We start from the raw sequence: 144,179 nt of genomic DNA on the forward strand, positions 1-144,179 counted from the left end.
AAAGCCGTGATCTTCCTCACGGGGTTCTCGGCCAACTCCTGTAGTCTTCCTATTCTCAGTTAGCTTCAATTCTCTCACGGCTTGGATGATATCGAGAAGGCTGTTGGAGTATTCCGATCATCGGGTTGAAGTAGGGAGCCTCAATGTCTCAATGAGCAGGAGCAAAGTTCATTGTCGGTCCAGGAGGATATACTACTGCGACCTTCTCCCTCCATCGTTGGGCATCTTGCTTGAAACCTTCCGGTCTTTACATGCGGAGTTACGGAGGTCTCTCCTTGTGGGTGCCGCATCACAATTGAATTTATCTTGCTTTAGGAAGGTATCGGCTAAATCCTTCCGGGAGTGCGACTTGCTCTGTCAGTGTATACACCATCTCGGCTGCTCTCGGAGGGCTCGTGAAAGAAGTGAATGAGAAGTCTATCGTCTTACATTAAAGCGGACATTTTGACAATGTAGGTTGCCAAGTGGATGCGGGGATCTGAGTTTCCGGTGTACTTGTCGAAATCCGGAACCTTGAATTGGGTGGTACCACCACATCTGGCACCAATCTCAGTGATGACACATCGACTGAACCATACATGTTCAGCCCTTCTATAGCTCTCGTCTTTCTTCTAGATGATAGTTTCTCATTTTCTCTCGCCCTATGTTCTCCTTCCCGTATGATCGCTCCTCAGCTGGGAGGTGGGGTGGAGTAAGCTGGAGGATCGGGATTGAAGGGTGAGGCTCGGCATTTGAGATAAGCGGGTAATAGGAAAAAGGTAGGTCATTATTTATGGTCACGGATTAACGATGTGAGTCGGTCAGGGATTGATGGTGGAAAGTGAAGGAGGTTGAGCGTAGTGAGAATCAGCCGTTGTAGGAGGTGGGGAGGTAATGGTAGGTTAGAGTGCAAGTGGGCCTATTTTGGGACATCTCCTCATCATCTTCATAAGTTACGAGCACAGTCTTTTAGTTCGGACACTTGCCTGTGGGTTACGTACTTGTTCTGGTCTTCCATTAGTTTTCTTGTTGAGATCTTGTTAAGTACACTCATTTGAGGTTGAGCCGTGTGCTTGAGTGGACTTGCGTTGTTAGAAGCAATATTGATTTCTGTGTGGAGCAAAAGAAAATTTTAAATAAACTTGAATTTTGCAAAGAAACTAAAAGTCTGAGTGCGGGCGAAGGATCTGATGGCATTTGAGAGCGAGGTTGAAATCGTAAAAGGATAATCGCCTCGGCTCTATCATGGCATCGTTCGATAGTCATTTGTGAATAGCGGGATTGAATGCGCATTTATGATACTGTTCATATGGCGCATTTCAATTTTCACATAACCCTAGCGAGGAAGTTCCTACGAGTCATACTATTCATTCACAAATTTTGCTAAACAATGATCCAAAAATCACTTCATTAACTGAGTAATTTGTACATCGTATCTTTTACATTGGCCTAGGCTCTGGAAGGTTCTTTATAATAAGATGACATTTTCTGAGATACTCATATAGCCTTTCTTCTTGCTTGGCGGGGTCGAATGCTTTCAGAGCGTACTCGGATTCAGGTAATAGTTCTTGTTTTCCCTGTGCTATTGTTCTCTCAGTGGTCAACATTCTCTTTCAGTCCTTGATAGAGAGCAGCTTGTTTTTCTTTCTCTTTCCTTTCTTTAGCACACTCTTTCAAGATATCGTTGATGAGTAGTGCTTGTTCTTTCAATTCGAGCTTCTTCTTTTTGTTTTCTTGCTTATACTCTTCGATGAGTATCTCTTGGTATTTCATCTTTTCCTGAAGCTTACTATTCCGCACTTTTATTTCTTTGGTCTCATCTTGAAGAGAGTCCTTTTCCTTTTCCCACTGTACCTCTTGCTCCTCAGACCCCATCCTTTGGCCCTTACCTCTTCCTTAAGTCTTCTTACTCTCCTTTTAAGTTTCTTTGTTGGTCCTTGTTTGTTTTATTTGTTCTGTAGTTGTGAGTTCTCGATTAGTCTCTTGTAGTGAGTCATCCGGATGGTCATTCGTTTCTTCTAATAGGACATCTCGGAGGCGGGTTACCGTCTTGAATTTCCACGATTGAATGTTCTCGGTCCTGTCGGCTCTCCATTTAAGATAATCGGAGGTGCTTGGGCCCTTAGGCGATCTCTCCATCAGTGACATTTTCCCAAGATTTGCGAGCCTTTTTCAACCCTTCTTCTCCTTTGAGCTCATGGTAGAAGCGACCTTGGTGGTATTCTTCAATGTTGATCCAGGTGTGTTGAGCGAGCGCCTCATTACCAATGCAGTGTAACTTGTGTATCCGGTTACTCGATCGAGGACACCGTGAATACCCCACATGCCGATCAAAGCGGGATGGCTTGGCGTCCTGACTTCCTCCAACGATAATCATGGCTATTGAAACTCAAAATCCGTTCCCACCATTGTTTTTCATTCTTGGGCTGATCACTAACCGGATCATCTTCTCAATGGGAGGTGGTCAAGGTACCAAGTCGATCCTTTTGTCTCCACGGGACACATATGGTGATAATCGAGGTATAACGATTGAGAACAACACTTAAGGGATCCTGCGCCTGTAAATCTGCGATGGTAAGGGTTAATAAAGTCTCGCAAGGATTGCGGTATTGGATTAATCTGCTTGCCTTTCCAGTCGAACACTTCCACGCGTTGCAAGTTATGATTCCCAATGGTCAGAGGCAGAATCGGGCCGTAGATTCCCAAGCGAGAGCTCACGAGCCCGATCCTTTGTTTCTCTTGGAGGCATTGATCTAAACATTTACGGAGGTATGTCAATACCAACCATGTGTTTTCCTTGGCGGTTTCTTTGGACTTTATTTCTTACGGGGAGAACCCAACATATGAGCCAACCGTTTCGGGTTTGCCTATGCTCGAGGTGTAAGTAGATCAGGCTCTGCAATGAGTATGGGATCTGACAATGCGATATTCTTCCATAGTGGGGACCGTATCAATGTCATTGAAAGAGAATACCCCATATTTAGGATTCCAAAGCCGACAATATGGCTTTTAATCTGGGATTTGGACCTTGACTTGCATTAAGGTTGCAATCCTCCGTACTTCTCTTCAAAGCGTGCCTTGGCCTGATCGAGGCGACCTCCATCCGTTAGACGGACCCTCTGAACATTCATTCGACCTCTATTTTATTCGGATCTAGCGAAGGTAGCGGGCGTGAGTGCCTCGGAAGCATCATTTGCGAAGTGGGACAATGGTGATTTGGACCAAAGTTTAGCATTACAGACCTTTCCTGTAGTGACTCGAGGATGCCATGATAAAAATGATGCCTATCCTTTTCTGGACTCTTGGTTTGGTAATGCTGTGAGGAAATTTGTTAGTAAGACAAATTAGGGTAATTTTGAATCATCTTGTTGTGAGTGACACGTACACATTTATCAAAGTAGGAAAATGTGTAGGTGTTATAGTAAATTCAAGATTACCCTCAAAAAATGAACAAAAGGAAATTAAAGCGAGAATAGGGTAAGAGAAAGTATGCCCCTTTTGTCCTATAGTAGGAGACTCCTAACAGGGTGAGCTCTACCTCACAGGGATAGTTCTATCTTATGTGGTAGTTTACTACGGCCTACAACTATTGTGATAGTGTAGCTGAGGAACTAATTTTCTAACAGCCACAGGTTCCCAAAGTGCCCCTACTGTAAACAGTAGAGCCCCATTCTACCCCTGTGATGTTATCGGAAAATTCCACGAGTATCACGATGGATAGGCGAGTTTCAATTTGGCGAAGCCTTCACGGATACTAACGAGGTAGAACCCACGGGTGCAGCTACATGACCCCCTCCTACTTTCCTAAAAGGGTAAGAAAGCCGGGTTAGGACCATAGTGTGTGAGGACATTGTGTAAGTGTTCGGTGTGTGAAGGGACACCTTTACCTCTTCCCAATTCGAGGATTTTATTTTCCCATTTTCGTTTTCTTCCTTTTGAAATGAAGAACCTTTGTGAGAGATAGAACATGCAAAACAAAATAGTTAGCGACAATAATAATTAACATATAAGACATCGTGAGTGAGCCCATCTAACTATAATTTGATCGGACAAAAATTAAATCTAATTTTGGACCACTAGGCCAGGTTAAGTCGGTTCATCCCAGTAGTCGCCAAGGTATCGCAATGGGATTTTGCGGTCGCTGGGCGATCACTCACGAAGTGGGAAAAAGTGAGAGTCGCCACCTTAGTTTTGAGAAACCAAAGAAAACCATTTGAGAAGTTAAATTAAAAATGAAACCACTTCAAAGCAGAGATTCTAAGTTAGAGTCCAGTAAGCGGGTGGGGAAGGTGTTAGGCACCCCACCTCGTCCCTTAATAAGGGTAAGTAGATTTAGTCTGCGTCCTTTATAAATTAGTTAGGAAGGCTTAGGCGGCAATGTTAATCCTTTTGGTAGAAGGAATATTTGATTTTCACTAAATTTGGATCACGGATACATAAGTAAATGAGACAACCTCGGTGAATGGGTGTGAGAATCGGATAAGAACTCTCCTCCAATCTCTTTTAAGTTGTTTATTAAAATTTTGAGGAGACAGGATAAGAACCCTCCTCAGATCTCTTTTAAGTTATTTATTTGAAGTTTTGAGGATGAGGCCAGGATAGGAACTCTCCTCAGATCTCTTTAGGCGTTTATTAAAATTTGGGGTTGAGGCAGGATAAGAACTCTCCTCAGATCTCTATCTAATAGTTATTTATATTTTGAGTTGTGGCGGATAAGAACTCTCCTCAGGTCCCTATTTAATAGTTATTAAAATTTTGGATTGAGAGGATAAGAACTCTCCTCAGATCTCTTTTAGGCGTTTATTAAAATTTGGAGTTGAGGCAGGATAAGAACTCTCCTCAGATCTCTTTTAAATTAGAAAAGGAGCACGAAAGGGATTTCTCAGATGTCCGAATTTTGGTGTCCTAAGAACCTAAAAATAAGGGTCTGAAGTTTAAAGATGTTGAGGATAAGATTTCTCAATACCTTTTTGGCTAGATGGGAAAACTAGACTTGATTTACCGACCTCCCATGTATTCATTTTACAGTATCTATTGGCCTTGAGCCTATTAGTTTAGTTTACTTTGGTCTTATTCCACTCTATGACATCTTTGTCGAGTGGTACATTTACGTCAATCTAATAGTTTGACTATCTTCGGGCGTGTTATTGAGTCCTTTCTTTTAAAGGAGACCTCTAAGTTGCAGCTACCTCGTTTACCCAACCATTTACATACTACTAGGAGTTAGAAAACTTGTTTTGAAATAATGGAGATCAATAAAATGAATTGATCACTAAAAGATGATTGGAAGTGACTTTCTTTGGGATTGCTTGTGCGAGAAATGGTCTTGAAGAAAATCGCGGATGTAAGAAGAACAAGGAAAATCACGGAAATAAGCGTAGACACTTAATAAAGCAGTAGCATGAACTCTTACAACAACATTTTCTTGGGTTCTCTCGTACAAAATAATCTTGAAGAAAGTTGCGGATGTATGAAGAACAAAGGAAGTCTGAGAAAATAAGCGTAAGCGGTATGAACTCTTACAGTGAGGAAGGGTCTACTAAAATAGTTCTGGGGTGGCAAGCGGGGATGAGAAAGTAGTGATTGCTTTGAGGTGGTGTTCTTCGTGGCTGGAGGTACTTAGCTAAAGAAATGAGTGATATGAAGTTGATCTTGGGCGGTGAAAGCAGAGATGATAAAAGGCAGTGAGAGTATGACGGAAAATGAACAAGCTGGAAATATAGAGTTCAGTATTCAAAATCTCTTCAGAAAACACTTGAAAACTAGTTTCCAAAGTCTTTTTAATCAACACTTCTAAATAGCGAGTAACAAACTAAATGAACTTTGAGTTCCTCTTGCTATAATATGACCTCTCGTCTATTTTTCCGTCCCCCTTGAGCAGTTTTATGCGGTATTTATAGGAATCGGGTGCTCTTTGTGAAGGGTCAGGATTTATTTGAGGGAGATGGAGGGTCGAGATCTCGAAGGACATGATCGGAGGTTCAGGAATTAAAGAGAATCGAAATGAATGGTTGAGATCACTCTTCATAATATTTGTCCTTTTCTTCTTTCCATCTGACGGTCCCAAATTTCCTTGTCGGAACGATCAGGGCTAAGAGTGAAAGGCATTGGTATTGTCGTCTTCTCTCTTGATCTAAGGGTTCGGGTTTGTCCTTACAAGTGGGATCAACGGTGGAGATTGGGATGTCTGGGTGTCATGACATACCACGGCACTGTCGGCGTGCGAGGCGATTCTTAGGCGTGCGGTGGGGATCTCGTCTGCCACGCTTTAACTACCTCGGCTCTGATTCTGACGACGGTTATTGGAATTTGTCTTATTCTTTTTGCCTACCGATCGCTCCTCTTTCTGATCTCTTTCACATGTTCTTTCTGACCTTTCATGCTGGTCTCCCACCTTAGATCTATTATTAGATCTCTCCTTTTCTGCAGGTCGGTCTGGTCAAAGCATTAATTGTCCCTCGATTCGAGCGTCAAGCCGTTTTACGCTAGCAATAAATGCTCATTTTCCCCTATATATACCCACAGCGGAGACATTTTCTTCATCGACTTTCCTCTCTTCCTTTCTTACTTACCTGTTCATTTGCTCGGTGGAAGTTACGGCTATAAGCGTGGCTTTGATCTTTTAGATGAACTTCTTTACTTACAGTGAAAATTCACGATCCGGTGATCGAATGACCTTTCTTGATGATGGTGAGAGAATTTGGATTTGACCGTCTGTATTGCGGACTTTGGTTGTACCGATCTCGAGTTGCTCAAGCGAGTTCATTCGGCTTCTCATCGCATTGGGTGTTCAGCGTCTTTCCTCCACATTGGGTGTTAAACGGTGAGTCGGTTCAGTGGTAACATCGGTGGCGATGTCTCTCATCTTCATGGGAGTCATAGTCACCCCCTCTGCACATCTATCCGATGCCAGCAGTAGGTCTCTGGTCAAACACATCTTTTGATTGACCACAAGACTAGGCTTTGACATAGGCCTTTTAGATAGGATGTTCCACGGTTTCTAGAATCGCCCAAATGATGTAATCCTTCAATGTAATCGGATCTCTAGAGATCGCCCAAGCGATGTAATTAGACCTTTATCATAATCCGATCCTAGAGATCGCCCAAATGATGTATTTTATTTTCAATGCAATCCGATCTCTAGAGATCACGAAATGATGTGATCAATGTTAGTGTAATCCGATCCTAGAGATCGCCCAAATGATGTATTAGATCTTTTGAAAATAAAGACTTTATTTTATCGGTTATCTTATTATTTTTGCATTGATTATTTTCCGATCTCTAATGTGGTTATCGATCTGGTTCTTTACGAATGACATAGCGATCTTATTATGCGATCTCAATTAGCAGATCTACGAACATTCGGATATTTGAGAGAAGTGTCGAGCATTGTCGAGTCCCACCAATCGATCTGCTGCCTAGAACCTCGCAAGCATTAAATGCTCGGACTAGTATAAATAGGGCGGGAGGGTTAGCGGTTGTTCTCTCATTCTATTTTCAATCCCTGCTCACAACTTGAAGTTCTCTCGCTTTCTCAAGTTCTTGGCCGTCGGACTCGGTAAGCTTTGATCCTTTTTAGTTTAAATTCTTTGTTTCTTTTGAAAATGGCGGTGCAGAAGCGGTCGGAGCGAGCCCCCTTTCCATTCGATTTTCATGGTCTTAGATGAAGAAGAGGTAGTCGGGCCAAGCACGCAACCTAAACCCCTAGGGTCTCTGCTCAGTCGGGGCGGGTTATACCATCAAGGCTTGCGCCTACTTCAGGAGAGAGACCCTTCCTATAGGCGAGCTTAGTCGGTTCTTGAGAATCCGATCTGCAATCGTTTGTTCAGAATACAATATTTGTCTGATTAAATGCGAGCTAATCAAGTGCCACGGCGATCTTAGTGTCGATCACTCCTTTGAAGAGAATGACATGGTTATGGTGTAAGAGGAGCGAGTTAAAGGCGATGCGAGATTCCCTCTAGGCGATTTCTATAAGGAGGTCCTAAAACTTCACGGCGTGCATTGCTCAAATTCACCTAACTCGTGGCGGATCTTGGTAGCCTTGAGGTCTATGCGATCTAAGGGAATCGGACCTACGGCTAAAGTGTTCGCCAGGCTGCCTGACTAACTTCGCGAAAGGATGGCGAACCTTTGGTTCTTTCGGTGAAGCCTCATTGCGAGCTCTTTTCCGATCTGCCCTCATCCCTTAAATTGGAAGAGCCAGGTTCTTCATTACGAGGAGTAAAGATCATTTGCTTTGAGGACTTTCCTCGTGGTGGTGGTACCGGGGCCCACCTTCGAAGCACATTACCACGAGTCAAGAGGAAAGCTTAATAGTGATGGAGTGAAAAGTCGAGCCGCCACTCTAAAATATTCTGTCCAAATCACGGTGGCGAAGCGCACCATTGGACCATGCAGCGATCACCGTGAGATTGCGAACTTAGCTCGACCTCGGCATTGGTATTTTCTATATCTCGGTTCGGGACCTTAGCGATCTCACTAACCTCTTTTACGTGCGGTATGGCGGGTGGTGAAGGTTCTAGGAAGCGAAAGAAAGAAAGAGATCTCGGAAGATAAAAGAGATGAAGCGTTGAGCGACTTCAAACACCGTCACGAACACGGGAGATACAAAGAGACCCGCCTCAACCTTGGTCCGCGACCACTGAAGGTATCGGATCTCCTCCTAGATCGGAAGAGCAGCCCCGCCTCTCTCGATTATTCCAAGCACGAGAAGGAGCCTTCTCAATCTTAGGAGGACCTCTTCTCGTGGCGCTCGAATCTTGATCATTGCTTGAAGAATAACGGTATTAGGGAGAACTCGATTTTGCCAAAGTCACGGGATCTACCATCTTCTTTCAAGAGGATCGGGACAGGCTATCCGGAATGGTCTCGATGATATCTTGACTCGAACCATGAGCTTGAATGTGGAGTGTCAGTGAACCGGACCATGGTTGAGAAAAGATTCAACGTCTGCAGGTAAGGAGGTCGGGAAGAAAAATCGGGAATTGGCTTCCCTCAGTCCCAACTCTCATCCGCTCGGGATTATATATCTCAAGTCGAGGGGCGGGCGAAGTACCATGAAGACCGGTGGCGAGAAGTCTCGTGACTGGTGAAGAGAGCGGGCTCTCGGAGAAGTCCGGGCACTTGGGCCAGAAGCGCTCGGTCGCTCAACTTATAGAGGAGCTTAACGAAGGATAAGGAGCTTCAGAGAAAGGCAAAGAGCTTAAGGAAAAGATGAAGAGATGGTGTCGGGAATGGCGGAGCCTATGTGAATGCTCATAAGGATCTCTTGGCGAACTCCAGCGCTACCACAGAGGACTTCTCTGGATGGATGACACGGCTCCAGAGGCGGCGGCGAAGATAGTGAGGAGGAAGCCGAAGGTGAGAGAGAGGAGAGTGATCAAATGTAGATCGGTGGGGTGATCCCCGGTAGAATAACTGTCTGATTATGACATGAAATGAAATGCCTCTTTGTTCAATGAATGATTGTGATCGGAAAATTTTAAACCATTGTTTATGAGTATTTGATTGTATGAGCACGACAAAACAAAAACTAAATGCGGTTATTATTCTAAGTATAAGAGATCGGAAAGTACTTTAAGCACGAGATCGGTAGGAAGAAATCTTTGAGCGGAACTTGATTGAAAATTTAACTCGAACACTTAAGATCGGAATCCTCATTAAATCGAACTAAAACTTTAGCTCTTAAACCTTGGAAAGGAGTCGGCAATAAAGCGGTAGGAAAAGATCTAGTGCGGTTCATTTTATTTATCAACGAGATCGGGAATATACTTGGTAGTCAGGAAGTTCGACAACGGGTTTGAGAGGTCGGTAAATGATTTGAGAGATCGTGAGGCTTTAATGAATATGAGGACTTAGCATTGATTCAATCCTTTGAGAGGAGAGATCGGAAATGTGACCGCCTATCAAAGAGGATCGGAAGCGTGATTAGTTTGTTCAAAGAAGAATTTTTATTGATTCTAGGTCGGCCAAAATATGGTGTCGGCAATTGCCCCTCTTTACATAATTTCTATTAAAGGAAAATTTTCCGTATATGAATTATTTAAAGATTCCGACTCATATTTTGGGCGATTAGGTGTTTGAAGTTAAGGAACTAAAGCATACCTAAGTTAATGACGTAGAAATAGGCAACAGAACTTAGACCCAAATTAACTTGGATCAAAGAATCGGGAATAAAAATTAAAATCAACTTAGATCAAGGATCAGAGGTTGATGTGACGTAAATTGCGGGAAATTAAAATCAACTTAGATCAAGGAACCGAGGTTGATAACGAAATGTAAATTGCATGAAATTTAAAATCAACTTAGATCAAGGAACGAGGTTGATAGCGAAATGTAAATTGCATGAAATTAAAATCAACTTAGATCAAGGAACGGAGGTTGATAGCGAAATGTAAATTGCATGAAATTAAAATCAACTTAGATCAAGGAACGAGAGGTTGATGGTGGAAATGTAAATTGCAAGAAATTAAAATCAACTTAGATCAAGGAACCGGAGGTTGATAGCGAAATGTAAATTACATGAAATTAAAATCAACTTAGATCAAGGAACGAGAGGTTGATAGCGAAATGTAAATTGCATGAAATTAAAATCAACTTAGATCAAGGAACCAGAGGTTGATAGCGAAATGTAAATTGCATGAAATTAAAATCAACTTAGATCAAGGAACGAGAGGTTGATGGTGGAAATGTAAATTGCAAGAAATTAAAATCAACTTAGATCAAGGAACCGAGGTTGATAGCGAAATGTAAATTGCATGAAATTAAAATCAACTTAGATCAAGGAACCAGAGGTTGATGGTGGAAATGTAAATTGCATGAAATTAAAATCAACTTAGATCAAGGAACAAGAGGTTGATAGCAGAAATGTAAATTGCATGAAATTTAAAATCAACTTAGATCAAGGAACCAGAGGTTGATGGTGGAAATGTGAATTTCAAGAAATTTAAAATCAACTTAGATCAAGGAACGGAGGTTGATAACGAAATGTAAATTGCATGAAATTTAAAACCGGATAATGTAGATTGCATGAAATTAAAATCAACTTAGATCAAGGAACGGAGGTTGATAACGAAATGTAAATTGCATGAAATTTAAAAATTACAGAAATCAAAATCAACTTACAAGGCAAGTCTAACCACGACACATGAAGTTCTTTCCACTGAAGTGTACTTAACAAGATACGAAGTGACGATTAACGTAAAAGAAGTTGCAAGACTTGACCTATAACCCCATTTCTTCAAATGCCCCTCTTTTGTTCCCGACTTTCTTCTTATTCTATGGAAAGCGCCCTTGCGGGTTTTCACTTTCTTTCCGCCCATTTAACCAGAAGCGCCCTTTCGGGTTTTCACCTCTAGTTTTTTTTTTTTTTTTTTTAACGGACGATTCCCTGCAAATCTCATAATAAAGTACGTGAGGTTATCAATTTTTGAATTCAAATCTTATGGCAAAAATTTAACTAATTAATAGCACATTAAACAAGGATAGTATTAAAAGGTGAGTAAATAGGAAAACAAAAGCAGAAGGAATAAAGTATGACTTTATTATGGCTGAAAGGGAAGGTACAAGGATAGATTTCACATAATCCTTATAGTTGGTTTTGAAGTCTTTTAACTGCCATTATTTTAGGTTCTCTGAAGCCTCCTGTCGTAACGGTCTCCATCCTTGGTTTCATAGATGAGAGGCTGTTATTATAGCAAGAGGAACTCTGAAAGTTCATTTAGTTTGTTACTCTGCTATTTAGAAGTGTTGATTAAAAAGACTTTGGAAACTAGTTTTCTGAAGTGTTTTCTTGAAGAGATTTTGAATACTGGAACTCTATATTTCCAGTTTGTTCATTATCTGGTCATACTCTCACTTTCTGTCTTTTATCATCTCTGTTTTCACTGCCCAAGATCAACTTCATATCGCTCATTTCTTTAGCTAAGTACCTTCCAGTTCACGAAGAACACCACCCTCAGGCTAATCAGTCTACTTTCTCATCCCTGTTTGCCACCCCGTAACTATTTTAGTAGACCCGGCTCCTCACAGGTAAGAGTTAATACTGCTGTTTACGTTTATTTTCTGCACTTCCTTTGTTCTTCATACATCTGCAACTTTCTTCAAGATTATTTTATGCAGAGAACCAAGAAAAATGTTGTTGTAAGAGTTCATGCTACTGTTTTATTAAGTGTCTACGTTTATTTCCCGCATTTTCCTTGTTCTTCTTACATCTGCGATTTTCTTCAAGACCATTTCTGCACAAGCAATCCCAAAGAAAGTCACTTCCAATCATCTTTTTAGTGATCAGTTCATTTTATTGATCTCCGTCATTTCTGAAAACAAGTTTTCTAACTCCTAGTAGTATGTAAATGGTTGGGTAAACGTAGGTAGCTGCAACTTAGAGGTCTCCTTTAAAAGAAAGGACCTGAATAACACGTCTGGAAGATAGTCAAACTATTAGATTAGCGTGTGACCACTCGACAAAGATGTCATAGAGTGGAATAAGACCAAAGTAAGCAAGCGGAATAGGTTGGGCGTCAATAGATACTGGTAAAATGAATACATGGGAGGTCGGTAAATCAAGTCTAGTTTTCCCCATCTAGCCAAAAGGTATTGAGAAATCTTATCCTCAACATCTTTAAACTTCAGGACCCTTATTTTTAGGTTCTTAGGACACCAAAATTCGGGACATCGGAGAAATCCCTTCGGGCTCCTTTCTAATTTAAAAGAGATCGGAGGAGAGTTCTTATCAGGTCTCAACTCCAAATTTTACAATAAGCGTCTAAAAGAGATCGGAGGAGAGTTCTTATCAGGTCTCAATCCAAAAATTTTAATAACTATTAAATAGGGACCGGAGGAGAGTTCTTATCAGGTCACAACTCAAAATATAAATAACTATTAGATAGAGATCGGAGGAGAGTTCTTATCAGGTCTCAACCCCAAATTTTAATAAGCGTCTAAAAGAGATCGGAGGAGAGTTCCTATCAGGTCTCATCCTCAAAACTTCAAATAAATAACTTAAAAGAGATCGGAGGAGGTTCTTATCGGTCTCCCCTCAAATTTTAATAAACAACTTAAAAGAGATTGGAGGAGAGTTCTTATCCGATTCTCACACCCATTCACTGAGGTTGTCTCATTTACTTATGTATCTGGGTGATCCAAATTTAGTGAAAAATCAAATATTCCTTCTACCAAAAGGATTAACATTGCCGTCTAAGCCTTCCTAACTAATTTATAAAGGGCCTTGAAATTAAATCTACTTACCCTTATTAAGGGATGAGGTGGGGTGCCTAACACCTTCCCCACGTTCTGGACCCGAACTTAGAAGCTCTGTTTTGAAGTGGTTTCATTTTTAATTTAACTTCTCAAATGGTTTTCTTTGGTTTCCCTCAAAACTAAGGTGGCGACTCCTCACTTTTTCCCACTTCGGTGAGTGATCGTCCAGGCGACCGCAAAATCCCATTGCGACAGTGGTGCACAACATACTAAAATAAAATTTTATGCATAAATCAAATCACATTTATTCAAATATGGTATTGAAATTGAAAAACAAATACAAAACACAATTTATAATTTTAGTCAAAACAGTCTCATTTCGGAAGTCCCAAAACAGATTTCATAAAAACACACAGTTATATAATGCCATCAGTACAATGTTCATCTCAATAGCCGAAGGCTTATGAGGAATCTCAAGGCTAGCTAGCTCAAACTATGGGTACCCATTCAATTTCTTCCTATATTGGCACACACCTAAAAACTTGATCGAGTGAATTCATAATTCAAAACTAATTCCTCCCACGAGGCATGCTAGTGAGGCATTCAGATATATGATCATGACACTGTGGTTTCAAAATTATCTTAATATTTTACTAAACATTTATTGACAATTCAAACACATATAATTAAATTTCCAACAATTTAAGTCAAAAGCATAATATTCATTTCATTCATAAATTTGCAATAAAAATAAATCACAATTTATTCATCAAAACAAATTGTCAAGTGAATTTACAGAAAAATTTTATGTTGTGCACAAACTTTGTACGAGTCGCCTCTAGGCCTTGACTCGATGTCTCAGGTTCTTTTCTAGTATTCTTTTCTAGTATTCTTTTCAATTGAAACACACAATTTTACAGTGTTTCAATATCATAACGTATAATAAATTCAATCATAAATTCACAATTACTTATGTCTAGCTCTAATATGCTTAATTTAACGTTATTTGAATTTTGCATTTTAGGGTTACTATTCACGATACAATTCAAGTCAATTTGTTGACTTTCTTATGCTTATTAGGTATGGGAATTTCAATTTCACTCACATGCCACATTTTGGTTGCTTAATTTGTTGATATTGGTTGCCCCTTCAATTTTTAGGTCTCCTGGGCACAATTTCAAAATTTCAGTTTTGATGTCCTATTTTTCACTGTTCCATTGGTCACGTTGCTGTGAGAATTTGGCTAAGTATTCTCCATAGAAGTTTTTCCTTATTGTCTTAGCTTTAATCCCTTTTTTGAATCACTCTATTCGGAGTTTTGTAGCCCAAGATATGGCCATTTAAACATGGCTGGCTGGATTAGTTCAACCTAGATTTCTGGGCACCTAATTTGGTTCTGGCAGTTTTGGACTACTAATTTTAGGTGGCAAAATGACTGGGTTATGGGCAGAATTTGGGTTGGTGTTCTTCATAAAAGTTGTAGTGCTATGTCATAGCTTTCCAATGCCACAAAAATCAGGTCATTTGGACCTGTCTAGCCTAAGTTATGGCCTTTGTTCATTTGGTTATTTTGGTATAGTGGCAGTGCATTACACTCGGTTTTGACCTAATTGTTTACTATGTTAATGTCATTTTCTGAGCATAGTTCCTAAGTGAAAAGTGTGTCATTATGTGTCTATTCTCATTCCCAATTGGCCTCATACCAATTGGGCAAGTAAATTTTCTGTTTTAATCCCTGAAAGAATCCTAGGTCAAGTTGCCAAAATAAGAATCCTAACCAACCCGAATTGCACTTTGGTTCTATCAATTCAAACACACCACAAATGGTCCCAATTGACCATTTCTCACCTCAATTAGGGTCAATTGCACCAATTAACCATTTCCCTCAATTTTCAAGAGGCTTAAGAACCCTAATTACACAATTATGCAATCTAATACAATTAAAGTTTATAATTAACCTCTATGCACTCAATTCAACTTAACTAATACTTCAATTCCATCAAAATCATGAAATTTCAATACCCCTTAATGCTGGCCGAATTTCCCATCTAGTCCCCCATAATTGTTTTCTTTTAATTTTAAGTTAATTTCTAGGTTAAATAAACTAAAAGCACAAGTATTAAACTAGAATTTCAAATTAAACTACTAATCTCAACTTTGATTTTCCAATCACCAATTTACTTCACTTTTCCTTCTTGCTTTCTTCTTCAATCTCCTTCTTAAGTTGAGATAACAAGCTTTTATGAAGTAATTAGGGGAAAAATTACGGTTAAGTGAGGGATTTCAAGCTTGAAACAAGCTTTAATGGAGGTTTGCACATGGAGGAGTTATGGGAGATGGGGTGGCCGAAGTGAGTAGGGAAGAAAGAGTGAAATTTCTTTTAATTTTTTTGTATTTTATGTCTTATTAAATGTTTTTGTACTTGGTCAAAAATGTAGAGAAATTAAAATTTCATTTATGATGTCACATATATGAGGTAAGGTGATGTAATAAAGTAGTTTTCCTCACTTTTTCTTTTTCTTTATTTTTCCTTGTTTCTTTAATTTAATTCCTGATTCCAAAATTTTCTTTTCTCTAATTTTATTAGACAGTTAGGTCAGGCGTAAGCTTTAGGGGTGAATTGACCAATTTGCCCCTTGCCGGTCTGATCCGGTTTGTTAGTTATTCAATATTTTTTCCGGATTCCTGACCTAATTATTTGACCTGCTCAACAATTCTTTTCTGTGATTTTCTCTTTTCCACTGTGTTCACAATAGTCCTTAGGACCGCGGCGTCACATTTTCCAGTTCAAAATTTGGGTTAAGAATGACCTTGCAGTCACTTCTCGGGAAGGTCACCCATCGCTGTGACTCCCGGCTCATTTAACCTTTTATGTTTTGTTTTTCTTATTTATACTTAACTAGCTGACAATCACTAATTATTTGTATTGAGGGCTTATCTAGGTGTCTTAGATGTGGTTCTAATCTCCTTAATTGTTCGGACCGACATCGGTCACCGGAACAGTGAAATATACCAGGCTAAGCATATAGGGGTGTTATAATTCTCCCCCCCTTAAAATAAATTTTGTCTCGAAATTTTACTTGGTATTAGTCTCTGAACAGCTGTGGGTGCTGTCTCCTCATGTCCTCTTCATGCTCCTAATTAGCTTCCTGGCCTGAATGATGGTTCCACAGCACTTTAACCAAGGGTATTTGCTTATTCCGTAGCTGCTTCACCTCATAAGCTAGAATCTCTATGAGTTCTTCTTCATATGTGAGGTCTGGATTAACCTCAATCTCTTCTATTGGTAGTACATGAGATGGGTCAGATCTATACCTCCTCAACATAGACACATGGAAGACGTTATGTATCTTCTCCAACTCTAGAAGTAGTGCCAAACGGTATGGCAAAGGATCCACTCTTTCCAGAACCTCATATGGTTCGATAAAACGAGGACTCAGTTTCCCCTTTCTGCCAAATCTCATAATTTTCTTCCAAGGGAAAACCTTGAGGAATGCTTTCTCACCCACTGTATATTCAATATCCCTTCTCTTTATATCAATATAGGACTTCTGACGGTCTGATGCAGCTTTGAGTCGATCTCTGATCAATCTGATTTTCTCCTCAGTCTATTGAATAATTTTGGGCCCAATCATCTTTCTTTTACCCACTTCATCCCAACACAGGGGAGTTCTGCACTTCCTACCATACAAAGTTTCATATGGAGGCATCCCAATGCTTGATTGGTAGCTGTTGTTATAAGCAAACTCAATCAAAGGCAAGTGTGTGTCCCAACTGCCCTCAAACTCAATCACACAAGCCCGTAGCATGTCCTCTAATATCTGTATTACCCTCTCAGACTGGCCATTTATCTATTGGTGGAATGCCGTACTGAAGTTCAATCTAGTTCCTACGGCTCTCTAAAGACTACCCCAGAATCTAGAAGTGAACCTAAGGTCTCTGTCTGATACAATTGATACTAGTACTCCATGCAGCCTCACAATCTCATCTATGTACAACTTGGCCAATCTTTCAAGTCTATAGTCTATCCAGACAAGCAGAAGTGAGCAGACTTAGTCAGTCTATCAACTATAATCCATACTGCATCATGACACTTCTGTGTCCTCGGAAGTCCTTTCACAAAATCCATAGTTATTCGTTTCCATTTTCATTTAGGCACTGGTAATGGATGTAACAAACCAGCTGATACTTGATGTTCTGCTTTCACTTACTGATAAGTTAGGCATTTAGAGACAAAATCAGCTACATCCCTTTTCATACCCATCCACCAGTAATGTTCTTTCAGTCCTCTGTACATTTTAGTACCACCAGGGTGCATAGCAAAAGGAGATTCATGTGCTTCCTTCATAATGATCTGTCTCAAGTCAACATCATTAGGAATGCACATTCTACCCTGGTATAGTAGTAGACCATCTTCTTGCACTGAGAATTTAGGTTTCTTGCCCTGCCGGACTTCTTCCAGTAGTTTCTGATATCTTTCATCATTCTGAGCAGCCATTCTAATATGATCAATCAACACTGGCTATATATGCCATGCAACTACTGTCTGCCCCTCATCATTAATCTCTAAGTTGGCATGCAAATCTCTCAACTCATGTACCATAGACAAAGGAGAAACTCTCAGACTTGCCATAGTCTTGCGACTTAAGGCGTCAGCCACCACATTAGCTTTTCCTAGCTGATAGTCTATCAGAAAATCATAGTCTTTTATCAACTCTAATCATCTCCTCTGTCTCAAATTCAACTCTTTCTGAGTGCCCAAATACTTCAAACTCTTGTGATCTGTGTAGATGTAACATTTCTCCCCATATAAGTAGTGTTTTTAGATCTTAAGAGCAAATACAATAGCTGTAAGCTCTAAGTCATGTGTCGGATTGTAACACCCCTATTTCTATAGCCTGTTATATTTCACTATTTCGATGACCGATGTTGGTCCAAAAAATTAAGGGGATTAGAACCACACTTAAAACAACTAGATAAGCCTTGAACACAAATAATTAGTAATTGTCAATTAGTTAAGTATAAATAAGAAAAACAGAACATAAGAAGTTAAACGAGCTGAGAGTCACAGCAATGGGTGACCTTCTCGGGAAGGACTGCGAAGTCGATTTAAATTATCAAATAAAATCAGACTCCTGACTCCTGGCGAGGGGCAATTTGGTCAATTGACCCCTAGAGCTGACTCCTGACCTAACTATCAAATAAAATCAGAGAAAAGAAAATTTCGGAATCGGGAATTAAATTAAAGAACTAATGGAAAAATAAATAGATAAAAAAAAGAAAATAAAAAAGTGAAAGGTGAATGACATCATGCATAACCTCGTGCATGATGCAATGACTATTATAATTAATAAATATGTTCAAATTAAATTGTGGTCTTCCATAAAGGATAAAAATCATAAAAAAAGAAAAATAAAATAAAAGAGAGTCATCTTCATCCCTAGCCGTGAACCCACCTCTCTCACCTCTCCCTCTCCACAAACTCCATTAAAGCTCATTTTTTGAGCTTGAATATTATAAAATCTCACCATAGAAAAGTAAGCCACCATAGTTAAAACTTGTTTGGGTAACTAGAAAACAAAATGCAAGAGAAAGAAAGAAAAGAAAACTTGAAGGAAAGGAAGAAGAAAATTCTGCAATTCAAGGTTAGTGAGTTCACCTTAAATTTTTAGTTTAATTAAAATATTTATAGCATGAAGAACTTGAAAATATGCCTAAAATGAAATGAAAATAATTATTGGATGACTAGAAATAAATTTGGCCAACTAGGGTTTCCTATGAATATGCTTGTGTTTTGATTGAATTCAATATGTATGGAAGCTTAATTGAGTTGACGAATGATGTTGGTAAGCTTAGATTTAGTGAAATGTAACAACTAGTGTAGTTAGGGTTTTGGCACCTAGGGTTTGGAAGAAAAAAATGTGAAGATTTGTTAAATGATGTGTTTGACTTTGTTGGAGATGAAAAATGGTCATTTGTGACCAATTGATGTATGTTGGAAGTGTTAGAATTAGGTTTAGATTCGGATTGGATGTGGGTAGTATGCAGGCAGCATGATCAAGGTCCCTTTCAGGGGCCAAAACTGAAAATTTACAAGCCCAATTGGTGTGAGGCCATTGGGAATGAAATTAGACACAAAATAACACATTTTTCATTTAGGAATCATGCCCAAAAAGTGACTAAAACCTAGTGAACAAATTGACTAAATCCGGATTAGGTAATTTGACCTGTACAAAAATGACCAAATAAATAGTATTTGTTCATTTGGCCATAACTTGGGCTAGGTAGGTCTAAATGACCTAAAATTTTACCAGTAGAAAGCTGAGATATAGACATAAAACTTTCATGAAGAACACAAACTCAAATTATGCCTTTAACTAAGTCATTTAGCCACCCAAAATTGGTGACCAAAATGTGGTATGTGAGTATAGTTGGAGTTTCCATACCTTTTAAGTATAAGAAAGTCAATATTTTGACGTGAATAGTAACCTCAACATGAAAATTTGCAAGAATGTAAGTTTAAACATATTGGAATTAGTTATTAGAATTGTTATGAAGTAAAGAATCTTTGAGACACTATAAATTTTGTGTTTAAATTTGAAAAGACTCGGAAGGTCTGAGAGACTGAGTCAAGGCCTAGAGGCGACTCACGTCAGGTTTGTGCACAATAAACCTTATTTGAGCATTTTGTCATTCAAAAATTGATTTAGTATGATTTATGAAAATTTGATGTTAATCATGAATTGTGTTGCCACCTTGTGAATGAAATTAAGACTTTAGAAACTTATTGGATTTCTCATGAATTATTTGAATAAAATGTTTGAAAGTGATTTTTGATTCACACTTAGCGTGACAGTGCCTTATTATTCCTACTCCATTTATGGGGTGAGATCGATTATTTTCCTCCCTCTCTGGTTTACTAGTTGAGGTTGTAGATCGGATGAGTACTCATTAGCTAGTTAGCCACCTCCCTCATTGATTTCGATTAGTGGGGTTGTAGATCGCTTTGTCGTGGTGTACAACACGGCATTGATCGGAAATTTTGTGTCATGGCTAAAGTTGTGTATGAATTGGCAACACTATGTTTATTAAATTATTTGACCAAAATTGTGCTATAATGAGTTTTGATAATTTGTGAAATGTAATTGTGAAATATTTAAATTGTGATTTATCAATGAATGTTTTATGTATTGCATTTTAAATCTTTATTGTGCATGTGACACCCCTTACCCGACTACAGTGTAGCCGAGCAAGCAATGCCACTCAGTGTGCCGGAGCACTTTATTTTATCTTAATTAATTTTTATCATAATTTTGAATATAACTTGTGAAATATAATTCATTTTAAGCCATTTATAGAAATTTTTATTTATTTGAGGTGCCGAAAATTTTAAAGAAAATTCGGCAGAATACCGGCTAAAAATGGAGAAAACCGTTCTTCGGAACCTGTGAAAAACACTTTCTATATTCATATTCAATCATCTCAATTCCATTTATCAAAATCTCAACATTTTTCAACCATTCATTTCTCAATCATTCATCACATGTGATAATCATATATAAATTACAGATACACATTCACTTTTCCATTTACAAACACAATTCTCATTATTTACATGAACATCAAATTACATTTCATAAGTTCATTTACACATGAGAAAATAAAATCAATTACAAAATACCAAAATGACACCTAGTGTCCTACCAATGCACTGCAGACGGTGAGGTGACACAGACACTATGCAGAACTGTGAACGACCTTACTCAATCTGTGGTCTACTGAGCCCTCTGTCCAAATCTTTAGTACCTACGCATTGCAAAAGCGACGCGCTAAGCATAAAGCTTAGTGGTGCCAATAATACAAGAAAATATAATATGCAAATAAAAATCATAATTTCTTAGCCATTGTGTTCATAAGAACTGAATAATTACCAACTTAATGTTTAGTTGAGGGCTAATTACGTTTTATGATATTTACTTCTTCATGCATTTTGTTAATTATTTTCTTCATGATCTTGAGTTTCTTTGTATTCTATCATAATCATTCCTGATATTTAATTTTCGTATTTTCTTTAACAATCAGTTCAATTACAGTTATACTTTTTCATTCATTTGGTTGCCCAAGTAACCTATACTGGACGACTGGACTGGATAATGGGTCGTTGGCACTGGACACCGTGGTGCCTCGGGCCGTCATACCATGGGACGCAGAATGTCAATCACGTATGCAGTCAGTATGGCTAAAAAGCCATGATATCACATGATCGGGCATAAAAGCCATGAATACTGGCATAAAAGCCATGAATATGGGCATAAAGCCATGAATACAGGCATAAAGCCTTTCGCAGTACTGCTAAAACAATACCCTATTGGCATGCCAAACTATCCAAACTAATCTTGTTAGGTATACTAGGGCATTTGATAATTTTAAATTCTTCAATCTTTGAATTTTAACTTTTGGTGTCACTATTCATTTCATTGGTCAACAAGAAAGTTGACTTTTGCATAGAGAATATGTACACTGACTTTAGCACTTCAAACATACCACATTTTTCATTTAAAACTTGTTGGCATTAAGCATTAATACCATTTCTAAGCTTTAACCAAGGGAAACAAAATTTTCAGTTTTTGAAACTTAACTTTACTATTCCATTAAGCACTGTTACAGTGGGAATTTGAGGAAATGGTAAACATGAAAGTTGTTCCTTATTTTGTCTAGTTGAATTTCTTTTTTTGAATCACTCCATTTGGAGTTTTGTAGCTCAAGTTATGGCCAAAATAAGTTTACTGTTCATGTGCCTTTATTCATCTTTGAGATTTTGGGTATTGTAGATTTTTGGTCCAACTTTGGTCAGTAATTTGATCAAGTTAAGTTCATAATTTGGTCTAACTTTCTTCTTATGAAATGTTCTACCATACGTTAGGTTTCCATCGGTTCAAGAATCGCCTAAATCCGAGTTTTCTAGAGAGAGTTATAGTCCTCCAAACATTACTGCTCAAATGAAAATCTCCAGAGTTGCAAGTTTGATAACTCAACTTTGCCCAATAATTTGAATGGGTTAATGGAATAATTTGGGGTGATGTTCTTCATGAAAGTTGTTTTTCTATATCATATCTTGTTACTGTAAAAATTTCAGGTCAATTTGACCATTCTACAGTGAGTTATGGTCAAATGAACAGTTACTGTTCATTTGGTCATTCTGCAGGGGCTGTTTGCAGGGTATCCGGATTGGGGCCAACTTTTGGTCCTCTTGCTTTGGTCTTTTGGGCATGGTTTCTTCAGCAAAAATGTGCCATTATAAGCCTAGTTTCATGTCCAATTGGCCAAACACCAATTGAACCTACACAGCCAAAGTTATGGCAGTCCAATTGGACTAAAATCTCAGCCACCATCTTTCTTTGTCTTTAGTGACCTACCATTCCACTTTGCCATGCCATTTTTCAGTCCAATTTATGGTCAACATACCTCAAATGGTCACTAATTCCATTAGAATGTTCTTTAACCAATTCATAAGCCAAGTCAAATTTTCATTCCTAAACCCTAGCTAAATTTCAAAGTTTTCACAATTTCCCTAATTTACTCTTTCATTCTCTATATATATATATATGTATACACTTTAAACATAATCTCCAATTCACTCTAAGTCCATTAATACAATCAAACTCATTCCTTCCTAGGGCTGCCGAAAATTCATGTACACATACACATGGGTTTGGTTCATTTATTTCACAATTTCTTACCTATTACACATCTCTAACATGGAATTAATGAGTTTTAAATACATATGTGCACTAACCTTTAAGTGGCAGAATTTCTCCAAGCTTAACTTCACTTTCCTTGTACTCTCTTGGCTGCCAAACACTTCCTCTAGGTCCAAGGATTCATTTTAGTGTTGGGGTCTTGAGGAAATATGGTGAGGAAGCATGAGAAATGAAGCTTTTGTTTGAAAATCAATGGAGGGAGAAGAGGGAGAGATTCACGTCTTGAGGAAGAAGAAGAAGAAGAGCAGCTGGTTTTTAATTCCTTTAGCCTTCATTTTGTCTCTTTTGTTTGTTAATTTGATAGTTGTTTAAAGGTAATTGGTTAGAGCTCTTAATGACATCATCAAGATGTCATAAATGAGCCTTTCTTTGATTTTTCTTTTCTTTTCATCACTACTCAATTTCAATTTAATTTTTAGTAATATTTATTCATATTTGAAATCATAATAATTATTTACTCAAGTGGACAAGTCGGTCAAAAATGACCTCTGAAGGCGAAATGACCAAAATGCCCTCCGTTTGGCTTAACGGGTCGAAATTATCTGTACCGATTGAAAAATTTTTCTAAGTATTTTCTTGGCATTCTAATGCCATAGGAACCTCAATGACCCTTCTCTGGAGTCCCAAAAATTATTTTATGAATTTTTCCACTGGTCAGGGCTCCTCGTTGCGAGAACCGCAACTTCCCTCACAGTTACCCATCGCTTGGGCATAGGCTCGTTTAACTTGGTTGTATTTTATTTCTAAAATTTTTCCTAAATTTTTCTTATTAATATTTGAGTTAATTATGATTCACGACTTTAGTTTAAATATTTTTCGGACGTTCTATTTGTCGGACCGACACCGATCAGGAGCAGTAGAATGTGCGGAGTTGCTACAGGGAGGGTGTTCTGATTACTGCTGAATATTTTTATACTCAGCGATAGCTTATTTTCCTGTCGCAGATAGGAGCAAGGAAAAGCAGCAGAGTGAGCTGCTAAACTAGAAAAGCCTTCGCTGATTTTGTATGGGTATTATTTTATACCCAATGTAATTTAGTTTGATGTAAATAAATATTGTTCATATGTATTAATGTAAAGTTGAGCAGTTGTATTTATAAATTGTAATAATATTATTTTTGGATTTTATATTTGTAAATTAAACTTGTGAATGTAAATTAGCTTTATTGAATGCAATGTTGATGGAATTATTTTGAAATGGTTTGATCTGAGAATTTTGAGTTGAATTGAGATTATTTGGAGGTTGGGAGATGTGGAAATTTATTGGAAGTGTTTTCTTTCAGGTATTTGAAGAACTGTTTTCTCAAAATACAGACGGCATTTTGCCGAAATTTTTCTAAAATTTGCGGAATAATAAAAACGGACAGAAATTTATATTAGCTTTAAAGCTTTGAATAAATGATTTTAATTTCTACCAAAATGCTCGCCACTTCCAAAATGTAAGAAAATGGTTTTAAAATCCCTTGTAGGATACTTAATGAGTTATCGGTAGGTGGAGTTCGGTAGTTCATTAGGTATTCTACGGGATCATGTTATGCCTTACAGAGGGGTAAGGTGTGACATGTTTTAGTGGTATCAGAGCATGGTTTTTCAATAAATTTTGACTATGTGTATGAATATTTATTTGATAAGTACAACTGCTCAAGTGTCTTTAATTGATACATATGACATATGTGCATCATGAATATGCACTAACGGAGGTCAACCTCCTTGTGTTTGATCTCAGGAAGTAGAAATTTTTGAGAAACAGAATGGAAGAGGGAGATCATTCTGTGGAACAATGCTGAGGCGAGGTTCAAGGGGAAGGCCTAGCACTCCAGAACGTGAGTGGGTCAGCCATTTTGGCTCCTACTCCAGCGCCATAGTTTTTTGCTCAGTTTGCACAGCAATGGCTGCGTTTTTCAAACAAATGGTGGGAAATGTGCCACCTCAAGCTCATATGCAAGCACCCATAGCACAACCACAGCCCTCGGCTCGACAATATGAAAAATTAATGAAATTTGGGGCCACCGAGTTTAAGGGTACTGTGGATCCACTGGAGGCAGAACAGTGGTTAGAAAGAATGGAAAGAGTATTCAAAAAACTACAGTGTGCCGAGAATTAAAATTTGAATACTCAGTATCTCTTCTGCAAGGGGATGCATATGAATGGTGGAAGACCATCCCCCACAGCCTGGTTGAGCCACCTATGCTGACATGGACAGACTTCCTGAGGGAATTCAGGCAGAAATGGGTTCTTGATGCGTATGTAGATATGAAATTACACGAATTCTTGAGTCTGAAGCAAGGGGACAGAACAATAGCGGAGTATGAGCGGGACTTTTCAAGGCAAAGTCACTATGCGGGAAGCTTAGTCTCTACTCCCAGAGACAGATGTAAGAGGTTTGAGGCTAGGTTGATGTGACACCCCTTACCCGACTACAGTGTATCCGAGTAAGCTATGTCACACGGTGTACCGGCACACTCTATTTTACCTTAATTAATTTTTTTTCTTTTTTTTTGTCAAAGTTTTGAATATAGTTTGTGAAATATAGTTCATTTATTGAAATTATAATTTATTTGAGGTTCCGAAAATTTTATAGAAAATCCGGCAGGGTACCGGCTAAAAATGGAGAAAACAGTTCTTTGGAACCTGTTAAAAACACTTCCAAATAATTTCCAAACAATCCCAACTTCAATTCATCAACAAAGTCTCAATATCAAAATCTCAACAGCATTTCTCAATTTCAGTTCTCAATCATCCATCACATGTGATAATCAAGTATAAATCACAAATAGATATTTACTTTTCCATTCACAAATACAATTTTCATAATTTACATGAACATTAATATACATTACACAAGTTTAATTACATATGAGAAAATCAAAATTTATTACAGAATGCCAAAATGACACCTAGTGTCCTACCAATGCACTGCAGAAGTTGAGGTGACACGGACACTGTGCAGAACTGCAGGATGGATTCATCCAGTCTGCGGTCTACTGGGCTCACGATTTGTATCTCCAGTACCTACGCATGGCAAAAGCAACGCGCTAAGCAATAATGCTTAGTGGTGCAATAATATAATAAAAGAAAATAGCAGAAAATAAATATGTATAGAATGTGTATGATTTGTTTGTTTGGTATTGGTATAACCATCATTTCATTAACTTTGTTCACTTTCATTCATTTGGTTGCCCAAGTAACCTACACTAGATGACTGGACTGGATAAACGGGTAACCGCCTTTGGGTACCTAGTACCTCGGGCCGTCACACCATCGGTCACATATGCATCTCCCGGTGTGCAACAGAACAGCTAACAAGCTGTAAATACATCAGGCACAAGGCCAAATCTCAATGCAAGGTCAGAATGGCTAAAAGCCATAAAATCACGAAATGGCATATTGCCATGTGCAGTACTGCTAACTGAACCCTATTGGCATGCCAAACTATCCAAACCAATCTTGTTAGGTATACTAGGGCATTTGAAACTTTTAAATTCTTCAATTTATGAATTTCAATTTTTGGTGTCACTATTCACCTCATTGGTCAACAAAAATGTTGACTTTTGGATAGAAAATATGTACATTGACTTTGGCACTCCCAATATACCACATTTGGCATTCAAAACTTGTTGGCATTAAGCATTTATACCATTTCAAAGTTTAAACCAAGGGAAGCAGAATTTTCAGTTTTTGGAACTCAACTTTACTGTTCCATTGGACACTGTTTCAGTGGGAATTTGAAGAAATGGCAAACATGAAAGTTGTTCCTTATTTTGTCTAGTTGAATTTCCTTTTTTGAATCACTCCATTTGGAGTTTTGAAGCTCCAGATATGGTCCAAAAACCACAGCTGGCCGGATTTTCATTCTACAGAAATGACCAAATCTACAGTACCATGAATAGTAACTGTGATTGCATTTTGGAATAGTTTCTGGCCATAATTTGGGGTAGGTTTCTTCATGAAAGTTGTTTTTCTATGTCTTAACTTGTTGCTGTAAAAATTTCAGGTCAATTGACTATTTCTACAGTGAGTTATGGCCAAATGAACAGTTACTATTCATTTGGTCATTTCTGCAGGTGCTGTTGCAGGGGATCCGGATTGGGACCAACTTTTGGTCCTCTTGCTTTGGTCTTTTGGGCATGGTTTCTTTAGCAAAAATGTGCCATTATAAGCCTAGTTTCATGTCCAATTGGCCAAACACCAATTGGACCAACACAGCCAAAGTTATGGCTGTGTAATTGGACTGAAATCTCAGTCCATTACTGCTGTCCCTAGGCAGCATAGTCATTCACTTTGCCATGCTATTTTTCAGTCCATATTATGGTCAAATCTTCTCAAATGGTCACTAATTGACCATTAGAATGTTATTTAACAATTGCATAAGCCAAGTTCACATTTTACTCCCAAAACCCTAGTTCAAAGTCATGATTTATACAACTTACCTTAGTTAGCTACTAATTTACTATTCTTATGTTTATAAACTTCAAACATGGTTTCTAGTTCACTCCAAGCTCATCAAAAACACTCATTCCTATTCCTTCAATAGGGCAACTGAAATTCATGTACACATACACATGAGTTTTGTTCATTTAAATTTCATTTTCTTACTATATTCAAGTTCCTATTCATGAAATTAAAGAGTTTTAGGTATATAGTGCACTAACCTTTAAGTGGCAGAATTTTCCCAAGTTAAATCTTCACTTTCCTTCACTTTCTAGGCTGCCAAAAGGTTATGCAAGGTGCTAGGATAAATTTTAGTGAATGAAGTATGAGGATTTAGGGTGAGACTTAGTGGAATGGAAAGCTTATGGAAGTGTTAATGGAGGATTAGGTCTAGGGCAAGGTTTCGGCTGCCTTTGGGGAGGATGATGCTGCTGGATTTTTAATTGTTTTGGTCTTTGTTTTGTCTCTTTTAAGTATTTAAGAAAGCTTATTAGCTTGTGATTGGTTGGTAATCTATAAATGACATCACTATGATGTCACAAATTGCTTTGTTTGATTTTTTTCTTTTCTTTTCTCCACTACTCATTTTCAATTTAATTTCTAGTAATGTTTATTCATATTTTATGCCATATTAATTATTTACTTAACTGGACAAGTCGGCCAAAAATCACCTATGAAGGCGAAATGACCAAAATGCCCTCCGTTTGCCTCAACGGGCCAAAATTGTCTGTACCGATTGAAAAATTTTTCTAGGTATTTTCTTGACATTCTAATGCCATGGGAACCTCAATAACCCTTCTCTGGAGTCCCAAAAATTATTTTATAATTTTTTCCCCCGGTCTAGGGCTCCTCGTTGCGAGAACCGCAACTTCCCTCTGGTTACCCATCGTTAGGGCACTGGCTCGTTTAACTTGGTTGTATTTTATTTCTAAAATTTTTACCAAATTTTTCTTATTAATATTTGAGTTAATTATGGTCCCTCACTTTAGTTTAAATATTTTTTCCGGACATTCTAGGTCATGGGACCGACCAGTCACCGGAGCAGGATGTGCGGAGTTGCTACAGGAGGGTGTTATAACTCTTCCTCTAATTTAAATTTCGTCCTCGAAATTTACCCGATGCAAACAGTTGAGAGCTGTTGCCTCATCGTCTCTTTACTTTCCCAAGTTGCCTCCTCGGTGTTGTGGTGCCTCCATAGCACTTTCACGATGGAATCGCTTATTCCTCAACTCTTTCACTTCAGAGCGAGATTCGTAGAGGTTCTTCTTCATACGTCAAATCCGGTTGTATTTCAATTTCTTCCCTGGAGATGACATGTGAAGGATTTGAGCGGTATCTTCTTAGCATAGACACGTGGAACACATTGTGGATCTTGTCCAGCTCTGGTGGTAAAGCTAGCCTATAGGCCACTGGACCCACACATTCAATGACTTCATATGGGCCAATGAACCTAGGGCTTAACTTACCTTTTCTTCCAAACCTCAATACCTTCTTCCACGGTGACACCTTGAGGAACACTTTGTCATGGCTGTGTATTCTATTTCTTTTCTCTTCAAGTTGGCATAGGATTTACATGCATTTGAGGCAACCTTCAAGTTTGCTTAGATTAGTTTCACTTTCTCCTCGATCTGTTTCACAGTGCAGCCCCACCGATTTGTCTTCGCCCAATTCAGTCCGGACTGCTGGAGTTCTACATTTCCTCCCATACGATTGCTTCATATGGGGCCATTTGGATACTAGCTTGGTAGCTATTGTTGTATGCAAATGCCGATGGGAGGTATCTATCCCAACTTCCCTCAAACTCAATGACACAACTCCTTAGCATATCCTCAAGGACCTGATATATATTTCATGTTATTATTGTCATTCAGTTCAATATGTGTTTTTATCTAATTGGTTTCAATTGTTTACCTAGATTACTCTTTCTGATTGCCCATCCGTCTGAGGATGGAAAGCTGTGCTGAAGTGGAGTTGTGTACCCAAGGACTCATGCAACTTCTTCCAAAATCTCGATGTAAACCTTGGGTCTCGATCAGATATGATGGAAAGTGGGATTCCATGCAGTCTAACTATCTCACTGATATACAACTCTGCTAACTTCTCCAGTGAGTAGTCAGTCCTAACTGGCAGAAAGTGTGCTGACTTAGTCAATCTATCAACTATCACCCATACTGCATCATGTTTCTTCCAGGTGAGAGGTAGACCACTTACAAAATCCATGGTGACCCGATCCCATTTCCATTCAGGTATGCGTATAGGCTGTAGGAAACCCGATGGAACTTGATGTTCTGCCTTGACTTGCTGACATGTCAAGCATTTAGTCACGTAGTCAGCTATGTCCTTCTTCATACCAGGCCACCAATACTGAAGCTTCAAATCATGATACATCTTTGTACTTCCTGGGTGCATAGCATATACACTAGTGTGTGCCTCTTTTTGGAATACTGGCCTTCAATTCTCCATCATCTGGTACACACAGTCTTCCTTTATAATACAGACACCCATCTGCCTTCGCCTCATAGTCCGTTGCTTTTCCTTCTGGGATTTTGCTCATAATGGCCAGTAACTTTTCATCTACTTTTTGCCCATCTAAAATCTGCTGTAGCAGGTTTGGCCTCACTTGCAACTCAGCCAAAATAGCTCCATCTCGAATCAAAGATAGACGGGCATTCAATGATCTCAAAGCTGTGATGGACTTTCTGCTCAAAGCATCAGCAACTACATTTGCCTTCCCAGGATGGTAGTCAATCACACAATCATAATCCTTCAGGAACTCAATCCATCGCCTCTGTCTAAGGTTGAGCTCCCTCTGAGTTGGCAAATATTTCAGACTTTTGTGATCTGTGTAAATGTAGCACTTTTCACCGTACAAGTAATGCCTCCATATCTTCAGTGCGAATATAATTGCTGCAAGCTCTAGATCATGGGTAGGGTAGTTTTGTTCATGTGGCCTTAGCTGCATGGAAGCATAAGCGACCACCTTCCCCTCTTGCATCAATACACACCCCAACCCATTATGAGAGGCATCACTGTAGACCACAAAGTCCTTTCACGACATGTGCTGCTGGTGCCTCTGTCAACATAGCCTTCAACTTCTCAAAATTGGTCTGACACTTGTCATTCCAGTCAAATCTAACATTCTTGTGTAACAGCTTGGTCATTGGAGCAGCTATTAAGGAAAATCCCTTCACAAATCTTCTGTAATACCCAGCTAGCCCCAAGAAGCTTCTGACCTCAGTTGTATTCCTGGGAGGCTTCCATTCCATCACTGCTTCTATTTTCTTGGGATCCACCCTAATCCCATCAGCTGACACTATGTGTCCAAGGAATGCAATCTCATTCAGCCAAAAGTCACACTTGGATAACTTAGCATACAGCTCCTTTTCTTTCAGGGTTTGTAGAACAATCCTCAAATGCTCATCATGTTCTTCACTAGTCTTGGAATACACCAGAATATCATCAATAAAGACCACTACGAACCGATCTAGGTATGGATGGAAGATACGGTTCATAAGGTCCATGAATGCCATTGGTGCATTTGTTAGGCCAAAGGGCATCACCAGAAACTCATAATGCCCATATCGGGTCCTGAATGCAGTCTTGGGCACATCTACATCCTTCACCCTTAACTGATGATACCCTGATCTGAGATCAATCTTAGAAAATACTCCTGCTCCCTTCAACTGATCAAACAGATCATCAATTCTAGGCAACAGATATTTGTTCTTCACAGTCACTTTATTCAACTACCGGTAATCGATGCATAGCCTCAAAGTCCCATCCTTTTTCTTTACAAACAGCACTGGAGCTCCCCATGGTGACACACTGGGGCGTATAAACCCCTTATCAAGCAACTCTTGCAACTAAGTTTTCAACTCCTTCAATTCTGTGGGTGCCATCCTATAAGGAGCAATAGATATTGGTGCTGTACCCGGCAGTGTCTCAATAGCAAATTCGACTTCCCTTTCTGGTGGCAAACCAGGCAATTCTTCAGGAAATACCTCTGGGAAGTCTCTTACTGTGTGGTATATTACTCAGGTTTGGCTTAGCCTGCCTAGTATCCACCACATGTGCTAGGTAGGCTTCACAGCCTTTTCTCATCATTCTTCTTGCAACTATGGCTGAGATGACATTGGACAGGAAATCTGTCCTTTCCCCCACAACCGTGATCTCATTACCCTCTGAAGTTTTTAGAGAAATTCTCTTCAATTTGCAATCAACTATTGCCTGATGACGTGACAACCAGTCCATTCCTAAAATCACGTCAAACTCGTGGAAAGGCAACTTAATCAGGTCTGCCAAAAATTCATACCCCTGAATCCTTAACGGGCAACCCTTGTATACTTTGTTCACCACTACACTGTGGCCTAATGGATTAGTGACCAGAATGTCTTGGTCACTCTCCCCTACTAGTATCCCCCTTTCTACGGGTAGGTTGATGCAGATGTATGAATGAGTGGATCCTGGATCCACCAATGCATGCACAGGAGTATTGTAGAGGGAGAACGTACCCCTGATGAGGTCCGGGGCATCTTGCTCCTCCTGAGCTCTCAGGGCATAATTTCGGCGGTGGTGCATTATCGGCCTCTCTGCTGGCTCGGATGCGAGCCTCTGCGATGGTCCTCTGACCTCGGACTTGCAGATTTTCTACCCCTCTGTACAGAGCAGTGCATGCGCTTGTGTTGGAGCACTATAGTAGTTCTGCGTGGCGGTTCCTCGGTGATGTTCGCCGACCCACATCTCAAGCGAGCACGATTACTCTCCAACACTCCCCTTGTGCCATTTCAGCCGGTGTGGACATGCGAGAAGATGTTGGGGTTGGTCCCTGAACCCCATCCTCGAGAGGCCTTGCGATGGTGTGGGCCCGACCTCTCATAGGAAGAAGCGTGGCTGGGCCCCGAGTGACCACGACCATGTGGCTAACCTAAACTGCGTGCGGTGGACCTCTGAACTTCTTCCAGTGCGAGGAGATGAGCTAGGCGGCCGGGCCCCTCTTCTGCAGTCTATCCCTTTTGGTCTGCTCACTGATTCTCACTTTTTTAACCCTTATTGCAGCTTCCACTAACTTGCTAAATTCTGTGATTCCCAAGGCAGTGAGCTGAATCTTTATGTTGTCATTTAGTCCCTCTTCAAATCTCTTACATCTTTCAGCTTCATTAGGAACTATCTCCCTTCCATAGCGGCTTAATCAGATGAATTCCTTCTCATACTCGGCCACTGACAGCTGTCTCTGCCTCAGGTTAATAAACTCTCTTCTTCTCTCTTCCAGGTATACAGTACCCACATATTTCTTCTTGAATTCTAAGAGAAAGAAGTCCCAAGTTATAGCTTCTGGCTGCACTTCACTGGACACAGTATCCCACCAGTCGTAGGTATCATCTTACAACAGGGATATGGCAGCCTCTATGTTTTGCTCTGGGGTGCAGTGGAGTTGTTTTAGAACTCTGCCCATTATGTTCAACCAATTCTCGGCTGCAACAGAGTCATCTTCTCTCTTACCGAAAAAGTCCACTGCTCCAAACTTTCTTAGCCTTTCTAGATGTGATTTCTGCTGTGGAGGTGGAGGTGGTGGTGGTGCTGGCATTACTCCGGCCATTTGTCTAAAGAAATCGGCCATTTGCTGGAACATGGCCTGTGGAGGCTGAGCAGGCTCTGCTTGAGTGTGAGCGAGTTCTCCCATGCCCCCAGTCTCAGCTGCTGCAGGTGGAGCATGACTCTCCACTTCCTCCTCAACTGCCCTCTGAGATGTAGGGTCCATATCCTATTCAAAATAAGAAAGACAAACAGATCTGCATTAGTGTCACCTCGACTCTTACAAATGCAATGCATGGTATGGACTCAATCTAGGCCCAGAAACGCCTAAACTGTGCTTTGATACCACTAAATGTGACACCCCTTACCCGGCTACAGTGTATCCGAGTAAGCTATGTCACACGGTGTACCGGCACACTCTATTTTACCTTAATTAATTTTTTTCTTTTTTTTTGTCAAAGTTTTGAATATAGTTTGTGAAATATAGTTCATTTATTGAAATTATAATTTATTTGAGGTTCCGAAAATTTTATAGAAAATCCGGCAGGGTACCGGCTAAAAATGGAGAAAACAGTTCTTCGGAACCTATTAAAAACACTTCCAAATAATTTCCAAACAATCCCAGCTTCAATTCATCAACAAAGTCTCAATATCAAAATCTCAACAGCATTTCTCAATTTCAGTTCTCAATCATCCATCACATGTGATAATCAAGTATAAATCACAAATAGATATTTACTTTTCCATTCACAAATACAATTTTCATAATTTACATGAACATTAATATACATTACACAAGTTTAATTACATATGAGAAAATCAAAATTTATTATAGAATGCCAAAATGACACCTAGTGTCCTACCAATGCACTGCAGAAGTTGAGGTGACACGGACACTGTGCAGAACTGCAGGATGGATTCACCCAGTCTGCGGTCTACTGGGCTCACGATCTGTATCTCCAGTACCTACGCGTGGCAAAAGCAACGCGCTAAGCAATAATTCTTAGTGGTGCAATAATATAATAAAAGAAAATAGCAGAAAATAAATATGTATAGAATGTGTATGATTTGTTTGTTTGGTATTGGTATAACCATCATTTCATTAACTTTGTTCAATTTCATTCATTTGGTTGCCCAAGTAACCTACACTAGATGACTGGACTGGATAAACGGGTAAACTGGCACTGGGTACCTAGTACCTCGGGCCGTCACACCATCGGTCACATATGCATCTCCCGGTGTGCAACAGAACAGCTAACAAGCTGTAAATACATCAGGCACAAGGCCAAATCTCAATGCAAGGTCAGAATGGCTAAAAGCCATAAAATCACGGAATGGCATATTGCCATGTGCAGTACTGCTAACTGAACCCTATTGGCATGCCAAACTATCCAAACCAATCTTGTTAGGTATACTAGGGCATTTGAAACTTTTAAATTCTTCAATTTATGAATTTCAATTTTTGGTGTCACTATTCACCTCATTGGTCAACAAAAATGTTGACTTTTAGATAGAAAATATGTACATTGACTTTGGCACTCCCAACATACCACATTTGGCATTCAAAACTTGTTGGCATTAAGCATTTATACCATTTCAAAGTTTAAACCAAGGGAAGCAGAATTTTCAGTTTTTGGAACTCAATTTTACTGTTCTATTGGACACTGTTTCAGTGGGAATTTGAAGAAATGGCAAACATGAAAGTTGTTCCTTATTTTTTCTAGTTGAATTTCCTTTTTTGAATCACTCCATTTGGAGTTTTGAAGCTCCAGATATGGTCCAAAAACCACAGCTGGCCGGATTTCTATTCTGCAGAAATTACCAAATCTACAGTACCATGAATAGTGACTGTGATTGCATTTTGGAATAGGTTCTAGCCATAATTTGGGGTAGGTTTCTTCATGAAAGTTGTTTGTCTATGTCTTAACTTGTTGCTGTAAAAATTTCAAGTCAATTGACCATTTCTACAGTGAGTTATGGCCAAATGAACAATTACTATTCATTTGGTCATTTCTGCAGGTGCTGTTGCAGGGGATCCGGATTGGGACCAACTTTTGGTCCTCTTGCTTTAGTCTTTTGGGCATGGTTTCTTCAGCAAAAATGTGCCATTATAAGCCTAGTTTCATTTCCAATTGGCCAAACACCAATTGGACCAACACATCCAAAGTTATGGCTATGTAATTGGACTGAAATCTCAGTCCATTGTTGCTGTCCCTAGGCAGCATAGTCATTCACTTTGCCATGCTATTTTTCAGTCCATATTATGGTCAAATCTCCTCAAATGGTCACTAATTGACCATTAGAATGTTCTTTAACAATTGCATAAGCCAAGTTCACATTTTACTCCCAAAACCCTAGTTCAAAGTCATGATTTATACAACTTACCTTAGTTAGCTACTAATTCACTATTCTTATGTTTATAAACTTCAAACATGGTTTCTAGTTCACTCCAAGCTCATCAAAAACACTCATTCCTATTCCTTCAATAGGGCAACCAAAATTCATGTACACATACACATGAGTTTTGTTCATTTAAAATTCATTTTCTTACTATATTCAAGTTCCTATTCATGAAATTAAAGAGTTTTAGGTATATAGTGCACTAACCTTTAAGTGGAAGAATTTTCCCAAGTTAAATCTTCACTTTCCTTCACTTTCTAGGCTGCCAAAAGGTTATGCAAGGTGCTAGGATAAATTTTAGTGAATGAAGTATGAGGATTTAGGGTGAGACTTAGTGGAATGGAAAGCTTATGGAAGTGTTAATGGAGGATTAGGTCTAGGGCAAGGTTTCGGCTGCCTTTGGGGAGGATGATGGCTGCTGGATTTTTAATTGTTTTGGTCTTTGTTTTGTCTCTTTTAAGTATTTAAGAAAGCTTATTAGCTTGTGATTGGTTGGTAATCTATAAATGACATCACTATGATGTCACAAATTGCTTTATTTGATTTTTTTTCTTTTCTTTTCTCCACTACTCATTTCCAATTTAATTTCTAGTAATGTTTATTTATATTTTATGTCATATTAATTATTTAGTTAACTGGACAAGTCGGCCAAAAATCACCTCTGAAGGCGAAATGACCAAAATGCCCTCCGTTTGGCTCAACGGGCCAAAATTGTCTGTACCGATTGAAAAATTTTTCTAGGTATTTTCTTGGTATTCTAATGCCATGGGAACCTCAATAACCCTTCTCTAGAGTCCCAAAAATTATTTTATAATTTTTCCCCCGGGTCTAGGGCTCCTCGTTGCGAGAACCGTAACTTCCCTCTGGTTACCCATCGCTAGGGCACCTGCTCGTTTAACTTGGTTGTATTTTATTTCTAAAATTTTTACCAAATTTTTCTTATTAATATTTGAGTTAATTATGGTCCCTCACTTTAGTTTAAATATTTTTTCCGGACATTCTAGCTGTCCGGACCGACACTGGTCACCGGAACAGCAGGATGTACGGAGTTGCTACCGGGAGGGTGTTACAGTTGAGGCCTAGCTTAAAAATGCAAGTTGTGGGATTCAGACACCAGAATTTTTCTAAGCTGATTTCACAGGCCTTGGAATTGGAAAGGATAGAATCAGAAGGGGCAGTGAAGAAGGGTACACCAGAGAAAGAGAAGACTGAAAAGACTACTGACAAGCACCTGAAAGTGGTTCATGGAAGAGAAAACAGTCTGGAGGATCTAGCTCTCGCAAATCTAGCAGAGGCAGATTCTCTGGCCAAAGACCACCCCGGTCTGGTCAGTAGACCCAGCAAGCACCCCTAGGAGCTCTATCAGTACAGCAGTGTGAAACTTGTGGTAGAACACACGGAAGGGTTTGTTTCAAGGCCACCTGTGCATGTTTTAACTGTGGAAGGAGCGGACATTTCGCTAAGGATTGTACCAGTCCGCGCCGATCTGGACCTTTTACTACATCTGAGGGATTAGCCCAAGTCTCTACACCTAGAGGGTCACAGCCAGCTGGTAGAGGTAGAGGCAGAGGTAGGGGTCCTAGTAACACTCCTGGAAGTCAAAGCACTATTAACCAGCCAGTACCCAGTGGTGCACCAATCAGAGTGTGTACAATGCGTCAGAGGGAGGAGGCTGAAACGTCAGACGTAGTAGTTGGTATTTTCTCCATCCTTGACCAAGATGTATATGTGTTGTTTAATCCTGGCTCCACACATTCATATGTCAGTGCCAGTGTGATGTGTTCTACTACTATTCAGTGTGTACCAATGGACTATGATGTGCTAGTAACTAGTCCATTAGGCCAGGAGGTCAAGGTAAATAGACTGTATAGGAATTGTCCTCTGGTGATCCAAGGACACAGTTTTCTGTCTAATTTGATTGAAATGCCCTTCAAAGATTATGACATTATCTTGGGCATAGATTGGTTAGCCAGGCATCATGCAATGATTGACTGTAGACTGAAGACAGTCACTTTTGGTCTCCCTCAGTAGGGCAATGTAGTAATACATGGGGAGAGGTAGTTATTGCCTTCAAACATCATTTCAGCTGCACTGGCCAGAAAAATGATTAGGAAGGGGTGTGAAGCGTACTTGGCACATGTGATAGACACCCAAGTGGGTAGTCCAACATTGGGGGACATCCCCACAGTATGTAACTTTCCGAATGTGTTTCGTGATGAATTGCCAGGATTACCTCCAGAAAGAGAGGTGCAGTTTGAGATTAATGTTATGCCTGGTGTGGACCCAATCTCCATAACACCATATAGAATGACACCTGCAGAATTGAAAGAGTTGAAAGTGCAGTTGCAAGAGCTGCTTGATAAGGGCTTTATCCGCTATAGTGTGTAACAACCCTATTTGCATAGGTTGGTATATTTCACTATTCCGGCGACCGGTGTCGGTTTGAATAATTAAGGGGATTAAAACCACATCTAAGACAACTAGATAAGCCTTAAAAACAAATAATTAGAAATTTTCAATTTGTTAAGTATAAATAAGAAAAAAAGAACATAAGAAGTTAAACGAGCCGAGAGTCACAGCGATGGGTGACCTTCTCGGGAAGGACTGCGAAGTCGATTTAAACTCAAATTTCAAACCGTAAAATGTGACACTGTGGTCCTTAGGACAATTGTGAACACAGTGGAAAAGAGAAAATAATGAAAAAGAATTGTTAAGCCGGTCAAATAATTAGGTCAGAGATCTAGAAGAAATGTTGAATAACTAGCAAACCGAATTGAATTGACGAGGGGCGATTTGGTCAATTCACCCCTAGAGCTGACTCCTGACCTAACTGTTTAGTAAAATCAGAGAAAAGAGAATTTTGAAATATAGAATTAAATTAAAGATTGAAAGAGGAAAGAAAGGGCAAAATATAGAGAATTGAAGGATTTGAAGTTCTAAGAAAGGTTAGTAAGCTAAACTTTGTATTTTTAGTTTAATTCTAGTGTTTATGATTGAATGAACTTAGAAATTAACATAAAATGAAACAAACATAATTACATGTGGATTATACATAAATTTTGGTCAGCCTAGAGTTGATGGGAATTGGAGTGTTTGATGAAGTTATAATATGATTTGGAGCTTGGGTAATGTTGAATATGTGATTAGTGTAATGATTTGATTAGGAATTAATCAATGGCATGAACTAGGCTTTTGGCACCTAGGGTTTTGGAAGACAAAATTGTGAGAAATTGTTAAGTGATGTATTTGACCTAGTTTGAGGTGAGAAATGGTCATTTGTGACCAATTGGAGTATGTTAGAAGTGTTGGAATCAAATGCAAATTCGGATTGCTTAGGGTCATATTGCAGGCAGCAGAACCAAGGTCCCTTTCAGGGACCAAAACTGAAAATTTACAAGCCCAATTGGTGTGAGGCCAATTGGGAATAAAAATAGACATAAAATGGAACATTTTTCATTTAGGAATCATGCCCAAAAAGTGACCAAAACCTAGTGAACAAATTGACCAAATCTAGACTTAGGCAATCTAACCTGTACAAAAATGACCAAATAAATAGTATTTGTTCATTTGGCCATAACTTGGGCTAGGCAGGTCTAAATGACCTGAAATTTTACCTGTGGAAAGTTGAGATGTAGATCTAAAACTTTCATGAAGAGCACAAACTCAAATTATGCCCTTAACTAAGTCATTTAGTCACCCAAAGTTGGTGACCTAAAACTGCCAGAACCAGAATTTGCCCAAAAATCTGGGTTAAGTCTAATCCAACAGCCATGATTCAAATGGCTATAACTTGAGCTACAAAACTCCAATTGGAGTGATTCAAAAAGAAGAATAAATTTAAGACAATAGGGAACATTTTCTATGAAGAAAAGTTTGCCAAATTCTAACAGTAAAATGTCCAATGGAATAGTGCAACACAAGACACCCAAAACTAAAAATTTGTAAATTTGCCTAAAAGACTTAGAGTTTGAGTAAATAACCAAAACCAGCAAATTTAGTAACCAAAATGTGGTATGCGGGTGAAGTTAGAATTCCCATACCTATTAAGCCTTAGAAAGTCAACAAAATGACTTGAATAGTGTCGTGAATAGTAACCCCAAAATTCAAAATTTAAAGAGCGCCAAGTTTAGCGTATTAAAGCTAGGTATAAGTGAATTTGAATTTATTTTGGATTTATGATAAGTTATGATACTGAAACATTGTGAAACTGTGTGTTTTAGTTGAAAAGAACACTGAGAAAGAACCTGAGGGATCGAATCAAGGCCAAGAGGCGACTCGCTTAAGGTTTGTGCACAACATCAATATGCTTTAAAATTCATTTACAAAGTGCATAAAATGTGTATTTTACTTTTGCTTTGAATTGTTGAAAGTTTATTTGTGTATGTTTGAAATGGCAATAAATGTTTAGTAAATTGTTAAGATAAGTTTTGAAACCACAGTGTCATGACCATATATTTGAACACCTCACTAGCATGACTAGTGGGGAAAATCAGTTTCGAATTTTGATTCCTTCTCTAGCTGAAGTGTTGAGGTGTGTGTCAGTAGAAGAAGAAAAAGAATGGGTTCCCATATATTTGAGCTAGCTAGCCTTGTGATGTGACTTCTCCTTAGCTTCTGGCTATTGAGATTATATTTGTTTCGAATGGCATGATATAACTGTGTGTTTTTATGAAATTTGTTTTGAGACTTTTGAAAGGAAATATTTTGGATTAAAATTTTATAAGTTATGTTTTGAATGTACTGCTTATGTTCAATTTAAATTTTGAATAAATATGATTTAAATTCCGCATAAAGATTATTCTAGTATGTTGTGCACCACTGAGTCCTAGTACTCAGTGATGGCTGTTATTGCTGTCGCAGATATAGAGACTAGAAGAGCAGCTGAGGACAGAGGAGCTACCTACTTTGAAGTCTATCGGGTATATTTTATACCCTTACTGTAAAAATTTATTTTGATGTATGTAATGTATGTAAAGGTATAGACATGTAAAACTGGTCTTGAGCAGTTTGTATAAAGTTTGTAATAAATTTTAGTTTGGATTTTTCCTAATATAAATTTTTAGTATGATGTATATAAATTGTTTTACATTTAATTACATATGAATGGAAGAATTTTGTTTTAATTTGAATGAAATTAATTAGTAATATTTTGGATGATATTTGAATTGGAAATTGTGGATTTGAATTTTTGGAAATTGATAAGTGATGTTGAAATTGATTGGGATGGTTGTGAAATTAAAGAAGTTACCGAGACAAATTATTGGAAGTGCTTTTTATAGGAATTTGAAGAGCTGTTTTCTCAAAATACAGATGGCACTCTGCCGAAATTTCTATAAAATTTACGAAAAAATAAAATGGGAAAAATTTTTTACTAGTTTTAAAACTTTGAATAAATGATTTTAATATCTATTTAGAAATGCTCACCACTTATAAAAGTAAGAAATTGTTTTAAAATCCCTTGTAGGGTACTTAATGAGTTATCGGTAGGTGAAGTTCGGTAGTTCATTAGGTATTCTACGGGATCATGTCATACCTTACAGAGGGGTAAGGTGTGACATGTTTTAGTGATATCAGAGCAAAATTTTTGAAGTACATTTTAACTTGTAAATTTGTGTCTTTTCTTAGATAAGTACAACTGCTCAATATCCTTATTTGTTACATACAGTGCATTACATCATAAATATGAACTAACAGAGGGAATCTCCTTGTGTAATTTATTTAGGAGATATCCTACTATAGACTGATATGGAAGAAGGGGATCGCTCAGTTGAGCAATCTGTTGAAGCTGAGGCACAAGGGGAAGCCCCAGCTCTACAAAATGTCAGTAGATCAGTAGCACCAGCCCCACAAATGCCACAGTTTCCTGCACAGTTTGCACAGCAAATGGCTGCGATGTTTCAACAAATGGCTGGGGGTATGCCTGTTCAAGCTCCACCCCAGACACCTGTGATACAACCGCAGCCTTCAGCCAGACGGTATGGCAAGCTGTTGAAGTATGGGGCTGCGGAATTTAAGGGTACAATAGACCCTTTAGAGGCAGAGCAATGGCTGGAAAGAATGGACAGAGTATTCAAGAAATTGTACTGCCAAGATGAACTGAAGTTTGAATACTCCGTGTCATTACTGCAAGGGGATGCGTATGATTGGTGGAAGACCATCCCCCACAGCTTGGCAGAACCACCAGTACTGACCTGGGATGACTTCATCAGAGAGTTCAGACAGAAATATGTCCCAGACGCATATGTTGATCAGAAATTGCAAGAATTTTTAAGTCTAAAGCAAGGCAACAGAACAGTGGCAGAATATGAGAGGGAGTTCTCCCGCTTAAGCTACTATGCTGGAAGTCTCCTTTCTACTAGCAAGAAAAGGTGCAAGAGATTTGAGACTGGTTTGAAGCCTAGTTTGAGGATGCAAGTAGTAGGATTCAGACATAGCAACTTCTCTGAGCTCATCTCTCAAGCACTTGAGTTAGAAAGGATTGAATCAAAAGTGACACCTGTAAAAGAAAAATCAGAGAAGACTGAGAAAACAGAGAAAGATAAAGGTGAAAAGTCAGTAGAGCCAAGTCCTAGTGGTACCTCTGGAAAGAAGAAGAAATTTGGTGGACCTAGCAGAGGTCGAGGGGGAAGGTTTGGAAGGGGCAGATTTTCTGGACAGAGACCCCCTAGGTCCGGTCAGCAGTCAAGCAGGGGTTCACAACCTCCCCGCCCCTGTGAGACTTGTGGCAAGATTCATGGGGGAGAATGTTATTGGGCAACAGGAGCTTGTTTTAACTGTGGAGGCAAGGGTCATATTGCAAAAGACTGCACTAGTGCTCCTAGATTCAGTCCAACTACTACGACTGCAGAAGGATCTATTCAGAGTCCTACTCCCAGAGGTTCACAACCGGTTGGCAGAGGAAGTGGTAGAGGTAGAGGCACCGCTCAGCAAATGTGGTACTATTGGTCACCAAAGATAAGGAAGTGTCAGAGCTGTGGTTTATACGATGAGATAGCGAGAAGAGGCTGAGCTTCCGATGTGGTAGCCGATACATTCTCTATCTTTGATCAAGAAGTATTTGTGTTATTTGATCCAGGTTCAACCCACTCATATGTTAGTGCTAGCATAGTCAGTTCACTTACTGTTCCATGTATCAAGATGGGTTTTAAAGTGCTAGTGACTAGTCCGTTAGGATAAGAGGTTTGGGTCAACAGAATCTATAGAGATTGTCCTTTGGTGATCCAATGACATGTTTTTCTGTAAGATTTGATTGAAATACCATTCAGAGATTATGATATTATCTTGGGCATGGATTGGTTAGCCAGGCATCATGCCATGATTGATCAGAGATCAAGATCCACTTTTGGTCTCCTCTGCATTTGATGTGGTAATACATGGGGAGAGGCATTTACTGCCATCAAACATCATTTCGGCTGCACTAGCCAGAAGGATGATCAAAAAAGGGTGTGAAGCATACTTGGCACATGTGATAGACACCCAAGTGGGGAGCCCAGCACTCAGGGACATCACTACAGTATGTGACTTTCTGGATGTGTTTCCTGATGAATTGCTAGGATTACCTCCAGAAAGAGAGGTGCAGTTTGAGATTGACATTATGCCTGGTGTGGACCTAATCTCCAAAACACCATATAGAATGGCACCTACAGAATTAAAAGAATTGAAAGTGCAATTGCAAGAGCTACTTGACAAGAGCTTTATCTGCCCTAGTGTGTCACCTTGGGGAGCGCCAGTGTTGTTTGTTAAGAAAAAAGATGGCACTCTCCGCTTATGTATTGATTATCGGCAGTTGAATAAGGTGACAATAAAGAATAGATATCCATTGCCCCACATTGATGACTTGTTTGATCAGTTGAGAGGTGCAGCTGTGTTTTCCAAAATTAACATGAGATTAGGTTATTATCAGCTGAAAGTACAAGAGCAGAGTATTCCTAAAACTGCTTTTAGAACCTATTATGGCCATTATGAGTTCTTGGTCATGCCATTTGGGTTAACTAATGCTCCGGCTGCTTTTATGGATCTAATGAACACTGTCTTCAGACCATACCTCATCAGTTTGTTGTGGTATTCATAAATGATATATTGGTTTATTCGAGGAGTGCAGAAGAGCATGATAGATATCTGCGGATTATACTGTAGACTTTGAGGGAGAAACAGCTATACGTCAAATTATCGAAGTGTGAATTTTGGCTGAAGGAAATATATTTCTTGGGGCATGTAGTATCGGTAGAAGGCATCAAGGTAGATCCAAGTAAGATAGAAGCTATCCTTAATTGGAGGCCACCTAGAAATATCATGGAGATTCGCAGTTTTCTGAGTTTAGCTGGATACTACTGTCGAATTGTGAAGGGATTCTCCATGTTGGCATCTCCATTGACCAAGCTGCTTAGGAAAGATGTGAAATTTTAGTGGACGGATAAATACCACCAAAGTTTTGATGAATTGAAGAGGTGTTTGACTAAGGCTCCAGTCCTGATTTTACCTACACCGGGTAAAGAATATACAGTTTATAGTGATGCTTCTCACAATGGGTTAAGCTGTGTATTTATGCAAGATTGAAATGTCATTGCCTATGCATCACGCTAGCTAAAACCGCATGAGAGAAATTATCCGACACATGATTTGGAGCTTACAGCTATAATGTTTGCTCTTAAGATCTGGGGACACTATTTGTATGGGGAAAAGTGCTACATCTACACAGATCATAAGAGTTTGAAGTATTTAGGCACTCAGAAGGAGTTGAATTTGAGACAGAGGAGATGGTTAGAGTTGATAAAAGATCATGATTGTCTGATAGACTATTAGCCAGGGAAAGCTAATGTTGTGGCTAAAGCCTTAAGTCGCAAGACTATGGCAAGTCTAAGGGTTACTCATTTATCTTTGGTACATGAGTTGAGATCATTACATGCCATCTTAAAGATTGATGATGAGGGGCAGACAGCAGTTGCATGGCATGTACAGCCAGTATTGAGTGATCAGATTAGAATGGCTACTCAGAATGATCAGAAGTATCAAAAACTGTTGGAAGAAGTCCGATAGGGCGAGAAATTAGAATTCTCAATTAGAGATGATGGTCTACTGCTATACCAGGATAGAATGTGTGTTCCTAATGATGTTGATTTGAGACAGATCATTTTGAAGGAAGCACATAAGTCTCATTTTGCCATGCACCCTTGTGGTACAAAAATGTATAAAGGGCTAAAGGAGCATTACTGGTGGATGGGTATGAAAAGAGATGTGGCAGAGTTTGTTTTCAACTGCCTAACTTGTCAACAAGTGAAGGCAGAGCATCAAGTATCCGCTGGGTTGTTACATCCACTATCAGTACCAGAATGGGAATGGGAGAGAATAACAACGGATTTTGTGATGGCACTTCTGAGAACACACAAGAGTCATGATGCAGTATGGGTCATTGTTGACAGACTGACCAAGTCTGCTCATTTTCTGCCAGTTCGGATGGACTACAGTTTAGAAAGATTGGCCAAGTTGTACATTGATGAGACAGTAAGACTGCATGGAGTACTAGTATCCATCGTATCTGGCAGAGATCCTAGGTTCACTTCTAGATTCTGGGGTAGTCTTCAGAGGGTCCTAGGAACTAGATTGAACTTCAGTACTGCATTCCACCCACAGACAGATGGCCAGTCTGAGAGAGTAATTCAGATCTTGGAGGACATGCTACGGGCTTATGTGATTGAATTTATGGGCAGTTGGGATACACACTTGCCTTTGATTAAGTTTGCTTACAACAACAGCTACCAATCAAGCATTGGGATGCCTCCATATGAAGCTTTGTATGGCAGAAAATGCAAAACTCCCCTGTGTTGGAATGAAGTAGGTGAAAGGAAGATGATTGGGCCCGAAATTGTTTAGCAGATTGAGAAAAAAATCATATTGATCAGAGATCGACTTAAGACAGCATCAGACCGTCAGAAGTCCTATATTGATTTGAAGAGAAGGGATATTGAGTATGCAGTAGGTGAGAAAGTATTCCTCAAGGTTTCCCCTTGGAAGAGGATTATGAGATTTGGCAGAAAGAGAAAACTGAGTCCTCGTTTCATTGGGTCATATGAGGTTCTGGAAAGAGTGGGTCCTTTGGCATATCGTTTGGCACTACCTCCAAAGTTAGAAAAGATACATAATGTCTTTCATGTGTCTATGTTGAGGAGGTATTGATCAGACCCATCTCATGTATTACCAGCAGAAGATATTGAAGTGAATCCAGACCTCACATATGAGGAAGAACCCATAGAGATTCTAGCTTATGAGGTGAAACAGCTACGGAACAAGCAGATACCATTAGTGAAAGTGCTGTGGAACCATCATTCAGGCCACGAGGCTACTTGGAAAAGAGAGGAGGATATGAGGAAACAGCACCCACAGCTGTTAAGAGATTGATACCAGGTAAAATTTCAAGTAGAAATTTATTTTAAGGGGGGGGGGGGGGAATTGTAACACCCCTATTTGCATAGCCTGGTATATTTCACTATTCCGGTGATCAGTGTCGGTCCGGACAATTAAGGGGATTAGAACCACATCTAAGACAACTAGATAAGCCCTAAACACAAATAATTAGAAATTTTCAATTAGTTAAGTATAAATAAGAAAAATACAACATAAGAAGTTAAACGAGCCGAGAGTCATAGTGATGGGTGACCTTCTTAGGAAGGATTGCGAAGTCGATTTAAACTCAAATTTTGAATCGTAAAATGTGACACTGCGATCCTTAGGACAATTGCGAACACAGTGAAAAAGAGAAAATCACAAAAAAGAATTGTTAAGCAGGTCAAATAATTAGGTCAGGGATCCGGAAGAAATGTCGAATAACTAGCAAACCGGATTGAACAGATGAGGGGCGATTTGGTCAATTCACCCCTAGAGCTAACTCCTGACCTAACTGTTCAATAGAATCAGAGAAAAGAAAATTTTGAAATATAGAATTAAATTAAAGATTGAAAGAGGAAAGAAAGGGCAAAAGATAGAGAATTGAAGGATTTGAAGTTCTAAGAAAGTTTAGTAAGCTAAACTTTGTATTTTTAGTTTAGTTCTAGTGTTTATGATTGAATGAACTTAGAAATTAACATAAAATGAAACAAACATAATTATACGTGGATTATACATGAATTTCAGTCAGCCTAGGGTTGATGGGAATTGGAGTTTTTGATGAAGTTATAATATGATTTGGAGCTTGGGTAATGTTGAATATGTGATTAGTGTAATGATTTGATTAGGAATTAATCAATGGCATGAACTAGGGTTTTGGAACCTAGGGTTTTGGAAGACAAAATTGTGAGAAATTATTAAATGATGTATTTGACCTAGTTTGAGGTGAGAAATGGTCATTTGTGACCAATTGGAGTATGTTAGAAGTGTTGGAACCAAATGCAAATTCGGATTGCTTAGGGTCATGCTGCAGGCGGTAGGACCAAGGTCCCTTTCATGGACCAAAACTGAAAATTTACAAGTCCAATTGGTGTGAGGCCAATTGAGAATGAAAATAGACACAAAATGGAAAATTTTTCATTTAGGAATCATGCCCACAAAGTGACCAAAACCTAGTTAACAAATTGACCAAATCCGGACTTAGGCAATCTGACCTGTACAAAAATGACCAAATGAATAGTGTTTGTTCATTTGGCCATAACTTGGGCTAGGCAGGTCTAAATGACCTGAAATTTTACCTGTAGAAAGTTGAGATATAGACCTAAAACTTTCATGAAGAACAAAAACCCAAATTATGCCCTTAACCAAGTCATTTAGTCACCCGAAATCGGTGACCTAAAACTGCTAGAACCAGAATTTGCCCAGAAATCTGGGTTAAGTCCAATCTGGCAGCCATGATTGAAATAGCTATAACTTGAGCTACAAAACTCCAATTAGAGTGATTCAAAAAGGAGAATAAATTTAAGACAATACGGACCATTTTCTATGAAGAAAAGTTTGCCAAATTCTAACAGTAAAATGACCAATGGAACAGTGCAATATAAAATACCTAAAACTGAAAATTTGCAAATTTGCCTAAAAGACTTAGAGTTTGAGTAAACAACCAAAACCAACAAATTTAGTAACCAAAATGTGGTATGTGAGTGCAGTTGGAATTCTCATACCTATTAAGCCTTAGAAAGTCAATAAAATGACTTGAATAATATCGTGAATAGTAACCCCAAAATTCAAAATTTAAAGAATGCCAAGTTTAGCGTATTAAAGCTAGGTATAAGTGAATTTGAATTTATTTTGGATTTATGATAAGTTATGATACTAAAATATTATGAAACTGTGTTTCAGTTGAAAAGAACACCGAGAAAGAACCCGAGGGATCGAGTCAAGGCCAATAGGCGACTCGCTTAAGGTTTGTGCACAACATCAATATGCTTTAAAATTCATTTACAAAGTGCATAAAATGTGTATTATGCTTTTGCTTTGAATTATTGAAAGTTTATTTGTGTATGTTTGAAATGGCAATAAATGTTTAGTAAATTGTTAAGATAAGTTTTGAAACCACAGTGTCATGACCATATATTTGAACACCTCACTAGCATGACTAGTGGGGAAAATCAGTTTCGAATTTCGATTCCTTCTCTGGCTGAAGTGTTGAGGTGTGTGCCAGTAGAAGAAGAAAAAGAATGAGTTCCCATATATTTGAGCTAGCTAGCCTTGTGATGTGACTTCTCCTTAGCCTCTGGCTATTGAGATTATATTCGTTTTCGTAGCATGATATAACTGCGTGTTTTTATGAAATTTGTTTTGAGACTTTTGAAAGGAAGTTGTTTGGATTAAAATTTTATAAGTTATGTTTTGAATGTACTGCTCATGTTCAATTTAAATTTTGAATAAATATGATTTAAATTCCGCATAAAGATTATTTTATTATGTTGTGCACCACTGAGTCCTAGTACTCAGCGATGGCTGTTATTGCTGTCGCAGATATAAAGACTAGAAGAGCAGCAGAGTGAGCTGCTAAGGACAGAGGAGCTACCTACTTTGAAGTCTATCGGGTATATTTTATACCCTGATTGTAAAAATTTATTTTGATGTATGTAATGTATTTAAAGGTATGGACATGTAAAACTGGTCTTGAGCAGTTTGTATAAAGTTTGTAATAAATTTTAGTTTGGATTTTTCCTAATGTAAATTTTTAGTATGATGTATATAAATTGTTTTACATTTAATTACATATGAATGGAAGAATTTTGTTTTAATTTGAATGAAATTAATTAGTAATATTTTGGATGATATTTGAATTGGAAATTGTGGATTTGAATTTTTGGAAATTGATAAGTGATGTTGAAATTGATTGGGATGGTTGTGAAATTGAAGAAGTTGTTGAGACAAATTATTGAAAGTGCTTTTTACAGGAATTTGAAGAACTGTTTTCTCAAAATACAGATGGCACTCTGCCGAAATTTCTATAAAATTTGTGAAAAAATAAAATGGGACAAAAATTTTACTAGTTTTAAAACTATGAATAAATGATTTTAATATCTATTTAGAAATGCTCACCACTTATAAAAGTAAGAAAATTATTTTAAAATCCCTTGTAGGTTACTTATTGAGTTATCGGTAGGTGAAGTTCGGTAGTTCATTAGGTATTCTACGGGATCATGTTATGCCTTACAAAGGGGTAAGGTGTGACATAGTGTGTCGCCTTGGGGAGCGCTAGTGTTGTTTGTAAAGAAGAAGGATGGCACTCTCCGGTTATGCATTGACTATCTGCAGTTGAATAAGGTGACAATAAAGAACAGATACCCATTGCCACGCATTGATGACTTATTTGATCAGTTGAGGCGTACAGCTGTGTTCTCCAAAATTGACCTGAGATCAGGTTATTATCAGCTGAAAGTACAAGAGCATAGTATTTCTAAAACTACCTTTAGAACCCGCTATGGCCATTATGAGTTCTTGGTCATGCCATTCTGGTTAACTAATGCTCTAGCTGCTTTTATGGATCTGATGAACACTATCTTCAAACCATACCTTGACCAGTTTGTAGTTATGTTTATAGATGATATATTAGTTTATTCGAGGAATGCAGAAGAGCATGATAGACATCTGCGCATTATACTGCAAACTTTGAGGGAGAAACAGCTATACGCCAAATTGTCGAAGTGTGAATTTTGGCTGAAAAAAATATCTTTCTTGGGGCATGTAGTATCGGTAGAGGGTATTAAGGTGGATCCTAGCAAGATAGAAGTTGTCCTTAATTAGAAGCCACCCAGAAATATCACAGAGGTTCGCAGTTTTATGGGTTTAGCTGGATACTACTGTAGATTTGTGAAAGGATTCTCCATGTTGGCATTTCCATTGACCAAGCTACTTAGGAAAGATGTGAAATTTCAGTGGACGGATAAATGCCAGAAGAGTTTTGATGAATTGAAGAAATGTTTGACTGAGGCTCCAATCCTAACTCTACCTACTCCGGGTAAAGAATATACAGTTTATAGTGATGCTTCTCACAATGGGTTAGGCTGTGTACTGATGTAAGATCGAAATGTTATTGCCTATGCATCACGCCAGCTAAAACCGCATGAGAGAAATTATCCAACACATGACTTGGAGCTTGCAGCTATTGTGTTTACTCTTAAGATCTGGAGATATTATTTGTATGGGGAGAAGTGCTACATCTACACAGATCATAAGAGTTTGAAGTATTTGTGTCACACCCTACCCCTCTGTAAGGCATAACATGATCCCATAGTATACCTAATGAATTACCAACTCCGTCTACTGATAACCCATTAAATACACTACAAGGGATTTTAAAAACTTTTCTTACTTCTTTTATAGTGGTGAGCACTATTTACAGGTGTTAAAAACTTTTTTTTAACTGAAGTGATAGAACTGACACATTTGACTTATTTGGAATTTCTGTAAAAATTTTGGCAGAGTGCCATCTGTAATTTGGATAAAACAGTTCTTCAGAAAACCTATAAAAAGCACTTCAATAGATTTCCAAATCTCAACTCCAACATATTTTTCAACACAACCCATTTCTCATTTCAAATCCACAGTGATTTTTCAAAGACTGAGGTAAAAGAAATATAATACAATTTTTACAAGCCAAAATAACTCATAATTATTTTGCAACTTCAATGTACAATTTTTATTTACAACTGCTCAAAACCAACAACAATATGTACATATAGTGAACATACATTACATTACAAAATACAAACTATTGGTATACTCATTATACCCGGTAGTCTCTCGCTGGAGGTACTAGCAGCCTAGTCTGCTGCACTGTCTGTCTGTCTGTCTACCTGCGATAGCAATAAAAAGCTATCGCTGAGACAATGTCTCAGTGGTGCACAACATTAACTAAATACAAATTTAAATCACAATTCATAATTCAAATAAATAGTGGATACTTAAAAACCATAGTTAAATTCAAGACAATACTGTCATAAGGAATTTAACACAATATCACAATAAATCTCAGTAATCAAAAAATAGTTAAATTCAAAAGACAGTAAATGTCAATAAGAATTTAAACTCCATTTCACAAATTATCAAATCGCATAACAACACAATTTAGTCGAATAATTTAAGAATACAGTGTTGCCAATTCATTCACAACTTAAGCCATGACACAAATTTCCGATCAATGCCGCGTTGTACACCACGACAAAGCAATCACAACCCCACTAATCGAAATCAATGAGGAATGGAGCTAGCTATATAATGAGTACTCATCCGATCACCTCAACTGGTAAACCAGAGAAGGAGAAAAATAAACGATCACGACTCCATAAATGGAGAAGGAAAATAAACGATCACAACCCCATAAATGGAGAAGGAATTATATGATACTGTCATGCTAAGTGTGAACATAAAATCAATTCCAAACATTTTATTCAAATGATTCGTGAGAATCCAATAAATTTCCAAAGTTATAATTTCATTCACAAAATGGCAACACAATTCATAATTATCTTTAATTTCCACAAAAACCATTTACAGTGCTTTTCAATCAATAGTATCCATCAAATCATTTATAATGCTTTTCAAGCAATAAATATCCATTCAAACACATTTCCACAATTTAAAACAATAATGTACAAATAGTCATAATTCATTTCAATTGAAAAATTCAAAAGAAATACTGTTGTGCACAAACACAATTTAAATCAATAACATACAATCATATGAAATCTTATTCAGAGTAAAATCAGTTGAAAACTAGTTGTGCACAAACACAATTTAAATCAATAACATACAATTAATCATATGAAATCTTATTCAGAGTAAAATCAGTTGAAAACTAGTTGTGCACAAACACAATTTAAATCAATAACATACAATTAATCATATGAAATCTTATTCAGAGTAAAATCAGTTGAAAACTAGTTGTGCACAAACCTCTGATAATTGTCTCCTGGTCTGGACTCAGTGTTTCTTTCCCTTTTCCTGAGTCTTTGGTAACTGAGAAACACAATTTGAAGTGTTTCAGTACTAAATTAAATTGTTTCTAACGATAATGTTCGATAATTAATTCACTGAATACCTTTATTTGCTTAATCAACCCATATATCGACCCTCGATGCGTTCTAGGTAAACTAGGTTTTAGTGACACTAATATGTCACATTCGATAGGGTTTTAGGGTTGGTACGTTTTACCAAACTCATTTCCTTGTTTAGTGCATTTTAATGCAACTTGCTGGATTCCGGGATACTAGTTTGACCTAGTCGGACGACCTAGTTCCCTCGGTTTTCGGGTTTCGGTCAAAACTAAAAACTTGTAGATCTATGTCTTATGGAACGTGGGGCAAAATTTTAGGTCATTATGAGTTAAGTAGACCAAGTTATGGTCATTATACTATTGCTGGTCAAATGGCATTAAATTAGGTCAATTTTAGGTCAATTTGGTCAACTTTAGTTCGGCCAGTTTTTGGACCCGAACTTGTGCAAGCTTTTTGACTTGCTTCTGGTCATTTCTAGGCTTTGGTGTCTTCATAATACTTGTAGGTATGGGTCTTAACTATTCATGGTTAAAATTTCAGGTCAATTGGACCTGTTTTGAGTGAGTTATGGCCTAAACACTAACTGCTGCCCAAATGGTCAGTTTTCAGGTTTCAATTGCACTTAATCCGAATTGGTCATTTTTCATGTCACCTTGCAAGCAGAATTTTGGTATGCTTTCTCAATGAAAGTTGGCACATTTTGTGCCTAGTTTCACCTCCAATTGGTCTCATACCAATTGAGGTTACACATTTAAAGTTATAGGCTAAAATGCATACTGCCCTTAATTACCTTGCTTAAACATACATCAATGACACATTTACCTTACTATATGTTCACTTCCCTTACCAATTCTGTTTTGGTACATTACCAAAACCATATACCACTTCACTTTAAAATCACTTTGGGCAGATTACACACATCCTCAATACACCAATTAAAACTCAAATTTACAAAGTCTAAGTACAATCACATATAAACCTAAATATTACTAATTCTTACATACACTTTACACAATCACTCTATATACATATCCATCAATCCTTAATGTCAATATTCTGCCAATGCCTTCATGAACAGATACATTTATCCAAGAGTCCCAAGGCTGCCGAAAATGTTCCTCAATACCAAAGTGTCCTACAATTCATCAATTTCCATTCCAAGTGCAAAATCACCATATACATATGGAATAATTTACTAGGATATTAAATCACCCTAATCAACATCATTTCTCATCAAATATATGTATAAATATTTCCTTAAATACATAACTCCATGGCTGTCCAAAATGAACATATCAATAACTCCTCAAACTTGAAAATTTTCTTCACAAATCCAACACCCATAACATGTACACAAAGTTTAACAAAACAATATTCAAAAAATGTAAACTTACCTATGGTTGGAACTTGCTAAACCTTGATTAAACTTCTTGATTTTGGTATCAAGCTCTCCCTTATGATGTGTAGACAAATTTTTATGAAGCTATCTAAGTGATTGGAAGTGAAATGAATGGGTTAGGAGAGCTTAAAGAAAACGGCAATGGAGGTTTTCTTGGTTCTTCAATTCAGCTAGGTTTAGTGAAATGAAGAAGATGAGGTATTCAGCTTGGATAATGGAATTACAGCTGCCATTTAGTGTTTAATTAAATCCCTAGTGGTCCACTCACAAAATTTAAATCATATAATAAGCTTAATTCTCACTTATTCCACATTAAACCCTTAATTCTTACTATTTACTTTAGGTACCACCAAATTAATTTTTCATTTTATTTTCTAAGTGTAATATTATTTATTTTTAATGGAGATTTAGGTCAAACAACAATTTGGGATGTCAAATGACCATAATGCCCCTGTTCGAGTTGCATTCCCGATTTTTCGGTAACACCGGATTTTGTCTGTTTTTCGATTTCTCACTTTTCTTTGTACTAATTATTTAATTTTTCTTTGATCTTTCTAATGAGATTTATTCTTCAATAAGGGTCTATTTAAGTCCTAAAAATGTTTTCCAGGGTTCCCATGATCCGGGAGCTAGTCAACGGTCCACGCCGTGACTTCCGTCATGATCACCCATCGTTAGGGTTCTCGGCTCGCTTAACTTGGTTACATTTCTTTGCTATTATTTTTCCTTTGTTTTTCTTGTATTTTCTTTTCTTGTATTTCATTATTTTATGTCTTCTCATTCATATCGAAGTGTAGTTCTAGGCATCCTAGCTGTCCGGACAACACTGGTGACCGGAACAGTAGAACGCACTACCGAACTTAGGGGTGTTACAATTTGGGCACCCAGAAAGAGTTGAATTTGAGACAGAGGAGATGGTTACAGTTGATAAAAGACTATGATTGTCTGATAGACTATCAGCCAGGGAAAACTAATGTGATGGATGACGCCTTAAGCCGCAAGACTATGGCAAGTCTACAAGTTACTCCTTTGTCTATAGTACATGAGTTGAGATCATTATATGCCAGCTTAGAGATTAATGATGAGGGGCAGAAAGCAGTTGCATGGCATGTACAGCCAATGTTGACTGATCAGATCCAAATGGCTACTCATAATGATCAGAAATATCAGAGGATGTTGGAAGAAGTCCGGCAGGGCAAGAAACCAGAATTCTCAATTAGAGATGATGGTCTACTATTATTGTCACACCTTACCCCTCTGTAAGGCATAACATGATCCCGTAGAATACCTAATAAACTACCGAACTTCACCTATCGATAACTCATTAAGTATCCTACAAGGAATTTTAAAACAATTTTCCTACTTTTGTTAAGTGGTGAGCATTTGTTAGTTGGTATCAAACATTTAATTTAAGTTGGAAGCTAGTTGAAAATTTTGGCCCATTTTATTTTTCCGCAAATTTTATAAAAATTTTGACAGAGTTTCGTCTGTATTTTGAGAAAACAGTTCTTCAAATACCTGAAAAAAAACACTTCCAATAATTTTCTCTAACAACTTCTTCAAATTCACAATTACTTTAATCAATTTCAACACATTTATCAACTCCCAAAATTCAAATCCACCATTTCCATTATCCACAATCATCAAATATCATTAATGAATTTCATTCAATTCAAAATAGATGCTACCATTCATATTTCATTAATGACAAAGTAATTTATATACACCATTGCAAAGAAAATTTACATCAAACGAAATTCAATTAAATTTTATTACAAACTTTATACAAACTTTGTACAAGCTGCTCAAGACCGAATTTACATGTCCATACAATTACATGCAATACATTCATCAAAATGGATATTTACAGTCAGGGTATAAATTATACCCGATAACTTCAAGCTGATAGATCCTCAATCCTCAGCAGCTCAGTCTGTTGCTCCTCTAGTCTCTAAATCTATGACAGCAATAACAGCTATCGCTGAGTACTAGGACTCAGTGGTTCATAACATACTAAAATAATCTTTATGTAAAATTTAAATCACATTTATTCAAAAATTGGACTAAACATGAGCATTAAATATAAAACATGAATTATGAGATTTTAATGCAAACAAGTTCATTTCGAAGTATCAAAACACATTTCACAAAACCCACAGTTAAATCATGCCATTCGAAACAAATATAATCTCAATAGCCAAAGGCTAAGGAGAAGTCACATCACAAGGCTAGCTTGCTCAAATATATGGATATCCATTCAAAATTCTCTTCTACTGGCATCCACCTCAACACTTCATAGAGAGAAGGAATCAAAATTCGAAACTGATTACCCCCACTAGTCATGCTAGTGAGGTGTTCAGATATATGGTAATGACACTGTGGTTTCAAAACTTATCTTAACAAGTTGCTAAACATTGCCATTTCAAACATACACAATAACTTTCAACAATTTAGATCAAAGCATAACAAATACTGTCACAATTCACTTTTTTAAATCACTCAAAACAATATGTAGCAAATAATTTACAGAAATTATACGTTGTGCACAAACCTCAAGCGAGTCGCCTCTTGGCCTTGACTCGATTCTTCGGGTTCTTTCCCGGTGTTCTTTTCAACTGAAACACACAATTTCACAGTGTTTCAGTACCATAACTTAGCATAAATCCAAAAATAAATTTAACTTCACTTTTACCTAGCTCTAATGTGCTAAACTCGATGTTCTTTAAATTTTGTGTTTTGGGGTTACTATTCACTACACTATTCAAGTCAAATTATTGAATTTCTAAGGCTCAATAGGTATGGGAATTCCCACTTCACCCACATACCACATTTTGGTCACTAAATTTGTTGGTTTTGGTTGTTTATTCAAATTCTAAGTCTTTTAGGCAAATTTGATAAATTTTCAGTTTTGGTGTCTAAGGTTGCACTGTTCCATTGGTCACTTTACTGTTGAAATTCGGCAAAACTTTCTTCATAGAAAATGTTCCCTATTGTCTTAAGTTTATTCTCCTTTTTGAATCACTCCAATTGGAGATTTGTAGCTCAAGTTATAGCCATTTGAACCATGGCTGCCGGATTGGACTCAACCCAGATTTTCTGGGCAATTTTTGGTTCTGGCAGTTTTAGGTCACCAACTTGGGGTGGCCAAATGACTTGGTTAATGACATAATTTGTGTTTGTGTTCTGCATGAAAGTTTTAGGTCTATATCTCAACTGTCCACTGGTAAAATTTCAGATCATTTAGACTGGCTAGCTCAAGTTATGGCCAAATGAAAAAATGCTGTTCATTTAGTCAGTTTGTACAGGGCAGACTGAGATTTTTCAAGTTGGTCAATTTGTTCACCAGGTTTTGGTTACTTTTTGGGCATGCTTCCCAAATGAAAATTGTGTCATTTAGTGTCTATTTTCATTCCCAATTGGTCTCATACCAATTGGATTTGTAAATTTTCATTTTTGGTCCCTCAAAGGGACCTTGGCAGTATGACCACATTGAATCCGAATTTGCTTTTGGTTCAAACACTTCTAACACATTCCATTTGGTCACAATTGGCCATTTCTCAATTCAAACTAGGTCCAAGACATCTTTTACCAATTTTTCCCATTTTTGTCTCTAACCCTAAGTGTCCCAAAACCCTAGTTCACAATGTCTTTTCATTTAGCTAATTCAAAGCTTTTAACTATAATCACTCAACTATTTATGGTTTATATTACCTCCTAATTCAATCAAACCATGCAAATATACTCCCATACACATGCTGGCCGAAATTCACTTGTGGTCCCTCAACAAAAATTTTCTTTTTATTTAAAGTTTATTTCCAAGTTCAATAAGTTAGAAATGTAAGAATCAAACTAAAATTGTTAAGTTTGCTTACTAACCTTTCTTATAACTTCAAATCCTCCAAATCTCTATCTTTTGTTCTTCTTTCTTCTTTCAATCTTCTTCTTAGGTTGAGATAACAAGCTCTAGTGAGGTTTTTATGGAAGCTATTAAGGTTTAGTGAAGAAATTTAAGCTTGAGTGCAAGCTTTAATAGAGGACATCCATGGAGAGGTGAGGGAGGGTTTCGACCGGCTTGGTTGGGAGAGAAGATGAGAGTAACCTTTTTTTTTGTTTTATTTTTGTCTTACTTAATAGATATTTAACTTAGTCAAATTTGATAGGAAATTAAAAATCAATTTTGACATCATTTTGATGTCATAAAGTGATGTAATTAGCTTTTTCTTTTCTTTTCCTTTTTTTTTTTCATTTATCTATTAGTTTTTTTAATTTAATTCCCGACTCCAAAGTTTTCTTTTCTCCAATTTTATTTGACAGTTAGGTCAGGAGTCAGCTCTCGGGGTCAATTGACCAAATTGCCCCTCGCCGGTTCAACCCGGTTTGCAAATAATTCAATATTCCTTTCGGCTCCTTCACCTAATTAGTTGACTGGCTTAACGATTCTTTTTCGTGATTTTCTCTTTTCCACTGTGTTTGTAATGGTCCTAAGGACCGTAGCGTCACATTTTACGGTTTGAAATTTGAGTTTAAAATGATTTCGCAGTCCTTCCCGAGAAGGTCACCCATCGCTGTGACTCTCGGCTCGTTTAACTTCTTATGTTCTGTTTTTCTTATTTACACTTAACTAATTGACAATTATTAATTATTTGTGTTTATAGTTTATCTAGTTGTCTTAAGAGTGGTTCTAAACCCCTTAATTGTTCGGACCGACTCCGATCACTGGAATAGTAAAATATACCAGGCTATACAAATAGGGGTGTTACAATTCTCTGCCCTTAAAATAAATTTCGTCTTGAAATTTTACCTGGTATTAATATATGAACAGCTGTGGGTGCTGTCGCCTCATGTCCTCCTCTCGTTCCCAAGTAGCCTCCTGGCCCGAATGATGGTTCCACAACACTTTTACTAACGGTATTTGCTTGTTTCGTAGCTGCTTCACCTCATAAGCCAGAATCTCTATGGGTTCTTCTTCATATGTGAGGTCTGGATTCACTTCAATTTCTTCTACTTGTAGTACATGAGATGGGTCTAATCAATACCTCCTCAACATCGATACATGGAAGACATTATGTATCTTTTCCAACTCTGGAGGTAGGGCCAAATGATATGCCAAAGGACCCACTCTTTCCAGAACCTCATATGGCCCAATGAAACGAGGACTCAGTTTTCCCTTTCTGCCGAATCTCATAAATCTCTTCCAAGGGGAAACCTTGAGGAATACTTTATCACCCACTACATACTCAATATCCCTTCTCTTCAGATCAATATAGGACTTCTGACGGTCTGATGTAGTCTTAAGTTGATCTCTGATCACCCTGATCTTCTCCTCAGTTTGCTGAACAATTTCGGGTCCAATAATCTTTCTTTCACCCACGTCATCCCAACACAACGGGGTTCTACATTTTCTGCCATACAAAGCTTCATATGGAGGCATCCCAATGCTTGATTGGTAGCTATTGTTGTAAGCAAACTCAATCAAAGGCAAGTGTGTATCCCAACTGCCCTCAAACTCAATCACACAAGCCCATAGCATGTCCTCCAAGATCTGAATTACCCTCTCAGATTGGCCATGCATGCGTGAGTGGAATGCCATGTTAAAGTTCAATCTAGTTCCTAGGGCTCTCTGAAGACTACCCCAGAATTTAGAAGTAAACCTAGGATCTCTGTCTGATACAATGGATACTGGCATTCCATGCAGTCTCACAATCTCATCAATGTACAACTTGGCCAATCTTTCTAAACTGTAGTCCATTCGGACTGGCAGAAAATGAGCAGACTTGGTTAGTCTGTCAATAATGACCCATACTGCATCATGACTCTTCTGTGTCATCGGAAGTCCCATCACAAAATCCATCGTTATTCTCTCTCATTTCCATTCCGGTACTGGTAGTGGATGTAACAACCCAGCGGGAACTTGATGCTCTGCCTTTACTTGCTGACAAGTTAGGCATTTGGAAACAAACTCTGCCACATCTCTTTTCATACCCATCCACCAGTAATGCTCCTTTAGCCTTCTATATATTTTTGTGCCACCAGGATGCATGGCAAAAGGAGACTCATGTGCTTCCTTCAAAATGATCTGCCTCAAATCAACATCATTAGGAACACACATTCTACCCTGGTATAGCAGTAGACCTTCATCTCTGATTGAGAATTCTGGTTTGCCCTGCCAGACTTCTTCCAATAGCTTCTGATATTTCTGATCATTATGGGCAGCCATTCTAATCTGATCAATCAACACTGGCTGTACATGCCATGCAACTGCTGTCTGTCCATCATCATTAATCTCTAAGCTGGCATGCAATGATCTTAACTCATGCACCAAAGACAAAGGAGTAACCCGTAGACTTGCCATAGTCTTGCGACTCAGGGCGTCAGCCACAACATTAGCTTTCCCTGGCTGATAGTCTATCAGACAATCATAGTCTTTTATCAACTCTAACCATCTCCTCTGTCTCAAATTCAACTCTTTCTAGGTGCCCAAATACTTCAAACTCTTATGATCTGTGTAGATGTAGCACTTCTCCCCATACAAATAGTGTCTCCAGATCTTAAGAGCAAACACTATAGCTGCAAGCTCCAAATCATGTGTCGGATAATTTCTCTCATGCAGTTTTAGCTAGCGTGATGCATAGGCAATGACATTTCGATCTTGCATCAATACATAACCTAACCCATTGTGAGAAGCATCACTATAAACTGTGTATTCTTTACCCTGGGTAGGTAAAGTCAGGACTGGAGCTTCAGTCAAACATTTCTTCAATTCATCAAAGCTTTGTTGGCATTTATCCGTCCACTGAAATTTCACATCTTTTCTAAGCAGCTTAGTCAATGGAGATGTCAACATGGAGAATCCCTTCAAAAACCGATGGTAGTATCCAGCTAAACCCAGAAAACTGCGAATCTCCGTGATATTTCTGGGTGGCCTCCAATTAAGGACAGCTTTAATCTTACTTGGATCTACCTTGATGCCCTCTTCTGATACTACATGCCCCAAGAAAGATATTTCCTTCAGCCAAAATTCACACTTCGACAATTTGGCATATAGCTGTTTCTCCCTCAAAGTCTGCAGTACAATCCGCAGATGTCTATCATGCTCTTCTGCATTCCTCGAATAGACCAATATATCATCAATAAATACCACAACAAACTGGTCAAGGTATGGTCTGAAGATAGTGTTCATCAGATCCATAAAAGCAGCTGGAGCATTAGTTAACCCAAATGGCATGACCAAGAACTCATAATGGCCATAGCGGGTTCTGAAGGCAGTTTTAGGAATACTCTGCTCTTGTACTTTCAGCTAATAATAACCAGATCTCAGGTCAATTTTGGAGAACACAGCTGTACCCCTTAACTGATCAAACAAGTCATCAATGCAGGGAAATGGATATCTATTCTTTATTGTTACCTTATTCAACTGTTGATAATCAATACAAAAGCGGAGAGTGCCATCCTTCTTCTTTACAAACAACACTGGCACTCCCTAAGGTGACACACTAGGGCGGATAAAGCCCTTGTCAAGCAGCTCTTGCAACTGCACTTTCAACTCTTTCAATTCTGCAGGTGCCATTCTATATGGTGTTATGGAGATTGGGTCCACACCAGGCATAACATCAATCTCAAACTGCACCTCTCTTTCTGGAGGTAATCCTGGCAATTCATCAGGAAACACATCCAGAAAATCACATCTGATGAGGATGTCCTCGGTCTGGACTCCCCACTTGGGTGTCTATCACATGTGCCACGTATGCTTCACTCCCCTTTCTGATCATCCTTCTGGCTAGTGCAGCCGAAATGATGTTTGATGGCAGTAAATGCCTCTCCCCATGTATTACCACATCACCATACAAAGGGAGACCAAAAGTGACTGTCTTCAGTCTACAGTCAATCATGGCTTGATGCCTAGCTAACCAATCCATGCCCAAGATAATATCATACTCTCTGAAGGGCATTTCAATCAAATCTGACAGGAAAACATGTCATTGGATCACCAAAGGACAGTCTCTATGGATTCTGTTGACCCGGACCTCTTGTCCTAACGGACTAGTTACTAGCACTTCAAAACCCATTTGGACACATGAAACAGCAAGTGAACTGACTATGCTAGCACTAACATATGAATGGGTTGAACCCGGATCAAACAATACAAATACTTCTTGATCAGAGATAGAAAATGTACTGGCTACCACATCGGAAGTCTCAACCTCTTCTCTCTATCTCATCGTGTAGACTCTGGCTGAAGCACTTCCTTGTGCTGACTGACCAATCGTACCCTGACTGCCTGAAGCAGTGCCTCTACCTCTGCCTCTTCCTCTACCAACTGATTGTGAACCTCTGGGAGCAGGACTCTGAATAGATCCCTCTGCAGTAGTAGGAGCTGGACCATATTTAGGAGCACTAGTGCAGTCTTTTGCTAAATGGCCCTTGCCTCCATAGTTAAAACAGGCTCCAGTGGCCCAATAGCATTCCCCCCTATGAATCTTGCCACAAGTCTCACAGGGGCAGGTAGAATATGAACCCCTGCTCGACTGCTGACCAGACCTAGGGAGCCTTTGTCCAGAAAATCTGCTCCTACCAAATCTTCCACCTCGACCCCTGCTGGGTCCACTAAATTTCTTCTTCTTTCCAGAGGTAGCACCAGAACTCTGTTCAACTGATTTTTCCCCTTTGTCTTTCTTTGATTTTTCAACTTTTTCTAATTTTTCTTTTATTGGAGTCACTTCTGATTCAATCCTCTCCAGCTCAAGTGCTTGAGACATAAGTTCTGAAAAATTGCTGTGTATGAATCCCACTACTTGCATTCTTAAACTGGGCTTCAAACCAGTCTCAAATCTCTTGCATCTTGCCTTGTTGGTAGAGAGGAGACTCCCCGCATAGTGACTCAAGCGGGAGAACTCCCTCTCATACTATGCCACTGATCGGTTCCCTTATTTCAAACTAAAAAATTCTTGCAATTTCTGATCAACATATGCTTCTGGGATTTATTTTTGTCTGAATTCTCTAATGAAGTCATCCCAGGTCAGTACTGGTGGTTCAGCTAAGTTATGGGGGATGGTCTTCCACCAATCATACGCATCCCCTTGCAGTAGTGACACGGAGTATTCAAACTTCAGTTTATCTTGGCAGTGCAGCTTCTTAAATACTCTATCCATTCTTTCAAGCCATTGCTCTACCTCTAAAGGGTCCACTGTACCCTTAAATTCTGTAGCCCCATACTTCAGTAATTTATCATACTGTCTGGCTGGAGGCAGTGGTTGTGCCACAGGTGTCTGGGGTGGAGCTTGAGTAGGCATAGCCGACCATTTGTTGAAACATCGCGACCATCTGTCATGCGGGCAGCGAAGCTGCGGCATTTGTGGGGCTAGTGCTACTGATCCACTAACATTCTGTAAAGCTGGGACTTCCCCTTGTGCCTCAGCTTCAACAAATTGCTCGACTGAGCGATCCCCTTCTTCCATTTCAGTCTGAAGTTAGGGTATCTCCGGAACAAGTAACACATGGAGATTTCCCTCCGATAGTTCATATTTATGATGTAATGCACTATATGTAACAAATATGGACATTGAGCAGTTGTACTTAACAAAGAAAAGACACAAATTCATAAGTTAAAACATACTTCAAAAATTTTGCTCTGATACCACTAAAACATGTCACACCTTACCCCTCTGTAAGGCATAACATGATCCTGTAGAATACCTAATGAACTACCGAACTTCACCTACCGATAACTTATTAAGTATCCTACAAGGGATTTTAAAAGCATTTGTTAGTTGGTATCAAACATTTAATTTAAGTTGGAAGATAGTTGAAATTTTTAGCTCATTTTATTTTTTCACAAATTTTATAAAAATTTTGACAGAGTTCCGTTTGTATTTTGAGAAAACAGTTCTTCAAATACCTAAAAAAAAGCACTTCCAATAATTTTCCTCAAGAATTTCTTCAAATTCACAATTACTTCAATCAATTTCAACACATTTATCAACTCCCAAAATTCAAATCCACCATTTCCAATATCCACAATCATCAAACATCATTAATGAATTTCGTTCAATTCAAAATAGATACTACTATTCATATTTCGTTAATGACAAAGTAATTTATATACACCATTGCAAAGAAAATTTACATCAAAAGAAATTCAACTAAATTTTATTACAAACTTTATACAAACTTTGTACAAGCTGCTCAAGACCGAATTTACATGTCCATACAATTACATGCAATACATTCATCAAAATGGATATTTATAGTCAGGGTATAAATTATACCTGATAACTTCAAGCTGATAGATCCTCAATCCTCAGCAGCTCAGTCTGCTGCTCCTCTAGTCTCTAAATCTGCGACAGCAATAACAGCCATCGATGAGTACTAGGACTCAGTGGTGCACAACATACTAAAATAATCTTTATGTAGAATTTAAAACACATTTATTCAAAAATTGGACTAAACATGAGCATTAAATACAAAACATGAATTATGAGATTTTAATGCAAACAAGTTCATTTCGAAGTATCAAAACACATTTCACAAAACCCACAGTTATATCATGCCATTCGAAACAAATATAATCTCAATAGCCAAAGGCTAAGGAGAAGTCACATCACAAGGCTAGCTAGCTCAAATATATGGATATCCATTCAAATTTCTCTTCTACTGGCACACACCTCAACACTTCATCGAGAGAAGGAATCAAAATTCGAAACTGATTACCCCCACTAGTCATTCTAATGAGGTGTTCAGATATATGGTCATGACATTATGGTTTCAAAACTTATCTTAACAAGTTGCTAAACATTGCCATTTCAAACATACACAATAACTTTTAACAATTTAGATCAAAGCATCATAAATACTGTTATACTGTCACTTTTTCAAATCATTCAAAACAATATGCAGCAAATAATTTACAGAAATTATACGTTGTGCACAAACCTCAAGCGAGTCGCCTCTTGGCCTTGACTCGATTCTTCAGGTTCTTTCCAGGTGTTCTTTTCAACTGAAACACACAATTTCACAGTATTTCAGTACCATAACTTAGCATAAAGTCAAAAATAAATTTAACTTCACTTTTACCTAGTTCTAATGTGCTAAACTCGACGTTCTTTAAATTTTGTGTTTCGGGGTTACTATTTACTACACTATTCAAGTCAAATTGTTGACTTTCTAAGGCTTAATAGGTATGGGAATTCCCACTTCACCCACATACCACATTTTGGTCACTAAATTTGTTTGTTTTGGTTGTTTATTCAAATTCTAAGTCTTTTAGGCAAATTTGATAAATTTTCAGTTTTGGTGTCTAAGGTTGCACTGTTCCATTGGTCACTTTACTATTGAAATTTGGCAAAACTTTCTTCATAGAAAATGTTTCCTATTGTCTTAAGTTTATTCTCCTTTTTGAATCACTCCAATTGGAGTTTTGTAGCTCAAGTTATAGCCATTTGAACCATGGCTGCCGGATTAGACTCAACCCAGATTTTCTGGGCAATTTTTGGTTCTGGCAGTTTTAGGTCACCAACTTGGGGTGGCCAAATGACTTGGTTAATGGCATAATTTGGGTTTGTGTTCTTCATGAAAGTTTTAGGTCTATATCTCAAATATCCACTGGTAAAATGTCAGGTCATTTAGACCTGGCTAGCTCAAGTTATGGCCAAATGAACAAACACTGTTCATTTGGTCAGTTTGTATAGGGCAAACTGAGATTTTCCAAGTTTGGTCAATTTTTTCACTAGGTTTTGGTCACTTTTTGGGCATGCTTCCTAAATGAAAATTGTGTCATTTAGTGTCTATTTTCATTCCCAATTGGTCTCATACCAATTGGATTTGTAAATTTTCATTTTTGGTCCCTCAAAGGGACCTTGATCATGCTGCCAGCAGCATGATCACATTGAATCCGAATTTACTTTTGGTTCAAACACTTCTAACACATTCCATTTGGTCACAATTGGCCATTTCTCACTTCAAACTAGGTCCAGGACATCTTTTACCAAATTTTCATATTTTTTTCTCTAACCCTAAGTGTCCCAAAACCCTAGTTCATAATGTCTTTGCATTTAGCTAATTTAAAGCTTTTAACTATAATCACTCAACTACTTAAGGTTTATATTATCTCCTAATTCAATCAAACCATGCAAATATACTCCCATACACATGCTGGCCGAAATTCACTTGTGGTCCCTCAACAATAATTTTATTTTTATTTAAAGTTTATTTCCAAGTTCAATAAGTTAGAAATGTAAGAATCAAACTAAAATTGTCAAGTTTGCTTAGTAACCTTTCTTAGAACTTCAAATCCTCCAAATCTCTATCTTTTGTTCTTCTTTCTTCTTTCAATCTTCTTCTTAAGTTGAGATAACAAGCTCTAATGAGGTTTTTATGGAAGCTATTAAGGTTTAGTGAAGAAATTTAAGCTTGAGTGCAAGCTTTAATGGAGGACATCCATGGAGAGGTGAGGGAGGGTTTCGGCCGGCTTGGTTGGGAGAGAAGATGAGAGTAACCTTTTTTTTGTTTTATTTTTTCTTACTTAATAGATATTTAACTTAGTCAAATTTGGTAGGAAATTAAAAATCAATTTTGACATCATTTTGATGTCATAAAGTGATGTAATTATCTTTTTCTTTTCTTTTCCTTTTTTTTCATTTATCTATTAGTTCTTTAATTTAATTCCCGACTCCGATGTTTTCTTTTCTCTGATTTTATTTGACAGTTAGGTCAGGAGTCAGCTCTCAGGGTCAATTGACCAAATTGCCCCTCGCCGGTTTAACTCGGTTTGCAAATAATTCAATATTCCTTCTGGCTCCCTGACCTAATTATTTGACTGGCTTAACGATTCTTTTTCGTGATTTTCTCTTTTCCACTATGTTCTTAATGGTCCTAAGGACCGCAGCGTCACATTTTACGGTTCGAAATTTGAGTTTAAAATGACTTCGCAGTCCTTCCCGAGAAGGTCACCCATCGATGTGACTCTTGGCTCGTTTAACTTCTTATGTTCTGTTTTTCTTATTTATACTTAACTAATTGACAATTATTAATTATTTGTGTTTATAGTTTATCTAGTTGTCTTAAGAGTGGTTCTAAACCCCTTAATTGTCCGGACTGACTTCGGTCACCGAAACAGTGAAATATACCAGGCTGTACAAATAAGGGTGTTACAATTACACCAGGGTATAATGTTTTTTCCTAATGATGTTGATTTGAGGTAGATCATTTTGAAGGAAACACATGAGTCTCCTTTTGGCATGCACCCTAGTGGTATAAAAATGTATAGAGGGCTAAAGGAGCATTACTGGTGGATGGGTATGAAAAGAGATGTGGCAGAGTTTGTTGCCAAATGCCTAACTTGTTAGCAAGTGAAGGCAGAGCATCAAGTACCAGCTGGGTTGTTACATCTACTACCAGTTCTAGAATGGAAATAGGAGAGAATAACTATGGATTTTGTTATGGGACTTCTGAGGACACAGAAGAGTCATGATGCAGTATGGGTCATTGTTGACAGACTAACCAAGTCTGCTCATTTTCTGCTAGTTCGGATAGACTACAGTTTAGAAAGATTGGCCAAGTTGTACATTGATGAGATAGTAAGACTGCATGGAGTGCCAGTATCCATCGTATCAGACAGAGATCCTAGGTTCACTTTTAGATTCTGGGGTAATCTGCAGAGAGCCCTAGGAACTAGATTAAACTTCAATATTGCATTCCACCCATAGACCAATGGCCAGTCTGAGAGGGTAATACAGATATTGGAGGACATGCTATGGGCTTGTGTGATTGAGTTTGAGGGCAGTTGGGACACACACTTGCCTTTGATTGAGTTTGCTTACAACAACAGCTACCAATCAAGCATTGGAATGCCTCCATGTAAAGCTTTGTATGGCAGAAAATGCAGAACTCCCCTGTGTTGGGATGAAGTAGGTGAAAGAAAGATGATTAGGTCAGAAATTATTCAGCAAACTGAAGAGAAAATCATATTAATCAGAGACCGACTCAAGGCTACATTAGACCGTCAAAAGTCATATATTGATCTGAAGAGGCGAGATATTGAGTATGCAGTGGGTGAGAAAGTATTCCTCAAGGTTTCTCCTTGGAAGAAAATTATGAAATTCGGCAGAAAGGGGAAACTGAGTTCTCACTTCATTGGGCCATATGAGGTTCTGCAAAGAGTGGGTCCTTTGGCATATCGGTTGGCACTACCTCCAGAGTTGGAAAAGATACATAATGTCTTCCATGTGTCCATGTTGAGGAGGTATAGATCAGACCCATCTCATGTACTACCAGTAGAAGAAATTAAAGTGAATCCAGACCTTACATATGAAGAAGAACCTATAAGGTGAAGCAGCTACGGAAAAAATAGATACTGTTAGTGAAAGTGCTGTGGAACCATCATTCAGGCCAAGAGGCTACTTGGGAACGAGAGGAGGACATGAGGAGATAACACCCATAGCTGTTCAGAGATTGATACTAGGTAAAATTTCGAGACGAAATTTATTTTAAGGGGGGGGGGGAGAATTGTAACACCCCTATTTGTATAGCTTGGTATATTTCACTATTCCAGTGACCGGTGTCTGTACGGAAAATTAAGGGGATTAAAACCACACTTAAGACAACTAGATAAGCCTTGAACACAAATAATTAGTAATTGTCAATTAGTTAAGTATAAATAAGAAAAACAGAACATAAGAAGTTAAACGAGCCGAGAGTCACAGCGATGGGTGACATTCTCGGGAAGGACTGCGAAGTAGATTTAAACTCAAATTTCGAACCGTAAAATGTGATGCCGCGGTCCTTAGGACTATTGTAAACACAGTGAAAAAGAGAAAATCACGAAAATGAATTATTAAGCCAGTCAAATAATTAGGTCAGAGATCCGGAAGAAATATTGAATTATTTACAAACCGAGTCGAACCGGCGAGGGGCAATTTGGTCAATTGACCCTTAGAGCTGACTCCTGACCTAACTATCAAATAAAATCGGAGAAAAGAAAATTTCAGAATCAGGAATTAAATTAAAGAACTAATGGAAAAATAAATAGATAAAAAAAGGAAAATAAAAAAGTGAAAGGTGAATGACATCATGCATGATGCAATAACTATTATAATTAATAAATTTATTCAAATTAAATTGTGGTCTTCCATAAAGGATAAAAATCATTAAAAAAAGAAAAAAAAAAGAGAGTCAGCTTCATCCCTAGCCGTGTACCCACCTCTCTCACCTGTCCCTCTCCACAAACTCCATTAAAGCTCATTTTTTGAGCTTGAATATTATAAAATCCCACCATAGAAAAGTAAGCCACCGTAGTTAAAACTTGTTTAGGCAACTAGAAAACAAGTGCAAGGGAAAGAAAGAAAAGAAAACTTGAAGGAAAGGAAGAAGAAAATTCTGCAATTCAAGGTTAGTGAGTTCACCTTAAATTTTTACTTTAATTAAAATATTTATAGCATGAAGAACTTGGAAATATGCCTAAAATGAAATGAAGATAATTATTGGAGGACTAGAAGTAAATTTGGCCAACTAGGGTTTGCTATGAATATGCTTGTGTTTTGATTGAATTCAATATGTGTCACACCTTACTCCTCCGTAAGATGTAACATGATCCCGTAGTACACCTAATGAATTACCATTCTTCGCCTACCAGTAACCTATTAAATATACTACAAGGGATTTTAAAACAATTTTTGTGAAACTTAAATCGTTGATTAAAATCTGGTGTTACAAAAATTTTCCAAAATTTCAGCAGAGTGCCGGTTGTATTTTGAGAAAATAGTTCTTCAAACCTGCAAAAGAAAACACTCCCAATATGTTTTCTCAAATACAACTCCAATAACTTCATTTCAACTCACAATTCAAATCTCAATAATCAAATCAATTTATTCTCAAACCAACCTCATCATAAAAGAAACATTTTATTGATTACAAGACTCAAAATTAATATTACAAAACTATTCAGGTAAATGAAATCTCAAATGTACATTTATAATAATTTATATTTAATTACACACCAAAATATTTTACAAGAGTTTTTCTACAACTGCTCAAATAATTTACATACATATTATTACATGCATACATCAAAACTTATGTACATGGGTATACCTGGAGCTGATTTGAATGTCTCTTCAAAGAAGCTTATTCAATTGCTCTATGCTCTTTTCACCTGTGACAGCATACAAAGCTATCGCTGAGTGGTGAACTCAGTGGTGCACAACTATAATTTAAAACATAGTACAATATACCTTAACAAAAATTACAGAGAATAATTTGGAAATCTGGATACTCATCAAATTCCAAAACTCAAAATATTCATTGCCAATAATATAAATCATTTGTATAAAATGACTTTGATCACGAAATTCAATTTATCAAATCATAACTAACCATTTAAGGTAATTCCAACAAAATCAATTATACATAAATCATAATTGAAATCACAATTCTTTACTATTCAAAAACATTTTTTTATCTCACTAACTATGCAAGACTAATCCGAAAGGGCCATCTTCGGGGTGATTCTAACTCTCTATGGTTGGGGAGGTCGAATCGGATTCTAACTCCCTATGGTTGGGGAGGTCAAATCATCGTGCACAGTACACATCACAATAATGAATCTTCCGAAAGGGCCATAACATAAAAACTTAGATCTAACCTCTACTAAGAGGAGAATCTAAGCCTGTGCATGTACCATGGTAATCAAAACACAACTAACTCCATTGTCTTCTCAACAAATGAGAGAGACGGGTAATAACCTAGTCAACCATCTATAGTGAGAGATATAAAGCAATATCACAATCCTTTTAGTGAGCATAAATCACAATACAATTCGATTTAAGGTCAATTCCAATATCCAATAATTTTTATGCTCATCACAATTCAAATCATAAATTTGCATTTTTCCATGCAAATTGCCCATCACAATTCAAAACATGTTCTATCACAATTTTTCAAAACATAATTTATTCAATTTGCAACAATGCTTAATACTTGTTGAAATATTATTTTATAAAGCTAAATTCATATATACTATAACAGTTTCAATAATCATTGAATTAAATCCAATGCTTGTTAAACATAATACATAAGAAAAATATGTCATTTAATCATATGAAATATTCAGAATAAAATCAGTTAAAAACTAGTTGTGCACAAACCTCTGATAAATGCCTCTTGGCTCTGACTCAGTGTTTCCTTCCCCTTTCCTGAGTCTTTGCTAATTGAAACATACAATTTGAAGTGTTTCAGTACACATTTAAACCGTCTCTAACAATAAGGCTTAATAATTAATTTATTGAATTCTATTATTTCCTTAGTCAACCTAAGATGTTGACCCTCGATGCATTCCAGGGGAATTAGGTTTAATGTTACCAATATGTCACATTTTATAGCCCTTTAGTATTGGTATATGTTACCAATTTCATTTTCAAATATATTGCATTTTATTGCAATTTGCCGAATTTCGGTATACTAATTTGACATAGTCGGATGACCTAGTTTCCTCGATTGTCAGGTTTCAGTCCAAACTACAAACTTATAGGTCTATGTCTTATTGCATGCGGGGCAAAATTTCAGGTCATTCTGAGTTGTGTAGACCAAGTTATGGTCAATTTACCAATGCTGGACAGAATGCATCAAAATGGTAACTTTAGGTCATTTTTAGGTCACTTTTGGTTCGGCTAGTTTTGGTACCTAAACTTGTGCAAGCTATTTGGCTTGGTTCTGGCGCTTTCTGGGCTTTAGTGTCTTCATAAGACTTGTAGATCTATGTCTAAACTATTCATGGTAAAAATTTCAGGTCATTTGGACTTGTTTTGAGTGAGTTATGGCCAAAACACTAATTACTGCCCAAATAGTCAATTTTCAGACTTTTAAGTCACTGATCCGGATTTGGTCATTTTTTAAGTCACCTTCTAGGCAGAATTTTGGTAAGCTTCCTTCATGAAAGTTGGCATATTTTGTGCCTAGTTTCACCTTCAATTGATCTCATACCAATTGGAGTCACACACTTAAGGTTCTAAGCCAAAACATACACTGCCCTACTACACACTTCTCATCACTTACCAATTACATATTCAACACTTACCAAATTACTTCCTTCATGCCAATTCTGGTTTGTACCTTACCATTAACACCTTTAATAACACATTTTTGGTCATTTGGTACAGCTTGTAACCATTCTTAATATGTGTAACACCCCTATATTCGGTAGTATATTCTACTGTTCCTGTGACCAGTGTTGTCCGGACAGTTAGGATGCCTAGAACTACACTTAGATATGGATGAGGAGACATAAAATAACGAAATACAAGCAAAGAAAATACAAGAAAAACAAAGGAAAAGTAATAGCAATGAAATGTAACCAAGTTAAACGTACCGAGAACCCTAGCGATGGGTGACCGCACCGGGAAGTTGCGGCGTAGACCCTTGATTAGCCCTGGACCGCGGGAAACCCTGGAAAATATTTTTAAGACTTAAATAGACATCTATCGAAGCATAAATATCATTAGAAATATCAAAGAAAAATTAATTGATTAGTACAAAGAAAAATGAGAAATCGAGAAAACAATAAAACTCGGTGTTATCGAAAAATCGGGAATGCAACCTGAACATGGGCATTGTGGTCATTTGATACTCCGAGTTGTCTTCTGACCTAAATTTTCATTAAAAATAAATGATATTACACTTGGAAAATGTCATGAAAAATTAAATTGGTGGTACATAAATAAAATAGCAAAAGATAGGAGTTAAATGTGAGAATTTGGAACTATTAGAATAAAACAAATATTAAACCCTTACTTAGTGCTCCACTAACACCTAAAGTGGACATTTAATCACCATGTGGACAACAGATCATTCATCTTCCTCACCTTGCCAAGACCAGCCGAAACCAAGAAGAAAGAAAACCTCCATGGCCGCATTTTACAAGTTCCATGCAAGCTTCATTCTTCCACGATTCAAGCCAATTTTCTTCCATTATCCTTCACTAAAGTTGTTCTACACAACTTGGGCAGTAGATAGGCAGTAAGAAAATCAAGTTTTGGTGAGGTTTTGAAGAATTTCAAAAGTGGTAAGTATGTATTTTTTATTCTTGTTTCATTAAACCTTGAATAGATGTTATGGGTAGTTGATTTCTGGAAGGATTTTTGAAGTTTGATGTTTTAAGGGAGATGTACATATTGGCAGCCATGGAACCTCAATAAGAACAGTTTATACTTGCATGTAAATAGTGGTTTGAATGATAATTTATAGGTTTGATTGTATGGTACTGGAATTCCATGTGTAAGGTATGATTTTGGAAGCTTGGAAACTAATTGAAGGAGATGTACAAATCGGCGACTTTAAAGTGTAGATCAAAATGTGTTGTTTCATGGTTTGGTTTATGGAATTATATTGTTGAATTATGGTACTTGTTATGGCAGCATGTATATGTGTATAAAGGTTTGAATATGGACATGTAAATGAGCTATGTCATGTGGTTAAATTGTTTATAATTGGACTTGGAAAATTCTGTACTATAATGTGCATATTGAGAATGGTTATAAGCTGCCAAAATGACCAAAAATGAGTTACTAAATGTGTTTATGCTATGGTACAAACCAGAATGGGCATGGAAGAGTGAATTGGTAAGCATAGGATGTGTAATTGGTAAAGGATAAACAATGTGCAATAGGGCAGTGTATGTTTTGGCTTAGAACCTTTAGTGTGTGACTCCAATTGGTATGAGACCAATTAGAGGTGAAACTAGGCACAAAATGTGCCAACTTTCATGAAGGAAGCTTACTGAAATTCTGCTTAGAAGGTGACTTGAAAAATGACCAAGTCCGGATTAGTGCTTTGAAAACCTAAAAATTGACCAATTGGGTAGCAGTTGGTATTTTGCCCATAACTCACTCAAAACAGGTCCAATTGACCTGAAATTTTTACCATGAATAGCTAAGACATAGATCTACAATTATTATGAAGACACCAAAGCCCAAAAATGGCCAGAACTAAGCCAAATAGCTTGCATAAATTCAAGTCCAAAAACTAGCCGAACCAAAAGTGACATAAAAATGACCTAAACCTACCATTTTGGTACATTCTGTCCAGCATTGGTAGATTGACCATAACTTGGTCTACACAACTCAGAATGACCTGAAATTTTGCTCCGCATGCAATAAGACATAGACCTACAAGTTTTTAGTTTTGATCAAAACCCGAAAACCGAGGAAACTAGGTCATCCGGCTAGGTCAAATTAGTATACCGGAATCCGAAAAATTGCAATAAAATGCAATATACATGAAAATGAATTGGGTAACATGTACCAACACTAAAAGGCTATTAAATATGACACATTGGTAACATTAAAACCTAATTCACCTAGACTGCATCGAGGGTTAACATCTTAGGTTGACTAAGGAAATAATAGAATTCAATAAATTAAGTATTAAGCCTTATTGTTAGAGACGGTTTAAATGAGTACTGTGACACTTCAAATTGTGTGTTTCAGTTAGCAAAGACTCAGGGAAGGGGAAGGAAACACTGAGTCAGGGCCAAGAGACAGTTATCAGAGGTTTGTGCACAACAGTTATTTCTTTTGAATTTTTCAATTGAAATAAATTATGACTATTTGTACATTATTGTTTTAAATTGTGAGAAATTGTTTGAATGATATTTGATGGATACTTATTGATTGAAAATCATTGTAAATGGTTTGAAACCACAGCTATCATTTATATTGATTGAATTCCTCGCTAGCTTGTCTAGTGAGATGAATTGAATTCCCTCTCTGGCTGAAGTGTTGAGGTGTGTGCCTGTTGAGGACGAATAGAATGAGCACTCATATTATTACTAGCTAGCTATGTTATTCCTCATTAGCCATCGGCTTTTGGGATGAATTGAATTCCTCACTAGCCATCGGCTTTTGGGACGAATTGAACTTTGGAACATGATTAAGCTGTGTGTGTGATTTATTGATATTCATTGTGATATTGTGAAATGGAGTTTAAATTCTTATTGACATTCATTGTCTTTGAATTTAACTATGATTTTAAGTATCCACTATTTATATGACTTATGATTTGTGATTTAAAGTTGTGTTTGGTTAATGTTGTGCACCACTGAGATAATGGCTCAGCGATAGCTTTTCATTGCTGTCGCAGGTAGACAGACTGACAGGGCAGCAAACTAGGCTGCTAGTACCACACTGAGAGATCATCGGGTATATTGAGTATACCATATTTTGCATTTTGTATTGTAATGTATGTTCACTGTATGTATATAGTGTTCTTGGTTTTGAGCAGTTGTAAATTAAAATTGTACATTGAAGTTGTAAAATAAATTGTAAATTATTTTGATTTGTAAATATTGTGATATATTTCTTTTATCTCAGCCTTTGAAAATACTGAAAAAAAAATTATTGTGGATTTGAGTTGAAAAACATATTGTGTTGAATAAATGTTAGAGTTTGAGATTGAGAAATATATTTGAAGTGCTTTTTTTTACAGGTTTTTGAAGAACTGTTTTATTCAAAATATAGATGGCACTCTGCCAAAATTTTTACAGAAATTACTAATAATTCAAATGTGTTAGCTGTTTCATTTCAGTTCAAAAAATTTTTTTAACACCTGTAAATAGTGCTCACCACTGTAAAAAGAAGTAAGAAAAGTTTTAAAATCCCTTGTAGTGTATTTAATGGGTTATCAGTAGACGAAGTTGGTAATTCATTAGGTATACTACGGGATCATGTTATGCCTTACAGAGGGTAGGGTGTGACATGTTTAAGTGGTATCAGAGCTAGTTTTTAAATTCTATTTTTACCTATAATTTGAATATTCTTTCTTTATAGTGCAACTGCACAATGTCATTGTTTAATATATACAGTACATTACATTGTAAATATGCACTAACGGGAAGAAATCTCCTTGTGTTATTTGTTCAGGAGGTCTAAGATCCTCGAATTGACTATGGAAGAGGATGATCGTTCGGTTGATCAATCAATAGAGGCTGAGGTACAAGGGGATGCCCCAGCCCCTCAGAGTGTCAGAAGCTCGACTTTACCAGCCCCACTTGTGCAAATTACTGCACAAATGGCCCAGCAAATGGCCACTTTCTTTCAACAAGTGGCTGATAATCTGTCAGCCCAAGCCCAAGTACAAACCCAACCCCCACAAGGGCAGTGTGAAATAGAAAAGAGGGAGAAACCTATGGGTCAGAGCTCAAGCAGTAATTTGGGGAAGAGAAAAGAATTTGAGGAGCCCCGAGCTCAGGGATATAACAGAGGTAGATCATCTGGGCAGAGACCACCAAGGTCCAGTCATCGAACAACTAGAATTTCCTACCCTCCCTGCCAATGTGAAACTTATGGAAGAAATCATGGTGGGGTATGCTACAAGGCTATTGGAGCCTGTTATAACTGTGGAGGCACAGGGCACGTTGCCAAGGACTGCACCAGTACTCGCAGAGTTGGACCATCTCCTACTACTGCTGAAGGGTCAGTTCAGAGCCCTGCCACCAGAGGTTTACAACCACCTAACAAAGGTAGAGGCAGGGATAGAGGTAACCCAGCAGGCAGCCAAGGTACAGTGAATCAATCAGAGCAAGGCAGTGCTCCAGTCAGAGTCTATACAATGAGAGAGAGCGAAGAGGCCGAAACATCTGATATTGTGGTTGGTACCTTTTCAACTTTTAATCAAGATGTGTTTGTGTTATTTGATCCGAGTTCTACCTGTTCTTATGTGAGTGCTAGCATTATTGATTGCATTGCTGTTCCATGCACAAAAATGGACTTTGAGGTGCTAGTAACAAGTCCGCTAGGACAAGAGGTCAGGGTTAATAGAATGTATAGGGATTGTCCTTTGGTGATCCAAGGACATACCTTTCTGTCTGATCTCATTGAAATGCCCTTCAGATATTATGATATCATCTTGGGCATGGATTGGTTAGCCAGGCATCATGCCATGATTGATTGTAGGCTAAAGACAGTCACTTTTGGTCTCCCTTAGTACAGTGAGGTGGTAATACACGGGAAGAGGCAGCTATTGCCATGAAACGTCATTTTGGCTGCACTAGCCAGAAAAATGATCAGAAAGGGGTGTGAAGCATATTTGGCACATGTGGTAGACACCCAAGTGGGGAGTCCAGCATTGAGGGACATCCCTACAATATATGACTTTCCATATGTGTTTCCTGATGAATTGCTAGGATTACCTCCAGAAAGAGAAGTGCAGTTTGAAATTAACGTTATGCCTGGTGTGGATTCAATCTCCATAACACCATACAGAATGGTACCAGCAGAGTTGAAAGAGTTGAAGACACAGTTGCAAGAACTACTTGAAAAGGGCTTCATCCACCCTAGTGTGTCACCTTGGAGAGCGCCAGTATTGTTTGTTAAGAAGAAAGTTGGCACTCTTCGCTTATGTATTGACTACCGGCAGTTGAATAAGGTGACAATAAAGAACAGATATCCATTGCCTAGCATTAATGATCTGTTTGATCAGTTGAAGGGTGCAGCTGTATTCTCCAAAATTGATTTGCGATCTGGTTATTATCAGTTGAAGGTGCAAGAGCAGAGTATTCCAAAAACTGCTTTCAGAACTCGATATGGCCACTATGAGTTTCTAGTAATGCCATTCGGGTTAACTAATGCTCCAGCTGCTTTTATGGATCTGATGAACACTATCTTCAGACCAAATCTAGACCAATTTGTGGTGGTGTTTATTGATGACATTTTAATATATTCAAGGAATGCAGAGGAGCATGACAGACATTTGCGGATTATACTACAGACCTTAAGGGAGAAACAGCTATACGCTAAATTGTCGAAGTGTGAATTTTGGCTGAAAGAAATCTCTTTTTTGGGATATGTTGTGTCAGCTGAAGGGATCAAGGTAGATTCCAGCAAGGTAGAAGCTATCCTTAATTGGAAGTCGCCCAGGAATATCATAGAAATTCATAGTTTTCTGGGTTTAGCTGGATATTATCGTCGATTTGTGAAAGGGTTTTCTATGTTATCTTCTCCACTGACCAAGCTGCTTTAGAAAGATGTAAAATTTTAGTAGACAGATAAATGCCAGCAGAGTTTTGATGAGTTAAAGAGGTGTTTGACTGAAGCTCCAATCCTTTCTTTACCTACCCCGGGTAAAGAATACACAGTTTATAGTGATGCTTCTCACAATGGGTTAGGCTGTGTACTGATGCAAGATCGAAATGTCATTGCTTATGCATCACGCCAGCTGAAATCGCGTGAGAGGAACTACCCAACACATGATTTGGAGCTAGTAGCTATTGTTTTTGCTCTGAAGATCTAGAGACACTATTTGTATGGGGAGAAATGCTACATTTACACAGATCATAAGAGCTTGAAGTACTTAGGTACCCAGAAGGAATTGAATTTGAGGCAGAGGAGATGGTTAGAACTGATTAAAGACTATGATTGTTTAATAGACTATCAGCCATGGAAAGCAAATGTGGTGGCTGACGCCTTAAGTCGCAAGACTATGACAAGTCTCAGAGTTTCTCCTTTGTCCATGGTACATGAGTTGAAAGCACAGCATGCCAGTTTGGAGATTGATAATGAGGGACAGAATGTAGTTGCATGGCATGTACAACCAGTATTGATTGATCAGATCAGAATGGCTACTCAAAATGATGAAAAATATCAGAAGCTACTGAAAGAAGTCCAGCAGGGCAAGAAACCTGAATTTTCTATGAGAGATGATGGTTTACTACTACATCAGGGTAGAATGTGTGTTCCTAGTGATGTGGAATTGAGACAGATCATTATGAAGGAAGCACATGAGTCTCCTTTTGCTATGCACCTTGGTGGAACTAAAATGTCTGGAGAAATTTGAAAGAGCATTACTGGTGGATGGGTATGAAGAGGGATATAGCTGAATTTGTTTCCAAATGTCTAACTTGTCAGCAAGTTAAGGCAGAACATCAAGTTCCAGCTGGTTTGTTACATCCATTGCCAGTACCAGAGTGGAAATGGGAACGGATAACTATGGATTTTGTGATGGGACTTCCGAGGACACAGAATAGTCATGATGCAGTATAGGTTATAGTTGACAGAATGACCAAGTCTGCTCACTTTTTGCCAGTTCGAATGGACTATAGCCTGGAGAGATTGGCCAGATTGTACATAAATGAGATTATAAGACTGCATGGAGTGCCAGTATCGATTGTATCTGACAGAGATCCTATGTTCACTTCTAGATTCTGGGTAGTCTTCAGAGAGCCCTAGGAACTATATTGAACTTCAGCACAGCATTCCACCCACAGACAGATGGCCAGTCTGAAAGGATAATTCAGATATTTGAGGATATGCTACGGGCTTGTGTGATTGAGTTTGAAGGTAGTTGGGATACACACTTGCCTTTGATTGAGTTTGCTTATAACAATAGCTACCAATCAAGCATTGGGATGCCTCCATATGAAGCTTTGTATGGCAGGAAATGCAAAACTCCCCTATGTTGGGATGAAGTAGGTGAAAGAAAGATGATTGGGCCAGAAATTGTTCAGCAGACAGAGGAAAAGATCAGATTGATTAGAAATAGACTAAAGGCTGCATCAGACCGTCAGAAGTCCTATGTTGATCTGAAGAGAAGAGACATTGAATATGTAATGGGTGATAAGGTATTCCTCAAAGTTTCTCCTTGGAAGAGGATTATGAGATTTGGCAGAAAGGGGAAACTGAGTGGGGAAACTGAGTCCTCGTTTCATCGGGCCATATGAGGTTCCGGAAAGAGTGGGTCCTTTGGCATATCGGTTGGCATTACCTCTAGAGCTAGAAAGGATACACAGTGTCTTTCATGTGTCCATGTTAAGGAGGTACGGATCTGACCCATCTCATGTACTATCAGTTGAAGAAATTGAGGTAAATCCAGACCTCTCATATGAGAAAGAACCCATAGAAACTATGGCATATGAGATGAAGTAGCTAAGGAATAAACAGATACACCTGGTTAAAGTGCTGTGGAACCATCATTCAGGCTAGGAAGCTACTTGGGAATGTGAAGGGGATATGAGGAGACAGCACCCATAGCTGTTCAGAGACTAATGCCAGGTAAAATTTCAAGACGAAATTTATTTTAATGGGGGGGGGGGGGGAGAATTGTAACACCCCTATATTCGGTAGTGCGTTCTACTGTTCCTGTGACCAGTGTTGTCTGGACAGTTAGGATGCCCAGAACTACACTTAGATATGGATGAGGAGACATAAAATAATGAAATACAAGAAAAGAAAATGCAAGAAAAACAAAGGAAAAATAATAGCAATGAAATGTAACCAAGTTAAACGAGCCGAGAACCCTAGCGATGGGTGACCGCACCGGGAAGTTGTGGCGTGGACCCTTGACTAGCCCTGGACCACGGGGAACCCTGAAAAATATTTTTAAGACTTAAATAGACATCTATCGAAGCATAAATATCATTAGAAATATCAAAGAAAAATTAATTGATTAGTACAAAGAAAAATGAGAAATCGATAAAACGACAAAACTCGGTGTTACCGAAAAATTGGGAATGCAACCCGAACAGGGGCATTGTGGTCATTTGACACCCCGAGTTGTCTTTTGACCTAAATGTCCATTAAAAATAAATGATATTACACTTGGAAAATGTCATGAAAAATTAAATTGGTGGTACATAAATTAAATAGCAAAAGATAGGAGTTAAATGTGAGAATTTGGAACTATTAGTATAAAACAAATAGTAAACCCTTACTTAGTGATCCACTAACACCTAAAGTGGACATTTAATCACCATGGGGACAGTAGATCATTCATCTTCCTCACCTTGCCAAGACTAGCCGAAACCAAGAAGAAAGAAAACCTCCATGGCCGCATTTTACAAGCTCCATGCAAGCTTCATTCTTCCATGATCTAAGCCAATTTTCTTCCATTATCCTTCACTAAAGTTGTTCTACACAACTTGGGCAGTAGATAGGCAGCAAGAAAATCAAGTTTTGGTGAGGTTTTGAAGAATTTCAAAAGTGGTAAGTATGTATTTTTTATTCTTGTTTCATTAAACCTTGAATGGATGATATGGGTAGTTGATTTGTGGAAGGATTTTTGAAGTTTGATATTTTAAGGGAGATGTACATTTTGGCAGCCATGGAACCTCAATAAGAACAGTTTATACTTGCATGTAAATAGTGGTTTGAATGATAATTTATAGGCTTGATTGTATGGTACTTGAATTCCAGGTGTAAGGTATGATTTTGGAAGCTTAGAAACTAATTGAAGGAGATGTACAAATCGACAACTTTGAAGTGTAGATCAAAATGTGTTATTTCATGGTTTGGTTTATGGAATTATATTGTTGAATTATGGTGCTTGTTATGGTAGCATGTATATGTGTATAAAGGTTTGAATATGGACATGTAAATGAGCTATGTCATGTGGTTAAATTGTTTGTAATTGGACTTGGAAAATTCTGTACTATAATGTGCATATTGAGAATGGTTATAAGTTGCCAAAATGACCAAAAATGAGTTGCTAAATGTGTTTATGTTATGGTACAAACCAGAATGGGCATGGAAGAGTGAATTGGTAAGCATAGGATGTGTAATTGGTAAAGGATAAATAATGTGCAATAGGGCAGTGTATGTTTTGGCTTAGAACCTTTAGTGTGTGACTCCAATTGGTATGAGACCAATTGAAGGTGAAACTAGGCATAAAATGTGCCAACTTTCATGAAGGAAGCTTACCAAAATTCTACTTAGAAGGTGACTTGAAAAATGACAAAATCCGGGTTAGTGCTTTAAAAACCTGAAAATTGATCATTTGGATAATAGTTGGTATTTTGGCCATAACTCACTCAAAATAGGTCCAATTGACCTGAAATTTTTACCATCAATAGCTAAGACATAGATCTACAATTCTTATGAAGACAACAAAGCCCAGAAATGGCCAGAACCACGCCAAATAGATTGTACAAGTTCAAGTCCAAAAACTGGCCGAACCAAAAGTTACCTAAAAATGACCTAAACCTACCATTTTGGTAAATTCTGTCCAGCATTGGTAGATTGACCATAACTTGGTCTAAAAAACTCAGAATGACCTGAAATTTTACCCCGCGTGCAATAAGACATAGACCTACAAGTTTTTAGTTTTGACCAAAACCCAAAAACCGAGGAAACTAGGTCATCCGGCTAGGTCAAATTAGTATACCGGAATACGACCAATTGCAATAAAATGCAATATATATGAAAATGAATTGTGTAATATGTACCAACACTAAAAGGCTATTAAATATGACACATTGGTAACATTAAAACCTAATTCACCTAAACTGCATCGAGGGTCAACATCTTAGGTTGACTAAGGAAATAATAGAATTCAATAAATTAAGTATTAAGCCTTATTGTTAGAGACGGTTAAATGAGTATTGAGACACTTCAAATTGTGTGTTTTAGTTAGTAAAGACTCAGGGAAGGGGAAGGAAACACTGAGTCAGGGCCAAGAGACAGTTATCAGAGGTTTGTGCACAACAGTTATTTCTTTTGAATTTTTCAATTGAAATAAATTATGACTATTTGTACATTATTGTTTTAAATTATGAGAAATTGTTTGAATGATATTTGAAGGATACTTATTGATTGAAAAGCATTGTAAATGGTTTGAAACCACAGCTATCATGTATATTGATTGAATTCCTCGCTAGCTTGTCTAGTGGGATGAATTGAATTCCCTCTCTGGCTGAAGTGTTGAGGTGTGTGCCTGTTGAGGATGAATAGAATGAGCACTCATATTATTGCTAGCTAGCTATGTTATTCCTCATTAGCCATCGGCTTTTAGGATGAATTGAATTCTTCACTAGCCATCGGCTTTTGGGACGAATTAAACTTTGGAACATGATTAAGCTGTGTGTGTGATTTATTGATATTCATTGTGATATTGTGAAATGGAGTTTAAATTCTTATTGACATTCATTGTCTTTGAATTTAACTATGATTTTAAGTATCCACTATTTATATGACTTATGATTTGTGATTTAAAGTTGTGTTTGGTTAATGTTGTGCACCACTGAGACAATGGCTTAGCGATAGCTTTTCATTGCTGTCGCAGGTAGACAGACTGACAGGGCAGCAAACTAGGCTGCTAGTACCACACTGAGAGATCATCGGGTATATTGAGTATACCATATTTTGCATTTTGTATTGTAATGTATGTTCACTGTATGTATATAGTGTTCTTGGTTTTGAGCAGTTGTAAATTAAAATTGGACATTGAAGTTGTAAAATAAATTGTAAATTATTTTGGTTTATAAATATTGTGATATATTTCTTTTATCTCAGCCTTTGAAAATACTGAAAAAAAAATTATTGTGGATTTGAGTTGAAAAACATATTGTGTTGAATAAATGTTAGAGTTTGAGATTGAGAAATATATTTGAAGTGCTTTTTTTACAGGTTTTTGAAGAACTGTTTTATTCAAAATATAGATGGCACTCTGCCAAAATTTTTACAGAAATTACTAATAATTCAAATGTATTAGCTGTTTCATTTCAGTTCAAAAAATTTTTTTAACACCTGTAAATAGTGCTCACCACTGTAAAAAGAAGTAAGAAAAGTTTTAAAATCCCTTGTAGTGTATTTAATGGGTTATCAGTAGACGAAGTTGGTAATTCATTAGGTATACTACGGGATCATGTTATGCCTTACAGAGGGTAGGGTGTGACATGTTTAAGTGGTATCAGAGCTAGTTTTTAAATTCTATTTTTACCTATAATTTGAATATTCTTTCTTCATAGTACAACTGCACAATGTCATTGTTTGATACATACAGTATATTACATTGTAAATATGCACTAACGGGAGGAAATCTCCTTGTGTTATTTGTTCAGGAGGTCTAAGATCCTCGAATTAACTATGGAAGAGGGTGATTGTTCGGTCGATCAATCAATAGAGGCTGAGGTACAAGGGGATGCCCCAGCCCCTCAGAGTGTCGGAAGCTCGACTTTACCAGCCCCACTTATGCAAATTACTGCACAAATGGCCCAGTAAATGGCCACTTTCTTTTAACAAATGGCTGATAATCTGTCAGCCCAAGCCCAAGTACAAACCCAACCCCCACAAGGGCAATGTGAAATAGAGAAGAGGGAGAAACCTATGGGTCAGAGCTCGAGCAGTAATTTGGGGAAGAGAAAAGAATTTGAGGAGCCCCGAGCTCAGGGATATAACAGAGGTAGATCATCAGGGCAGAGACCACCAAGGTCCAGTCGTCGAACAACTAGAATTTCCTACCCTCCCCACCAATGTGAAACTTGTGGAAGAAATCATGGTGGGGTATGCTACAAGGCTATTGAAGCCTGTTATAACTGTGGAGGCACAGGGCACTTTGCTAAGGACTGCACCAGTACTCGCAGAATTGGACCACCTCCTACTACTGCTGAAGGGTCAGTTTAGAGCCCTGCCACCAGAAGTTTACAACCACCTAACAAAGGTAGAGGCAGAGATAGGTAACCTAGTAGGCAGCCAAGGCAAAGTGAATCAATCAGAGCAAGGCAGTGCTCCAGTCAGAGTCTATACAATCAGAGAGAGCGAAGAGGCCGAGACATCTGATATTGTGGCTGGTACCTTCTCAACTTTTAATCAAGATGTTAGTTGTTTCACTTTAGTTCAAAAATTTTTTTAACATTTGTAAATAGTGCTCACCACTATAAAAAGAATTAAGAAAAATTTTAAAATCCCTTGTAGTGTATTTAATGAGTTATCAGTAGACGAAGTTGGTAATTCATTAGGTATACTACGAGATCATGTTATGCCTTACAGAGGGTAGGGTGTGACAATATGAACACTATAATGCAGAATTTTTCAAAGTCCATTTACATCATTTAACCACATGAACTTACCCCATTTACATACCCAATTCCAAACCATTATACACATATCCATGCTGCCATCAATGACAACATCTTAAACAACCATAAACAAGTAAAAACAAGCTACATATACTGAATTTCCATGGTTTCTAAAATGTACATCTCTATTAAAACATCAAACTTCAAAAATTCTTCCATAAATCAACTACCCACAACTTTGGTTACACTTTTAATGAAATAAAAATTTAAAACATTCACTTACCACTTTTGAAGTTCTTCAAAACCTCACCCAAACTTCTTTTTTTTGCTGCCAATATTTTCCCCAAGCTGAGTATGCAAGGTTTAATGAATGATTTATGGTGAAAGGAAGCTTGAATCATGGATGCATGGGTGTGGATGTGAGTTTGGCCATGGAGTCTCCCATGGAGTTCATTTCGGCCACTCTTCCAAAGATTGAAGATGACAAAATTTTTTGTCCAAAGGTTGATTAAAGGTCCACTTAAGTGATGTTAGTGGAGCACTAATTGATTAAAAATCTATTTTAATATTAAACTTTCCAATTTTTGCTATTTGACCACCACACTTTCACTATTTACATAATGTATCTCATTTTTATTTTTCATGGTATTTTCAAGGTTTAATATCATTTATTTTTAATGGACATTTAGGTCAAAAGACAACTCGGGGTGTTAAATGACCACAATGCCCCTATTCGGGTTGCATTTCCGATTTTTCGATAATACCGAGTTTTGTCGTTTTCTCGATTTCTCATTTTTTTTGTACTAATTAATTAATTTTTTTTTGATATTTCTAATGACATTTATACTTCAATAGATGTTTATTTAAGTCTTAAAAATATTTTTTAGGGTTCCCCGAGATCCAGGGCTAGTTAATGGTCCACGCCGCAACTTCCTAGTGCAGTCACCCATCGCTATAATTTTCGACTCGTTTAACTTGGTTACATTTCATTGTTATTATTTTTCCTTTGTTTTTCTTATATTTTCTTTTCTTGTATTTCATTATTTTATGTCTCCTCACCCATATCTAAGTGTAGTTCTAGGCATCCTAGCTGTCCGGACATATACTGTCACCGGTACAGTAGAATGCACTACCGAACATAGGGGTGTTACCATATGTATGAAAGCTTAATTGAGTTGAGGAATAATATTGGTATGCTTAGATTTAGTGAAATGTAACAACTAGTGTAGTTAGGGTTTTGGCACCTAGGGTTTGGAAGAAAGAAATGTAAAAATTTGTTAAATGATGTGTTTGACTTTGTTGGAGATGAAAAATGGTCATTTGTGACCAATTGATGTGTGTTGAAAGTGTTAGAATTAGGTTTAGATTCGGATTGGATGTGGGCAGTATGCAAGCAGCATGACCAAGGTCCCTTTTAAGGATCAAAACTAAAAATTTACAAGCCCAATTGGTGTGAGGCCAATTGGGAATGAAATTAGACACAAAATGACACATTTTTCATTTAGGAATCATGCCCATAAAGTGACTAAAATCTAGTGAACAAATTGACCAAATCCGGATTAGGCAATCTGACCTGTACAAAAATGACTAAATGAACAGTGTTTGTTCATTTAGCCATAACTTAGGCTAGGCAAGTCTAAATGACCTAAAATTTTACCAGTAGAAAGTTGAGATATATACCTAAAACTTTCATGAAGAACACAAACCCAAATTATGCCCTTAACCAAGTCATTTAGCCGCCCAAAATTGATGACCAAAATGTGGTATGTGAGTATAGTTGGAGTTCCCATACCTTTTAAGTATAAGAAAGTCAATATTTTGACGTGAATAGTAACCTCAACATGAAAATTTGCAAGAATGTAAGTTTAAACATATTGGAATTAGTTATTGGAATTGTTATGAAGTAAAGATACTGAGACATTATAAATTTTGTGTTTCAGCTGAAAAAGACTTGAAAGGTTTAAGAGACTGAGTCAAGGCTTAGAGGTGACTCACGTCAGGTTTATACATAATAATCCTTATTTGAGCATTTTGTCATTGAAAAATTGATTTAGTATGATTTATGAAAATTTGATGTTAATCATAAATTGTGTTGCCACCTTGTGAATGAAATTAAGACTTTGGAAACTTATTGGATTTCTCATGAATTATTTGAATAAAATGTTTGAAAGTGATTTTTGATTCACACTTAGCGTGACAGTGCCTTATTATTCCTCCTCCATTTATGGGGTGAGATCGATTATTTTTCTCCCTCTCTGGTTTACCAGTTGAGGTTGTAGATTGGATGAGTACTCATTAGCTAGTTAGCCACCTCCCTCATTGATTTCGATTAGTGGGGTTGTAGATTGCTTTGTCGTGGTGTACAACAAGGCATTGATCGGAAATTTTGTGTCATGGCTAAAGTTGTGTATGAATTGGCAACACTATGTTTATTAAATTATTTGACCAAAATTGTGCTATAATGAGTTTTGATAATTTGTGAAATGTAATTGTGAAATATTTAAATTGTGATTTATCAATGAATGTTTTATGTATTGCATTTCAAATCTTTATTGTGCACCATTGAATATTTTTATACTTAGCGATAGCTTATTTTGCTATCGCAGATAGGAGCAAGGAAAAAGTAGCAGAGTGAGCTGCTAAACTGGAAAAGCCTTTGCTGATTTTGTACGGGTTTTATTTTATACCCAATGTAATTTAGTTTAATGTAAATAATTATTGTTCATACGTATTAATGTAAAGTTGAGCAGTTGTATTTATAAATTGTAATAATATTATTTTTGGATTTTATATCTGTAAATTAAACTTGTGAATGTAAATTAGCTTTATTGAATGCAATGTTGATGGAATTATTTTGAAATGGTTTGATCTGAGAATTTTGAGTTGAATTGAGATTATTTGGAGGTTGGGAGTTATGGAAATTTATTGGAAGTGTTTTTTTTCAGGTATTTGAAGAATTTTTTTCTCAAAATACAGACGGCATTTTGCCGAAATTTTTCTAAAATTTGCAGAATAATAAAAATGTACAAAAATTTATACTAGTTTTAAAGCTTCGAATAAATGATTTTAATTCTTACCGTAATGCTCGCCACTTCCAAAATGTAAGAAAATGGTTTTAAAATCCCTTGTAGAATACTTTATTAGTTATCGGTAGGTGGAGTTTGGTAGTTCATTAGGTATTCTACGGGATCATGTTATGCCTTACAGAGGAGTAAGGTGTGATACGGATAATTCCTCTCATGCGGTTTCAGCTGGCGTGATGCATATGCAATGCATTCCAATCTTGCATCAGTACACAATGTAACACCCCTAAGTTCGGTAGTGCGTTCTACTGTTCCGGTGACCAGTGCTGTCCGGACAGCTAGGATGCCTAGAACTACACTTCGTTATGAGTGAGGAGACATAAAATAGTGAAATACAAGAAAAGAAAATACAAGAAAAATAAAGGAAAAATAATAGCAAAGAAATGTAACCAAGTTAAGCGAGCCGAGAACCCTAGCGATGGGTGACCGCACCGGGAAGTCACGGCGTGGACCGTTGACTAGCTCCTGGATCATGGGAACCCTGGAAAATATTTATAGGACTTAAAGAGACATCAATTGAAGTATAAATAGCATTAGAAATATCAAAGAAAAATTAAATAATTAGTACAAAAAAAAGTGAGAAATCGAAAAACGGACAAAACCCGGTGTTACCGAAAAATCGAGAATGCAACCCGAATAGGGGCATTATGGTCATTTGACATCCCGAATTGTCTTTTGACCTAAATGTCCATTAAAAATAAATAATATTACGCTTAGAAAATAAAATGAAAAATTAATTTGGTGGTACCTAATGTAAATAGCCAAAAGTGGAGTGAAAATTGTGTAAATAACACATTTAACATATTATATGATTTAAATTTGGTGAGTGGACCACTAGGGATTTAATTAAACACTAATGGGGCAGGTGTAAGTCCATTTCACCATCTGCACTTAATCTTCTCCAAATCCCCTCAACCTTGCCGAATTGAAGAAAAGAGAATCCTCCATTGCCGTTTGCATGAAGCTCCATTAACTCCTTTATTTCACCTCCAATCATCTAGGTTTCTTCATTAAAGATCACCTCCACTTCACAAGGAAGAAGTAGATACCAATATCAAGAGGTTTAGTGAAGGTTTAGCAAGTCCCAACCATAGGTAAGTTTATATTTTTGAACATTGCTTTGTTAAACTTTATATACATGTTATGGGTGTGTGCTTTGTGAAGAAAATTTTCAAGTTTGAGGAGTTCTTGATATATCCATTTTTGGATAGCCACGGAGTTGTATGTTTAATGAAATATTCTTACATATGTTTGATGAGAATTCATGTTGAATAGGGTGAATTGATGTCCTAGTAAGTTATTTCCATATGTAATGGTGATTATGCATTTGAAATTGAAGTTGAAGAAAGTATGTGAAACTTTGGCATTGTGGAACAATTCGGCAGCCTTGAGACTCCATGATGAATGTATGAATTCATGAAGATATTGGCAGAATTATGACATTGAGGATTGATGGATATGTATATAAATTAGTTGTAGAAATTGTATGAAATAATGAGTAGTGTTTATGTGTATTTGTGGTTGTAATTGGACTTTATGAATTAGAGTTTTATTTGGTGTGTTAAGGATGTTTGTAATCTGCCCAAAGTGACTTTAAAGTGAAGTGGTATATGGTTTTGGTAATGTACCAAAACAGAATGGGGTTGAGAGGTGGATTTGTAGCAAGGCAAATGTGTAATTGATACATGTTTATGCAATGTATTTAAGGGCAGTGTGCATTTTAGCCTATAACTCTAAATATGTAACTCCAATTGGTATGAGACCAATTGGAGGTGAAACTAGGCACAAAATGTGCCAACTTTCATTGAGAAAGCATACCAAAATTCTTCTTGCAAGGTAGCATGAAACATGACTGATTCGGATTAAGTGCAAATGAGACCTGAAAATTGACAAATTGGGCAGCAGTTAGTGTTTAGGCCATAACTCACTCAAAACAGGTCCAATTGACCTGAAATTTTAACCATGAATAGTTAAGACCCATACCTACAAGTGTTATGAAGACACCAAAGCCCAGAAATGACCATAAGCAAGTCAAACAACTTGCAAAAGTTCGGGTCCAAAAACTGGCCGAACCAAAGTTGACCAAATATGACCTAAAATGACCTAATTTGATGCCATTTGACCAGCAATAGTAAAATAACCATAACTTGGTCTACATAACTCAGAATGACCTAAAATTTTGCCCCGCGTTCCATAAGACATAGATCTACAAGTTTGTAGTTTTGACCGAAACCTGAAAACTGAGGGAACTAGGTCGTCCGGCTAGGTCAAACTAGTATACCGGAATCCAGCAAGTTGCAATAAAATGCACTAAATAAGGAAATGAAATTGGTAACATGTACTAACCCTAAAAGACTATCGAATGTGACATATTAGTGACACTAAAACCTAATTTACCTAGAACGCATCGAGGGACGGTATATTAGGTGATTAAGCAAATAATAGCTTTCAGTGAATTACTTATCAAGCATTATCAATAGAGACAGTTTAATTTAGTACCGAAACACTTTAAATTGTGTTTCTCAGTTAGTAAAGACTCAGGAAAAGGGAAAAAAACACTGAATCTAGACCAAGAGACAGTTATCAGAGGTTTGTGCACAACAACTATTTCATTTGAATTTTTCAATTGAAATGAATTATGACTATTTGTACATTATTGTTTTAAATTGTGGAAATGTGTTTGAATGGATATTTATTGCTTGAAAAGCATTGTAAATGATTTGAAAACTGTGAGAAATTATTTGAATGATATTAATGGATACTTATTGATTGAAAAGTATTGGAAATGGTTTGAAACCACAGCTATCATGTATATTGATTGTATTCCTCACTAGCTTGTCTAGTGGGACGAATTGAATTCCCTGAAGTGTTGAGGTGTGTGCCTGTTGAGGACGAATTGGATGAGTACTCATATTTTTGCTAGCTAGCTATGTTATTCCTCATTAGTCATTGACTTTTGGGACGAATTGAATACCTCATTAGCCATCGGCTTTTGGGACGAATTGAACTTTGGAACATGATTAAGTTGTGTCTGATTTATTGATTTGTATTATGAGATTGTGAAATGAATTTAAACTCTTATTGACATATACTGTCTTTTGAATTCAACCATGATCTGACTTATTGAAATTATTGTGATATTGAGAAATGGAGTTAAATTCTTGTTGACAATTACTGTCTTGAAATTAATTATGGTTTTAAGTATCCACTATTTGTATGATTTATGAATTGTGATTTAAAGATGTATTTGGTTAATGTTGTGCACCACTGAGACATTGTCTCAGCGATAGCTTTTTATTGCTCTCGCAGACAGACAGGGCAGCAGACTAGGCTGCTAGTACCTCCAGCGAGAGATTACCGGGTATAATGAGTATACCAACATTTTGCATTTTGTACTGTGATGTATGACCACTGTATGTACATATTGTTTTTGGTTTTGAGCAGTTGTAAATTCAAATTGTACCTTGAAGTTGTAAAATAATTATGAGTTATTTTGGCTTGTAAAAATTGTATTATATTTCTTGTATCGCAGTCTTTGAAAAATCACTTTGGATTTGAGTTGAGAAATATGTTGTGTTGAGAAAAATGTTGGAGTTGAGATTTGGAAAAATATTGAAGTGCTTTTTACAGGTTTTTCTGAAGAACTGTTTTATCCAAAATACAGATGGCACTCTGCCAAAATTTTTACAGAAATTCCAAATAATTCAAATATGTTAGTTCTATCACTACAATTCAAAAAGGTTTTTAACACCTGTAAATAGTGCTCACCACTGTAAAAGAAGTAAGAAAAGTTTTTAAAATCCCTTGTAGTGTATTTAATGGGTTATCAGTAGACGGTGTTGGTAATTCATTAGGTATACTACAGGATCATGTTATGCCTTACAGAGGGGTAGGGTGCGACACACAACCTAACCCATTGTAAGAAGCATCACTATAAACTGTATAGTCTTTACCCGGGGTAGGTAAAGCAAGGACTGGAGCTTCAGTTAAATACCTCTTCAACTCATCAAAACTCTGCTGGTATTTATCCGTCCATTGAAATTTCACATCTTTTCAAAGTAGCTTGGTCAGAGTAGAAGCCAACATAGAGAATCCCTTCATAAATTGGCGGTAGTATCCAGCTAAGCCCAGAAAACTGTGAATTTCTGTGACATTCCTGGTTGGCTTCCAATTAAGGATAGCTTCTATATTGCTGGGGTCTACCTTAATACCTTCTGTCGATACTATGTGTCTCAAGAAGGATATTTCCTTCAGCCAAAACTCAGACTTTAACAATTTTGCATATAGCTTTTTCTCCCTCAAAGTTTGTAGTACAATTCACAAATGTCTATTGTGCTCCTCTGCACTCCTCGAATACACCAAAATGTCATCAATCAATACCATCACAAACTAATCGAGGTGTGGTATGAAGATAGTGTTCATCAGATCCATAAAAGCAGTCGGAGCATTGGTTAATCCAAATGGCATGACCAGGAATTTATAATGGCCATATCGAGTTTTAAAAGCAATTTTTGGGATAGTCTGCTCTTGCACTTTCAGTTGATAATAACTCGATCTCATGTCAATTTTGGAGAACACAACTGCACTCCTTAACTGATCAAACAAGTCATCAATGAGGGGCAATGGGTATCTATTCTTTATTGTCACCTTATTCAACTGCCAGTAGTCAATACATAAGCAGAGAGTGCCATCTTTCTTCTTAACAAACAACACTGACACTCCCCAAGGTGACCCAATAGGGCGGATAAAGCCTTGTCAAGCAGCTCTTGCAACTACACTTTCAATTCTTTTAGTTCTGCTGGTGCCATTCTGTATGGCGTTATGGAGATTGGGTCCACACCTGGCATGACATCAATCTCAAACTGCACCTCTCTTTCCGAAGGTAATCCTGGCAACACATCAGGGAACACATCCGGAAAGTCACATGCTGTAGGGATGTCCCTTAATGCTGGACTCCCCACTTGGGTGTCTATCACATGTGCCACGTATGCTTCACACCCCTTTCTAATAATCTTTTTAGCTAGTGTAGCCGAAATGATGTTTGATGGCAATAACTGCCTCTCCCCGTGTATTACCACATCACCATACACAGGGAGACCAAAGTGACTGTCTTTAGTCTACAGTCAATCATGGCATAATGCCTGACAAACCAATCCATGCCCAAGATAATATCATAATCTCTGAAGGGCATTTCGATAAAATCGAACAGAAAAATGTGTCCTTAGATCACCAAAGGACAATCTTTATATATTCAGTTGACCTGGACCTCTTGTCCTAACAGACTTGTTACTAGCACCTCAAAATCCATTTTGGCATACGGAACTGCAAGGAAACTGACGATGCTAGCACTAACATACGAATGGGTAGAACTCGGATCAAATAATACAAATACATCTTGATCAGAGATAGAGAATGTACCGGCCACAATATCTGAAGTCTCTGCCTCTTTTCGCTGTCTCATGGTGTAGATTCTGGCCGGAGCACTACCTTACTCTGATTGGTTTACTGTACCCTGACTGCTAGAAGTACTGCCCTGACCTCTGCCTTTACCTCTGCTAACTGGTTGTGAACCTAGCAGAACTCTGAATGGATCCTTCTGCAGTAGTAGGAGTTGGCCCAAATCTATGGGCGCTGGTGCAGTCCTTGGCCAGATGGCTCATGCCCCTGCAGTTAAAACAGGCTCCTGTAGCCCAGTAACATATCCTGTAACACCCCGTTTGCATAGCCTGGTAGATTTCACTGTTCCGGTGACCGGTGTCGGTCCGGACAATTAAGGAGATTAGAGCCACACTTAAGACAACTTGAGAAGCCATAAACACAAATAATTAGTAATGTTTAATTAGTTAACTATAAATAAGAAAAACAGAACATAAGAGGTTAAACGAGCCGAGAGTCACAGCGATGAGTGACCTCCTCGGGAACGACTGCGAAGTCATTTTAAACTCAAATTTCGAACCGTAAAAAGTGACACTGCGGTCCTTAGGACCCTTATGAACACAGTGGAAAAGAGAAAATCATGAAAAAGAACTGTTAAGCCAGTCAAATAATTAGGTCAAGGAGCGGGAAGAAATATTGGATTATTTACAAACCGGAATGAATCGGCGAGGGGCAATTTGGTCAATTGACCCCGAGAGCTGACTCCTGACCTAACTGTCAAATAAAAACGGAGAAAAGAAAATTTCGGAATCGAGAATTAAATTAAAGAACTAATAAAAAAAAAATAAATAGAAAAAAAAAGAAAGAAGTTAGAAAAGTCAAAGGTGATGACATCATGAATGATGTCATAAAAGATTAATTAACTTATTTTATTAAATTGGGATTTTTGGTCTTCAAAAGGGGATAAGATTAAATAAAATAAAACAAAAAAAAAAAAATAGAAAAGTCTTCTTCTTCTCCCTTGTTTGCCGCCCCATCTCCTCTATAAGCTCCCAAGAAAAATCTTTCCTTAAGCTTATATTAAGCTTAATTTTCTTTACCCAATCAACATAACTCCCACCTAAAAACTTCATTCTTGCATCTTGAAGAGTATAGAAAGGAAGAATAGAGGAAAGAAAAAGTGTGAAGTTGGAACAAAAAGTGAAGATCAAAGGCTTCACCTAATGTTGGTATTCTAACCTTCAATTTCTATTTTAAGTTCATGCTTATTACTTAAAATGAGCTTAGAATTCATTAAATGAAGTGAAAATATGGGGGAAGGACTATTAGTGAATTTTCAGCCAGCCTAAGGGAGTATGAATTGTATGAATTTAATGGGTTTGAATGAGTTTAGGAACCATACTTAGTTGAATGATTAGCATTAAAACCATTAGATGTAGTTAATTGCATGAAATGTATGAGTTAGGGTTTGAATGCTAGGGTTGTGAACCAAATTTTGGAAAAATGCTTAAATGATGACTTTGGTCTATTATGAGATGAAAAATGGTCAATAATGACCAAAAGAGAGGTGTGGGAATTGTTGGAATGAAAACCAAATTCGTAGGTTAAATGGTCATGCTGCTGGCAGCATGACCAAACCCACTTTGAAGGACCAAAACTCAAATTTTACAAGTCCAATTGATATGCCACCAATTGGAGATGAAAAAAGACATAAAATGACACAATTTTCATTAAGGAACCATGCCCAAAAACTGACCAAAACTGGGTGAACCAATTGACCAAAGTGAAATAAGAGCAGGCTGCCACTGCACCAAACTGACCAAATGAATAGTAATTGTTCATTTGGTCATAACTCGAGCTAGGAAGGTCAAAATGACCTGAAATTTTACCAGCAATTAGATAAGATATAGATCTAAAACTTTCATTAAGAACACCAACCCAAATTATGCCATTAACCCATTCAAATTGTTGAGCAAAGTTGAGTTACTGTACCTGCGATTTTGCAGAATTCCATTTCAGCAGTAATGTTTGAAGGGCTATAACTCTCTCTAGGAAACTCGGATTTAGGAGATTCTTGAATCGATGGAAACCTAAGACATAGTAGAACATTTCATGTGAAGAAAGTTAGGCCAAATTATCACACCTTACCCCTCCGTAAGGCATAACATGATCCCGTAGAATACTTAATGAACCACCGAATTTCACCTACCGATAACTCATTAAGTACCCTACAAGGGATTTTAAAACAATTTTCTTATATTTTGGAAGTGGTGAGCATTTTAGTGAGAATTAAAAACCATTTATTCAAAGCTTAAGGACTAGTAAAAATTTTTGTCCATTTAAATTTTACCGCAAATTTTATAAAAATTTTGACAGAGTTCCTTCTGTATTTTGGGAAACTAGTTCTTTAAAGACCTGTAAAAAGTACTTCCAAAATATTTCACAACTCCCAATCTCCAATAAAACTCAAATCAACCCAATTCAAATCACTTCAAGGCAATTTCCACAATTTAATCAAATTTGGTCATCACAAAATTTTTAATACTTCATTAACAAGGCATAAAGCAGAAAATTCATATTTACAAATATTAAATTTACAGAAGCAAACCCAAAATAATATTATTACAATTTATTTACAACTGCTCAATTTACATTGATACTTATGACATTACAGTATTTACATCAAAATAACCATAAGGGTATAAAACAATACCCGTACAAAAGGGAACAAGAAGTTCTTGTCAATCCCGCAGCTCACTCTGCTGCTTTCTCCTTGCTCTTATCTGCGACAGTAAATTAAACTATCGCTGAGTATAAACATACTCAGTGGTGCACAATAAAAATTTAAAATGCGATACATAAATCATTTATTGATGAAACATAATTTGAATACTTCACAATCACATTTCACAAATATCAAAGCTCATAACAACTCATTTTGTCAAATAATATATTAAACACAGTTTAGTCAAACAATTTCATAAATACAGTATTGCCAAAATCATACACAGCTTAAGCCATGACACAAAATTTCCGATAAATGCCGTGTTGTACACCACGACAAAGCAATCTACAACCCCATTAATCGAAATCAATGAGGGAGGTGGCTAGCTAGCTAATGAGTACTCATCCGATCTACAACCTCAACTGGCAAGCTAGAGAGGGAGGAAAATAAACAATCTCAACCCCATAAATGAAGGAGAAAATGTGATACTGTCATGCTAAGTGTGAATCCAAAATCAATTTAAAACAATTATTTTCAATAATTTATGAGAGATCCCAAACAATTTTCAAAGTCATTTTTGTGTTCACAAAGTGGCAACACAATTCATAAATAACACAGCGATTTCATAAAGTATAGCAACTCAAATTTTCAATTGGAAAACAATTACATAAATTTATTGTGCACAAACCTGACTAGAGTCGCCTCTAGGCCTTGACTCAGTCTCTCTGAGCTTCCAAGTCTTTTTCGGCTGAAACACACAATTTCATAGTGTTTCAGTACCATAACTTAACATAAGGCCAAAAATAAATTTAACTTCACTTTAACTAGCTCTATTGCGTTAAATTCGATGTTCTCAAAGTTTTTGTATTTCGGGTTACTATTCACTATACTATTCAAGTCAAATTGTTGACTTTTTAAGGATTAATAGGTATGGGAACTCCAACTTCACCCACATACCACATTTTGGTCACCAAACTTATTGGTTTTGGTCATTTTTTCAAAGCGTAGGTCATTTTGGCAAAATTGCCAATTTTCGATTTTGGTGCTCCGAAGTTGCACTGTTCCATTGGTCGATCTACTGTTGGAATTTGACAAAACTTCCTTCATAGAAAATGTTCCTTATTGTCTTAAGTGTATTCTCAATTTTGGATCACCTCAATCGGAGTTTTGTAGCTCAAGTTATGGCCAAAATAAGTTTACTGTTCACATGCACTGTTCATACTGGTATCTTGGGTTCTGGCAGATTTTGATCCAACTTTGGTCAGTAATTTGATCAAGTTAAGTTCATAATTTGGTCTAACTTTCTTCATATCAAATGTTCTACTATGTCTTAGGTTTCCATCGGTTCAAGAATCGCCTAAATCCGAGTTTCCTAGAGAGAGTTATAGCCATCCAAACATTACTGCCCAAATGAAAATCTGCAGAGTTGCAGGTTTGGTAACTTAACTTTGCTCAATAATTTGAATGGGTTAATGGCATAATTTGGGGTGATTTTCTTCATGAAAGTTTTAGATCTATATCTCCTCTAACCCCTGGCCAAATTTCAGGTCAATTTGACCTGTCTAACTCGAGTTATGACCAAATGAATAGTTACTGTTCATTTGGTCAGTTTGGTGCAGTGGCAGCCTGCTCTCATTTCACTTTGGTCAATTGTTTCACCCAGTTTTGGTCAGTTTTTGGGCATGGTTCCTTAATGAAAATTGTGCTCTTTTATGTCTATTTTCATCCCCAATTTTTGGAATATCAATTGGACTTGTAAAATTTGAGTTTGGGTCCTTCAAAGTAGGTTTGGTCATGTTGCCAGCAGCATGACCATTGGACCTACGAATTTGGTTTTCATTCCAACAATTCCCACACAAATTATTTGGTCATAATTGACCATTATTTCATTTCACAATAGGTCAAACATGCCATTTATGCATTTCTCCAAATTTTGGTTCATAAACCCTAGCATTGAAACCCTAATCTCACTAACTCTTGCATTTAACCATTTCAATGCCTTTAACTATCATCACTTAACTCATTAAGGTTCATATTCCTATCCAAGCCAATCAAGCCATGAAAATTACACTCTTCACAATGCTGGCCGAAATTTCCTCTCTTCCTAAACATGCAATATTTTTCAATTTCTCCATATAATCTCATTCATTTCTACCCTAAATCCATCATATATACTAAAAAGAGAAGTTGGATTAGCTTACCTTAAGTGAGCAGAATTTGTCTATCTAATTCTTCAACTTTGCTTGATTTATTTGCTCTCAATCTTCTTATCAAAGTTCAAATACAAGTTTTAGTTATGGGATGTAAAGATTTCATGGAAAGATTTAGGGTTTAAGGGAAGATTTAGATGGCTTCAATGGAGGTTTTAATCATGGTGAGGGAGAGGGAAATGGGAGGCGGCAACCAAAGGAAGGAAGAAGACTTTTTTTTTTCTTTTATTTTCTTTCATCTTTATCACTTAAAGAAGACCAAAAATCTAATTTAATAAATAATTTAATAAATTTGTTTGTGACATCATTAATGATGTCATCAACTTTGAATTTTCCATCTTTTCCTTTTTTTTCTATTTATTTTTTTCTATTAGTTCTTTAATTTAATTCTCGATTCCGAAATTTTCTTTTCTCCGATTTTATTGGACAGTTAGGTCAGGAGTCAGCTCTCGGGGTCAATTGACCAAATTGCCCCTTGCTGGTTCATCCCGGTTTGCAAATAATCCAATATTTCTTCCGGCTCCCTGACCTAATTATTTGACTGGTTTAACAGTTCTTTTTCGTGATTTTCTCTTTTCCACTGTGTTTATAAGGGTCCTAAGGACCGCAACGTCACTTTTTACTGTTCGAAATTTGAGTTTAAAACGACTTCACAGTCATTCCCGAGGAGGTCACTCATCGCTGTGACTCTCGGCTCGTTTAACCTCTTATGTTCTGTTTTTCTTATTTATAGCTAACTAATTAAACATTGCTAATTATTTGTGTTTATGGCTTCTCAAATTGTCTTAAGTGTGGCCCTAGTCCCATTAATTGTCCGGACCGACACCGGTCACCGGAACAGTGAAATATACCAGGCTATGCAATGGGGGTGTTACACAAATTATGAACTTAACTTGATCAAATTACTGAACAAAGTTGGACCAAAAATCTGCCAGAACCAAAATCTCAGTATGAACAGTGCACGTGAACAGTAATCTTATTTTGGCTATAACTTGAGCTACAAAACTCCAATTGGGGTGATCCAAAAATGAGAATACACTTAAGACAATAAGGAACATTTTCTATGAAGGAAGTTTTGCCAAATTCCAACAGTAGATTGACCAATGGAATAGTGCAACTAAGAGCACCAAAACTGAAAATTGGCAATTTGGCCAAAATGACCTAAGCTTTAAGAAAATGACCAAAACCAACAAGTTTAATGACCAAAATGTGGTATGTGGGTGAAGTTGGAGTTCCCATGCCTATTAAGCCTTAGAAAGTCAACTATTTGACTTGAATAGTAACCCGAAACACAAAATTTAAAGAATGTCGAAATTAGCACGTTAGAGCTAGATATAAGTGAAGCTAAATTTATGTTGGATTTATGTTAAGTTCTAGTACTGAAACATTGTAAAATTGTGTGTTTCAGTTGAAAAGAATATCGGGAAGGAACCCGAGGAACCGAGTCGAGGCTAAAGGCGACTCATTTGAGGTTTGTGCACAACATCTCCATGCTTTAAAATTCATTGATAAAGTGAATGAAATATGTATTTTACTTGTGATTTGGAATTGTTGAAAGTTTATTTGTGACATGATTTATGATGTTTTGATTTAAACTGTGAAAGTTATTGTGTATATTTGAAATGGCAATGTTTAGCAAATTGATAAGATAAGTTTTGAAACCACAGTGTCATGAACATATATTTGAACACATAACTAGCACGACTAGTGGGGGTAATTAGTTTCGAATTTTGATTCCTTCTCTGGAGAAGTGTTGAGGTGTGCCAGTAGAAGAGGATGTGAATGGATATCCATATATTTGAGCTAGCTAGCCTTGTGATGTGATTTCTCTTAGCCTCTGGCTATTGAGATTCTATTTGTTTCGAATGGCATGATCTAACTGTGGGTTTTATGAAATGTGTTTTGATATTTTGAAATGAACTTGGTTTGCATTTAAAATCTCACAATGCGTGATTTGTACTTAATTCTCATGTTCAGCCAAATTTTTGAATAAATGTGATTTAAGTTTTGCATAAAGATTATTTTAGTATGTTGTGCACCACTGAGTCCTAGTACTCGTGATAGCTTCATTCTTTGTCAGATCTGAGAGACTAGAGGAAGCAGCGGCTGCTGAGGATTGAGGATCGTTCTGCTTTGAAGCTATCGGGTATAATTTATACCTTGATCATAAATATTTATTTTGATGTATGTAATGCACAGAAATGTATGGACATGTGAAGATGGGTTTTGAGCAGCTTGTACAAAATCTGTATAAAATTTGTAATAAACTTTAGTTTGGATTTTCTTAATGTAAATTTTTGTATGATGTATACATAAATTGTTTATCTTTAAAGAAATATGAATGTATGAAATTGATTGACTGTACCTTGAGGACTATTGAATTTTGAACTTGAGAAATTTATTGAAATGATTGTGAAATTGATTGAGTTTGATTGTGAAATCGAAGTAGTGGTTGAGAAAAACTTTTAGAAGTGCTTTTTACAGGTATTTGAAGAACTGGTTTCTCAAAATACAGAGAGAACTCTGTCAAAATTTTTATAAAATTTGCAAAAAAATAAAATGGGCCAAAATTTCCAACTTTAGCTTTCCACTTAATTACATGTTTTAAATACCTATTAGAAAATGCTCACCACTTGTCAAAAGTAAGAAAATTGTTTAAAATTCCTTGTGGGGTACTTAATGAGTTATCGGTAGGTGAAGTTCGGTAGTTCATTAGGTATTCTACGGGATCATGTTATGCCTTACAGAGGGGTAAGGTGTGACATGTTTTAGTGGTATCAGAGCAAATTTTTGAAGTATGTTTTAAATTATGAATTTGTGTCTTTCCTTGTTAAGTACAACTGCTCAATGTCCATATTTGTCACATACAGTGTATTACATCATGAATATAAACCAACGGAGGGAAATCTCCATGTGTTATTTGTTCAGGAGATACCCTAACTTTAGCCTGAAATGGAAGAAGGGGATTGCTCAGTTGAGCAGTCTGTTGAAGCTGAGGCACAAGGGGAAGCCCCAGCTTTACCGAATGTTAGTGGGTGGCAAGACCCCACAAATGCCGCAGTTCCCTGCACAATTTGCACAGCAGATGGCTGCGATGTTTCAACAAATGGTGGGGTATGCTGCTCAAGCTCCACCCCAACCACTGTGGCACAACCACGCCTCGGCCGGACAATATGATAAATTACTGAAGTATGGGGCTGCAGAATTTAAGGGTACAGTGGACCCTTTAGAGGCAGAGCAATGGCTTGAAAGAATGGACAGAGTATTTAAGAAGCTACATTGCCAAGATGAACTGAAGTTTAAGTACTCTGTGTCGCTACTGTAAGGGGATGCGTATGATTGGTGGAAGACCATCCCACAGCTTGGCTGAACCACCAGTGTTGACCTGGGATGACTTCATCAGAGAATTCAGACAGAAATACATCCCAGATGCATATGTTGACCAGAAATTGCAAGAATTTTTGAGTCTGAAACAAGGGAACCGATCGGTGGCAGAGTATGAGAGGGAGTTCTCCCGCCTGAGTCACTATGCGGGTAGTCTCCTTACTACCAGCAAGGCAAGATGTAAGAGATTTGAGACGGGTTTAAAGCCTAGCATAAGGATGCAAGTTGTAGGATTTTGACACAGCAACTTTTCAGAGCTTATATCTCAAGCACTTGAACTGGAGAGAATTGAATACGAAGCAACCCCAAGGAAAGAAAAATCAGAAAAAGCTGAGAAATCAGAAAAAGACAAGGGGGAAAAATCAGTTGAATAGAGTTCTGGTGCTACCTCTGGAAAGAGAAAGAAGTTTAGTGGACCCAGCAGGGGTCGGGGTGGAAGATTTAGTCGAGGCAGATTTTCAGGACAGAGACCCCCTAGGTGCAGTCGTGATCGGCGAGGGTTCACATTACGCGCCCCGTGAGACTTGTGGCAAGATTCATGGGGGGGAGTGCTACTGGGCCACTGGGGCTTGCTTTAACTGCGGTGGCAAGGGCCATATAGCTAAAGACTATACTAGTACTCCGAGATATAGTCCAGCTCCTACTACTGCCGAGGGATCTATTCAGAGTCCTGCTCTCAGAGGTTCACAGTCAGTTGGCAGAGGAAGAGGTAGAGGTAGAGGCACTACTTCAGGCAGTCAAGGCACAGTTGGTCAGTCAGGACAAGGAAGTGCTTCAACCAGAATCTACACAATGAGACAGCGAGAAGAGACTGAAACTTCTGATGTGGTAGCTGGTATATTCTCTATCTCTGATCAAGAAGTATTTGTGTTGTTTAATCCGGGTTCAACCCATTCATATGTTAGTACTAGCATCGTTAGTTCACTTGCTGTTCTAAGTGTGCAAATGGATTTTGAAGTGCTAGTAACTAGTCCATTAGAACAAGAGGTCCGGGTCAACAGAATTTATAGAGACTGTCCTTTGGTGATCCAAGGACATGTTTTCCTGTCAGACTTGATTGAAATGCCCTTTAGAGAGTATGATATTATCCTGGGCATGGATTGGTTAGCCAGGCATCACGCTATGATTGATTGTAGACTGAAGACAGTCACTTTTGGTCTCCCTTTGTACGGTGATGTGGTAATACATGGGGAGAGGCATTTACTGCCATCAAACATCATTTCGGCTGCACTAGCCAGAAGAATGATCAGAAAGGGGTGTGAAGCATACTTGGCACATGTGATAGACACCCAAGTGGGGAGTCCAGCACTAAGGGACATCCCTACTGTATGTGATTTTTCGGATGTATTTCTAGATGAATTGCCAAGATTACCTCCAGAAAGAGAGGTGCAGTTTGAGATTGATGTTATGCCTGGTGTGGACCCAATCTCCATAACGCCATATAGAATGGCACCTGCAGAATTGAAAGAGTTAAAAGTACAGTTGCAGGAGTTGCTTAACAAGGGCTTTATCCGCCCTAGTGTGTCACCTTGGGGAGCGCCAGTGTTGTTTGTAAAGAAGAAGGATGGCACTCTCCGGTTATGCATTGATTATCGACAGTTGAATAAGGTGACAATAAAGAATAGATATCCATTGCCCTGCATTGATGACTTGTTTGATCAGTTGAGGGGTGCAGCTGTGTTCTCCAAAATTGACCTGAGATCAGGTTATTATCAGCTGAAAGTACAAGAGCAGAGTATTCCTAAAACTACCTTCAGAACCCGCTATGGCCATTATGAATTCCTAGTCATGCCATTCGGGTTAACTAATGCTCCGGCTGCTTTTATGGATATGATGAACACTATCTTCAGACCATACCTCGACCAGTTTATTGTGGTATTCATAGATGATATATTGGTCTATTCGAGGAATGCAGAAGAGCATGATAGACATCTACGGATTGTACTACAGACTTTGAGAGAGAAACAACTATATGCTAAATTATCGAAGTGTGAATTTTGGCTGAAGGAGATATCCTTTTTGGGGCATGTAGTATCAGAAGAGGGCATTAAAGTAGATCCAAGTAAGATTGAAGCTGTCCTTAATTGGAGGCCACCCAGAAATGTCACAGAGATTCGCAGTTTTCTGGGTTTAGCTGGATACTACCGTAGATTTGTGAAGGGATTCTCCATGTTGGCATCTCCATTGACCAAGCTGGTTAGAAAAGATGTAAAATTTCAGTGGACGGACAAATGCCAACAGAGTTTTGATGAATTGAAGAAATGTTTGACTGAAGCTCCAGTCCTGACTTTACCTACACCGGGTAAAGAATATACAGTATATAGTGATGCTTCTCACAATGGGTTAGGCTGTGTATTGATGCAAGATCGAAATGTCATTGCCCATCATGTCAGCTAAAACCGCATGAGAGGAATTATCCAACACATGATTTGGAGCTTGCAGCTATTGTGTTTGCTCTCAAGATCTGGTGACACTATTTGTATGGGGAAAAGTGTTACATCTATACAGATCATAAGAGTTTGAAGTATTTGGGCACCCAGAAAGAGTTGATTTGAAACAGAGGAGATGGTTAGAGTTGATAAAAGACTATGATTGTCTGATAGACTATCAGCCAGGGAAAGCTAATGTTGTGGCTGACGCCCTAAGTCGCAAGACTATGGCAAGTCTACAAGTTACTCCTTTGTCTTTGGTACATGAGTTAAGATCATTGCATGCCAGCTTAGAGATTAATGATGATGGGCAAACAGTAGTTGCATGGCATGTACAGCCAGTGTTGATTGATCAGATTAGAATGGTTGCTCAGAATGATCAGAAGTATCAGAAGCTGTTGGAAGAAGTCCGGCAGGGCGAGAAACCAGAATTCTCAATCAGAGATGATGGTCGACTACTACACCAGGCCATAATATGTGTTCCTAATAATGTTGAATTGAGGAAGATCATTTTGAAGGAAGCATATGAGTCTCCTTTTGCCATGCACCCTGGTGGTACAAAAATGTATAGAGGGCTAAAGGAGCATTACTGGTGGATGGGTATGAAAAGAGATGTGGCAGAGTTTATTTCTAAATGCCTAACTTGTCAGCAAGTAAAGGCAGAGCATCAAGTACCACTGGTTGTTACATCCACTATCGATGCAGTGGAAATGGGAGAGAATAACGATGGATTTTGTGATGGGACTTCCGAGGACACGAGAAGAGTCATGATGCGATTTGGGTCATTGTTGTGGTGACTAAATCTGCTCATTTTACGCGATCGAATGGACTATAGTTTGGACAGATTGGCCAGGTTATACATCGATGAGATTGTGAGACTTCATGGAGTGCCAGTATCCATTGTATCAGACAGAGATCCTAGGTTCACTTCTAGATTTTGGGGTAGTCTTCAGAGAGCCCTAGGAACTAGATTGAACTTCAGTACTGCATTCCACCCACAGACAGATGGCCAGTCTGAGAGGGTAATTCAGATCTTGGAGGACATGCTACGGGCTTGTGTGATTGAGTTTGAGGGTAGCTTGGATACACACTTGCCTTTGATTGAGTTTGCTTACAACAACAGCTACCAATCAAGCATTGGGATGCCTCCATATAAAGCTTTGTATGGCAGGAAATGTAGAACCCCGTTGTGTTGGGATGACGTGGGTGAAAGAAAGATGATTGGACTTGAAATTGTTCAGTAAACTGAAGAGAAAATCAGGGTGATCCGAGATCGACTTAAGACTGCATCGGACCGTCAGAAGTCCTACATTGATTTGAAAAGAAGGGATATTCAGTATGCAGTGGGTGAGAAAGTTTTCCTCAAGGTTTCTCCTTAGAAGAGAATTATAAGATTCGGTAGAAAGGGGAAACTGAGTCCTCGTTTCATTGGGCCATATGAGGTTCTGGAAAGAGTGCGTCCTTTGGCATATCGGTTGGCACTACCTCCAGAGTTGGAAAAGATACATAATGTCTTCCATGTGTCTATGTTGAGGAGGTAACGATCAGACCCATCTCATGTACTACCAGTAGAGGAAATTGAAGTAAATCCAGACCTCACATATGAAGAAGAACCCATAGAGATTCTGGCTTATGAGGTGAAGCAGCTACGAAACAAGCAGATACCGTTGGTAAAAGTGCTGTGGAACCATCATTCGGGCCAGGAGGCTACTTGGGAACGAGAAGAGGACATAAGGAGACAACACCCACAGCTATTCAGAGATTAGTACCAGGTAAAATTTCGAGACGAAATTTATTTAAGGGGGGGAGAATTGTAACACCCCGTTTGCATAGCCTAGTAGATTTCACTGTTTCGGTGACCGGTGTCGGTCTGGACAATTAAGGAGATTAGAGCCACACTTAAGACAACTTGAGAAGCCATAAACACAAATAATTAGTAATGTTTAATTAGTTAACTATAAATAAGAAAAACAGAACATAAGAGGTTAAACGAGCCGAGAGTCACAGCGATGAGTGACCTCCTCGGGAATGACTGCGAAGTCATTTTAAACTCAAATTTCGAACCGTAAAAAGTGACGCCGCGGTCCTTAGGACCCTTATGAACACAGTGGAAAAGAGAAAATCACGAAAAAGAACTGTTAAGCCAGTCAAACAATTAGGTCAGGGTGCCGGAAGAAATATTAGATTATTTACAAATCGGAATGAACCGGCGAGGGGCAATTTGGTCAATTGACCCCGAGAGCTGACTCCTGACCTAACTGTCAAATAAAAACGGAGAAAAAAAAATTTCGAAATCGAGAATTAAATTAAAGAACTAATAGAAAAAAATAAATAGAAAAAAAAAGAAAGAAGTTAGAAAAGTCAAAGGTGATGACATCATGAATGATGTCATAAAAGATTAATTAACTTATTTTATTAAATTGAGATTTTTGGTCTTCAAAAGGGGATAAGATTAAAGAAAATAAAACAAAAAAAAAGAAAAGTCTTCTTCTTCTCCCTTGTTTGCCGCCCCATCTCCTCCATAAGCTCCCATGAAAAATCTTTCCTTAAGCTTACATTAAGCTTAATTTTCTTTACCCAATCAACATAACTCCCACGTAAAAACTTCATTCTTGCATCTTGAAGAGTATAGAAAGGAAGAATAGAGGAAAGAAAAAGTGTGAAGTTAGAACAAAAAGTGAAGATCAAAGGCTTCACCTAAGGTTGGTATTCTAACCTTCAATTTCTATTTTAAGTTCATGCTTATTACTTAAAATGAGCTTAGAATTCATTAAATGAAGTGAAAATATGGGGGAAGGACTATTAGTGAATTTTCAGCCAGCCTAAGGGAGTATGAATTGTATGAATTTAATGGGTTTGAATGAGTTTAGGAACCATACTTAGTTGAATGATTAGCATTAAAACCATTAGATGTAGTTAATTGCATGAAATGTATGAGTTAGGGTTTGAATGCTAGGGTTGTGAACCAAATTTTGGAGAAATGCTTAAATGATGACTTTGGTCTATTATGAGATGAAAAATGGTCAATAATGACCAAAAGAGAGGTGTGGGAATTGTTGGAATGAAAACCAAATTCGTAGGTCAAATGGTCATGCTGCTGGCAGCATGACCAAACCCACTTTGAAGGACCAAAACTCAAATTTTAAAAGTCCAATTGATATTCCACCAATTGGAGATGAAAATACACATAAAATGACACAATTTTCATTAAGGAACCATGCCCAAAAACTGACCAAAACTGGGTGAACCAATTGACCAAAGTGAAATAAGAGCAGGCTACCACTGCACCAAACTGACCAAATGAACAGTAACTGTTCATTTGGTCATAACTCGAGCTAGGAAGGTCAAAATGACGTGAAATTTTACCAGAAATTATATAAGATATATATCTAAAACTTTCATGAAGAACACCAACCCAAATTATGCCATTAACCCATTCAAATTGTTGAGCAAAGTTGAGTTACTGTACCTGCGATTCTGCAGAATTCCATTTGAGCAGTAATGTTTGAAGGGCTATAAATCTCTCTAGGAAACTCGGATTTAGGGGATTCTTGAATCGATGGAAACCTAAGACATAGTAGAACATTTCATGTGAAGAAAGTTAGGCCAAATTATGAACTTAACTTGATCAAATTACTGAACAAAGTTGGACCAAAAATCTGCCAGAACCAAAATCTCAGTATGAACAGTGCACGTGAACAATAATCTTATTTTGGCTATAAATTTAGCTACAAAACTCCAATTGGGGTGATCCAAAAATGAGAATACACTTAAGACAATAATGAAAATTTTCTATGAAGGAAGTTTTGCCAAATTCCAACAGTAGATTGACCAATGGAATAGTGCAACTAAGAGCACCAAAACCGAAAATTGGCAATTTGGCCAAAATGACCTAAGCTTTAAGAAAATGACCAAAACCAACAAGTTTAATGACCAAAATGTGGTATGTGGGTGAAGTTGGAGTTCCCATACCTATTAAGCCTTAGAAAGTCAACTATTTGACTTGAATAGTAACCCGAAACACAAAATTTAAAGAACGTCGAAATTAGCACGTTAGAGCTAGATATAAGTGAAGCTAAATTTATGTTGGATTTATGTTAAGTTCTAGTGCTGAAACATTGTAAAATTGTGTGTTTCAGTTGAAAAAAATATCGGGAAGGAACCCGAGGAACCGAGTCTAGGCTAAAGGCGACTCATTTGAGGTTTGTGCACAACATCTCCATGCTTTAAAATTCATTGATAAAGTGAACGAAATATGTATTTTACTTGTGATTTGGAATTGTTGAAAGTTTATTTGTGACATGATTTATGATGTTTTGATTTAAACTGTGAAAGTTATTGTGTATATTTGAAATGGCAATGTTTAGCAAATTGATAAGATAAGTTTTGAAACCACAGTGTCATGACCATATATTTGAACACCTAACTAGCACGACTAGTGGGGGTAATTAGTTTCAAATTTTGATTCCTTCTCTGGAGAAGTGTTGAGGTGTGCCAGTAGAAGAGGATGTGAATGGATATCCATATATTTGAGCTAGCTAGCCTTTTGATGTGATTTCTCTTAGCCTCTGGCTATCGAGATTCTATTTGTTTCGAATGGCATGATCTAACTGTGGGTTTTATGAAATGTGTTTTGATATTTTGAAATGAACTTGGTTTGCATTTAAAATCTCACAATGCGTGATTTGTACTTAATTCTCATGTTCAGCCAAATTTTTGAATAAATGTGATTTAAGTTTTGCATAAAGATTATTTTAGTATGTTGTGCACCACTGAGTCCTAGTACTCAGCGATAGCTTCTATTCTTTGTCGCAGATCTGAGACTAGAGGAGTAGCGGTGAGCTCACGAGGATTGAGGATCGTTCTGCTTTGAAGCTATTGGGTATAATTTATACCCTGATCATAAATATTTATTTTGATGTATGTAATGCACAGAAATGTATGGACATGTGAAGATGGGTTTTGAGCAGCTTGTACAAAATCTGTATAAAATTTGTAATAAACTTTAGTTTGGATTTTCTTAATGTAAATTTTTGTATGATGTATACATAAATTGTTTATCTTTAAAGAAATATGAATGTATGAAATTGATTGATTGTACCTGGAGGACTATTGAATTTTGAACTTGAGAAATTTATTGAAATGATTGTGAAATTGATTGAGTTTGATTGTGAAATCAAAGTAGTGGTTGAGAAAAACTTTTAGAAGTGCTTTTTACAGGTATTTGAAGAACTGATTTCTCAAAATACAGACAGAACTCTGTCAAAATTTTTATAAAATTTGCGGAAAAATAAAATGGGCCAAAATTTCCAACTAGCTTTCCACTTAATTACATGTTTTAAATACCTATTAGAAAATGCTCACCACTTGTCAAAAGTAAGAAAATTGTTTAAAATCCCTTGTGGGGTACTTAATGAGTTATCGGTAGGTGAAGTTCTGTAGTTCATTAGGTATTCTACGGGATCATGCTATGCCTTACAGAGGGGTAAGGTGTGACATATCCCACCATGGGCCTTACCACATGCCTCACAAGGGTGTGGAGGGTGAAAACTCCTAGACGTCTGCTCACCAGACCAAGGGGGTCTCTGTCCAAAAAATCTACCTCTACCAGACCTTCCACCTCTGCCTGATCCCCCAAACTTCTTTCTTTGATCTGCTGACTTCCCACTTTTATCTTTTTTAGATTTCTTTGTCTTCTCTATTTTCTCCTTCACTAGTGCCCCTTCTTACTCAATTCTTTCTAACTCAAGTGCTTGACAAATGAGTTTAGAGAAGTTATTATATTTAAATCTGACCACTTGTACTCTTAGACTAGGCTTCAGGCCGATTTCAAACCTCTTGCACCTTTCTCTGTTGGTAGATAGGAGACTCCCTGCATAGTGGCTTAAGCGAGAGAACTCCCTTTCATATTCTACCACAGACTGATTCCCTTTCTTCAGACCTAAAAATTCTTATAGCTTCTGATCCACATAGGCATCTGGAACATATTTCTGTCTGAACTCTCTGATAAAGTCATCCCAGGTCATTGTTGGAGGTTCCACCAAGCTATGGGGGATAGTCTTCCACCAAGCTGTGGGGGATAGTCTTCCACCAGTCATACGCATCCCCTTGAAGTAATGACATTGAATATTCAAATTTCAACTTATCTGGGCAATGCAGTTTCTTGAATACTTTGTCCATTCTCTCCAGCCACTGCTCTGCCTCTAGAGGATCTATTGTACCCTTGAATTCTGTAGCCCCATATTTTAGTAGTTTATCATACAGCCTGGCTAGAGCTTGAGGTTGCACCACCGGTGTCGGAGTGGAGCTTAAGCAGGCATACTTCTAGCCATCTGCTGGGCAAATTGTGTAGGAAACTGCGTCATTTGTGGGGTTGGTGCCACTGAACCACTGACATTTTGGAGGGTTGGGGCTTCCCCTTGGGCCTCAGCCTCTACCGATTGCTCAAGTGAGTGGTCCCCTTCTTCCATTTCAAATCGGGGGTAGGATTTCTCCTGAACAAATAACACAAGGAGATTTCCCTCCGTTAGTTCATATTTATAATGTAATACACTGTATGTAATAAAAAAGGATATTGAGCTACTTTTCAAAGAAATAGACAAATTCATAAGTCAAAATATACTTTAAAAATTTGCTCTGATACCACTAAAATACGTCACACCTTACCCCTCTATAAGGCATAACATGATCTCATAGTATACTTAATGAATTATTGACTCCGTCTACTAGTGGTGAGCTTTTCTAGCAGGTATTAAAAACATTTACTTGAAGTTTAAAGATTTGATAAAATTTTTATCCATTTTGATTTTTTCGCAAATTTTAAAAAAATTTAGGCAGAGTGCCGGCTGTATTTGAGAAAACCGAAAATTTTACCTGCAGAAAACACTTCCAGTATAACACTTTATCAATTCACAACCACCATTATAACTCAAATCAGCACAATTTTCTCCAAACTCCACAATTCAATCAATATTTCACAACTTAAAATCTGAATTCAATTATTTTCAAAAATAGTAATAATTAATTTCATATACATTGCATTAAAGAAAAATTAATTTACATTTATCAGTCTAAAATTTACATCAGAAAATCCAAAATAATATTATTAGAAAATCTGTTTAACTGTTCATGACCAATTTACAAATGTACATACAATTACATACATCAAAATAAATATGTACAATTAGGGTATAAAATTACACCCAATAAAAAATCCAGAAGTAGCTCTAAAATCTTCAGTAGCTCACTCCGCTGCTCTACTAGTCTCTCTATCTGCGACAGCAATAAACAGCCATTGCTGAGTACTATGACTTAGTGGTGCACAACATACTAAAATAAAATTTTATGCATAAATCAAATCACATTTATTCAAATATGGTACTGAAATTGAAAAATAAATACAAAACACAATTTATAATTTTAGTCAAAACAGTCTCATTTCGGAAGTCCCAAAACAGATTTCATAAAAACACACAGTTATATCATGCCATCAGTACAATGTTCATCTCAATAGCCGGAGGCTTATGAGGAATCTCAAGGCTAGCTAGCTCAAACTATGGGTACCCATTCAATTTTTTCCTCTATTGGCACACACCTCAACACTTCAGTCAGAGAGGGAATTCAAAATTAAAAACTAATTCCTCCCACTAGGCATGCTAGTGAGGCATTCAGATATATGGTCATGACACTGTGGTTTCAAAACTATCATAATATTTTACTAAATATTTATTGACAATTCAAACACATACAATTAAATTTCCAACAATTTAAGTCAAAAGCATAATATTCATTTCATTCATAAATTTGCAATAAAAATAAATCACAATTTATTCATCAAAACAAATTGTCAAGTGAATTTACAAAAAAATTTTATGTTGTACACAAACCTTATGCGAGTCGCCTCTAGGCCTTGACTCGATGTCTCGGGTTCTTTTTCGGTATTTTTTTCAACTGAAACACATAATTTTATAGTAAATTCAATCATAAAGTCACAATTACTTATATCTAGCTCTAATATGCATAATTTAACATTCTTTGAATTTTGTATTTCGAGATTACTATTCATGACACAATTCAAGTCAATTTGTTGACTTTCTTATGCTTATTAGGTATGGGAATTTCAATTTCACTCACATACCATATTTTGGTTGCTTAATTTGTTGATATTGGTTGCCCCTTCAATTTTTAGGTCTCCTAGGCACAATTTCAAATTTTTAGTTTTGATGTCTTATTTTGCACTGTTCCATTGGTCATGTTGCTGTGAGAATTTGGCTAAGTGTTCTTCATAGAAGTTGTTCCTTATTGTCTTAACTTTAATCCCCTTTTTGAATCACTCCGTTGGGAGTTTTGTAGCCCAAGATATGGCCATTTAAACATGGCTAGCTAGATTAGTTTAACCTAGATTTCTGGGCACCTAATTTGGTCCTGGCAGTTTTGGACCACTAAATTTAGGTGGCAAAATGACTGGGTTATGGGTAGAATTTGGGTTGGTGTTCTTCATAAATGTTGTAGTGCTATGTCATAGCTTTCCAATGCCTCAAAAATCAGGTATTTGGACCTGTCTAGCCCAAGTTATGGCCTTTGTTTATTTGGTTATTTTGGTACAGTGGCAATGCACTACACCCGATGTCACACCCTACCCCTCTTTAAGGCATAACATGATCCCGTAGTATACCTAATGAATTACCAACTTCGTCTACTGATAACCCATTAAATACACTACAAGGGATTTTCAAAAACTTGTCTTACTTCTTTTACAGTGGTGAGCACTATTTACAGGTGTTAAAAACCTTTTTGAACTGAGGTGAATTAACTAACACATTTAGACTATTAGTAATTTCTGTAAAAAAATTTTGGCAGAGTGCCCTCCGTAATTTGGATAAAACAGTTCTTCAAAAACCTGTAAAAAGTACTTCAATATTTTTCTCAATCTCAAACTCTAGCATAATAACACAAATCCACAATAATTTTTCAAAGACTGAGATACAAGAAATATAATACAATTTTTACAAGTCCAAATAACTCATAATTTATTTTACAACTTTAATGTACAATTTTAATTTACAACTGCTCAAAACCAAGAATACTGTATACATACAGTGAATATACATTACAATATAAAATGCAGAATATGGTATACTCAATATACTCGATGATTTCTCGCTGAATATACTAGCAGCCTAATCTGCTGCCCTGTCAGTCTGTCTACCTGCGACAGCAATGAAAAGCTATCGCTGAGTAAAATTTACTCAGTGATGCATAATAACAATTTGAAATGCGATATATAAATCTTTTATTGACAGTTCACAAATCAAATGATTCACAATTCCATTTCACAATTTACAAAATTCACCTAACACAAATTTGATAAAGTAATTGAATAATACCGTTTTGCAAATCAATAACACAATTCGATCAAATAACTGAATAATACCGTTTTGCAAATCAATAACACAATTCGATCAAATAACTGAATAATACCATTTTGCAAATCAATAACACAATTCGATCAAATAACTGAATAATACAATGTTGCCAATCGATAACATAATTTAGGCCATGACACAATTTTTCCACACATGCCGTGTTGTACACCACGACAAGACACACTCACCCCAATAATTGAAATCAATGAGGGAGGAAGCTAGCTGAATAATGAGTACTCATCCACACTCACCTCAGACTGGGAAGTCAAAAAGGGAGGAACATAATCACACTCACCCCAGACTGATAAGTCAAAGAGGGAGGAATATATCAACAATGTCATGGCAAATGTGAATCAAAACAATTTCAAATCACAATATTTCATACAAACCATAAATCACATTTTATCTCAAAATTTCCATTTGCAAAGTTGGCAATACAATAAGTTCCAAATAATATTCCCAAAATCAAAGTAATCAAAACTTATTCATAACTCATTTCTCTACATAAATTTGCTAGTAAAAGCAGTGAATATAAAAGTATTGTGCACGGACACAATTTAAAACTATAATGTTGAATTAATTTTTAAGTAGAAAATGAGAAGTCAAAATTATTGTGCACAAACAAAATTTAAAATAATAACATATAAATAATCGTAATTTATTTCAATTGAAAAGTTCAAAAGAAATACTTATTGTGCACCAACACAATTTAAAATAATAACATAGAAATAATCATAATTTATTTCAATTGAAAAATTCAAAAGAAATACTTATTATGCACAAATCTCTGATAACTGTCTCTTGGCTCTGACTCAGTGTTTCCTTCCCCTCCCTGAGTCTTTGCTAACTGAGAAATACAATTTGAAGTGTTTCAGTACTCATTTAAACTGTCTCTAACGATAATGCTTGATAATTAATTCACTGAATTCATTTATTCGCTTAGTCAACCTACTATGTCGACCCTTGGTACATTCTAGGTAATTTAGGTTTTAATGTCATTAATATGTCACATTCGATAGTCTTTTAGGGTTGGTACATGTTACCAAATTCATTTCCGTGTATACTGCATTTTCTTGCGATTTGCTGGATTCCGGGATAGTAGATTGACCTAGCCGGACGACCTAGTTCTCTCGGTTTTTGGATTTTGGTCAAAACTACAAACTTGTAGATCTATGTCTTATGGAACGCGGGGCAAAATTTCAGGTCATTCTGAGTTACGTAGGCCAAGTTATGGTCATTTTACTATTGCTGGTCAAATTGCACCAAAATTGGTCATTTTAGGTCACTTTAGGTCATTTTAGGTTCGGCCAGTTTTTGGACCCGAAATTGTGCAAGCTGTTTGATTTACTTATGGTCATTTCTGGGCTTTGGTGTCTTCATAAGACTTGTAGATATGGGTCTTAACTATTCATGGTTAAAATTTCAAGTGAATTGGACCTGTTTTGAGTGAGTTATGGCCTAAAAACTAACTGCTGCCTAGATGGTCAATTTTCAGGCCTTATTTGCACTTAATCCGGATTTGGTCATTTTTCAAGCTACCTTGAAAGCAGAATTTTGGCAAGCTTCCTTCATGAAAGTTGGCGCATTTTGTGCCTAGTTTCACCTCCAATTGGTCTCATACCAATTGGAGCCACACACTTAAAGTTATAGGCCGAAAATACAAACTGCCTTATTGTAATTCTTGCATACATATCAAACATCACTTTTAACACTCACCAAACTTAACATTCAAAGTAATTCTGATTGTACCATGACCTAAACATAATTCACAACACATTATAGGTCATTTTGGCAGCTTACAATTACATTCAATGTGCACCAACAAGTGCAGAATTTGCCCAACTCAATTTACAACAATTTAACTCCATAACCAAGCTCATTCACATGTCCAACCTTCACACCACTATACATACATTCAAACTGCCATAACAACCAACACATTTTAACATCATTATTCCATAAACCAAGCATGAATTCCAGCATTCTTCAAGAGTTAACAAACTGCCACAATGGTACACTTACATTCTATTACTTTCCAAGCTTTAAATCTCATTTTACATTTACATATACTAAGTATACATTACCCAAACAATTTCCTATACAATATACATTTAATCAATCATTTAATTCACCATTTACAAGCACAATTAAATTGCCTTCAAGGTGTTTCCATGGCTACCAAAAGTGCACATTCCCATTCAACATCAAAACTCAAAAATTTCTCTATAAATCAAACACCCATAACACCCTTACAAACTTTAACAAAGCAACAATCAAAAACTCAAACTTACCTATGGATGAGACTTCTTAAATCTTCACCAAAACTTGGTCTTCTTGCTGCCAATCTACTACCCAAGTGGTGTAGACTAACTTTGATGAAGGAAGGTAGAAGGAAAGAAGCTTGAATCTCATATGCATGGAAACCATGCGTCAATGGAGTTTTTTGGGAGCAAATTTTCTGATGGTTCTAAGGTTGAAGATGAAGATGTATATTCTACCCAAATGAAGCTTTAGTGGTCCACTTAAATGAGTTAGTGGACCACTATGTAAGAATTAAATCATTGTTTATTCTAAGGTTCCATTTTTCCACATTTAACTCCCAATTTTTGCTATTTACATTAGGTACTACCAATTTAATTTTTCATGACATTTTCCAAGTGTAATATTATTTATTTTTAATGGAAATTTAGGTCAAAAGACAACTCGGGGTGTCAAATGACCACAATGCCCCTGTTCGGGTTGCATTCCCGATTTTTCGGTAACACCGGGTTTTGTCCGTTTTTCGATTCCTCGCTTTTCTTTGTACTAATTATTTAATTTTTCTTTGATATTTCTAATGATATTTCTACTTCAATTGATGTCTCTTTAACTCCTAAAAATATTTTTCAGGGTTCCCCGTGGTCCAAGGCTAGTCAACGGTCCACGCCGTGACTTCCAGTCTGATCACCCATCGCTAGGGTTCTCGGCTCGCTTAACTTAGTTGCATTTCTTTACTATTATTTTTCCTTTATTTTTCTTGTATTTTCTTTTCTTGTATTTCATTATTTAATGTCTCCTCACTCATATCGAAGTGTAGTTCTGGGCATTCTAGCTATTCGGACAACACTGGTCACCAGAACAGTAGAACGCACTACCGAACTTAGGGGTGTTACAATTCTCCCCCCCTTAAAATAAATTTCGTCCACGAAATTTTTCCCAATAGCCATCTTATAATAGTCATACGTTTACTTTCTCCTTTCTATATGGTCGTATAATCTTCTTTCTCTCGAATTTGTATAAGACTTTTAATAATCTAATACAACATTTAATTTGTTTGTATGACACCAATCTTCTCTTACTATTGTCCTGTCTAATATTTCGATTCATGTTCCTTCTTGAATGACCCTTGAGGTCATGTTAGAATCATTTATCTAGTCATTGGTCCTCTGACCATTCTAGTCCATAGTCTTCCTCACATTCGTAACATTTCTTTGTTATATTTGAACCAACTGTTCGAATTTTTACTTCCATAACTCTTTTTATCTGTCAATATTCTATAACTTACTTTCTTTTGTGCTGAACTATAACCTTTCGATATTCTAACCTTTGAGTTTTAGATCCCTAAGTAGGATTTTCAAACTTATTTCTAACAATTAAATTCTGTCATGGCATAACTATACCAAAACAGATGCCGTTGGCAACTATTATTATCTAAGTGTACTATCGGATAGTACGTAGCTCTACACAATAATCTCAAATCAGTACTGTAATAAACATCAGGAACATTGCATAGTTACTACGATACATCCCAATAGATCAAATTTTCCTATCTTTTATCCTTTTCGAATTCACTAATATCCCGAACTTATTATGATTACAATATCCATTAACAATTACTAATAGTGACATCCTTCCCCTCATCTAGAGCAATTCCATTATTGCATCTTACTTTTACGTCATCTTGCCTTACATTAAGTAGGCTCGCCAATTAGCTTTATAATTTATGGTGTGTTAGAAAATACTTTTCGCCAATAAACTTTTTCAAAACTAATTTCACTTATTATCACAATCCTTATTTTAAAGGGCTAATCACTAATGCATCAAAATTTATTCCCCTGTAAAGGAATAACAATAAAACATATAGTTCTAACACTAACATAAAAGTATGCAGACCCCAGGTCAAACAATACATATATATATCTTAGTTACTATTTGAGAAAGTACCAGCAATAATATCAAAAGTCTAAGTCTCTTCTCTCTGCCGTATAGCGTATACTCCAGCTGGAGCATCACCCTGTTCTGGCTGATTCACAGTACTCTGACTTCTAGGTGTACTACCCCTACCTCTACCTTTGCCTCTACTAACTGATGGTGAACTCTTTGGGGTAGAAACTTGGGTTAATCCCTTTGGTGTAGTAAATGATCCAGAACAACCTGGATTTACACAATCCCTAGCAAAATGGCCAGTCTCTCCACAGTTAAAACATGCTCCTACGGCTCTATAACATACCCCACTATGTGGTTTACCACAAGTTTCACAAAGTCGATCCGATTGCATTCTGGGTTTCTGTTGAGTTTCTTTGATCGGATCGAGGTGGTTTACGTCGGAAGATCTATCTCTCTGGGACTTCTTACTATCTCTGTTGTATCCCCAAAGTTTTTCCTCTTTCGGTAAGACCACTAGAACTCATTCTCTTGACTTTCCCTCTTTTTCTGTCTTCTCCGATTTCTTTTCTCGATTTGCTTCAGATTCAATTCTTTCTAATTCTAGTGCTTGAGAAATAAGTTCAGAGAAGTTGTTATGTTTGAATCCGACCACTTGTAATCTGATATTAGGCTTCAAGCCGATTTCAAACCTCTTACATCTCTCCCTACTGGTAGAAAGTAGACTTACTGCATAATAGCTCAGGCAGAAAAATTCCCTTTCATATTCAGCCACCGATCTACTCCCCTGTTTCAGACTTAGGAACTCTTGTAGTTTCTGATCTACATAAGCATCAGGGACATATTTTTGTCTGAATTCCCTGAGAAAGTCACTCCAGGTTAGCACTGCAGGTTCTACCAAACTGTGGGGAATGGTTTTCCATCAGTCATAAGCATCCCCCTGTAGCAAAGATACTGAGTATTCAAATCTGAGCTCCTCTATGCAGTGCAGTTTCTTGAATACCCTATCCATCCTTTCTAACCACTGTTCTGCCTCTAGAGGATCTACTGTCCCCTTGAACTCTGTAGCCCCATATTTCATCAATTTGTCATATTGTCTAGCAGAAGACTATGGTTGTACCACTGGTGTCTGTATTGGGGCTTGAGTAGGCACATTACCAGCCATTTGTTGGAACATTGCAGCCATCTGCTGAGCAGCGAAGCGAGGAAGCTGCGATGCTGCGAGTGGTCTTCTTGAACCACTGACATTATGTAGGGCTGGGGCATCCCCTTGCACCTCAGCCTCTATAGATTGATCGACTGAACGATCACCCTCTTCCATAGTCAATGCGAGGATCTTAGACCTCCTAAACAAATAACACAAGGAGATTTCCTCCCGTTAGTGCATATTTATAATGTAATGCACTGTATGTATCAGACAATGATATTGAGCAGTTGTACTATAAAGAAAGAATATTCAAGTAACATGTTAAAACAGAATTTAAAAAAAACTAGCTCTGATACCACTAAAACATGTCACACCCTACCCCTCTGTAAGGCATAACATGATCCCGTAGTATATCTAATGAATTACCAATTTTGCCTACTGATAACCCATTAAATACACTACAAGGGATTTTCAAAAACTTGTCTTACTTCTTTTACAATGGTGAGTACTATTTACAGGTGTTAAAAACCTTTCTGAACTGAGGTGAATTAACTAACACATTTAGACTATTAGTAATTTCTGTAAAAAAATTTTGGCAGAGTGCCCTCCGTAATTTGGATAAAACAGTTCTTCAAAAACCTGTAAAAAGCACTTCAATATTTTTCTCAATCTCAAACTCTAGCATAATTCAACACAAATCCACAATAATTTTTCAAAGACTGAGATACAAGAAATATAATACAATTTTTACAAGTCCAAATAACTCATAATTTATTTTACAACTTTAATGTACAATTTTAATTTACAACTGCTCAAAACCAAGAACACTATATACATACAGTGAACATACATTACAATATAAAATGCAGAATATGGTATACTCAATATACCCGATGATTTCTCGCTGAATGTACTAGCAGCCTAGTCTGCTGCCCTGTCAGTCTGTCTACCTGCGACAGCAATGAAAAGCTATCGCTGAGTAAAATTTACTCAGTGATGCATAATAACAATTTGAAATGCGATATATAAATCTTTTATTGACAGTTCACAAATCAAATGATTCACAATTCCATTTCACAATTTAGAAAATTCACCTAACACAAATTTGATCAAGTAATTGAATAATACCGTTTTGCAAATCAATAACACAATTCGATCAAATAACTGAATAATACCGTTTTGCAAATCAATAACACAATTCGATCAAATAACTGAATAATACCGTTTTGCAAATCAATAACAAAATTCGATCAAATAACTGAATAATACAATGTTGCCAATCGATAACATAATTTAGGTCATGACACAATTTTTCCACACATGCCGTGTTGTACACCACGACAAGACACACTCACCCCAATAATTGAAATCAATGAGGGAGGAAGCTAGCTGAATAATGAGTACTCATCCACACTCACCTTAGACTGGGAAGTCAAAAAGGGAGGAACATAATCACACTCATCACAGACTGATAAGTCAAAGAGGGAGGAATATATCAACAGTGTCATGGCAAATGTGAATCAAAACAATTTCAAATCACAATATTTCATACAAACCATAAATCACATTTTATCTCAAAATTTCCATTTGCAAAGTTGGCAATACAATAAGTTCCAAATAATATTCCTAAAACCAAAGTAATCAAAACTTATTCATAACTCATTTCTCTACATAAATTTGCTAGTAAAAGCAGTGAATATAAAAGTATTGTGCACGGACACAATTTAAAACTATAATGTTGAATTAATTTTTAAGTAGAAAATGAGAAGTCAAAATTATTGTGCACAAACACAATTTAAAACAATAAAACAATAACATATAAATAATCATAATTTATTTCAATTGAAAAGTTCAAAAGAAATACTTATTGTGCATAAACACAATTTAAAATAATAACATAGAAATAATCATAATTTATTTCAATTGAAAAATTCAAAAGAAATACTTATTATGCACAAATCTCTGATAACTGTCTCTTGGCTCTGACTCAGTGTTTCCTTCCCCTCCCTGAGTCTTTGCTAACTGAGAAACACAATTTGAAGTGTTTCAGTACTCATTTAAACTGTCTCTAATGATAATGCTTGATAATTAATTCACTGAATTCATTTATTTGCTTAGTCAACCTACTATGTCGACCCTTGGTACATTCTAGATAATTTAGGTTTTAATTTCATTAATATGTCACATTCGATAGTCTTTTAGGGTTGGTACATGTTACCAAATTCATTTCCGTGTATACTGCATTTTCTTGCGATTTGCTGGATTCCGGAATAGTAGATTGACCTAGCTGGACGACCTAGTTCCCTCTGTTTTTGGATTTCGGTCAAAACTACAAACTTGTAGATCTATGTCTTATGGAACGTGGGGCAAAATTTCAGGTCATTCTGAGTTATGTAGGCCAAGTTATGGTCATTTTACTATTGCTGGTCAAATTGCACAAAAATTGGTCATTTTAGGTCACTTTAGGTCATTTTAGGTTCGTCCAATTTTTGGACCCGAAATTGTGCAAGCTGTTTGACTTACTTATGGTCATTTCTGGGCTTTGGTGTCTTCATAAGACTTGTAGATATGGGTCTTAACTATTAATGGTTAAAATTTCAGGTCAATTGGACCTGTTTTGAGTGAGTTATGGCCTAAAAACTAACTGCTGCCCAGATGGTCAATTTTCCGGCCTCATTTGCACTTAATCCGAATTTAGTCATTTTTCAAGCTATCTTGAAAGCAGAATTTTAGCAAGTTTCCTTCATGAAAGTTGGCGCATTTTGTGCCTAGTTTAACCTCCAATTGGTCTCATACCAATTGGAGCCACACACTTAAAGTTATAGGCCTAAAATACAAACTGCCTTATTGCAATTCTTGCATACATATCAAACATCACTTTTAACACTCACCAAACTTAACATTCAAAGTAATTCTGATTGTACCATGACCTAAACATAATTCACAACACATTATAGGTCATTTTGGCAGCTTACAATTACATTCAATGTGCACCAACAAGTGCAGAATTTGCCCAACTCAATTTACAACAATTTAACTCCATAACCAAGCTCATTCACATGTCCAACCTTCACACCACTATACATACATTCAAACTTCCATAACAACCAACACATTTTAACATCATTATTCCATAAACCAAGCATGAATTCCAGCATTCTTCAAGAGTTAACAAACTGCCACAATGGTACACTTACATTCTATTACTTTCCAAGCTTTAAATCTCATTTTACATTTACATATACTAAGTATACATTACCCAAACAATCTCCTATACAATATACATTTAATCAATCATTTAATTCACCATTTACAAGCACAATTAAACTACCTTCAAGGTGTTTCCATGGCTGCCAAAAGTGCACATTCCCATTCAACATCAAAACTCAAAAATTTCTCTATAAATCAAACACCCATAACACCCTTACAAACTTTAACAAAGCAACAATAAAAAACTCAAACTTACCTATGGATGAGACTTCTTAAATCTTCACCAAAACTTGGTCTTCTTGCTGTCAATCTACTGCCCAAGTGGTGTAGACTAACTTTGATGAAGGAAGGTAGAAGGAAAGAAGCTTGAATCTCATATGCATGGAGCTTCAACCATGCGTCAATGGAGTTTTTTGGGAGCAAATTTTCTGATGGTTCTAAGGTTGAAGATGAAGATGTATATTCTGCCCAAATGAAGCTTTAGTGGTCCACTTAAATGAGTTAGTGGACCACTATGTAAGAATTAAATCATTGTTTATTCTAAGGTTCCATTTTTCCACATTTAACTCCCAATTTTTGCTATTTACATTAGGTACTACCAATTTAATTTTTCATGACATTTTCCAAGTGTAATATTATTTATTTTTAATGGAAATTTAGGTCAAAGGACAACTCGGGTGTCAAATGACCACAATGCCCCTGTTCTGGTTGCATTCCCGATTTTTCGGTAACACCGGGTTTTGTCTATTTTTCGATTCCTCGCTTTTCTTTGTACTAATTATTTAACTTTTCTTTGATATTTCTAATGATATTTCTACTTCAATTGATGTCTCTTTAACTCCTAAAAATATTTTTCAGGGTTCCCTGCGGTCCAGGGCTAGTCAACGGTCCACGCCGTGACTTCCTGGTGCGGTCACCCATCGCTAGGGTTCTCGGCTCGCTTAACTTAGTTGCATTTCTTTACTATTATTTTTCCTTTATTTTTCTTGTATTTTCTTTTCTTGTATTTCATTATTTAATGTCTCCTCACTCATATCGAAGTGTCGTTCTAGGCATTCTAGCTGTCCGGACAACACTGGTCACCAGAACAGTAGAACGCACTACCGAACTTAGGGGTGTTACACTCGAGTTTGACCTAATTGTTTACTATGTTAATGTCTTTTTCTGGGCATGGTTCCTAAGTGAAAAGTGTGTCATTATGTGTCTATTCTCATTCCCAATTGGCCTCATAACAATTGGGTTGGTAAATTTTCAGTTTTAGTCCCTGAAAGAGTCCTAGGTCAAATTGCTAAAATAAGAATCCTAACCAACCTGAATTGCACCTTGGTTCTATAAATTCAAACACACCACAAATGGTTTCAATTGACCATTTCTCACCTCAATTAGGGTCAATTGCACCAATTAACTAATTCCCTCGATTTTCAAGAGGCTTAAGAACCCTAATTACACAATTATGCAATCTAATGCAATTAAAGTTTATAATTAACCTCTATACACTCAATTCAACTTAACTAATCCTTCAATTCCATCAAAATCATGAAATTTCAATACCCCTTAATGCTGGCCGAATTTCCCATCTAGTCATCCATAATTGTTTTCTTTTAATTTTAAGTTAATTTCTAGGTTAAATGAACTAAAAGCACAAGTATTAAACTAGAATTTCAAATTAAACTACTAACCTCAAATTTGATTTTCCAATCACCAATTTTCTTCACTTTTCCTTCTTGCTTTCTTCTTCAATCTCCTTCTTAAGTTAAGATAACAAGCTTTAATGGAGGTTTGCACATGGAGGAGTTATGGGAGATGGGGCGGCCGAAGTGAGTGGGGAAGAAAGAGTGAAATTTCTTTTAATTTGTTTGTATTTTATGTCTTATTAAATGTTTTTGACTTGGTAAAAAATGTAGAGAAATTAAAATTTCATTTATGATGTCACATATATGAGGTAAGGTGATGTAATAAAGTAGTTTTCCTCATTTTTTCTTTTTCTTTATTTTTCTTTGTTTCTTTAATTTAATTCCCGATTCCAAAATTTTCTTTTCTCCAATTTTATTGGACAATTGGGTCAGGAATAAGCTCTAGGGGTGAATTGACCAATTTGCCTCTCGCCGGTCTGATCCGGTTTGTTAGCTATTCAATATTTCTTTCGGATTTCTGACCTAATTATTTGACTTGCTTAACAATTCTTTTCTGCGATTTGCTCTTTTTCACTTTGTTCGCAATAGTCCTTAGGACCGCGGCGTCATATTTTCAGGTTCAAAATTTGGGTTAAGACTGACCTCGCAGTCACTTCCCGGGAAGGTCACCCATCGCTGTGACTCCCGGCTCATTTAACCTTTTATGTTCTGTTTTTCTTATTTATGCTTAACTAGCTGACAATCACTAATTATTTGCATTCAGAGCTTATCTAGGTGTCTTAGATGTGGTTCTAATCTCCTTAATTGTCTGGACCGATACCCGTCACTGTAACAGTAAAATATACCAGGTTAGGTATATAGGGGTGTTACAAGTTGTGTTAATATTTCAGTGTAGTTCGGTTTTTATTTTTAATCAAAATTCAATTTTCGGTTTATTCAGTTCAATTCGATTTTGAATTAAACAATCTAATTGCTCACTCCTAGTTCCAATACAATTTGGTATGTGTCCGTAAGCGCACAGAATTGTACAAGCAATATAATGATGAGAGTGTATCATTCCCAAGAGAAATATCTTTAATCACCAAAATTTGTGTTAATTTTACTAATATCTATATGATCAAATTAGATTAAATTTAAGAAATTAAAATTGAGCTAAAAATAAAATTAACTACAATTGAAAATTATCTAGCAAAGGCAATAAAAATTTAAGGTTGAAAATCAATTAAAAGTTGCTAGGGATATTGGTTTCACTTGATCCAGTAATTAATATTAATTAATTTTATCTAATAATCAAATTTAACTTCAGTCAAAGATATTTAAGAATCCCTTTCAAATATTATCAAACCTACTAATTAAAGAATTAATCCCTATTTTCCAAGAGAAAGAAAATCTATCAATTAGAGCATTAAGATCTAAGATTATTTTCCAAAAATTTTATAAGATTAACCTTAGTTCCCACTCTAGTTAAAAGCCTACGATAGTTGCTATAAAATCAAATTTATAATGTCGTTTCCCAACAATTTATTATAAATCTAAAATCATTCAAATATTTGGCCAAAATACCAAAAGCATTAAACATCATATAACAACTAATAGCAAATTAGAGAAGATTAAATCAAAAAATTGAGATTAACATTAAGTCAAGTTACATAAAAAACCCCTAACAAAAAGATTTAGCCACTTATCATTTTAAATATAAAGAAAATCATGCTTACAATAAAACCCACAATCATATTTGCTATTATCTCTAAAATAATAAAAATCTAATTGATAAAGAAACTTGATGGAAATCTCAGCTCAAGACTCTTTCTCTTCCTTTGATTCTTCAATTTCTATATGGAAAAATATGGTGTTTGGGATGACAAGAGAAATCCCAGCTCCAGACTCCTTTTCTTCCTGTGATTCTTCAATTTCTATATGGAAAAATATGTTGTTTGGGATGACAAGAAAAATCCCAGCTCCAGACTCCTTTTCTTCCTATGATTCTTCAATTTCTATATGGAAAAATATGGCGTTTGGGAAGCCAAGATGCTCCCACTAATGAAAAGTTATTCTTCTTAACACTAGGGCTTGCTGGGTTATATCCACGAATAAGGATGAAAAAACCCATTTAAAAAAAATATAGCACGGCCAGGTGTGCGCATGCCCATTTTCCTCAGCCTCGTCGTGACATCTATTGACCCTTGTTATTATTTTTTTTCTTCTCTCACCACTTGACTTCCAAAATATGACCAAAGTTGGTTTTCCGTGAATTACACCTTTCTAATCGTAACAGGTAAAAAGATGGCTCAGTTCATTTCTCATGCAAGATATAACACGCGTTAATGGAGAGTTTATGCCTAAAAATCAATAAGCCCAAAGTTATAAAATAGGCACAGTAACTTGCATGATGCTAAGAACATGGGCATGTGAAATCAAATTCATGGCCTTAAATGAATGCAATCTCATTAAATTTAATCAAAAATCAACTTTTAAAGCATAAAATTAATAAAAGCAACTAAATCAACCAAAGCACTAATAAATAAAATAAAAGCATGTTAAAATCAATAAAATAATAATAAAATGTTTTTAATATTTTATAAAAAAATTGCACCACATCACAATTCTAATTCAGTCATTAATGAAGAATTAGAATCAAACTAAAATAGTAAAATAAATTTAGTTCGATACAGTTCAATTCCTACTGTGAAAATTCTTTTTTGATTTTGATTCAGTTAGAATGATTTTTTGATTCGATTCAGGCCCCAAAAACTATGCATAGGCCTGATTGAAAAGGCTAATTCATTGTTTTGTGTTTATACTAATCTCTTTGGAAGCCCTTGTTGCTTGTAGTTAGTTGAATTGCAACACTAGATTACTTTCCTTTCAACTTAGTTGATACGTTTTTTTGAGCTCATATATACGTAAAAAGTTATAATATGTAGTGATAGTAGTGCTCTTGTTCAATCAAGGGAGGAAAAAAAAAGCTTGCAATTAGTTAATTGGTATGTTGTGTATAATTTTCTTTTATTTATGCAGTCCTCGTCTCTCTCTCTCTCTCTCTCTCTCTCTCTATATATATATATATATATATTTGTATATGACTTGCTAGTAGTCTAATGAGACATTATAGTGTTTGGTTTTAGTTTTTTTAGGGCATATTGTCTAAGTTTAAAAGCTTACATGACTACAGTGGTGGATTTATAATTTTTTTTTTCAAGGTAAATATAAAAAAAAATAAAAATATTATTAAAAATTAAAAATATAATATTAATGCTATAAAAAATTACATTTGTATTAATGCTATCAAATACATATTTTGTCATACCTTATCTCTCAGTAAGGCATAACATAACCCCATAGTGTTTCTAATAAATTACTGAACTTCACTTACCAATAATCTATTAAATATACTACAAGGGGTTTTAAGTATTAATTTCCTATTTAAGTTTGGCATGGTGAGAAAGGCAATATCAAAATGTAATTAGTTCAAGTTGATGTCACAAAATTTTATTTGGAATTAATTTGACATTTTTAGAATTTTATAAAAATTTGGCATAGTGTCGGCTAAAAATTTAACAAACTAGTTCTTCAAACCTGTGGGAAAACAAATTATAAAATCATAACATTCATAAATTGATCTCAATCAACTCAAATCATTTCTTTCTCATTCCCCAAATCCCAAGAAAATGTGCTCATCATATATATATATATATATAAATCAATTAAATATTCATATACAAATTTTACAATCGAAAGATATCAAAGTTTTATTACAATATTATTTATATGACTGCTCTTCTGTCTTTTGATACATAAGGACAACTTTACATCAAAAATAAATTACAAAGGGTATAACAAATATACCCGAGGATAGTCCAAAACACTGCTCTCACTACTGCCACTAGCAGCTCACTCTGCTGCTTTATCTATCTTCTTACCTGCGACAGCAAAAATAATCTATCGCTGAGTGGTAAACTCAGCGGTGCACAACTTAAAATTTTAAAACTCAATATAAAACATAATTTACTAAAACTTAATCAATCATAATGTCAAACATATATAAAATATTACAATATTTCTAAAACGAGAGAATCATTTAATAAAATCACATTTTATTCTAAACAATCATAAAACACAAGTTTGCTAAAAACCACATAGTTTAGAACATGACATAAATTTTCAGTTCATCCCAATAACCAAAGACTAATGGAGAATACAAGGGCTAGCTAGTATATATATACAAGTACTCATTCAATCCATCCTCAACTGGCAACACACCTCAATACTTCAGATAGAGAGAGAGAACAAATCCAATTCATCTCACTAGGTAAGCTAGTGAGGAATACTAATCACATCGTCATGTCAACTGTGGTTTCAAACCATATTCACAATTACATTTCATTCAAAACAAATACCCAAAAGGGTTAGCAATGTACAAATTCTCAAAATGCAAGGGGAAAATTCAAACTCATTCATAATAACTCATTTAAATCAAATTCAAGTGAAAAACAAAGCGAAGGATTAGTTGTGCACAAACCTCAAATAAATCTCTTTATTTGTCCTAAGCCTTTCCTTCTTTGGAACTCTCTTTGTCCACTGAAATCACACAATTACCAAATTTTAATACTTATTCTAAGTCCCATTGATAGTTAACTAAACAAAATTCTAATGACTTCCCAAGTTCTAATTGATTTTGTGTTCTGGATAGTTTGGTACCTTAAATTTAGAACCCAATTTCAATTTAGTTCTAGTCATAATTTAGTGAGATATTCTTCATGAAAAATGTTCCTCTATGTCTTAGTTTTATTTTCCAATTTGAATCACTCCATTTGGAGTTTTGTAGCTCTAGTTATGGTCAATTTACCAAGTACTGGTCTAAGTACTGGTCCAGTGATCGATACTGTTCAAGATCAAGGTAGATTCTGGAACTCAAATTTTTTAAGCTAATTGGATTAGTTATTGTCATAATTTGGTTTAGTGTTCTTCATATGAGTTGTTCCCCTATGTCTCATGGTTACACAGGTTCAAGAATTTCAAAAATTGAAGCTGTATAGGGTGAGTTATGGCAATTTATCCAACCTAGACTCATCAACCCCGTACATTCAAGATTTTAAGGTTAGGTCAGCTCTTGCATTTAAAATTTAAGGATTTTGCATCCAGAATTTGATTAAGGTTCCTAAAGAAAAGTTTTAGCCCTGATTCTTAGTTTTTCAGATCATTTTGGCTCATCCTATTTTGAATTTTCTGTTAAAAGTTATAGTTTAATTACTGTCCTGGGGTCAAATGGCTAAAATGATTCCAGTGCAGGAATTCCATATTGGGAAGTCTTGATTTCTCCTAATAATTTCCCTATGTTACTTTAGGATCTGGGTGAAGGAACGGAAGCGTGAAAAACATAAGTTTATACCATTGAATTCAAAAATTTTCACCTAGGGTCACATGCATCATGCAAGATTTATTTTTATCTATTTGATTTCAATGATAAAAAACAAATTAAAACTCTTTTAATATGTTTTTGGATCTGTATTTTCCATTTAAGATTTTAAAATTAATCAGATTAATTTTAAAATCCTAGATTAAATCAAGAACAAACACACTAACCTCTTGATGCACTGCAGTGTATTTGCGCCTTTGAGATTCGTCTTCAGGACACCAAATGTTGTCCCTCTAGCTTGTCCACACCAAGAACACCTATGGCAGCCCTTGAACAGCTTCTAAAGCTTTTTCTATTGATTAGAAAATCAAGTTTTACCTTTTAAGAGATTAAAGATGTAAACAGGACACTAGAAACAATTTCTAATATTTTTAATTCAAGAGATTGATGGCTAATCTCTTTGAATTGATGAGAGATGAAGAAAAAGAGAGGGAGAGCTTCAAAATGGCATGACAAAGGAGGAGTGGCTGCTGGTTGTCTTATTTTTAATTCATAACAACACTTATATAGCTAGGTCAACACATTAAACCCTTGCCACATGTCACCCTCTGATTGGTTTTAGGTTTAATTGACCCAATCACATTGTGCCAAGTGTCAAACCTATATTTAATCTTAATTTTAATCATCTTACATGATTAAAAAACATTTGGCAAGCTTATGTGTAATGCCATGTGTCACCATCTCATGGTGCCACATGTCACCCTGTGAAATGACCAAAATGCCCCAGTGTCTTAATTTTGAGTTCTTAACCCAAAATAATTATTTCTCTTCTTCTAATCAATTTATATCAAATATAAATTAATTAATTAATTTCCATTAATTAATTTCTCATTAAATAAATTCATATTTAAAAACTTTAAATATAAATTTAACTTATACTATACATCCAATAATCTAGATTTGGTTTCAAGTCATGCTAGGGACTTTGCAATCTAATTGCAAACCAAACCGAAGGAACTTGATGTTCTGCCTTAACTTGCTGACATGTCAAGCATTTAGTCACATAGTCAGCTATATCCCTTTTCATACCAGGCCACCAATAATGAGGCTTCAAATCATTATACATTTTTGTGCTCCCCAGGTGCATAGCATAAACACTCGTGTGTGCTTCTTTCAGAATACTAGTCTTCAGTTCCCCATCATTTGGTACACACACTCTTCCTCTGTAGTATAGACACCCATCTACTTTCACCTCATATTCAGTTTCCTTCCCCTCAAGAATTTTAACCATAATTACCATTAGTTTTTCATCTGCCTTCTGCCCATCTTGTATTTGCTGTAGTAGGTTTGGCCTCACTTGCAACTCAGCCAAAATAGCTCCATCTTGAGCTAAGCACAGATAGGCATTGAGTGATCTTAAAGCTGTGATGGACTTCCTGCTTAAAGCATCAGCAACTACATTTGCCTTCCCAGGATGATAATCTATCACACAATCATAGTCCTTTAGGAACTCAATCCATCGCCTCTGTCTAAGATTGAGCTTTTTCTAGATTGGCAAATATTTTAGACTCTTGTGGTCTGTATAGATGTAGCATTTTTCACCATATAAATAATGCATCCATATCTTCCGTGCGAAGATAATCGCTGCTAACTCCAGGTCATGAGTAGGGTAGTTCTATTCATGTGGCCTTAACTGCCTAGAAGCATAGGCGACCACTTTCCCCTTTTGCATTAATACACACCCTAGCCCATTATGTGAGGCATCACTATAGACCACAAAGTCCTTTCCTGACACTGGCTGTGTTAACACTGGTGCCTCTGTCAACATAGCCTTTAACCTCTGAAAACTAGCCTGACATTTGTCATTCCAGTTAAATCTGACATTCTTGTGTAACAACTTGGTCATTGGAGTAGCTATTAAGGAAAATCCCTTCACAAATCTTCTGTAATACCCAGCTAGCCCCAAGAAACTTCTAACCTCAGTTGTATTTCTGGGAGGCTTCCATTCCATCACTACTTCTATCTTTTTGGGATCCACTCTAATCCCCTCTGCTGATACTATGTGTCCAAGGAAAGAGATTTCACTCATCCAGAAGTCACACTTGGACAACTTAGCATACAGCTTCTTTTCTCGCAGGGTTTGCAGAACAACCTCAAATGTTCATCATGTTCTTCCCTGGTCTTGGAATACTCTAGAATATCATCAATAAATACCACTACAAACCGATCTAAGTATGGATGAAAGATACGGTTCATAAGGTCCATAAATGCTGCTGGTGCATTTGTTAACCCAAACGGCATCACTAGAAATTCATAGTGCCCATACCGGGTTCTGAATGCAGTTTTTGACACATCTGCATCCTTTACCCTCAACTGATGATACCCTGATCTGAGGTCAATTTTTGAAAATACACCGGCTCCCTTCAACTGATCAAATAGATCGTCAATTCTGGGCAATGTATATTTATTCTTCACAGTTACTTTATTCAACTGCCGGTAATCAATACACAATCTCAAAGTTCTATCCTTTTTCTTCACAAACAGCACCGGAGCTCCCCATGGTGACACACTGGGGCGTATGAACCCCTTATCAAGTAACTCTTGCAACTGAGTTTTCAACTCCCTCAATTCAGTGGGTGCCATCCTATAAGGAGCAATGGAAATGGGCGATGTACCCGGCATTACCTCAATAGCAAACTCGACTTCCCTTTCTGGTGGTAAACTAGGCAACTCTTCAGGAAATACATCTGGGAAGTCTCTTACTGTGGGTATATCATTCAGGTTTGGCTTAGCTTGCCTAGTATTAACCACGTGTGCTAGGTAAGCTTCACAGCCTTTTCTCATCATTCTTCTTGCAACTGTAGCTGAGATAACATTGGACAGGAAATCTGTCCTTTCACCCACAACAGTGATCTCATTACCCTCAGAATTTTTCATAGAAATTCTCTTCAATTTACAATCAACTATTGCCTGATGACGTGACAACCAGTCCATTCCCAAAATCACGTCAAACTCGTGGAAGGGCAATTCAATTAGGTCTGCCTAGAATTCATACCCCTGAATCCTCAACGGGCAACCTTTATACACCTTATTCACTATCACACTGTGGCCTAGTGGATTTGTGACCAGAATGTCTTGATCACTTTCCTCTACTGGAACTCCCCTCTCTATGGGTAGTTTGATGCAAATGTAGGATTGAGTGGATCCTAGATCCACCAATGCATGTACAAAAGTGTTGTAGAGGGAAAACGTACCCCTGATGACATCCGGGGCATCTTGCTTCTCTTGAGCTCTGATGGTATAAGCCCTGGCTAGTATTCTAGTGTTTGGCCTCTCATTTGACTCGGATGTAGGCCTCAGTGATGGACTAGCTGCCTCAAGTTTACTAGGCTTCCTACCTCTTTGTGGTACAGGAGTAGGTCTGTCAGTTTGTGTTGGAGCAACAGTAGTAGTCCTTTTCGGACAATTCTTGATCTGGTGTTCTGTTGATCCACACCGTAAGCATGTACCGGTCACTCGCCAACACTCCCCTTTATGCCACTTCTGACAGTACTGACAGGCAGAAGATGCAGGGGCTGGTCCCCTAAACATCATCTCTGGAGAGCTGCCCATTGATGGTGTGGACTGGCCTCTCCTAGGTGTAAACTGTGGTGCAGGCCTCGAGACCGACCACCTGTGGTGGTCCTGAACTCTGAGCAGGAGGACCCTTACTCTTCTTGCTGGGAGCAGAGAATGCACTGGACTGACCCGGACCTCTCTTCTGCTGTCTTTCCCTTCTATTTTTTTCATTGATTCTAACCCTTTCCACTTTTGATGCAGCATCCACTAGTTTAGAAAAATCCGTGATCTCCAGTGCTGTGATCATGACTTTGATGTTGTCATTGAGCTCTTCCTCAAACCGTCTGCACCTCTCTGCCTCGGTAGGGACTATCTCCCTCCCATACCGGCTCAGTCTAATAAACTCACGCTCATACTCAGCCACTGACAACTGTCTCTATCTCAAACTGATGAATTCCCTTCTTCACTCTTCTAAATACACTTTACTAATATATTTCTTCCTGAACTCTGTGAGGAAGAATTCCCAGGTGATCCGTTCAGGTTGCACCTCACCCAGTTCTTGTGTCCCACCACCGATATGCATCATCTGAAGTAGGGACACAGACCCACCGAGTTCTCGCTCGAGTGCGCTTTAGCTTTCAAGACTACGATGGTTCTGTCCAACCAATTTTCTGCAGCCATGGGATCATCCTCCCTCTTTCCAAAGAAGTCTACAGCCCCATGTTTTCACAATTTCTCCAAATGGGACTTCTGTGGGGCTAGTGGAGGTTGTGGCTGTGGTTGTGGTGGTGGAATTGCTCCCATCATTTGTCGATAGAATTTGGTCATTTGCTGGAATAGAGCAAACTGAGGTTGAGCAGGTGCCTCAGCTGCTGGTGGAGCAGATTCTCCCCTGCCCCCAGACTCAGCCCTTAGTGGAGCATGACTCTCCACCTCTTCATCAACTGCTCTTTGCGAAGCAGGATCCATATCCTATTCAAAATAAGAAAACAAACAGATCTGCATCAGTGTCACCTCAACACTTACAAATACAATGCAATGGTATGTACTCTATCTAGACCCAGAAACACCTAAACTGATGCTCTGATACCACTAAATGTGACACCCCTTACCCGTCTACAGTGTAGCCAAGCAAGTTATGCCACTCAGTGTGTCGGAACACCAATTCATGTTTCAATTTCAATTAATTCTTTTTAATTCATTTATTTATAATTTTTGATAAATCTAAATTTTTTCGCAAATTTATAGAAAATCCGGCAGAGTGTCGGCTATAAATTGGAAAAACAGTTCTTCTGAACCTGTTAAAAACACTTCCAATAATATCATCACATTATTCTCAATCAACCTCCAATATATTCTCAATAATTTCTCAATTCACTTCAGTATCTCAAAAATTCAATTCAATTCAAAACACAATCAACTCAATGAAAAATGCTCAATTTATTACTGAACATATTCCATAGATACTTACATCAAAAGCATAATTACATGAATTTATAATATACATTACAGAAGGTTACAAAATACAAAATATCAAAATATCAAAATGGCCTAATGTCCTACCAAATGCACTGCAATGTGAGGTGACTCTGAACTCTGAGTGCAGATACGAAGGCTCACCCTATATGAGGCCTGCTGAACTCCCCAGCTATGTCTCCAGTACCTGCGCGTGGCAAAAGCGACGCGCTAAGCAATTCTGCTTAGTGGTGACAATATAAAATAAAATAAAATAAAATAAAATAAAATAAAATAAAACATGTGTACAGAATGTTTGTTTACATTTTTTGGTGAACTAAGTCTCAAATATTTATTGCAATATTATTCAATTGAAGTTTGGTAAGATTTATTAATACTGCCCGAGTAACCTATACTAGTTGACTGGACTGGATAAACGGATAAACTGGTACTGGGTACTAAGTACCTCGGACCATCACACCATCGGTCACATTGTGTCTCCCGGTGTGCAGCAATGTAATGCCTAATAAGTTGTGATAATTATCGAGGATTAAACCCGAGTATAACAACTCAATATCATAGCCAAAGGCTATTATGTCACAGAATGGTATGGGAAGCCATGAAATATAGAATGGCATGAAGCCATATGCAGTACTGCTAACAGAACCCTATTGGCATGCCAACCTATCCAAACCAATCACATTAGGCCTACTAGGGCATTTAACACTTTCATTTATGTAATTCTTTGAAATTGAATTTTTATGATTACTATTCATTTCATTGGTCAACCAAAATGTTGAATTTTGCATTGAAAATAGGTAAATTAGTTTAAATATCATCAACATACCACATTTTGCATTTTAAACTTGTTGGTATTGGTTGCCAATACCATCTCTAAGTTTAATGTGAATTGGACAAAATTTTCAGTTTTCAAACTTTGGGTTTACTGTTCCATTAGGCATTTTTGCAGTGGGAATTTGAAAAAATGCTCAACATGAAAGTTGTTCCTCATTTTATCTAGTTGAATTTTCTTTTTTGAATCACTCCATTTGGAGTTTTGTAGCTCAAGTTATGGCCTAAAAACCATAACTGGCCGGATTGGACAGATTCCAAAATTTTGGGCAAATCTGTTTCTGCCAGATTTGGTAACTCAAGTTTGGTTGGCAATTTGAATAGGTTATGGTCATAATTTGGGTCAGGTTTCTTCATGAAAGTTGTTGGTCTGTATGTCGTATTGTTGCTGGTAAAATTTCAGGTCAATTGGACCTTTCTACATTGAGTTATGGCCAAATGACCAAATACTGTTCATTTGGTCATTTTGCCCAGGCAGATTGCAGGTCACCTTAGGGAAAACTTTTGGTTAACTTGGTTTAGTTTTCTGGGTATGGTTTCTTTACCAAAGTTGTGCCATTATGTGTCTACTTTCATGTCTAATTGCCTTTGCACCAATTGGACCTCTATATTTCAAGTTATGGCTGCTCAAACCTGCTGGACTCATGTCCAATTCTGCAGGTCACCTAGGGCAGCCACACTAATCTCAATTCCCACAACCCAATTCACTTCATTTTTGATTCAAACCAAACCAAATGGTCACTAATTGACCATTAAAGCCTACTTCCATCATCACATGATCAAAGTTTCATTCCTCAATCCAAACCCTAACTCAACATTTCAAAACCATGCATTATCATTGCATTTATCAATTCCCTTATGAGATACTCATTAAGGGCAGCCATACTAGCATGTTAACTCCCCAAAAATGATCACCATATTACCCTAACCATGGCTGCCAAAATTTAGGGTTAGCATACCAATGATGTTTCATCAAATTTCTTTGTCATTTACACATATTTATAGTTCTTAAACATGAAATTAAAGTGAAATTCAAGGTTTAGGTCACTAACCTCTTAGGGAGCTAATCCAAAGCTTACAAGAACTCTTTATTTTTAATTCTTTTTGCTCCCAAAAGCTTCACTAGGATGTAAGAACAAATTTTTATGTTGCTAGGTTAGGGTTTTATTGAGAAAAGACTAAGGAATTCAAGCTTTGCAAGCATGAAAATGGAGGAGGGAAAGGAGGAGTGTGGGGCGTCTCTTTTGGGAAGATGAGTAGCTGCAGAATTTTTTCTAGAATTGTCTCTTTTTCTGCCCAATTTATGTATTATAAATGTCTTCCTTTAATTTGATTGGCTATCCCTTTTTAATTACCTCATGCTTACATAAGCATGAGGTAATAAATCTCATTTTCTTTTCATTTCTTATCTAATTGATTTCAATTAAATTTTTAACAATGTTTAGTCATATTTTATGTTATATAAATTATTTATTTAACTGGACAAGTTGGTCAAAAATCATCTCTGAAGACGAAATGACCAAAATGCCCTCCGTTTGGCTTAACGGGCCAAAATTGTCTGTACCGATTGAAAAATTTTTCTAAATATTTTCTTAGCATTCAATTAATGCCATAAGAACCTCAATAACCCTTCTCTGGAGTCTCAAAAATTATTTTATAATTTTTCCCTCGGGTCTAGGGCTCCTAGTTGCGAGAACCGCAACTTCTCACTAGGTTACCCATCGCTAGGGCACCGGCTCATTTAACTTGGTTGTATTTTATTTCTAAAATTTTTGCTAAATTTTTCTTATTAATATTTGAGTTAATTATGGTTCCTCACTTTAGTTTATATATATATATATATATATATATATATATATATATATATATATATATATATATATATATATATTTATTTATTTATTTATTTATTTTTTCGGACGTTCTAGCTGTCCGGACCGACACTGGTCACTGGAACAGTAGAATGTTCGGAGTTGCTACAGGGAGGGTGTTACATAGACTTTCTATCATCAATATCTGATTGGAAATCAGAATCAGTATAACCATCCAATTGCAAGTCTCCACCTCCATAGATCAAGAATAAATCCTTAGTTCTTCTCAAGTACTTAAGGATATTCTTGACAGCTATTCAGTGTTTCAAACTTGGATTGGATTGATACCTACTAGTCAAACTAACAGAATATGCGATATTCGGCCTATTACACAACATTGCATACATTAAACTTCCAATAGCCGAAGCATATGGAATCCTGACCATCTTATCTCTCTCTTCAGGTGTCTTTGGAGACATCTCTTTAGAAAGGTGGATACCATGTCTCACTGGTAACAATCCTCTCTTGGCATTAAGCATGTTAAACCTCTTTAACACCTTTTCCAAGTATAGACTTTGGGATAAACCAATTATTCTTTTTGCTCTATCTTTATAGATGCGAATCCCAAGAATATAGGTTGCCTCCCCTAAATCTTTCATGGAGAATGTATTTGACAACCATACCTTTACAGTTGTTAACATACCTGTGTCATTACCCAACAACAGTATGTCATCCACATATAAGACAAGGAAAGTGATAGCACTGTCACTAACCTTCTTATATACACATGGCTCATCCTCATTTTTGATAAAACCAAAGGATTTAATGGCTTCATCAAAACGGATGTTCCAACTCCTCGAAGCTTGCTTCAACCCATAAATGGATCGCTTTAGCTTGCATACCTTGGAACCATCTTGGGATTCAAAACCCCTAGGTTGTTCCATGAAAATGTTTTCTTCAATGTATCCATCGAGAAAAGTTGTTTTGACATCCATCGGCCAAATCTCATAATCATAGTGTGCAGCTATTGCTAATAGAATCCTAATTGATTTAAGCATGGCAACAGGCGAGAAAGTCTCCTCATAGTCGATTCCTTGCCTTTGGCGAAACCCTTTCGCTACTAGCCTTGCCTTATAGGTCTCTACCTTTCCATCAGAACCAATTTTCTTCTTGAAAACCCATTTGTTCCCTATAGGTATAATACCTTCAGGTGGGTCAACAAGATCCCAAACTTGATTCTTATACATGGAATCAATTTCAGATTTCATAGCATTAATCCATTTTGAAGAATCTTTATCTGATATAGCTTCTTCATAGGTAAGTGGATCATCTCCATGATCTACTTCTTCATGAGTAGACAACTCTTGTTCTTCTTCATGAAGGAAACCATATCTCACTGGTGGGTGAGATACACTGGTTGTTCTACGAGGAACAGCTGTAGATGTTTCATCAATGGGTATAGGTTGACTAGATGGATCTATATCCATCTGATCTATTGATTGGTCAGAATTCTCTAATTCCAACTCTATTTGCCTTCCTTTGCCTCCTTCTTGAACAAACTGTTGTTCAAGAAATGTGGCATCTCTACTCACCACAACCTTTTGTGATATAGGCAAATAAAAATAATATCCAAAACTATCTTTTGGATATCCAACAAATCGACCATTTTCTGATCTGGTTTCTAATTTATCTGTAACACCCCTATGTTCGGTAGTGTGTTCTATTGTTCCTGTGACCAGTGTTGTCCGGACAGCTAGAATGCCTAGAACTACACTTCGAGATGAGTGAGGAGACATAAAATAATGAAATACAAGAAAATAAAATACAAGAAAAATAAAGGAAAAATAATAGTAAAGAAATGCAACCAAGTTAAGCGAGCCGATAACCCTAGCGATGGGTGACCGCACTGGGAAGTCACGGCGTGGACCATTGACTAGCCCTGGATCGCGGGGAACCTTGAAAAATATTTTTAGGACTCAAATAAATATTTATTGAAGTATGAATATCATTAGAAATATCAAAGAAAAATTAAATAATTAATACAAAGAAAAGTGAGAAATCGAAAAAACGGACAAAACCTGGTGTTACCGAAAAATCGGGAATGCAACCCGAACAGGGGCATTGTGGTCATTTGACATCCCGAATTGTCTTTTGACCTAAATGTCCATTAAAAATAAATAATATTACACTTGGAAAATATAATAAAAAATTAATTTAGGGGTACCTAATATAAATAGCAAAAATGAGGTTCAAATTAGGTAATTAACATATTTAAACATAAAAAATGATTGATTTTATGTGAGTGGACCACTAAGAATTATAATATGTATTAAGTGGGCAGATTGCTCCACTAAAACTTCATCTTCAACTTTAGAAATCACCATTTCCGTGGATGAAGAGCTCCCAAAACCTCCATTGCTGCATGTAATTCAAGCTTCATCATCCTCTTCATTTCACCTCCAAACACCTAGGTTGCTTCATTAAAGTTTATCCCCACATCACAAGGAAGAGTTTGATAGCAATTTCAAGAAGTTTTGGTGAAGATTTGAGAAGTCTCATCCATAGGTAAGTTTGAGTTTTTGATTTTTGCTTTGTTAAAGTTTGTAAGGATATTATGGGTGTTTGATTTATGGATAAATTTTTGAGTTTTGATGTTGAATGGGAATGTGCACTTTTGGCAGCCATGGAAGCACCTTGAAGGCAGTTTAATTGTGCTTGTAAATGGTGAATTAAATGATTGATTAAATGTATATTGTGTAGGAAATTGTTTGGGTGATATATACTTAGTATATGCAAGTGTAAAATGAGATTTAAAGCTTGGAAAGTAATGGAATGTAAGTGTACCATTGTGGCAGTTTGCTAACTCTTGAGGAATGCTAGAATTCATGCTTAGTTTATGGAATAATGATGTTAAAATGTGTTGGTTGTTATGGCAGTTTGAGTGTATGTATGGTGGTGTGAAGTGGGACATGTAAATGAGCATGAATTGGTGATTGAATTGTTGTAAATTGAATTGGACAAATTCTGCACTTGTTGGTGCACATTGAATGTAATTGTAAGCTGCCAAAATGACCTATAATATGTTTTAAATTATGTTTAGGTTGTGGTACAACCAGAATTAGTTTGAATGTTAAGTTTGGTGAGTGTTAAAAGTGATGTTTGATATGTATGCAAGAATTGCAATAAGGCAGTTTGAGTTTTAGGCCTAGAACTTTAATTGTGTGGCTCCAATTGGTATGAGACCAATTGGAGGTGAAACTAGGCACAAAATGTGCCAACTTTCATGAAGAAAGCTTACCAAAATTCTGCTTGCAAGGTAGCTTGAAAAATGACCAAATCCGGATTAAGTGCAAGTAAGGCCTGAAAACTGACCATTTGGGTAGCAGTTAGTGTTTAGGCCATAACTCACTCAAAACAGGTCCAATTGATCTGAAATTTTAACCATGAATAGTAAAGACCCATATCTACAAGTCTTATGAAGACACCAAAGCCCAGAAATGACCATAAGCAAGTCAAACAGCTTGCACAAGTTCGGGTCCAAAAACTGGCCGAACCTAAAATGACCTAAAGTGACCTAAAATGACCAATTTTGGTGCAATTTGACCAGCAATAGTAAAATGACCATAACTTGGTCTACATAACTCAGAATGACCTGAAATTTTGCCCCGCGTTCCACAAGACATAGATCTACAAGTTTGTAGTTTTGACTGAAACCCGAAAACTGAGGGAACTAGGTCGTCTGGCTAGGTCAAACTAGTATCCCAGAATCCAGCAAATTGCAAGAAAATGCAGTATACACGGAAATGAATTTGGTAACATGTACTAACCCTAAAAGACTATCGAATGTGACATATTAATAACATTAAAACCTAATTTACCTAGAATGCATCGAGGGTCGATATATTAGGTTGATTAAGCAAATAATAGCATTCAGTGAATTATTTATCAAATATTATCGTTAGAGACAGTTTAATTTAGTACTGAAACACTTCAAATTGTGTTTCTCAGTTAGCAAAGACTCAGGAAAAGGGAAGGAAACACTGAATCAAGACCAGGAGACAGTTATCAGAGGTTTGTGCACAACAACTATTTCTTTTGAATTTTTCAATTGAAATGAATTATGACTATTTGTACATTATTGTTTTAAATTGTAGAAATGTGTTTGAATGGATATTTATCGCTTGAAAAGCACTGTAAATGGTTTGAAATTGTGAGAAATTGTTTGAATGATATTGATGGATACTTATTGATTGAAAAGCATTGGAAATGGTTTGAAACCACAGCTATCATGTATATTGATTGTATTCCTCGCTAGCTTGTCTAGTGGGACGAATTGAATTCCCTCTCTGGCTGAAGTGTTGAGATGTGTGCCTGTTGAGGACAAATTGGATTAGTACTCATATTTTTGCTAGCTAGCTATGTTATTCCTCATTAGTCATCGACTTTTGGGACGAATTGAACTTTGGAACATGATTAAGCTGTGTGTGATTTATTGATTTGTATTATGAGATTGTGAAATGGAGTTAAATCCTTATTGACATTTGCTGTCTTTTGAAGTTAACTATGTTTTGATCTCTGAGATTTATTGTGATATTGTGTTAAATTCCTTCTGACATTCATTGTCTTGAATTTAACTATGATTTTACGTATCCATCATTTAAATGATTTATGAATTGTGATTTAAAGTTGTATTTGGTTAATGTTGTACTGCTGAGACATTGTCTCGTGATAGCTTTTATTATCACGGTAGACAGACAGAGGCGGCGAGACTAAGTTTGCTAGTACATCCAGCGAGAGATTATTGGGTATAACGAATATACCACATTTTGCATTTTGTAGTGTAATCTATAACCACTGTATGTATATATTGTTTTTGGTTTTGCGCAGTTGTAAATTAAAATTGTACATTGAAGTTGTAAAGTAAATTATGAGTTATTTTGACTTGTAAAAATTGTATTATATTTCTTTTATCTCAGTCTTTGAAAAATCACTGTGGATTTGAGTTGAGAAATATGTTGTGTTGAGAAATATGTTAGAGTTGAGATTTGGAAATATATTGAAGTGCTTTTCTGAGTTTTCAAGCTGTTTTTATCCAAAATACAGATGGCACTCTGCCAAAATTTTTACAGAAATTCCAAATAATTCAAATGAGTTAGCTGTTTCGCTTCAGTTCAAAAAGGTTTTTAACACTTGTAAATAGTGCTCACCACTGTAAAAGAAGTAAGAAAAGTTTTTAAAATCCCTTGTAGTGTATTTAATGGGTTATCAGTAGACGGAGTTGGTAATTCATTAGGTATACTACGGGATCATGTTATGCCTTACAGAGGGGTAGGGTGTGACATTATCAGTGTTCAGCTTTTTGATATAAGTTGAATAACCCCAAATCTTAACATGCTTAAGACTTGGTTTTCTTCTATGCCAAATCTCATAAGATGTGGAAGAAACTGATTTTGATGGAATCCTATTCAGAATATACAAAGCTGATTCTAATGCAAATCCCCAAAAGGAGATTGGCATATCAGTATAGCTCATCATACTACGTACCATATCCAATAGGGTACGATTTCTCCTTTCAAATACACCATTCAGCTGTGGCGTTCCTGGAGGTGTCAGCTGGGAACAATGCCGTGCTCTCTCAAGTATTCATGAAATTCAGTACTCAAATATTCTCCTCCACGATCTGATCGAAGAGCTTTAATACTCTTTCTTGTTTGATTTTCTACTTCAGATTTAAATTCTTTGAACTTTTCAAAGGATTCATGTTTATATTTCATCAAATACAAATACCCAAACCTTGATTTATCATCAATAAAGGTAATAAAGTAATGAAAATCGCCTTTAACCATTTCCTTAAATGGATCACATACATCACTATATATTAGCTCCAAAATATTTTCAGCCCTTAGCCCTTGTCCAACAAAGGGTGATCTAGTCATTTTGCCCTGAAGGCAAGATTCACAAGTTGGAGTAGGCTCAGAGCCTAATGAGGATAAAATCCCCATTTTCTCCAATTTTGCAATCCTATCTTCTGCAACATGACCTAAACTTAAGTGCCAAATATATTTTGAATTTTGAGTTGATTTTCATCATGACATTGCATTCTTTTAGATTGCTATACTCTGGATAGTGGAAACACTTTCCTGCTGGTAGTGAAACACTTTCCTACTGGTAGTGGAAACACTTTCCTTTACCTTTGTCAACTTTAATCTTTGTTTTTCTGTTTGGCTATCTTCTTGGAAGGGCCAGGAATCTGAGGTTTCTTTTTCTTATTGCCCTTCTTCTTGTTGGACTTTCTAGCAGAAGAAGATACAATCAAAACTACCTCTTTTCCTTTATTGCCCGGCATATTCTTTTGGGCAATAACCAGCATGTTGAGTAAACCAGCTAAGGTGTATTCTTGTTTAATCATATGAAAATTTGTCACAAAATTCCAAAAAGACTTAGGAAGGGACTGAAGGATCAAATCCGTCTGTAGTTAGAAATCCATGTTGAAGTCAAGATGTTCCAATTGCTCAATCAGCCGAATCATCTTGTGGACATGATCCCCAACATTCTGTCCCTCAGACATCCTCATGCGAAACAGCTGCCTAGATATCTCATACCTAGCATTCCTACTGTGCTCACCATATAACTCTTGTAGGTGAAGGAGGATCTCACTTGCACTCTGCATGTTCTCATGCTGCTTCTGTAACTTATTACTCATGGAAGCAAGCATGTAACGCTTAGCTCTCATATAATGCTCCTTCCACTTGTCCAAAGTTTCATGTTCCTCTGGAGTGGGCTCTGGAGGTAAAGGACCAGGAACATTTGAATCTAGAACATATCCTATATGTTCAAGGTTCAGGACAAGTTTCAAATATCTTAGCCAATCAGAGAGATTAGGTCCTGTCAACCTATTGTGATCAAGTATGCTTACAAGGATATTGGATGGTGGTGGTTATTTTGTGCTCATTATTATCAGAAAATAAACTGTAGAAAATAACCAGATTAATTAGTAAATGTATCATGTAATTAACCAAAATGATTATGGTCTTTTAATCAAATTGGTCTTCCTACTAACTTAGCGAATCCTACACTTCCAAAGTAGAAAATGGAAATCCTAGTTGGATGGATTTCTAGTGGGTGATTGAATTCTTATAATTCTATTGATCATCCTCAGGTACATCCGTTATTGGAATTACAATAAACTATAAGTGAGCAACTCCTTGCCCATCACATCTCATGTGAGGTTCAATCCTTTACCTAGCCCCTAATACTCAAAATCTCAGGTACATCTATTATTGACTTATCTTGCATTAGTTAAGTTGATCCCATTGAGCCAGTAATTATGCAAATAATTTTAATGTCCTCAGATACATCAAATATTGGCCACCAAACTATTTACATATTTACAACATCTCATGCTTAACAATTATTCTTAAGAAAATCTCTTAAATTAATTACATCTTATGCAACTATTTAAAATTTCTTAAAATAATTTCCCCAATGGAGGGCCCATGTTATAATTACTTTAATTATAGCATTTCCAACATAATCATTTATTTGGAAGATTTTATAGTCATCCTAATTACTATTAAGGTCTCACTTTGCACATTATCCATTTAGCATGCATATATCATATAATTGCATACATTCCCATACATCTCATGCATTCATGGATAAGTAGTAAATATGGTATGATCATGGACTTTCTAAGGGATTCAATTCTGAGCCACCAAGAATTGAATCAGGGCATTCCTAGGTGCATTTCATTCATTCATTTTACAAGAGTTACTAAAGGAGTACATAATCAACACTTGATCTTGAATTCCTCCCCCTGGTCCCACCAATGCTCTTGACCTCCTTGAACTTCTTACAATCCATTATTACATAGTAATCCTTGGCATACCAAGGCAAATTTACAAGAAATTAAATAAATGAAATTACAACCCAAAAATTATTACAAACTTAATAATACATGCCCAAAATAAATTAAAATAAATTAATTAATTTACAATCCCAAAGAAACATAAAAGAAATAAATCCAATCACATTGGTCTTTTATAGTCCATGATCATCTATCATGCATATCACTATTTAACAATTAAATAAAATATACATACTTAAATTAAATTGAATATCTCATATTCATCTTAAAAATCCAAATTTGAATATGATTCAAATAAATTTAATAATTCAGATTTGAATCTCATTCAAACAAATTTAAAAATTCAGATTTGAATCACATTTAAACAACCTTAAAAATTCAGATTTGAATCACATTCAAACAATTTTTAAAAAATCAGATTTGAATCATATTTAAACAATTTTTAAAAATTCAGATCTAAATATTATTCAAAAAACTTTAAAAAATCAGATTTAAATATGATTCAAACAACTTTAAAAATTCAGATTTGAATCACATTCAAACAACTTTTAAAATTCAGATTTGAATCACATTCAAACAATTTTTAAAATTCA

This window comes from Hevea brasiliensis, chromosome 10 (assembly GCF_030052815.1).
Source record: "Hevea brasiliensis isolate MT/VB/25A 57/8 chromosome 10, ASM3005281v1, whole genome shotgun sequence".
NCBI lineage: Eukaryota > Viridiplantae > Streptophyta > Magnoliopsida > Malpighiales > Euphorbiaceae > Hevea > Hevea brasiliensis.